Below are 121,896 nucleotides of genomic sequence, written 5' to 3'. Positions count from 1 at the left end.
GCTGGGAGACAGTCCCACCCGCCTCAAAGCCCCTTTTGTAGAGCAGGGACCTGCCGCTCCTCCAGGCCTGGGGTGGCCTCAGAGTGGAAGGTGCTTTCCCTGCCTTAGCCGTAAGCCCTCCAGGCCTGAGCCTCCCAATTTTCTGCATCCCCTGTGGTGGTGTCTGCATAGCCCAGAGCTCTATAAATCCAGGTTCTCCTAACTGACCCACTCAGTGGCTGCCTCCCCAGGAGACCCATGCAGAAAGCGAGGGACCAGGACAAAAGGACTTCATGGGCACTCCCTAGGTATTATTGCTGTGAATAAGCATAGACCATTGTGACTCACTGGCATGGTGGGGGGGGGGGGGGCGGGACACGGCACAAGGGACAGGATGCCTAGCAGATGTCAGAAGCGATTCAACCATGCAGGGCAGCACATGGCGATCTGTGACTCAGAGATGCTGCCATGTCCTGTGGAGAGAGGCCCAGGACACCAGAGGTTCATAAAAAGTGAGCAGATTCTCTGCTTTGCAGGGCTGGGATTACTCCAAACTTTGAGTCCTTGGGCACTATGGGATTGGGGCCCTGAAGACACACCGATCCTGTGGTCAAGCTCCAGGTCATCACCTCCCTTTGCTAGGGGCTCTGTCCCCTACGAGGGAGAATAGGAGCCTCAGGGCACCTGGATGAAGCAGAAGTACAGTGCTCTGCACATTGCCAGGCAGGCAGGTTTACTCGGGGACCTCTCGCACTTGGGAGTTTTTGTAGGGCCCAGAGAGATAGTGCCAGGGAACAGACAGGGCAACCTCTGGAGCGGCCAGACCCAGTGGGCCACCCAAGGGCTTGCCCTGGCAGAGAATCATGGAGGCCTTGGGCTGGGAGACATCAACAAGCTGACCACCAGATTCTGTCGTGGAGGGGAGAGCAAAGGTGAGTAGTGTGGTCTAAGGGGCTTAGAGGGGTAGTGGGGTCCAGGAGACCGAGATAATGTGGATCAAGGGGAAAAGACCGAGGAAACAATTACTGACAGAACCGGGAACCAGACACTATTCTTCCTCTGGAATCCCCTCCACCTGTAGATGGAAAGCAATTGACCCCCACTGGAAGGCTGAACCCCTAGAAGCCCCAAAGCCCTGGAATTGGGGCCACAGTAAAATCAAAGGTAGGGTTAACCCCTGCAGAATGTAGGTTGTGCCTAGACTGGAGGAGCCTGCCCAGGACATAGGGGCTGGGGATCGCCCTTCAAACTGTCCTGGACAGGGTCACTGCAGAACACAACCCTGCCAAAGGCAGAGTCTCCCAGCCTTTCTCCCAATCCAGGACACCGCCCCTGCCCACCCCCCGCATCCCCACCCTGGCCTGTGCCCTAGCTGGTGCTGTCTGCACAGTCTAGGTGGAGCAGTACAGCAAGAAGAGGAGATTCTCTCCACAGGTGGTATTATCACTTTTAATGTTCTATAAAAAGGGAAAGGCTGATTTCTACCTAAGAGTCATAGTGTGGTCAAGAAGAGACCATGTACCGTGGGAAAGGCTGTGTTCTGATGGACCCCTCCACTCAGGGAGGGGGCAGAGCTGGAAGTGGGCTGGAGTTAGGATTTCACCTGTCTACTTCCAGCAATGGACCTGTCACTGAGGAAGGCGGGGCAACCGAGAGGACAATGCCCATGAGCACGGCAGGGTTAATACTGTTTAAGGAGCAAGCTCAGTGGGTCAGCCTTTCTGGGAGGGCTGAGGACGGGGTAGCCCTGAGGAGGTTTTGCTGCAGGGCTGGGGCTATGGCAGAACCAGTACTGACCCATTCCCACTAAGGATGCTTCGAAGACCCTCCCAAAGCTGAAAGGCTCTCTCTTTCTCCCTCCCTCAGTCTCCATGACTCTCCACCACTGCATACATGCTCCTCTACCACCTAGAAAGCTAGACTGCCCCGGCTGGTTTGAAAATAAACCAGTCAGGTACCTTTACTGCCCAACTTCCCCCCTTCACACTGATTTGTCTCTAGGTCCCCACTGTGGATCCATGGGGCCCATGATGGCCTGACTCTGCGTTGGGGGTATCATTCGTTTTTAGCCACTGCAAGGAGGTGAGCACCAGGGGCCCTGCCACAATCCCCCAGACTGGGGCAGGTGGGGAGGCATAAGGGGGGACTTCTCAGGAATCGGGCCATTGACAATAGTGGAGGGAAGGCTGCAAGAGGGTGGGAGGGGTCTGCTCAGGGCTGTATCTCTGGCAGCTGCTGTGTTGCCTAGGGAGTTGTGGGTGGGGCAGGTGGGGTGCTTACATGGATAAAGGGGCTGCTAGTGGTAAAGGCTTTGAAAATAAGAGAAAAGGGGGAAATGCTGCCGAACACACAGGGATTGAAACCTCCAAAAGCCCAAGGTTGGTGGGAATCCAGCACCAGGGGGGGAGCCCCCGAAGGCCAAGGGATCAGCGTGGGACCCTGGGGGAGGGGAAAGGAGCCAAGGGAAGACCTCCCAGCCCTTGCAGACCAGCACTCCTGCCCAGCAGCCTCCTGGCTGCCCAGTCTCTTCTTAGGCTGCAGCTCAGCAGGCCCCTGGGGGAGGTATTGGTTGCAAGCAAGCACCTGAATATTGCCTAATGGAACCAGCTGAAGCCCAACTAAAAGGTGAGAGGGAGGCAGGTGGCCCCCGCAACAGCCCAAAGCCTCCTCAGGCTTTGCCTCCCACCTTCTGCTCCACTCTGTGTCCCTTAGTCAGGACAGGGCCTGCTGCTTCCAAAGTCACCCACGTAGTCCCGTCCCTGTGTAGCCACAGGCCTCCCGCCCCTGAGCTGGGCTGAGATCCACAGACCCTACCCGAAGTGCCCCTGCCGCCTCCCCACCCCGCCCCCAACGCCTGACCACGCCCCCAACGCCCGCCCACGGTGGCGGGGGGTGGGGCACGGGGGCTCCGTGTGCCCTACGGGGCAGGGCTTGTGCTGTACAGAGGGGGCAACCCTACCAGCTTGGTACCCTTGTCCACAGGATCCATGAGAGCCTCCCAGCCCACCCCCCTCCCCCAGCTCAGTCAGTCTTGACGTGGCCGTTGGCCAGGGCCAGGGGGCCGCTGGGCTCCCCGGGCTCGGCGTTCTTGTCAAAGCGGAGGCGGAGGGTGTTGCGGATGATGAACTGCTCCATGATGAGGGCCCCGCAGAACCAGGGCACGGCGTACTCCAGGGTGATGAGGCCCATGAAGTCAAAGTCGAACTGGGAGTAGTCCCAGGGGCAGGCGTTGAACTGGCGCAGGATGAAGCCGGTGGTGAACTCCCACAGGTAGGTCCAGAGCGTGTAGATGAGGCAGCGCACCAGCAGCGGGCAGCGGCCGCGCAGGCGCAGGTACATGCGCTCCACGATGAGGATGGACGTGCCGTAGATGAAGAGCGCCCACACGCTCGTGACCCCCGGGAACTTCCAGTTAAAGTTCACCACGAATTCCCAGGCCGCCGTGAACATCACCTCGCAGAAGTAGCCATGGATGGCGTACAGGTACCAGCGGGACAGCGCCGTCAGGGGCTCGGCGGAAGCCATGGCGCTGACTGGGGCTGGCTGTTAGGGACGCAAAGGAGACACAAGTGAGGGAGGAGGCCCAGACTTGCCCGCCCCAAGTCTCCGGAGTGACCAGGGCGGAGGGGATTTCACACCTGCCTCTACCTTTCTCTTCTAGTTACTCATCATACTCCTAACCCTATTCCATGTTCATTACTTTATTTCATATTCCTTACCTGAGCCAGGGAGGCATGAGAAATAAAAGGAGGAAAACAAACAGCCCCACTGGCTTCCTCTGAGAAACGCTACTCAAGTGCTACTTGGAGAGAGCTGTCTACTACCCTCTCTATAATAACTTCTTAGGATGATTGGTAGTCAGTGGAAGAGTACCCCCATTTCCAGGCTACTTGCTAATTTTTCACTAGGCCCATCTACTGGGGTCCCCATCTCTTCCCCCACTTCTTCTCAAACTCAGGTGAGTTCCACATCACTCATACTTCAAGTGAGCTCTTTCTAAGCAGCCCGTCACATGTGTCTTTTATGTGCGTGTATGTGAACCTATACATAACATAAAAGTTACCATTTTAACTGTTTTAAAGTATACACTGAAGTGATATTAAGTACATTCTCATTGTTGTGCCGCCATCACCACCATCCATCTCCAAAATGTTTCCATCATCCCAAACTGAAACTCCGAACTCATGAAACACTGTCTATCTCCCCATCCCCTCTCCAGCCCGCGGCAACCACTATTCTATGAATTTGACAACTCTAGGTATCTCGTTTAAGTGGAGTCATGCAGTATTTGTCCTGTTGTGACCGGCTTATGTCACTGAGCCTAACGTCTGCATGGTTCATCCATGTTGTAGCATGTGTCAGAATTTTCTTCCCTTTTTAAGGCTAAATAATATTCTGTTGCGATCTACCTAGATATATTTTGTGTGTCAATTCATCCATTAATGGGTGTTTCCACCTTTTGGCTATTATGAATAATGCTGCTCTGAACATGGGTGTACAAATATCTGTTCGAGTCCCTGCTTTCAGTTCTTTAGGGTATTTACCCAGAAGTGGAATTGCTGGATCATATGATAATTCTGTTTCTATTCTCTGAGGAGTGGCCTTGCTGTTTTCTACAGCAGCTGTACCATATTACATTCGCACCAGCAATGCACAAGGGTTCCAATCTCTCCATATCCTTGCCAGCACTTATTTTCTGGTTTCGTGACGATGGCCATTCTAATGGGTGTGAAGTGGTTGCGTATTGTGGTCGCATTTGTTTTTAACTGCTCCATTAAGTGGGGTTTTGGTGTTTAGTTTCGATACTGAGAGGAAACCAGTGGGCTGACAGAGGAGAGAGTCCTCTCCTTTACTTCTCATTCCCTTCCAATCCTCTCTTTTAAACCCCACTGGCCTTCAAGGCCCCATCATGCTTCTCCGAAGACTGGCCTGGCCCTCCACCAGCGACTGTGTGGACCACTCATTTGACCCTTTACGCAATGCCACCCCTAGTTCCTATCCAACCAGCCTGTGTACTCCTTGATGGCAGCAGCTGTCTCCCGGTCCTCTGTTCTGTGGCCTTGGTACAGTCCTCCCCTGAGCAGGTGTTCTCTAAATGACACGTCATTTATGTGGAGGGTGGGGCGGGAGAGTTCAGGGTTATATCAAGAACGGGCAGGCAGAGCAGGAGAACAGGAACCCCAGCTGCCAGTGGACTCCAGGCTGACAGCTCTGGCAGTCCTCTCTCCGAGGTGGCAGAAGGGACAGAGGTTAACAAGATGACATTTGCAGTCTGCCCACCTGTCTGGGAATCCCAGCCTTACGTTTCAGCTAAAGCAGACCTAGTCACAATAATGCCTACCCATGCACATTGCTTGGTGGTCTTCCAATCACTTTCATTCACCTTTTGTCATTGGTTCTTACTAAATTAAGACTCGTGTGAAGGGCAGGTAGTTTGACTTCCATTTTTTAAGAGAGGTAGTTGAAGCTCAGAGAGAAGTCATTTGCCCCATATCCCAGGGCCACTGAATGGAAGACGTGAGACTAGAATCCGTATCTTTTGATTTCGACTTCAAAACTCATCATACTTCAGCCATCTCCTAGACATGCGTGCCTAATGTCACTCCCCTGCTCAAAAACATTCAATGGTTCCCCATTTGCTAATGAAACGCTGCAGTGTCGTTGGCCTGGCATTCAAGACTCTCCCTGATCTCACTCCAATCTACTTTTTCAGCCTAATTCTCACAGTCCAGCTCTCCGCGTCTTACCACCATCCCATCTAATGTGTTTTATGTGCCTTTCTCCTCTTGCCTCCACAAGTACAAACCCAGCTTACAGGTTACCTTCAGAACAAAATCTTTTTCATCCTCCCAACCACAAATCCTTTCTTCCTCCCCTGAATATCCACAGCATGTACTCTGTCTCTCTTTGGTACAGATGATTTTGTTTCACTGTTGATGACTTTCAGTCCCCAGCCAAACAGCTTTCCTGTGTTCTACACCTATTTACCCCACTCCTTCCCGAACACCTCCACCTAAGTGTCACATAGGCACCTCATGTTCCTTTCCCAAATCAAACTCATTATCTTCTCTCCCAATATCTCCTATGACCCCCATCATTTGTTTTCTTTTTCTTTTGGAAATTAGAACACTTTGTGCAATGTTTTGGTCCACTCTTAGCTTCTTTTTTCTTTTTAAATTATGCAATTAAAGGAGCACCCAGCACACAACTCAACACAGAGAGTGTGGGAGGACCGGCCAGTGATAGGAGCCCAGGCCTCTGGCCTCAGGCTCGAGCTCCCCTCGCTGCTCCGGCCATGGCACCGAACAGCAGCCCCTCAGGGCCCGGGAGGGGGAAGGGGGAAGGCAGTTCCAGCCCCAGCAGCTTTCCCGTCCCTACTGGTGCCCGACTGTCAGCGTGTCTTGTCCCACACCTGTGGCCGGGAGGGGACCGCTTGTCCTCTGTCCAGCAGAAGGTGTGGTCACCTTCCCTTGCTGCGAAGCGAGTACGGAGGGCCTCCCACCGGAGTTGCCGCCTCAGGCCAGGTCACCCAGGTCCACCTCAGGGATCGTATGACCCCCATCTTTTTTTTTTTTTTTTTTTAATGTTGCCTTCACAAAGGAGGTAAAGCCTGGGCTGTGTTTTGTTTTTTTTTTTTTAAAGAAGATGTTGGAGGTAGGAGTTTATTAATTTATTTATTTATTTTTGCTGTGTTGGGTCTTTGTTTCTGTGCAAGGGCTTTCTCTAGTTCTGGCAACTGGGGGCCACTCTTAATCGTGGTGCGCGGGCCTCTCACTATCGCGGCCTCTCTTGTTGTGGAGCACAGGCTCCAGACGCGCAGGCTCAGTAGTTGTGGCTCACGGGCCTAGTTGCTCCGCAGCATGTGGGATCCTCCCAGACCAGGGCTCCAACCCGTGTCCCCTGCATTAGCAGGCAGATTCTCAACCACTGCGCCACCAGGGAAGCCCTGACCCCCATCTTGATTAATGGTACCACCATGCACCCAGTTAGCAGAGAGTGCTTCCTCTGCCACTTCCCCCCTTTAATCTGAACTCCCTGAAAGTAAGGACTTTGATTCAGCACTGCATCCCCAGGTGCCTAGAATAGTGCCTCGCACACAGTAAGCATTCAGTTCAAGAGTGAAGACATTCTTGGGACTTCCCTGGTGGTCCAGTGGTTGAGTCAGTCTTACTGTGCAGGGGACACTGGTTCGATCCGTGGTCGGGCAACTAAGCCCATACGCGCAATGAAGAGCCCGTGCACTGCAACGAAAGATGCTGTGCGTGTCACAACTGAGACCCAACGCAGCCAATAAATAAATATATACATTAAAAAAAAAAGAATGAAGACATTCCTATCACTCAGCAATTGCTACATAACAAATCATCCCCAAACTCAATGGCTTAAATAAACTCTCATTTATTATTACAACTCACGTGCCTATGGGTTGGCAGATCTTGGCTGGCCTCAGTCACAAGGCTGTGAGTCATCTGGGGGCTCTGTCCTATGCTTGGCTGGGATGGCTCTGCTCCACTTGCCTCTTGTCCTTCTTCTGGGCCTAGTGGACTAGCCCTGGCAAGGTCTTCTCATGGCAAGGGCGGAGGCCCAAGAGCGAGCAACCCCACTGCACCGGTGCTTTTCAATACTAGTTAAGTTGTTAAGTCACACCCACTAACATCTTGTTGGCCCAAGCAAGTCACATGGCAAAGCCACCAAGTCAGCCATTAACGCCTATCCTTTCTACCTCTTAAACATCTTTGAAATCCATCTCCTCCTCGTCATTCCTGTTTCTCATTCTTGCTCTAGTTCAAGCCCCATCATCTCTCACCTGGATGACTCCAATGGTCTCTTACTTAGCCAGTCTCACAGCCTTGCATTGCTCCTTTCAATTTACTCATCACTACTGTGAAAGCGTGTATAGAAACAGCAGTCTTTCTAAAATGCACATCCAGTGTTTCTCCCCACTTAAAGCCCATTAGTGGATCTCTAACATCTACAGAGTAAGGCTCAACCCCTAGGCATGACTGGCAAAGCCCATCGTGATCCACTTCTGCTTCGGAGCCTGTCCTCCCGATCTCTCCATTGCTGTTTTTGCTACTTGGGGTGCCCTTCCCCCAACCATGGCCTGCGAAGCCATAATCCTTCAAGATCCAGCTCTTCTGTGAAGACTTTCCTAAACACCTGCAACCCTGGAGCTGTCCATTGCCCTGTCCACCTCTGCACCCCGTTCACTGCTGTGATAACAGTTAGCGTTCAGCTTTGCCATGATTCCTCTGGAGGCCAGCACCAGTAGCCACCTGATGAATGTTTAATACAACATTAAGAGAAAAAAGCAGGATTCAGAGTGGAATGCTGAGTATGATTTTGAGTTTGCAAAGGCATACACACATGTAAATATACAAAAAATTTAGCCACAATCATCTCTAGATGGTGACATCATAAGTGATTTTTATTTCCATCTTTATACTTTTCTGTAGACTCTAAAATTTTTTTCTAACTAGTATGTATAATTTTAAAAAAATAATGGTATCTTAAAAACATTTGTTTTTGTTTGTTTGTTTGTTTTATTTTCTTTTTTTGGCCACGCAGCATGTGGGATCTTAGTTCCCCAACCAGGGATTGAACCCGCACCCCCTGCAGTGGAAGCACGGGGTCTCAACCACTGGACCACCAGGGAGGTCCCTTAAAACTATTTGTTGAATGACTATATATCAATCATCTTAGCACCTTGTCTATAGAAGATGCTCAGTAAATTTGCCAGACAAATGAACTTAAGGAAACCTGAAATTGTGTAAAATTAACACCCATTCTTCCCTCCTGAGCCATGCCCAACAACACACCATGACTCACAGGTGTGAATGGTGTGTAGGGTTAAGTGCAGGGGCTCCAGATGCTAACTGCCTGGGTTTGTGTTGTGGACGATAACACCCCCCACCTGTGGGATCTAGGGCACACTACCTGACCTCTCTGTCTCAGATTCCTTATAAGTGAAGTGAGAATAAGAGTAACCACCTCTGAGGGTTACAGTGAGGATGAACGAGCCAGGAGATATCCACTACTAGGGATACAGCAAATGCTCAAGAAAAGATGGCTTTCATTTCTGGCACAGAGCCAGGATTCCTGGTCAGCGTCTCCCTCCCACCTGTGGCAGGGTCCTTCTGCCCCTGTCCTCACTAGCAGCCGGGCAGCCTTCTGTGCCAAGCAAGTCAGGTCTTCACCTCCACCCAGAGCACTAACCCGGCAGCCAAGCTACCCGTGAAAACAGTAATCACACATACAGCCCATGGAACAAAAACTCCGCTGAGGAGAATCGAAGTGAGCTTCCGGCTCCCGTGTGGCTGAGGAGGTGTGACGAAAGGGGAGGGGTCTCAGAACCAGCCCTGTGAGGGCCTGGCTTTAAAAGACGCGTGAGTGAAAGGGCCAGCATTCCTGGCACAGTTTCTCAAGCTCTAGTTTTATGCTGAACTCCCAACAGGTTGCTAAGCTCTGCCCAGAACAGAGCTTGGGCTCCGGGGAAACACAGAGCAGCGAGGAGGGGTCCGCAGTCCGAGGTGGGTGGACAGTGGTGGCCTGGAGACCCCTCTGCCTCCTGCCCGACTCAGGGTCCTCTGAACGCAGGTCTGTCCACCTGACAGGCACCCGTAGCCCTGGCCCCTCTGTCCCCCAGGATCCGGAGAAGGGACTTCTTCAGATGTGCCCTTCAGCAGCCTCATGTACCTGGTGGAGTCATCGCTCTGGTCAGTCCCCTCCTTGATGCTGATTTTAAAACCCTACTCTCCTTGCCTCTTGGTCTGATCTTTTGGGGGAGGCCAAGAATGGTTTCCCAGTCGGTTACAGATCAGAGGCTCCAGCCACGCCCACACCCCCGGAGCAGGTGACTTGGAAGAGTTGGACGCCCAAACCCTATGGAGCAGAAGCAAGATTAAAGGAGTGGCTGTCAAAGGGAGAGAGGGCAAGTGCCGAACAGAAGAGAGGGTGTGGGGAGAGAGAACAGGGCGAGCCCGAGGCCTGGATTCTGGTTTTAGAATCTCTGTGCCTGGAAGAACACGGGTAGGTGGAGGGGAAGCATACCTAGGTGAGGTCAGGTCGTGTCTGAGGAGACCTGGACTGGTCCACGGAAGATGAATGGGGAAGAGCAGGCGGGAGCCAGGAGGCGGGGGTGAGGACAGGGGCGGGGACGTGAGACAGTGTCGTCAGGTGGGATGGCAGCTCACACTGTGATGGGACAGATGCTAAAATTAAAGGCAGGCATTGGCCTGGGTGGATTTTCAGAACTCCACTCCCCAAACCCACTTCTAATAGTCACCGGAGCTGTGCCTGAACTTTGAGCTAGGACAGGCTCCCCTCCCTCTGCTGGGCCCAACAGCCTCCATCCCTGCCTGGCCTCCCCCAACCTGAGCCCGTTGCCCCAGACCCTTCCAGTTCCTCCTTGTTGAGCCCTGGGATCGGAGCCCCGGGTCTACCTGCATCAAGGGGAACCAGCAGTTCACGGGATGTTGCTTCTTTCTCCTGGTGACAGACATAACCATCCTGAGGACCATGACACAAAGATGGGACAGCCCAGGAATGAAAACTCAGGGTGGAGTAGAGAGGAGAGCGTGGGCAAGACTGAAGGCAGAGAAAAGAATCTGCAGAGCAGTGGATGGCTTCTCAAGCGGGATTTTAGGGAACAACACTCAAGTACAAGAGCCCTCATGTGTGATGACAGAGCCAGGCACACGGAGTCCCAGCAAAGGGCCAGAGCCCGAGGCGAGTCATCAGGACACGGCACTGCCCCGCCAAGGAGACAGGTGGGGGAGGGGGAGGGCTGGCTTTCAGAGCCCTGCTCCCTAGGAGTAGCTCACCTGCTGCTCTTGGAACCCGCCGGGCTATTCCTTAGGGTGACAGAGAGCAGAGTGAGCAGTTGAGAGGAGCGAAGAGAATGCCATCAAAGTCCAAGACAGGCTGGAGGCAAAACCGGATGGGATGATTGCTCTTGGTTTTGCCAAAACCCCCCATCTTGTAGCATCTTAACTTCCTGGAACAACACTGACAACTCTGGGAATTTTTGTCCAGAGGAGCGTCTTGCTAGAAAATCAGGATTCCCCTTCCATGCAGACAGGCTGGGCAAGCCTTCCTCTTTCACCTCATTTACTTCCCAAATTTCACTCCCCATCCCTAGGCAACAAAACCATTACAGTTACTTAATACCACTGCTCTGGGGAGATGCACAGGCCTTCCAGGGGTCTCTGAGGACAAGGCATTGGGGACACAGCTTGAGCAACCCTGAGTGCAGTCTCCTGGTGGGGTAGTGGAATTAATGAGGGGTGGGCGGTCGCCCTTACCTCTGGGTGCCAGATGCAAGTTCTGAAACAGTCCTGAGCCTCCCCTGTGGTCATGAGGTTGAGGGGGAGGAAAACATGGGCTTGCTTCAGGGCCAGAAGGGAAGCAAGTGAGGGAAGATACCGGTGGTCACTGGCTTGCCCAAATACCATAGAGTTCCACCCTCTCTTGCTGTGGGCGTCCCCCCAGGAAAGCTCCCTGGGCTGGTCCTCCTGCCACTTCCCAAGTCACAGTAATAATCAGGCACTCTTCTCAGTACTTCCCATGTACTAACGCAGATAATCTTCAAGCCCATTTCACAGATGGGGAATTCGAGGCAGAGAAAGGCTAGAAAATTAGCCTAAGTTCTTACAGCTCCACGAGGCAGAACTGGGATTCGAACCCAGCTCCAGAGCCTTCACTCCCAGTCAGCACATCGCACTGTTCTTGAGGCTGACTACAGGCTCCTTTGAGGGCACTACCGTTTTCTGAGTTTCTGCTTGTGGAAGGCTGAGATGGTATATGGGGAGACAACAGGAAGCAAGAAGGATGTGAGCTTCTCGGTAGATCATCAGCGAAGCCCAGAACCGGTGTCAGAGCTCCTGAAGGCTCTCAGTCTATTCTGAGAAGCCAAGTTCTGTTCTGAAGCCACGTTCTGGCAGCGTCCACACGAAGATCCTCCAGGGTCACGGCTGACCCTCACAAGACCATGGCAGCAGCCACCCCTTTGGACCTTACGGCACGTGCCATTCAAAGACCTCTCACCAGGACACACGTTACCCAGAGTCTCCCCGATGGCCAGCCTGCCCCAAAGCTGCCGGGAATCTCAGACGCCCCAGCCCTGCCACGGAAATGCCAGCCAAGAGCAGCGGCCAGCGTGCAGGCTGCCCAGAGAAGCCCTGTGCCTGCAGCAGCGACAGCAGCCGGAGTAGCAGAACCGTGCAGGGCAGCCGGCCGGGGAGGATTTCGGACAGCCTCAGATGCTGAGCAAATCCCAGCTGGCAGGTGCAGCGGGGGCAAGTGGGCTTGGGGAACGGAGTCAGCCTGGCACCGAGGCTTACCAGGGCTCAGGCAGCAAAGGGCAGCCTGCGGGTGGGGACTGCAGGACCCTTCCCAGACTTTACACGGCTGCCTCTCTGTTGTCATTCAGATCTCAGCTCAACCCACACCCCTCAGAGGAATCTCTGATCCAAAACAGCCTCCCCGTCACCCACATCATCCCATTTTAGTCTTAGCGCTTTCACTTTCCGATATTTCGCTACTTGTTCATTGTCTGTCTCCCCCAATTGGAGTGAAAGTTCCACAAGGGCAGGGCTCTGCCTTGTTCACTGCTGGGTAACTAGTGCTTAGAACAGTGCCTGGCAGTAAGACCCACTGATACCTGTGAATGAATGGATTGATGAATGAATGAATGAATGGGCCCAAACAGGCGCAGGCCCTTAAACACTGATGAGAGCAGGTATAAAGAGCTAAAGAGCTCAGCCTTTCTCTTCTCCTCTTTCTTAGGAAATATAGCCTTTAAATTTTTTTTATATCTAGCATTTTAAAATGTCTTTCTTTTTCCTGATTACAAAAGTGACATTTGCTCACAGTTGAAATTTAAACACTGCAGAAAGGAATGATATAGAAAGCAAGTCCCCCATCATCCCACATCTTAGAGAAAATCACTTTTAGTGGTATGTGGTATACTCATTGAGATTTAATTTAGTTTTAAAAGAAACAAATCCATGCATCATAGAAAGAAAAGGCATTCATAATTCCAGCAAACTAGCAGCCATTATCATTGCCCCTTTGCGATCTTTTCTCATGTGTTTATTTTACAAGTTACCATAATGTACTTATCCTGTAACCTGACACTTTCACTCATTACATCATAATCAATTTTTCCAAGTTGTCATATATCCTATGTTCTCCTTATTATAATGGCTGTGTAATATTCCACCAAGTGGAAATCTATAATTTACTTAACCTAGGTGTTCAACAAAGGGAGAACAACTGTTTCCCATTTCTACTCTGACAATGACACCACAAGAACATCTTTCTTATGCCTGTAACAAGAGAATTCAGCCCTTTTCTTTGCTGGAACTATTTCCTAAAGAAAGATTTCTTAATGAACAATTCTACAAGTGGTATCACTGAACAAAAGGGTAAAACTGTTTTAAGGCTGACGATGTAGGTTGTTCTGGGGAATTCTGTGTAATGCAGGAAATAGGTCTGAGTCACCGCGTTCCCACAGTGGCCTCCACGACCATCTCTCTACCCCCCACCCCACTCCCACAGTCCAGGCTCTCTCACACCACCCCGGCTATAAATCAACTCGGTAACACACTTCCTGAAAGACCCTCCAATCACAAACTGATTTTGCAAGCCTCGGTTGACTGAAAAATTGATTCTAGCCTTGAGTTTTAAACTCTCAACTAGCAGTGGAGTCAGGATCTATCTAAAGCTGAGAAATACCTGGTTACCCTTTCCCTCTCTGCAAACTCCTACATAGAAGCTAAGGGCTCTGGGCTCCCATGGACCAGTCCAACAGCTCCTAAACTTGTCCGAGTACCAACCCACCAGCGCTCCCTGCCCTGGTTTCCAGGGGAGCTCTCTGCCTGCCGGCCCCCAGTCCCACAGTGGGACTGTCTGTCCTCTTCAGACAGAACAGCCTTTAGGCCGGACAGCCTCTGGGGCTTGGGAGAGCAGCCAACTGTCATTTTTTTAAAGCATCATCAAGGAAAAGCCAGAGGCCGAGGCTGGAAAGAAAGGCTATGTGAGGACAGGTGAGACTCCCCAGCCAGGGGGCCCCTCGCCCTACATGCCGCTCCTCTGGACTGAGGAGGAGATATGGCTGAAACATGGCAGAAGCAGCAGAGAACTTGCTCCTCTTGACCCCCTGGTGGCCACGCTTATGGCAGCTAAGGCACCACAAAGCCTTCACCATCCAGTGCCCTGGATGCTCTACCCAAGGCCGCACAAACCACTCATGGCTTCTGGGCAGAGTCTGGAAGCCTAGGTGAGATCCAGTTCCCACTGCACAGAGGTGAAGCCCAGGGCCCAAAGCACCCATGAGCATACAGATAAGAAAGAGAACTGGGGAAGATGCCATCTCCTAAGTGCTGGGTGTCTCACATCACTCATGTCAGCCCATCTGGGTCTGACCCAGTTCTTAGAGGCCATGTGGCTATACAATGGCTCTAGCATGTGACACGGCCTGAAACTGCTGGAAAACCCCCTCCCATTCCAGGACCATAGCCCTGTGACAGGCCCTTGGACCGGAAGCAGCCTCAGGACTGGAACCTTCAGGCCTGTGCCCATGCTGCTGAGGCAGGAAGGGCCAGGGATCCCCTGGGAGCCAGTAACGTACTCACTTATCACACCCTTGAGTGCGCGGCTCCGAACAGACATCAGGATCACTGTCCAGGAGTGTCCCGGGTTAACCTTTGTCCCGGTGCCTGGCTGGGCCTCGGTGCCATTCTCAACAGTGTGGGCAAGCATCAGCCCCAGGGCTCAGCTGATCCTCGGCTAGTGGATGGGTGGCTTCCATTTGTCCCTGGAATTAAAGAGGAGGAGTTCATTAGTTTAAACTATCCCCAGCTCCAAGCCACCAGGCCAGCCAGAGAGGCGGCCTCGAGGCAAACACCACAGCTCCGGGCTCCAGGCTCAGCACCTGACACTCATCACACCCAGGCCATGGGGCGTCTCCTGGAGCCTGCCACCTCCTCTCTGCCATCCTGCTTGCCCAGGTCTGGTTAATCCGGAGATGAGAGCCTGGAACGGATCCCAGGCAGTTCACATGGGGGCTAATAGGACTCGGTGCTTCTTGTGCCACGAGTGAAGTGTGTGCACACGTGTAAATCTGAGCAGGGATATAATTTTAGAATCCAGCTCCATTCTCAATTTAGCTTCAAATTACACTCTCACCTTCCCCCTGTAGTGGGTACATCTGTTCTCAAGGGCGGTCAAGAACCTCACGGAAGACAGACGATGTAGAGCATTTGTTTTAGCCTTTGGGGAGCCAAGCACAACTACACGTGCAAAAGCAAGCACACCAACAAAACGTGTGCTAAAACCCTCTACCCGCAATCCCACTGCCCTCCTATTTATTTCACTTTATTATTTTATTATTGTTGTCGAGACCCTTCCTATTAACATCGGTAATTGACTATAAGCTGATATAAATCTGACTTTATAATGCCCCTTGCCACATACATATTTTTAATAGAGCCCTAAGACTTGACCATCTGATAGAGACTTCGACATTTTTTTTGCTTTAATATGAAGGTGCTGAAGCTTCCCTGAAAATCCCTTGGATAAACTGTACCTTCTGCACGAGCCCAGGGACAGAGATCAGATCCAGCCCAGCCCTACAGAGGGATGGACCGGCTGCTCAGAAGCTGAGAATAGTGTGTGACCGGCGGAGGGAATTGCCCCCATCCCCCAGTGGACGACCAAGCAGGGTGGGCCACAGAGGCACCACCCTGCGCTGATGCCCATGGCCACCCTCCTCCCTCCGCCAACCCCCCAGGCTCTCTGAGCAGGGGTGACTCGGGCCTTTGCTCCCGAAGGTGACAACTTGCGAGGCAGCAGGGGAGCCAAGAGAAGTGAAAGTGCAGGGCTTGGGGACCTGAAATTCACTGTGTGCACCTGTGCTTGCAGGCAGGGAGGGCATGCACCCCCGGGTCTCTCCCCTGGGCCTCTGCACTGAGAGGAGTGAAGGACAGAGTGGGTGAAGTGCTGCGGGCTGCTGTGCTCTCCTGGCCTCTGTCCCTCCCCAGCTCCTCCACAAACAGGAGCCCTCAACCCTGCCCCACCCGTCCCCACCCCTCCCTTCTCCCAGCCTGCCGGGCCATGGGCAGGGATCACCCTGGAACATACCTATCAGGGGCATGTCCAGCGCGCCCTCCATCTCCAGCACCACCGTGACCCTGTGCCTGGGGAGTTCGATCCCCCCACGGGCACTTCCCCTTCTCTGGGCCCTAAGCAGGCCGCATTAACAGCACTAGTCAAAACCCAACAGAAACAGAAACCAAAGCCCACATCCTGGCAGCACAGCCTGCTGGTCGCCACGGTTAGCCCTGGGAGCCCGAGGCTGGTTAGGCTGCCGCCCTGGCAGATGAAGCGTGGCAGTCAGAACAGGCTCCCTCCTGGGGCCAGCCTCATGCTGGACACCTCCTGCTTCCTGGTCTGCAGGCTCTTCCCCCAGGGGAAGAGCTGGACGAGGAGGTGATGGGGTCCCACCTCTGCCTCCAAGTGCACAAGCTGTCCCCAGACCCCTCTGACACCCTCGGGCCCCTTAGACCGGGTCCCACGGTGTAGAGGGCATGAGGCTCCCTTGAGGACAGCATGACCTGAACCAGAAGTTTTTGGAGTAGAGGAATGTGTGAAGAGCCCTTATACAACTAACATGTGGTAGTACTTGTACTTTTTCAAGTATATGACCTCTCATAATTCTCCCCAGACTCCTGCAGGGAAGGCAGGAATTATCCTACCTCCCCACCCCCACCCTGTCCCCAGCCCTGCTGCATTTTAAAGATGAAAACACTGAGCCTCAGGATATTAAGAGATTAGGCTAAATCCATACATTTGATTCAAACCCTGGTCCTCGGGCTCCAGAGTCGCCCCTCTTGCCATATAGCATACCTTCAAAGTGCTTTCCATCCCAATCTCATTCTCAAGGCACACATCTGCATGCACTCATCCTTCATTCGGTGTAATCTACTTAGTCCATCCTGTAAGCAGCTTATTTGTAAACGTACAGCCAAGTCCATCCAGCTTCTCCTTCAACATGTCCCGATGCCCCAGAAGCTTGAAGGGGCAGAGACTACCGTGCAATTTCAAGCCCTCTCTAACTGCCCTCCTCTGCAGCCCACCATACCCACTCCTCCTTTGAGACCCTGCCCCCTCTTCATTCCTTTGTGATGCCATCCTCCCACAGCCCCCCAGGTATTCCATCACTGATGTTCCCACAGGACTCTGAACAGCCTCCTACTGAAACATATTGCCCCATCTTAAAATGATTATGTGTCTGTTTCCCCCTCCACATGATGAATTCCTTGAGACCATGAAACTTCTGTTGGATGGAGGGACAAGCAAGGTAGACAAGGATCCAACTACATTACTGGGTGATTGCAACATCCAGTGTTATTAACCAAACATAATGATGTCTGGTGTTCTCTAATTTTTAGGCCACCATCATGGAAGGGTTCTCTCCCACAAAGCACCATAAATGTTGGTTTACAATGGGCAGGGCTGTCTCTGGAGACCAGGGAAGAAAGGAGGGTCCTCGCTATCCTTTCTCCCACCTCCAAGAGCCATCACCCAGGCTGAGAGGTGAGGATAGATGGGGTGAGTGCCTTGGGTCTGGACAGTACAGAAGACATGTCACATGAGGAGGGATGGGGCAGGAACAGAGTGTCCTAGGCAACCCGGGAGACACCGCAGGCTTTCATATGGGCAAGGAGCCAAGCTCAGGCTCAGGTCAGAGAATAACAGTGCCTATTCTGTTATTTCTACAATGTGCTGGCACTCTCCAAAGAAGCGTCCAGTTTCCATATATGTAGGATTCATTTCCCAAAGAGGTTTAACCAGCAGCTGCTGGCAGGAAATTCCCTCTGCATCATTCTCTCTCCTCCCCTATAACTATTTAAGGTAAGCTGGGCTTGCAGGATTGCATCTCTGCTTCTCTGACCGGAACCTCAAAATCAAATCTACCCCCATCCACCACCCTTCTCCATGGCCTGGAACCTAAGAGTGAAGCCAGGAAGTGGCAGGCAAACACTATCCCTTTTTCTCTCCTATTCTCCTCTTCCCCAAATCACCCCACCCAGGTGCCCATAGAGTAAAGAGAAGATGCCCCAGGGACCCATTGGGGAGCCCTCTGGTTTTTCAAATCCTCCCCAGTTCCTCCCTTTTGACCCAGAACAACTGCTTTTACTTGTCCTGTAGTAAGACCAGCCCTGAACACAAGTGGATTGGCAACTTCCCAAACCAAGGAGTGACCGTGCTCAGCTACAGATGCAATTGGAATGCCACCCCCCCACCCCCGACCAGGGGAAAGGCTGTATCTGGTCAGCTCCCCCTTGGGAGCAAGGAGACCCAGGCCCTGGGGCCTGGCTGGCATGTGGAAGAAAGGGTGTAGATAGGGGATGGACCCCCCCCTCCCCTCCACTTGGCCATGTCCTTCCATTCCATGCCCCTCACTCTGGGCTTGGAATCTGGGTTACCCTGCCTGCTGGACATCTCATCACCCTCTCTTCTGTCTCACCTGTAGGCTACCCTGTCCTGACAACCTCCTCTTCTTCCTTCCTCCTCCCCATGCAGCCCACTCCACCTGACACACCCCTCCCAATGTCCCCCCCTGGAACCAACCCCGACCACCCACCCCCTACGCCTTAGAGGGTGGCCTCTGGCCCTGTGCTCCTTTCCTTTCCCTCCCATCCCACCCTCTGGCACTGTGTAGCTGCTGCTCACTGCCTGAAAGGCTGGACAGCTGCTGGGCTCTCTAATTAGCTGCCTGGCTGCCATCCCAGAGCAAGGCATGTGTTACTGTAAAGAGCTGCCTCACCTCCCCTTCATCAATAATCCCCTGTGCAGATCCCATCAGGCGGCAGCTGAGGGGCCCTGGAATCCTCATCACGTGAGACCAGCAAGGCTCCTTCTGTCAGCTGGACAGGAACAGGCAGCAGACTCACAGCCTCACCCGCAAAGTGACCAGGAATTTATCTGCTTTCTCCCTATGACGGCCCACATCCTTCGGGTGTCCCACAGGCGAATCCACCGCACCTGCCCCTTCATTGCCTCCCCGGTGGAGGCAGAAAGAAGCCCAGTTAGTCTTTCGGAGGACAAATCTGGAGCATCTCAACAGCGCAACTCCCAATGCCCTACTTTTCACAGCTTGCTACAGCCAAGCCACCCCCAGAGATTTCTAAACAGCCAGGGGACCCGGTCCCAGAAGTCCTGTGGAGGCTGGTTTGTTTATACGAGGGGTTGTATTCCAGCAAAGATTGACTACCTGGTGAAGGCCAGGCACTGTACCCCGTGTGAACAAGACAAGGTTCCTGCCCCCTTGGTGCTCACAGTTCTGTGGGGAGACAGACCATAAGTAAGCCAGCCAGCACATACTGTAATGTCTGGTATCAGGCCACGAAGGAGGGCAAAGGCCTGGAAGGGGACAGAAAGAAATTAGATGCAGGAGGGCGAGTCTTAAACTTCTCTAAGGATCTAGCATCAGGGCCTACATCAGAAAGACACAAAGAAGCTTAGCAAAGAGCTTTGGGAAAAGCATTCCAGGCAGGGGGAACGGTAAGTGAAACAAGCTAAACAAGTTTGAGAAACAGCCAGGCCAGAGAAGCTAAAGTTTGTGTAATTAGGGGTCAGACATTCTCTGCCCCTTATCGCAAGGGTCATCTGGTGATCCCTACAGGGCCAACTAGGTCAGGGCAAAGTGCCCAACTGCCAAATAAATGTAGCTAGTCAACTGAAGACTCTTCTTGCAGGCAGGGGCTGGAAACCGTGAATTCCTCATCAGCTGTTGCTTGGCAATTTTATTAACACATGAAGGGAAGGTGAAATCCTTTAACTCATGGCCTGGAATTTCCATCTGTTTCTGATCAAAAGAATTTAAGTAACTTCACCAGGTCCTCTCTAGCCTGGGTGTTTCACCTTAACAAGAAGGTAAATATTCCTTTTTACTCCAGGTAGTTTGTTGGATTTTCTGTCACTTACAATCAAGAAAATTCTAACTAGCACAGATGGTTTCTCCTCACCTGGAACACACCTAGCTGGCACGAGAGTCACGTATCTGAGCACCACCTACCCATCTCTGCTGCTGTGAAAACCAGTGGCTCTGCCCTTTGCAGACAGTAAGGGGCAGAATCTCAAATAAGAAAGTCGGATGCCTGGCATGGTGGGTGAATCTCAGCGGGATGGCTAGAGCTCTGGGGGCTCCAAATCACCCTCCTGGTCACTGATTTTGTCAGTTCCCCTTGACTTACCTGGTCCTTGCCAGCAACTAGCACACCTTGACTTCTGAAAACAGGACATGAGAAAACTAGTAGCCTAGAGATGAGGCCCAAGCCAAGATCAAGAAGTGCACAGAGAGAGATTTTTCTGAAAACTGCAGAACTGCACTACCCAGTTTGAGAGCCACTAGCTACATGGGACTCTTTCAAATTTAACTTTAAAAATGAATAAGATAAAAAAAGTCAGTTCCTTCGTCTCACTAGCCACATTTAAAGTGCTCAATAGCTACATGTGGCAAGTGTCTACCATACTGGACAGTGCAGATGTAGAACATTTCCATCATCACAGAAAGTTCCACTGGACATTGCTCTAGAACTTACCAAGGGTGACGAGAAGGCTGCCAAACACGCAGACCTAAAGCTGAGCTGAGCTGAGCTTCCTTGCTCTTGGAAATCCTCTTTCTTTTCTGAACAGACACCACTGCCCTCATTCTCTCCCTCAAGCCTAGTTAACCAAGGCTGCCATTGTGAGATGGGGGAGGATGAACCCTTGTTCCAAGAAAGTCACTGTCTACTGTCTGAAGAGTGACTTTTATCCAAGAGGCCAGGAGAGGGCTCTGGCCATGGGTAAAATGAGGCCAGCCTCTGAGTCTCTGGCTATAACTCAGTGTAGGGGGTGCTGCTTGGACTATTTAAAAAACTCCAAACCATTTATTGAGTACCCTCTATGTGCCAGGCAGGTGTCACACAGGTCATCTCATGAGTCCCCTCCATGAGCCCATGAAGCAGGCATTAACTCTGATTGACAGGAGGCAAGGGAAGCTCAGAGGTTAAATGACAGCTAGAAAATGGGAGGGCCAAGGGTTTCATCAGCACTTTCCCCCTGCTACACCATTCATGGGAGGTGCAGATGTGCAGACAGGAATTAGGGGACTTAATTTACCTATGGCAGTGGGCCACCTAGAGCTGCCCTTTTTTCTCAGGGCAGACAATCTCATGTAAGCTGTCCCTTCCAGCCTACTCAAGCCCACCCAGGGGCTTGGGAGAGCTGCCTTCCAAGGGTCTACCCATGAAGTCCTGGTTATTGAAAGACACCACATCAGAACAAAAGGAAGGCCACCAAAGGAAGTACAGAAGATAAACCCTGGAAGGGGGCAGGGATCAGACATGTAGCATTTCTCCTGGCCAAAGAGGAGAAGGGCATGATCAAATTTTTTGTTTTAGAAAGCCATCTGGACCACGAGTTCCTTACCTTTGCATCCTCATGTCCTGGATAAAATTTGACATACGGTAGGGACTCAAAATCCAAGTGTTGAATGGAGGGAAAGGCACGGGGGCAGGTCCTCCAAGAGCGAGGGGCCTGGCCAAGAGGAGCTTGAAGGGCAGGTGGGTTGGGGGGGAAGACCGAGAAATGAGTTGTTCTGGGGGCGCCGTGATGGGTGCTGTTTGCTCCATACACGACCCAATCTGACTGTCCCTTTTCTTTAAGTAATGGCCCAGAGGAAAGGCCAGCATACACCGGGCTGGGCACTGACTGCAGCAGGCCCCTCCACCGTGGGCCAGCAACCCTGGCCCCTCACTCAGCCTCTCGCCAGACAGCTTTATCTACTGTGGAAGTACCGAGCCTTGCAACACTCTCAAATATGGCTCCAAACAGCACTTAGGCAAGAGTAATTAAAGGGAATGTTATCTCAGTCAGGCTCTCATTAGGCACGTAATTAGACTGCTGAAAATAATTAACATTCCTTTTGACAAAGGAAGCAGAGGACCCATTACATTCACTAGGACGCCTCAGACCAGCCTGAGGAAGGCCGAGAAGAGAACTCATCACCTCCCAGGCCTGCACAGGACAGAGTCAGCATCCGGGAACCTAGACCAGGTGGCGAGTCCTGCCCTGGGCCAGGCTCCTGGGTGAGTGGACACAGATGGAAACGGACGCCTTCATGTATGTATTACAGATAACAATAACACACTCATACAGGCTCACAGAGAAAGAACTTGAAGGAAATGTATGACTATATCAAGATGGCAGGCCAGGGGCAAATGCCTAAATCCCCCAAGTCCTAGAAAATGACAGAAAAGACATTTTCTAAGAAGAATAAATCCATTACAGCACCAGAAAGCGAGGGAATTATATGGGCTCCCTGAAGATGGAAGCAAATGAGAATAAACAGATACAGAAACCACAACCCCCAAAATAAAATCATGGAATAATAATAATAATGACACTCATACAGGACATATATGTGCCAGACGCTGTTCTAAGCACATATTATCTCATCTAACCTTCACAAAAATCCTTTGAAATACAGATTATTATTTTCCCTGCTTTACAGATAAGACCCAGAGTTACACAACTTTCCCAAGGTCATAGTGCTAGTAAGTGCCAGGGCTAGGATTTGAACCCCAGCAGTGCGGCTGAGGATTCTACACTCAGTCAGAGGAGTGGCTCTGCAGGGTCCAAGGGTCCAAGAGATTAGGGGCCCAGGAGAGGCCCTGAGTGGTTGGTCATAGGATTTGGAGGAGCCAGGCAAGCGGGCTCCTGCCCCACCTCTCCACCCAGGCTCCTGCCGGGACGTTAGGGTAGGGAGGCAAGGGGACACGTAGACGGCTCCTGCATCCCCAGCAGGCACATCCCACCCTCCTGTCCACAACCAGGGGCAGCTGGCTCTAGAGCGCGGAATCAGGTTTCACACAGAGGTGACTAAAAAACCTGAAAATACAAAGGGAGAAGAAACACAACCAAGACTTAGCAAACATTTGACAAAAACCAAAGCAACCAAAGAAGCACCGAATTAGAGAACAGAAGTTCCAGCTGGAAAACAAAATCAATAAAGTCACCAGAACGAAATGTTTTCCAAAGTATGATTAATATCCTCTGAGGGATAAGAGGGGCTACTGAGTCTATGAACCCAAACGAAGCTGTTGCCAGAAGGATGATGAAGATCTCAGAAATGACGGAAATACACCATGGTTAACCACTTATCTCTGGATGAAAGAATAGAGCGACTTCATTAAAATGTTTCTTTATATAGAAAAACTATTTTTCTAAACTTCCTATATCAAACATGTGTTACTTTCAGAATCGGGAAAGTTATTTTTTAAAATGCCTGGTGCGAGGTAGGTGCTCAGTGAGGGGGTAGATCCTGCCCCCTACACCAACCCTTGGCCCCATCCAGACTGGTACATAACTTGCTGTCCCCCAATTTCTCCATCCATGCTCCTGTCTCCAGGTCTCTGTGCACACTGTTCCCCTCCTGGAATGCCCTTATCTATCGCTACTTACCCAGATTTGCCTGTCCTTTAAGGCCCAAAGATTACCCTTGTTAATGAAATGTCCCTTCATCGTACCTAACCCACTCTGATCCCTCCTCCCCCAAACTCCTAAGGGCACTTAATTCTCCAGGGTCATAGGACAGCTCTCACTGAGCTGTCCTGTGGGGTCACAGTACTGACAACTTACATGTCCTTTACCTTTCAGTGACCAAGTCTTGTCTCCCCAACTCAATGGTAGGCTCCTTAAAGACACCGAGAGGGAACTAGCTTTCGTTCCATACCCCAATGTGCCCAAATAAAGCTGAGAAGCTTTCGTAAGAACATTCTTATGTGTCAGTTGAATGAACGATGTGTCAGTTGAATGAACGATGAATTAGCTTCCGATCCTGGTGGGAGTAGAAAGAGGAAAACTATTGTGGAAATGTGGTTTCTCAGCAGGGCTGGGCACAGCACAGCAAGGTCCTCCCACGTGGGTGATGCCCTCGAAAGTGGGTCACCTGGTCGCAGATAGCTTGACCTCCCATGCCTTGCCTGGGATCCAGAAATACCTGCAAACCCAGGGTGGATGACTGGTAAATCTCGGGGCAAAATGTGGATAAGGAGTAAGACATTTATATGGTCTTAGGTTGTCTCCCCACAGATTGCTTATTAGTAGCGAGGAAAAATCAGTAAATGCACAGTGAAGAGATCGGACACCTTGACGAAGTGATCCAACTTAACATCACACGTAAGGGGCGAATGGACATCCGGTGCCTCTGGATGTAATACAATGAAAAAGATACAACATCACTCATGTGTATGCTAGCCAGGAGGGTGTAACTCAGTCTAAATGTGAGGCAACAGCAGAGAAATCCAAAAGGAAGAACATTCTATTTTTTTTAAAGGGGGAGGAGGAGGCGGCTATATTCTTAAAAATGTCAATGTCATGAAAGACAAAGAAAGGCTGAGGAACTGTTCTGGATGAAAAGACTAAAGAGACATAACAACTAAATGCAGTGCTGGATCCTGGACTGGAGAGGAAATAAATGCTGTAAAGGACGTTATTAAGTCAATCAACAAAACTGTAAGATAACCAGCAGATTAGATCAAAGTATCATATCAAAGTTCAATTTACTGAAGGTTCTGTGAAACAATATCCTTATTCTTAGTAATCCACACTGAAATATCCAGAGAGAAAGGGCCATGATGTAGGCAACTTACTCTAAAAAGGTTCAGGAAAGGACCTCCCTGGTGGTGCAGTGGTTGAGAATCCACCTGCCAATGCAGGGGACATGGGTTCGAGCCCTGGTCCGGGAAGATCCCACATGCCATGGAGCAGCTAAGCTCGAGAGCCACAACTACTGAGCCTGCGCTCTAGAGTCCGAGAGCCACACTACTGAGCCTGAGTGCCACAACTACTGAGCCCACATGCCTAGAGCCCGTGCTCCACAACAAGAGAAGCCACCTCAATGAGAAGCCTGCGCTCCACAACGAAGAGTAGCCCCCACTCGCCGCAACTAGAGAAAGCCCATGCGCAGCAACGAAGACCCAACGCAGTCAAAAATAAATAAATTTAAAAAAAAAAAAGGTTCAGGAAAAAGAGGGTGAAAGAGGGAGAGAGAGAAAACATAAATGATAAAGCAAATGAGGCAAAATGTTAAAAAATACTGGATCTGGATAAAGAGTATATGCGTGTTCTGTACTATTCTGGCAACTTTTCTGTAAGTTTGAAATTACTTCCAAATAAAAAGTTTGGAGAGGGACTTCCCTGGCGGTCCAGTGGTTGGGACTTTTTGCCTTCCAATGCAGTGGGTGTGGTTTGATCCCTGGTTGGGGAGCTAAGATCTCACATGCCTCGTGGCCAAAAAAACAAAACATAAAACAGAAGTAATATTGTAACAAATTCAATAAGGACTTAAAACAAAAAGTTTGGAGAAAAAAACAACAACAAAGGGGTCCCTTCCATTAGACAGGGTGGGGTGGGGTGGAGCAGACATGGAGGGTGAATCCAGGGAGGACATTTGTCCTCACGTGTCTACACCAGCCCCAAAATTCCAGCCCTGTCACAATGTCCCTCACAGACACATTTCCTCTCCAATGGGGCCCTCCCCTTTTCTTACTTCTCCACCTATTTACTCCTTCCTCTACCCAAGATCAGCAATCTTCCAGGAGGCCGCCCTATCAGTACCACAGGACAGAACTGGTTAACCTTTTGGATCTATTCTTATATGTAGTTAATATTTTCTGGAGATGTTCTGACACCTGTTTTGTCCACAAGCCCATACTAACGAGTCAGGTTATATTTTTTAAGCCACAGCCTTCTAGGTGTTTCATGGTATTTCATTCCCCCCCCCCCCCCCCCCGCAAATGTGTGGTTAGTCCTATTCATTCTGTCTGACTTTAGGCCTTTAGACCACGTTCATCCCTTCTGAGATCTCATGCAGGCTTTCTAGGGTAGATGCTCTGTTTCCCACACCCCACCACCATCACCACCACCTAACTCCAGAGTAAACCCCCAGCCCTCCCCTCCCCTCCCCACACACAAGCACAGCCTCCCTCCCCAGGTACTATGAGGAGGGGTAGCCACTTTAAATAATGCACCTCTTTAAACAAGAGGCAGCTGATGGAGTCTCTTTAAGCAGCCTCACTGCAGGAAAGGGAATCGAGCAAACCATCTCATTGCACAACTCCATTTATTTATTAATTCAGAAATACTTATATGCATCTTTTATGTACAGACTACTCAATGCTAAGTGGGTTGGAGTATGAAAGCTGAAGCACGACAGTGGAAATTCTACTGTAGCGTCAAATAGCAGAAGCCTACAAATAATAGCCTCCATTCCGACAGTGCCTTTTACTTAAATGAACCTACTTCAAGTTTATCTCATTATTCATGCATTCCTTCACACGTTCCTTAAACAATTACCCAGGATCTATGTCATGCCACCAGGTACACGCAAAGACCCAAGAGGCCAAGGGCCAAGCTCGGGCCACAGGTGGCTGACATTCTAAGTGATCCTGGATTGGCCCACTAGACACACACTGAGGGCACCAGCCACGACGGGACACCAGAGGAAGTTATTCTAAAGAAGAGAAAATGAGTGAGAATCAGAAAGAAGCTACTGTGGCTTCAGCGCACAAATAAATGTTGTTGTTTCTAAGTACATGATTTTATATTATAATTTAGAATTATATTAACTTATTTTTAATTACCTAGGGGACCCTAAGCCTGTCAGTGCTGAGAGCCTCTAAAGATATTAATCCAGCCAAACAGTAAGTAGGGGTCGCAATCCTAAATGCCAACAAGGGTCAGCAGCCACCTCAACTTAGCGAAGACTCCGGAGCTATTAAGAAAGCAGGACTGGGCTTCCCTGGCGGCGCAGTGGTTGAGAGTCTGCCTGCCGATGCAGGGGACACGGGTCCGTGCCCCGGTCCGGGAAGATCCCACATGCCGCGGAGCGGCTGGGCCGGTGAGCCATGGCCGCTGAGCCTGCGCGTCCGGAGCCTGTGCTCCGCAACGGGAGAGGCCACAACAGTGAGAGGCCCGCGTATCGCAAAAAAAAAAAAAAAAGAAAGAAAGAAAGCAGGACTGACAGGAGAGATTTATTGTGGGTGGGGGAGGAGAGGGAGAGAGAGAGAGGGAGTGGGGGAGAGAGGGGGGGAGAGACAGAGAGAGAATGGCATCCATACTTCTGACTTGGGCAATAGCGGGCTCATTCCCTGAGAGAAGAGGATGCCGGCAAAGATGTGCATCGGAGGTGACCCACAATGAACTGCATTTCAGATGCTCGAAGTGTGAGATGCCCACAGGACTCTAGGCTGGAGGCAGGTCTGGGACCCCCGCTGGATGGAGCAGCAGAGAGGAGGACCCTCTGGGGAGAAGGTGCAAGGGGTGACATCTGGGGCTGGCAGAGGAGGAGGTACTGTGAAGGGGCCTGTGGAAAGGCCAGGGAGGGAGGAGGACACCAGGAAGGGGCCCCGCCAGGGAAGCGGGGGAAGGAGAGTGTCAGGGGTCACAGTCAACGGCAGAGGCAAGCCAGACAGGGACCGAGGAGGTTTAGCAGAAAGAGGTCCCTGGGGACCATTTAAGAAGGAGGTGTGACTGCAGAGGGAGGTGACTGAGACAGTGTGGACAGATGACTCTTCTGAGAAATTTACTTGTGAAGGAAAGGAGAGAGAAAATCTGCTGGAGATGTAGAGATGGGGGCAGGGGGAGGCATCCCTTCTCCCTTTCTCCTTCCTTCTTTCCCAGATAAGAGAGACCTAAGGATGTTTCAAGGCTAAGAAAAAAATAAAAAACACACACAGCGACGGAGAGCTTGTGGCTGGGACATACGTTGTGGGGCACATATAGATGCTCTGGGCTGTCCTGAGGTCATGGGGAGAGCACAGCAAGCCACAATCCCAAAGGCCAAGGACACGTGTGTCATTATAATCCCTTTACAGCGGCTTCCCTGGTGGCGCAGTGGTTGAGAGTCTGCCTGCCGATGCAGGGGACACGGGTTTGTGCCCTGGTCCGGGAGGATCCCAGATGCCGCGGAGCGGCTGGGCCCGTGAGCCATGGCCACTGAGCCTGCGCGTCCGGAGCCTGTGCTCCACAATGGGAGAGGCCACAACAGTGAGAGGCCCGCGTACCGCAAAAAAAAATAAAATAATAAAATAAAATAAAATAATAATAATAATCCCTTTACAGAGAGGAGACCCAGGTAGCCAGAGTTAAGGTCATACAAGTACTAAGGTGCTGTGGCCCAGACCCAGAACACAGATCTCCCAGTTCCTGGTCCTGGTCCTTCTTCCAGACCAGTTGTTCTCAATGGGGCCACCCCTGGGATGGCGGGGGTAAGGGCCTTCCGTCAGCACCATGGTGGGTGGGGAGTACCACAGGTACTTATTAGTGGGGACCTGGAATGCCAGACGCCCTGCAGTTCCCACAACAACCCACAAAAGAACCCCCACACACACATAACTTTAGAACATTCCACTAGGCATTCGCAGAGGTGAAAAGCCCATTCATAATTATCGGCATCTAGAACAAAACTCCCTTTCTGAAATAAACAGAGGATTTTTGCATGGTTTTAACATACACTGACTTGTCCAGGAATGCCACCGGAGTGCAAGTCGAGGGGATACTGTACTGTGTGGAACTTTACCAAGAGTGGTCCACCAGCTGGGAAAAAGCCTCAGCGTCACCTCTCCTGGTATTTGAGTCACCCACACAACACACCTGTATCTTGTGGGTATTTGTAGCTGTTACATTCTCAGTGATTCTATGTACAGGTTCAAGCATCTGACTCCTTCCTTCTGTTTTCTGTTGTCGTGCCCAAACAATTACATACTGGAATATGTGATATTGTATTATAATTAACTTTTCCTTTATTTCTCTTAATACAGTTTAGGCATATGGACTTTTTTTTAATTTACGTATACAGGTATGTCATATTATCTATGAATTTTATTCGGGGTAATTAGGAGGCATTACAAATAATTGTTCTAATAAAAAGGGGCACCATCCCAGATTGTGGGATGCAAGGGAAACTGCAGTGCTGAGGGCAATGGAGGGGTGAGTAGAATCAGGGTGGCTTCACACGATCAATCCCAAAGAGTAAATTCAATGGTCTTTCACAGATATGGACATGAAGTTCCTGAACGATGGGTACACGACGTGCTCAACCCATGGGGCTTAAGACAACTATTCAGTTGGGGACCTTTGGGAAATTTCATCTCCACGATTAATTTAAATTATACTATACCTCAGCATTTTCCAGCACGTAATGACAATAGGTAGAAGACCACACGTCATCTGCAGGGCCCAGGGAAATGACAAATGCTTGAATATCTGGAGGCAGTGATGTGTTTAGAAGAAGTCAGAGAACTAGGTGCCAGGCTTGGTCTGGGGAATCTCTTCTTAATGCATGAGAAGATGAGTAAACAGTATGTAATAGGTTAAAAAGGCAGGCCAGAAATACTTAGGGCTCCGAATCTGAGAGGGGCTGGTTATTTAATGGGAGGGGAAAGGTGGCCTAAATTCCCATAGGCATGCCCGTCACTGCCAAATAGGGATGAAAGGTTAAAAAAAACGTGTCCTTCAATCAAGATGGGATAGCTAACTGATTCATGTGTCCTCCCCATCTGAGGACACCTGGGGACTGGGAAAAAGGGAACAGCACAGCCTGCTGGCTTGGATGCTAATGGGAGACCTGGAAACAGGGCTTTCTGAGCCTGGCTCTTCCACTAACCCTCACAACTCTATTACCTCTCCTCTTGGTTTCCTCATCAAAAAAAATGAAGAAAACACAATAGAACACTTTAGATTCCACCACTGTACATTCTTCTGTTGTTCTCATGTTCTTCCAGGAACACTTGTGTGTGTGTGTGTGTGTGTGTGTGTGTGTATCTTTTTTTTTTCTGTTTTTAATTTTAAAATGTTAGGTTGAAGCAGCCGTAGGGATTAACAAGCAGATTGACTCTCAAATGAGTTACTGCATTCCTTCCCAGAAGGAAGTAGAGGAACCTGGCTCACTTGGGCTCTGAAGAAACACCCAGATGTAGGACATGCATCTAGGAACGAGTTTACAAGTCCCTCTGCAGAGCTGACTCAGCCAGGGGGCCAACAGGGCCCTTCCCCCCACCCCCAATCCCAGGATTAAAGTGACGTACATGCACCCAGCAGTCACTCCCACCCTGAGGACACATCAGTTCATTCCTGAGATGCCACAGCAGCAACAGGGAAGCCTTCTTGGTTTAGGAGTCAAGCAGGGCTGGGACTAGGGTGAGGGAGAAGTCACACTTGCCTCAGCACAAAACTTAAGGAGGTGCCAAGAAAGACTTACTAATCAAGATAAATTATATCATAATGCAATATTTTAAAAAAACAGATTGGAAAGCCAAGGCGTGGGCTATCATACTGGAACCAGGGCCAAGATTAGAGCAAGGCCAAGGAGGCGAGGTCACGTGAGGGTCTGTGATGTTAGCACAGTCCCGCATCCCAAGGACCTATCCACCACTTACTGCCAATAGCATCTCTGAAGAAATACCGCACAGAACCACAATCTCTGGTCCCAAACCCTTGGCATTCAGAATTGTTTAGATTTTTTTTTAAAGGTAACGTAGAGCACATCCAGTAGATTACATAATCCCCACAGCAGGGTCTGGGGGCAGCACCCCCAAACACATGCACATTTCTGCAGCCAGATCTATGAATATTCACACTCTGCCTAGTAAAGAGACTGCCGGTGGCCTCATGTTTGTCCAGGTCAGGATTTGTCATCACACGAGTTAAAGAAAAGCCTTTTGGTTTTAGAATGTTTTGAATTTTGAAACTGCAGATAAAAAAGTGTGGCCCTGAATAGCATTACATTACGTCTCTTAAAGAAAAAAGGCGGCAGATTGGACCCAAAACTTTTGTTACAAACTTGTACAGAAAAGAGAGCTGCAACGGTGCTCAGCAGTGATCACCCAGAGGAAGGCGATTTCTAAAAGTCAGTCAAGCCCAGAGCAAACTTAAAGCATTTCCCACCAGCCAACCAACCAACTGACATTGTTAAATACTGTGTGTGTGTAAAAGCCTGTACAGAGTCCTGGGCTGTACTGAGACATACTAGACACGGGTCCAGCCCTCAAGAGCTGAAAAGTTAGAGGAGACTGGAAGGTGACCAAAAATCATTGAATATTGGAATCTGAAAAGGGCTAATCCACACCCACACTTTAAAAATGATGAAACCGAAATTCAGAGAGGGTGAAGGCCTTGCACGAGTTAGAAACAGGAAGTGAGTGGCACAGAGAGATCAGACTCAGGTGTGCTAAACCTGCTCTTCACTGCTCTCTGCAGGAAAGCACATAATAATTGCCAATTTAGTGAGGAAATGAAAAGAGTTGTAAAAGATCCCAGCGGAAGTGGTTTTGGTCAAACACACCTTTGCAGCAAAGATGGGTTCCGACTTCCACAAGGACTGTAATTTGGGGAGGCAGCAAAGCAGGGGAGGGACCTCCTGGCAGGGAAATAATGAGGTATGGGGCGGGGCGGGCGGGTGCATGGCGGGTGAGTTGGGCATGTGGATTAGGTTCTGGTGAAGGGCACAGAACGAGCAGTTAGAAAAGCAGGTAAAGGCAATGCATAGAGAGCTTAAATGCCAGAGTGAAGAACTTACAATTATGTCCTAAGGCCGCATTTCCCAATCATTTGGGTTCTGCCTTCATGATTTATGGCTGCCCACAACCCTCTAGGAAGAGGCAGAGCATGGCTATTTAAATGAGCCCACTCTGGGGTCAGATTCTTTCCATCTGAATCCGGGCTCTGATGCCAACTGTGTGAGCTTGGACAAGCTGCTTAATCTCTCTTTGCCTCAGTTTACTCATTTGTAAAACAGAAATAAAGAAGTACCTCCCTTGTAAGAGTTACATGAAAGAGTGTTTACTGTCCTGAAAACAGTACCTGGCATTCATTTTAAGTATTCAATAAATGTTAGTTGTTGTTAATTTAAGTTAAATTTGTAGTTATATAGGTACTGTAGCCTTATCCTAAGCTATAATATCCATGAAATCCTGGGCTTCTTGTGACAGCTGTGGTTTTGATGATACGTAACAAGAGGGTCCATCAAAAGTGTTAACTAAGGCAGTGAATACAACAGGTAGGACGCTCCCAAGCTGGTAAGAGGGCCTCCAAAAGAACCACCCAGGAAATCTGATATCTGACCTTGCAACTGAAAGGACAGGGTGGACTGGCCTCTGACTATACCTGAGACACACAAGGTGTGAGACAAAAGCTGGCCATCTGCTGTGGGCGGAGCCAAGGGAGCCGGCTGAGCTGGGGGATGGGCCTGCATTCCCAGGTTCACTGCGCCAGAGGATGTGTGATTGTCTCCTTGGGCTAAAGTGGGCCACAAGCAAGTGAGGGCTGGCAAGAGATCAGAGCAGGTCTTGTCCAGGAGGGCCACTCGGACAGACAGAAGGACCTTAGCCGGAAGGGGCTGGAGGTGAATCGCGGATTTTAGGGGCTGAGGAGAGAACAGTGATCTAGAATAGTGGATAATTTGCTCTTTTCAAGACAACCAGGAGTAAATGGTCCCAGCAAATGTGGGGGAAGAGTGTCTGAGAAACCCATGAACGTGGCCACAAGAAGAGACTCAGCATTAAGTACCTGCCAAGCCCAGGAAGCTGGGAGCTGGCAGACAACAGTGCTGGCCAAGTAAGCCCTTTCCTGTCCCTCTCAGGCCAGTGACAAAGGACTGGATGTATTAAGTACTGAATTGAGACCGTTTGTGACTTAAAGTGACCACAGGACCTCCTACCGCCTAAGAATGACCCAGAAAGTTATGGGGCCTGATTGAGTTTTCCTCCCACGGCAGGGAAACAATTAATCCCACTAAATCAACATAAAGGTCCAGCAGGAGACACAATTAAGTCGTGTTAGTGAGTTAAGTCATCCCAATGAGTCATGTTTCTTTACATTCATTAGAAACATAGCTATTAAAATGAAATGTTTGTCCCTTTACCAACTAAAATCATCTCTCAATATTCCCAGTGGTATGGTAACCACCATTAGAAATCACTGCTATAGGGCAATAAGGAACTCAGGAATAAAGCAAGGCAGGTAGGGACAGAAAAGATGGGTTTGGTGGGTTCAATGGGAACTCATTTGCTCCCCAACCTTGAATACGATGAAATTAAAACAGAAGACGTACCGATGGAGAACAGAATCCTTGGACAAATGGCTTGCGCAAAGGGAAATCAAGGCGGCCCAATTTCACGAGTTCCTAGGCTGAGCTCATAGTATGATCTTGCTCTTTTAAGTGGAGCTAGGGCAGCAGGGGGAGATACGTTCTCATTGACTCTGAGTCAGTCGGAAGGCATCAAAGTCCTCCGGTCCCGGAGCCCTGGAGGATCCTGGACTGAACCAGGCCCTGGCATCAGCCACATGTAAGTGCAGACTCTAAGACATACACCAGGCACAACTTCCCTGCTGCCTTCACTTGGGGAAAGCGGAAGGACGGGGGCGGGATAAAGTTGAAGTTTTAAGACAAGATACAAGGGGTGTACCTCATCATTTAGGAGATGGCGTGTATAAGGGTGAACAGACGCCACCTCTCGGCTGCCCCCTTTAAACAAACGAGGAATGATCCAACCTAGTCCCCCTTCCCAAGAAGGGACTTGCTCCAACTGTATCTTAGTCCCCTCACTTCCAATTTGGCTTCTTTCTCCTTCAACCCCACCTCTGCTCTCCCAGCTGTGACTTCCTCCAACTCCAGACCAGCTGAGTTATCGTTTGAGAAAAAACCAAATTATCCAGATTCTACTAGATGACCCAAGCATGATGGCTGCAGGAGGTGTTAGAGAATATCTCTTCCAACATTCTCATTCTACAGACAAGGAAACGAACTCATGTCACATGAGCTGAGACAAGAACCAAACAAAGTCCCCAGACCCCAGCACAACGCTCCATTATACACCGTCATGGTAACTCTCAAAGGAGGTCAGCTCCCCTCCCGCAGGCCACCACCTCAATCTTCATTCCTCTTCCACAAACACGTCACAGTGGTAGGAAAGCCCCAGAGTTAACTTGCCTAGAACAAACAAGGATAAAAGAGTTGAGGACCATCCCGATGAACTGGCCGGTCACCTTTGAATGGAGTAATCAGCGGCCACAAGTACTTCCTCAGAAGAACAGGATGGTCCAATGCTTACCATACTTTGCAGAGTATACCTGGGACCAGGAGTCATAATCAGGGTCTCCACAGCTGGACCATAATGACGGGCAGGGGAAGGAAGGCCCAGAAACTAGGTTGGAGGACGAGGCCTGGAGTCAAGAATCTGCTAAGACGAACTACTATGACTAGTGGAAGGAGGGTGACAGAAGGCAAAATGCTGCCCAGACAGCCTATCAAGCAAGAGAAAAATCTGGCATCCAGATGAAATGGGGTTTATGAGACATATCCCTATGGCAAGCAGAAGTCTGGTCCTCTTACAGCAAATCCCAGGCCATCTGGTCTGCTTCCCCAGTGCAGGGTACCGACCCCTCTCTTCCCAAACATTCGTCAGGATATTGTTTTTCAAAGAAGAATCTCAATTTTCATCTCCTTTTAAGTAGCTGTGTTTAATCCACACCAGCTCTCCTTCCTATACTTTAACTAACACCACCTCCACTTTACTTCCTCCCCAGCGTTTGTTCCACCATGCTATCCAAGGCTACTGAACACAGTAGCATCAGACAGATCTCAGTTTAAATCCCAATTTGGACTCTTGCTAGCTGTGTGACATGGGCAGTGACTTTATTCTTTATCGAGTGCTTAGTCCAATGCCTGGCATATAGTAAGTATTCAATAAACAGTGGCTGTCGTCATTATTATTGCTATGTTCACTGAAGCCAGCTGAAGTTCCCTGTGTGGAATTAAATCCCAGAGGGCTGACATGGGCTGTCCAAGGTCACACGAGTGAGTCAGGGAGGGATCCCGGATTTCCTAATTCCGGAAGCCTTCGCCAACCATCAGCTCCTGCACAAACGACAGCATTGCCCAACAGCCTAGAAATCTGGGTCTCTGATCATATCCAAGTACCACAGCTGATGATGTAATAGGTACTCGCCATGTGCTGGAAACTGGGCAGGCTATATGAAAGCTTTAAGGCATCTACAGATCAGCATAGGAAGGTCATCTCCTTGTTTGTGGCAGGCGAAAACACATTTACAAAATGAAAGTCTGGAGCCGCTGCTTCTGTTTCCCACTGGTGACAATATTTCTCGTCCATATTTGCTTTCAGAAGGTAGATGAAAGTAAGACCACTGACCTGGCTGCCTTATTCCTGGCTTTAGAAAGGCTTTTTTGATCGGGAATGAGGCAGGGTATGGGTCCTAGGGACTGAAGACTAAATGGAGTCTGGCCAAGGACAGCTATGGAAAAGAAGATGGGGGCTGGCAGTGGTCCCCACCGTTGCTCCAAAGAACTCCAGAACTCCAGAAAAGAATCCTCTCTTTGTGGCCCTTCAATCTCCTTCTTGGCTGGCAACCCTAGCTCGGAGCTGGTGTCAAGGCCTTAGGAAAACTCAGGGTAAGTGACCTTTCTGATGAAAACGGACCATTCCAGAAACTCACGTGACAGGAGTGCCTCTTAAAAACTGAAAGGAGGGCTTCCCTGGTGGCGCAGTGGCTGAGAGTCCGCCTGCTGATGCAGGGGACACGGGTTTGTGCCCTGGTCTGGGAAGATCCCACATGCCGCGGAGCGGCTGGGCCCGTGAGCCATGGCCGCTGAGCCTGCGCGTCCGTAGCCTGTGCTCCACAGCGGGAGAGGCCACAGCGGTGAGAGGCCCGCGTACCGCAAAAAAAAAAAAAAAAGTTGAAAGGAAACAACAAATGAATGAACCAGCTAGAAGGCCTTCGTCATTCAAGTCCAACTACGAAAGCAGTCAGAAATGGCTAATCCAGTGTGTCCTGAATGCAGGGCTTCTGACGTGGAAAGGAATGGCAGAAAGAGCCCTCTCCAATTACGCCCCCGATTTATTAGATCTCCCTATGGTAAGTTAGGATTTAACAATGCAAGTCTTACTTTGTTTTAACTGCCATGCTTCCAGAGTGAGCAGCAAAAAGGAGCGATCTGAGGACCCAAGTCCTGCCCATGTAGACTGTCTGCCCTAATTCCAAGGATGCTGTCCCTCTATAACACCAGCCACAGTGAGAGCCAAGAGCCCTCAAAGGGTATCAAACTCCCTGTTGGGGAGCAAGCAGAGTAAAGAACAATGGGGAGCTGGATGTTCAGAAACAGGAATTGGCAATGACTTTGGTTACTCCTCGAGTTGCCAGACTTGATGGTGACCGACCCCAAAGGCAGAAGCACCAACATCCGGGGAGGGTGGAAAGTTACCTTTCAGAACCATCCTCTAAGGGACCAGGGGGCCAATGGCACTCACTCTGTGACCTCGACCCCACCAGATCTATACATAAAGGAACTGATGTTAAAATGAACATTGAGGATAGCCTTAGGGCGAAGCAGAGTGGGAGTTCACACCTGCAGGATGGATGTGAGCAAAGGGAAGGGAGCAGATTCTCTTTTTCATCTGGGAATGGGACAGAGAATGGGATAGATTCCTTATTCAGCCTCAGTTCTATCTATGGCTGTGAGTTTTAAGGGTGAAAACCCCTTCCTTCTCCTTGAATCACAGCAGCATGACACATCCCACAGCTCAAAGTCTGAGGCAAATGTACATTTGAAATCAAACACATAGGTACCTAAATTCTATCAGTGCATCTTTATCTCATGATGAAAAAGTGTAACCAGTGGATCTCCTCCGGTACTTAACGGTAAACATTCTTAAATCCCAGGAAAGGAAAACTTCCCCAACACAGACATTCACACACACCACAGCCAGTGTGCTAACTCTTAGTGTGATTCAGTTTCCCTCCATGGAAGCCACAGTCAAAAGTACCACCTCCCAGCCCTTCCCCAGAAATCAGCTTAGACTTTACTTTTCAAATACAAAGCCTCTGACTTCTGAGAGGTGGTGATGGAGGAAGCAGAACACCTGGTCAGTAAGGCTGAGTTTCTTCTTGCTCAGAGCATCAGTATCCCTTCCGACATTCCCTCCTTAGCCAGGTGTTGCCACAAAGGGAGCTGAGAGTTTGACAAGTCAGAAATTATCCACACCTTAAAAGGAATGTTCCTGGAACAAAAAGTAAAAATAAAAAAATAACCCAAACCACCTTGTCTGTAAATTGGGGGTGGGGGAGGAGTGCGGAGGAAAGTAAAGAGATACAAATTTGAAAACAGTCAGGCTGTGCCAGGGTTAGATTTCCCTTCCCTCAAGGACAGCCAGATCTGATACGGCTGCTGATAAGGTCAAGCGGCTTCACTTTACTGCCCTTACCCAGGTCTCAATTTATAACATCAGCGTCCCCAACATCATCAGAGACCCTTCTGAGAGCTTGGAGGGTGACTGTCACCGACATCCAGGCTGGACACCATCTACCAGAAAAAACCCTACTAGGAAGTAACCTGAAGGTATCCAGAGAGCAGAGGCAGACAGAAAAGCACTTGCTGCCCGCAAGCGCCTTTCTGATTAAAAACTTACACTTTTAAAACCAACACTGAGCTTTCCCTATCACAAATGCTGTAATGTAGCCCTTTCCTGCAAAATGACACCTTTCCCTTTAGAAACAGTATGTGAATCTGATACAAGTGAAATTAAACACAGTATAAGGCTCCCTAACTCATTTAACATCTTTCATTCAAGAACCCAGGGCACTTAAGTCACTTTATAAATGTAAAAACTCATGCCTCATCACTTTAAAAGGGGGAGTCGGAGGGAGTATCATTTTCCCATCTATGGTCAGTACATTTGAGTAACAGTCCATGGAAAAGCCCCTCTCTCACCACTGGAGGTGGGGAGGTCAGGCCTCTATACCATTATCCTCAGCTCAGAATAGCTTGGGGATTAACCCAAAGGGGAACTGAGCCATAATCAACCCTGCCCATTTAGAGGGGAAAGGGCCCTAGAAGTGGGGCAGGTGGTGCTCTCCGGTCTAGCACCTGCATCTGACTTCAGCCACAAGGTCCAGGGCCATATAGAGCTATAGCTCAGGGGACTTCATTTTTTCCTGCTATCCTTTACTGCTCCCTCCCTCCTGTACCTTTAAGTGACCAAAGTCAACACTAAATCAGCTTGTAATTTCCCTCCAAGGATGAGATAAATAAGTTGGCCTACTCTCTACTGTCTCCCCAGTTACTCAACTCTGTCCCCAAATATAAAGCCTAGGGGAGAAAGGCCAAGCCTCATCTCAGCCCATCCCTCCATTCCTCTAGGGTGTCCTGGGAGGCCCACCTCTGGCCCAACCACTCACAGCATTAGTTCAGTCACAGGAGCAGACAGGAGAGTCACCCAGCAGTTCAACACCCGCCACCCCCCGCCCACAATCCAGTGCCTTCTGTCTCCACAGGCAAGCAGATGTAGCACTGCCTTGCAACCAGGGGGAAAATCCGACTCTCAAAGGGCTGTCTTTTCTAAGAGGAAGAAAGGCAATGGGCAGTCCTGCCACAGGATAGAAGCCGGTGGTCACATGCAAGCCAGATCAGAGCTGGAGGCACCTTGTTCTTGGAGACACAAGGTCGGGGACTGGGGACCTGGAAACTGGCCCATTTGTTTTCTAGAGAGAAAGACACTGTATCCCCCATCCCTGCCCCGGGAAGGCTCTTCAGCCCTCCCCTTGACCCCTCTTCCTGGTTACAGCAAAGAGAAAAACCCAGGCCCCCTGATGACCCAAGTCTGAAGGCCAGAATAACAGCTCCTTTGCTACTGGGTGCTGAGAACGCAGGAGAATTGGTGAGCTGAGCCCCCAAGGTTATGCTGGCACAGCTCCCCAGGGTCCTGCTCTTTTCCTCCTGGGAGGGCTCGAAGTGGCGTCAGAACAACCTGCCACCCTAAGCTCTGTACCTGAGGCAAACAAACAAACATACCCCCCAAGGAAACTGTGGAGAAAGAGGGAGACACAGTCCAGGGCAGGAAGGGAAGGGGATCAGTTTCTGACTGGGCACAGGAAGAGGGAAAGGAAGACACCTGGGAAAGAGGCCAATATCGCCTTCCCCTTGCTGTAATGGTCCCCATCCCAGCCCCGCATCTCCCACAGAGGACCGGAATCAGGGTGGGCAGATGGAGAGCTGGCAGCCAGGGGGCTGGGAAGGGGAGGACGCCTAGGTGTGCAGTCCACCATCACCTAGTTTTTCTATGCACCCTGGAGAGAGGGTTCATCTTGGCACGGTTCCCTCCCCTTCAGAAAAGTCCTCAGCCTCAAACTCAGGAGGGTCCGTGGTTCCCACTCCCAAGCCTCTCTAGCTTCCACCCAGCCTGACGCCCCCTCCGCTCCCCTGAGGCGGCCTAGGGGATGCTCTCCGCCCGGAGGAAGAGGGGATGTCAACCTTCCGCTGCCGGAGATCCCCGGCTGACCCCTTCCCCTCGCATCTCCCCAAGCCCCCTTTGTTTCAGGCGGTGAAAGTTGCCAGCGTGCACCCCCTTCCCCAACACGCCCCCCTGTGTGCCCATCCCCCTCAGGGAATCCAAGCCTGGGCGCACCATCTAATTTGCGGCTCGCTCTCGAGCCGGGGCACCGCTTCGAAACCGAAAGCAAAGAGGAAGCGGGATCCGGCAGCGTCCCCAGCCCGGTCGCCTGGTCTTCCCCATCACCGCACCATCGCTCGCGCCCCCCCGCACTCGGCGCTGCCCGCCCCGCGCGGCCACCTCTCCCGGCGGCGGAAAGGCCTCTCTGCGGGCATCGGGGGCACCTACCGGTGCGGGGCCGGGGCCGGGGCCGCGAGCAGGGGCAGGGCAGGGCCGGCCGCCTGCCGGGCGCAGGTGCGGCCGGGAGCGCTGTCTCCCCTGCTCGCTCCCGCTCCTCCTCCCGCGCCGGTGCTCGGGGCGCTCTCCTGCGCCGCCTGCTCCCCGCCCCCAAGCCCGGCGCTCGGGCTCCCCCCGCGCCGAGTTGCCGGCCCTGCCTCCCCCACGCCGCCGGTCCTCCCGCGCGGCGCCTAGTCCCGCATTGTGTGTCGGCCGCCGCCGCGGCGGTGCGGAGGTCGGGGGGCTGTTGTCGCCGCTGCCCGGGCAGAACGGAGCCGGCGGCGGCGGCGGCGGCGGCGGCGGCGGCACTCACCCATAGTACGGATGCGGTGCAAACTGCACATGCTCGCGTCTGACAAGCGCTCTGCCTCCGGCCCCGCTTAACTCCTTGCTCGCCCGCTTCCCCGCTCCCCCGCCGGGTCCGCTGCCCGGCCGACCGCACCGCCTCGCGCCGCCGTGAGTCGGCGGCGCCCCGGGCGCCTGGAAGCGCGCCCTCGGTCCGGGCCGCGGCGCAGGTGGCTGCAGTGCAGAGCTCCTCGGCCCTCCCAGCTTCTGCCACCGCGCCTGCGTTTGAGGTGTCTGCAGGAGCCCCGAGGAGAGGACCAGCCGGGACCCCTCAGCTCCCAGCTTGTAGGAGTTGTGTGGACTGCGTGTACAATGTCCACTGTGGGTAGCCTGTAGGTCCCAGCTACCTGAGGGCCACGGTCAACATGGTATTGCAGACCCACTATATGCCAGCATAATGTTCCGTGCCGTCCATTCATTGAAACGGGCCTGCAAGATGAGTTTTATTATCCCCATTTTCAAGATGGAAGAACTGAGCCCTGTGGAAGTTACGGAATCTACCTAAGGCAGAGCCTGAACGTCCAAGGCCCACAGTTTGGTTTATACCACAAAGATTAAACATAAGATTTTCCTTCTGAAGTCAATCTCGATTCTTCTATTGGAAGGTGGAAAATAATGGATGTCATCTAGAAAACCTGGAGATTTTGGTATGTGGAACTGTGAGAAATCAGTGGCAGAGGGCCCTGCCTTGAGACAGGCCCCTCAGGCGGGTCCTGGGTCCTGCAGAAAGGCTGCGCAGGGAGTAGGAAGGCAATGCAACCCCAATCCCTACACCAAGCCTGGGTTTGGCCCTGGGCTCTGCAGCCCAGAGGGAAGGACATTTTTACAACTTCTAATGCCCCCTGAAGGTATCTTTTTGTAAATAATCCATCCAGGGGGGTGCTCTTTTCTAATTCTCACACAGACCATATGTGTGCCAAGGCCTGATCTGTGAGGTCTGATGGCTGCTTCCCTCCTAGCCCTCACCCCCTTTTTGTCACATGCCACAGTGACAGAGAGCTCTCAGAGGTCCAAGGCAGCACAGAGTCTTCTAAGAAAAGGAACCTGAGGTTCATCCAGCTGGCCTTGCCCCACTCTGGATGAGAAGCTGAGCTGCTGTCCTCCAGTCCGAACCTAATCTGATCCTAAGTCTTGGGTTTCTCAAACCCACAGAGGAAGTGCACAGCCATGCGGTGCCAGTGACAAGAGCTCTTGGCTTCTCTGAGTTAGTTTCCTCCTCTAAGATGGAGATAATCTCGCCTATTTCATAAGTATATTGTGATGACCCAATAGCAATGTATGTAGAGTCCTCAGTACAGTAGGCCTTCAATAACAGGAAAGTGTTTTCTGCTGGGGGTAAAGCAGGGATGGGGAGAAGCGACCAGAGCTACAGTGAAGCATGTGGGCTGTCCTAGAACACTGTCAGAGAGGCAGGAGACAGCCCCCTCCCAGAAACACCTTGGCAAGAAGAGGCTTCAGTAAGTCTGGCAGCAAAGCCCACCTGCTGCAGAGGGACCTCCCTGGCGCCCCCTTGCCTCGGAGGACCAGTTCTGCTCTGGTTCTCAATCTGTGGCTGGCCGCTGATCCTACTCCCTTCTGGCTGGGGGAGGCAGCATTGCTCAGAGGAAAGCACAGCGGTCTGTTAAGGCAGAAGATCTGAATTTGGGATGACTTATCCATTAGGTACTTTGCAGTGCCTAGCACCCACAATATTTTGGGGGCCAGCAAAAATGTTTGAATTTCTTTTGAAATCAGAGGCAAAAAATAAACTTTGAGGTCAAAGAAAATGTTTTCCTCTATAATTTTAGTATAGAAGCCATAGTATATAGAAGCCAAGGTGCCAGTTACAGAATCTGAAGAAGGAAGAGTTGGGAACTAAGGCACAAGAGTTGGCATCAGTCACTCTCTCCTGTAACCAGCTCTCCTATGGACTTAACTCCATCATCTGGGTCTTCCTCATTCCCAAATTAGGAATCATTTCTTCCTAATAAAAATTTATATAATGCCTTACAGTGGACATATCTTCTCTCTTTGGGTAAGGCAGCTGTTTTTAATCCCCATTCTATAAACGAGGAAATCAAGGCTCAGAGAGATTATATATGGTCAAGGTTATATTGCTAGTAAAGGCAGAATGCAGTTCAAACTTAGGTCTTCTGGCACCCCATCCAAGGTCCTTTCCATCTGCACCTAGAAGATTTCAAATAAGATCAGGTGTGTACAGGACAGAGCTGTCTGTTGCAGAAGCAGACCTAAAAATAGCATCTGTAGCAGCAAGTGAGTCCCCTGGCTTTTCACCCAAAGAATGCTGAGACAAGCATGCGGTGTTCTGGGAATGGGTTGGGGCGGGGTGGCCCTGGGTGAAGGTAGGCACCATGATAGTGGTTCCAGTGATTCAAGTATAGATTCAAGGTGGAGGGCCATGGGGCAAAGCAAGCCCCACCGCACTAACACGCGCCAAAGGATGCCAGCCCTTTGACTTCTTGTCTTATCAGAGCAACTTGGATCTGAGTTCAGACCCCACATCCCAGCCAGATGTCTTAAGGCCGTTTATTTAAGCTTTCTGAGCCTATTTCCTCATCTGCAAAATGGAAATGGCGATAAAACTCAACCCCATGGCGGTTGCAAGCACAAACGAGATGATGCGTGTTAGGACCATAGCACAGTGCCAGGAACACATACGTAGTTTGAATTCCCTGCCACCACAGGCAACTAATGGTCTTTCTCTTCACCATCTTCTTTCTGTTCTACCACTAGGCAGGGAAAAAGACAGTCTTTCAAGTGTCTTTGTGTTTCTAAAGTGCCTTGAATATGTTAGGTTCTTAACCATATTTTCTGAAAGACAGGCAGAACTTTTCTGCCCTTCTACAAAGCAAACCTTCCATAAAAGCCGTAGCTCTTGTCCACCATAAGTAGTTTTCTCAATGACTTTCAAGGGGCACCAGAAAAACACTTCTGTATGCTCATTAGAGAGGACTGGTTCTTTGGGGGTTGCCCTCTGACTACAAGTCAGGAGAGATGTTGCTCCAGAGGGTGATTTCAGTGGAGGGACTGGGCCAGCAGCCAGAGCAGGAAGGACCAGGAAGGAGGGAGCTGGAGCATGGAAGTTGGAGGCCGAGAGAGAACTATGTATAGTCTGTCCCAGATGCTGTGATAAGAAAGAGAGGAGTGAGGTAGGGGCCGAGGAAGCATTGAAGTCAAAGGCGATCTTGAGCTTGGAATTATTTGGACCGGCTTAACAGGAAAATAAGTTGGGTGAGAAAGAACTGGGGGAACCCCCAGGGAACCAGTCCTCCAGAAGAGGCATACAGAAATATTTCTGTTCCCTTTGAAACAGAAAGGAAAGAAACTTTCCCTTGAAAGTCATCATGAAAATTACTTATGGTGGACAAGTGCTTCTGCTTTCTAGATGGTGTGCTTAGTGGAAGGGCAGAAAATTTCTTGTCTTCCAGAAGATATGGTCTTGGCAGTAAGAGAGGAGGTCAAGGTAATCTGCTGGAGTTTGAAAATGGGTGGGTGGGGGGGGGAAGGAATCTCTTTGTAAAAGCCTTTTCTTGAAATAGGAAGGAAAGAGGCATCAAGAGGCTGAGTATGAACCTGCACCATTTAGGATTCTTTGGCTGCAAGCAACAGAAACTGACTTTAGCTATCTTAAGTCTAAAAGGAATTTATTGCCAGGCTATGACCAGGTAGCTCACAGATTTGGAGGGAATGCAGGCAGAACAGACTTGAAAAGGCTAGGACCAGGACAGCTTTGGGAGTCCAGGGAATGGGAAGTAACTGAGAGCCTCCTCAGGGCCTTGCTGCCGGAACAAAGGGGCTTCAATCTTTTTATCACTTCTGCTCAAGTGTAAGAATCAAATTTGCCTAAGTTCAGTCATGCATCCGCATCTTGGCCAGGGAAGGGCCAGCAGGATACCCGGATGTAAGCTCTATCAGCACCCCACATCACAACTGAGAGGTAAGACAGAGAAATCAAAGTGCTGTTACCGTTACCCAAAGGAAAGGAGAGGTTGCTAGGCATCCCCGGAAAAGGGAATGTCCATGGTATGGGGGAAGCAAGGAGCACAGGAAATGTACACCTGACTCGGGGCCCGTAAAGTTCTCAGCCATGAGAAAAGGTGAAAGGGGAAGCACAGAAGCCTTCAGAAAGTAACAGGAAGCTCTGAAAAGTACTGGGACAGGAAGGCCTAGACTGTTGACAAAAATCACTGCTCGTGCTGGGGTGAGTATAGAGCTAGAGACAGGCCAACGTTTTAGGGACTTTGCACAGCTGCGAGCTGTGCTCAGGGATGGATGAACAGTGATAGGGAAGCAGGTGCAATAGGTTATTAAGGATGTCCTTGAATGTTTATTAAATGCCTCTGAGGAGTGGAAAGTGGTACCAGTGGAGGGGGAAGAGGCATCAGGCCCCAGGGAAATGGTCAAGTTGACTGCAGTTTTATCAGAAGGTTTGCTACCCAACACGTCCATGTGGGAAAGGGGTGCGTACTTGTCACAGAGCTCTCAAAATAATGTCTGTTCCTACTTTAGGGATATTTAAAAGTCATGTCCTCTCTCTTTTTTTCAGTCATCAAAAAGAAAATGCAGTGGATAAGAACTATGCAGTATTCATGAACGCCTCGAGCCTGAAAATGAGGAACTCACCATTCTGTGATAATGTGAATTCACCCATAAAGCATTACGACATTAACATGTGTGCAGTAAGGTAGCCTGGAAAATGAGTGCAGGTTCATGAGACCAGCAGTAAATTAAGTGGGGGGGAGGCCAATGCTAAAAGAAATCAAAGTGAAAATATGAACATACATTGGAACTACACTACTTCACAGCTGTAAGTGTGAGTTTAACTGTGAAGGTTGTAAATTTGGGGAGGGCTAGAGTTGATTATGAAACTTGGGAATCATGGGGAGAGCCAGCCCCATCCACAGCTGCTCTCATTTCCCACTCAGCAGTCAGCCCAGGTGCTGGGCAAATTTGAAAGAATTTCTGCCCTGGAGATTAGAAACCAAACTCCAAGATAGTCACCTCCCCTCCGTGCCTCCCTTTGCCAGGATACAAGGAGCTTAGTCGTCTGAGGGGGGACAAAGGAGTATTGTTAAGGCGAGCCTGGTTATGAGAAGGCTTTGCAACTAAAAGCTTTTATGCTGCTATCTAAGCCCTTCTGCCTGGGGGACACTGGGTGCCTGTCCCAACTTCACTATATCAGTTCAAAGAGAAATTTCAGCCTGACGCAGTGATAGCAGAAGGATATCTTAGGACTCAGCAACATTAATAGGTTAAGAAATTCTATCACAACATCTCATCCAAGACCCAATTCCTGGCCCCACTAGCTCCTGAGCTGGGTTAGAGTGGGAGAATCTTGCTTTCTGTAGATCTGAGACAAAAGAGTTGTCCCATAGGAGCTGGCTGAGAAGCAGCCCAGCCTGGGAGGGGGGACTGGGGGCAGGTGGGGCGGTGGTATTGGGATTGTATCACCGAGGGTAGGATAAAATCTGTTTCAATTCTTTTTACGCCCTTTGTCCTAGCCCTGCTAGGAGAACTCTGCCACCTTCGGGAAAGCTTGTGTAAGCCTGAGGGGTTGATGATCTCAGGGACTCCATCTTGTCTGGGGAATTAGTTCAGGTGAGGTGTCCTATTAGTCTTAGATGCTAACTGATTAAGAAGTTATATATTTAATGTCTTCTCTTCTCTAGTCCTGTGCTGTTGTGAGGACTGGAATCCTGACTTCAAGGAAATTGTTATTCAATTTAAGAACCTTAATGTACCATGCACTGTGCTAAGGATTAGGGTCATAGTGGTGAAAAGATTGAGACCTAAGCATATGGATATGGGAACAATACACAACAGTCTCTAACTCAATATTACCCGATGCTCCTAGTGACTTAAATTTTGTACCTCCCGTGGAAGGGCATGTGATTATTTGTGTTCTCAGATGGAGCTGTTTCCATGCCAAGCTTTATCTCTACCACACTTGATTTGTAAAGTAAACTCTCAGGCACTGGCTCAAAATTGACTAGTATTTACAAATTTATACACTTCTTTCTGTCAAGAGACTCTTTACCCTTCTTTCTTGTCCACGGCTTAGGTCAAGGGTTTGCTTTCTCTTGTGCCCTTCAGCAAGTACAGACTTGGGAAGGGGTATTGCCATCTTTAGTGGATTTTTCCATATCTGTGAGCAGTAATGTCAGGTATAGAGCTGTGATCTCCCCGGGGAATACAGCAGAGGAGTACAGGGACAGAGAAGGAACAATAGTGGGGTTCTCAACGGAAAAAGGAAGACCACAGAAGGGATAAGTGCTTTGTTCTGGACCTGCATGTCTGTTCAGAGTGCACAGGCTAAGAAGGGAAATGGTTGCTCGAGGCCTCATCTTGACCTGGTAAGTGCCCTTGTGGGCAGTTGTATGATGGGAGATTAACACGACACCATATCCTGGAGCTTTAACTATTTAAGTCCAAATTCATGTTGTAGGAAAACATTGGACCCGGTGGGTCCCACCCCCGTCCTAATTGAATGGAGCTGGATGATGGCCTGAAACTCTAAGAATGTCAAAGGAAGGTTCACGAGGGTCTCTGGTGCTGCAGTCCAGGATAAACGTGGTTGAGTGTGGAGGAGTGAGAAGGGGTACAGGGAAGGAACAGGGGCTCCAGACTTGCTCCCTGAAATCATCTGCCATGCTGCTCCCGCCCAGAATCTCACAAAGTCAAGCCTCTGGACTATACCCAGCTAGCTTCACATTCCTTCTTTCCTCAAGTGGAGACCACGGCTGAATACGACATTTCCCTTGCAAGATGTAAAAGGGGCTTGGATTAGAACTAGGCCTAACTTAACTCTGTCCCCAGACTTGTGTCTGTTCCTTCAAGACCTGGACAACTTCCAGACCACAAGAACATGGTGTATAATAGGAATCCAGTTGCTGTCGTGGTCATAGCTTAATTGCTCTGAAGAGGTAACAGGACCCAGGCAATATCAAAAGCATGTGAGTCCCCTCTGATCTCGGCATTGGTCCTCAGCTCGCCCCCTTGCCAAATCCCTGCCCAGGATCTTCACCAGCTGGAGACCGTGAGTTGGCATTAAACTTGAAAGATGGGAAGTTATGAGGGCAAATTCTGGTTCTCCGAGTGGCAGATTGTGGCTTTATTGAGTTAGTTGTCAACTTCTCTGAATCTCAGTTTTCTACTTTACTGATGAGATCAATATTTTTAAAACATTTTAATAGCTTTATTAGAAAAATGATTCATATTCCTTATAAAACATTCACATAATATAAAAAGAACAAAGCAAAAACTAAAAACGTTACACCAAATTTCTACACCCAAAGATAATCATTGTTAATATTTGGCAGAAAAAGTCTTCTACCCATATTTACATACATATAGTTTTATACATATAGTTTTACATAAAGTCAATTATATTATACTTTTCTAGAAATTGTTTCACTTGACATTAAGTAATGAATATTTTTCCATGTCAATAAAAATAATTCTTCAACGTAAATTTTAATGGCTGCATAGTATTTTATTTTCTAGATGAATTTTAATAACTTATTTACTAGGTTCCAACTGATGGACATTTAGGTTATATCTTTTTGTCTTTACTTTGTTATTATTGCTGCTATAAATATTTGGGGTGACACGGTCTTTTCAAGCATCCTTCTCCTAACAAGAAAAATATTGAATGATGTAGCTCAAGGAACGACACAAGAATCATAAAACTCTGTCAGTGAGAACAGGAATTTGGAGTGGAGGAAAAGGTCCTAGAAAATTTTTAGTGATCTTTACCTCCATAAATGGTTTCCAATCTTATGTACATTACTACATATGTACATTACTATTCCACTGGCTTGAGTGGCAAGTATATTTAGGGAAATTTCTCATTCCGGATATTCCAATGGATTTATTTCTTTTTCTAAAATTTAATTAATTAATTTGGTTGCACCGGGTCTTAGTTGCGGCAGACGGGCTCCTTAGTTGGGGCATGCGAACTCTTAGTTGCGGCATGCGCGTGGGATCTAGTTCCCTGACCAGGGATCGAACCTGGGCCCTCGGCGCTGGGAGCACAGAGTCTCAACAACTGCACCACCAGGGAAGTCCCCACCAATGAATTTATTTCAACACTAAGATTTTGCTTCCCAAAAGAATCATGTTCTTCCCAAGAGTGTCTTTGTTCCAGAGATCCTGGGTCCACGTAGGCACAACCCCCTGTGCCCTGCAGGGAAATTCCTGCTTGCAGGTTCAGGCAATTCCAGATGCCATCTGAATGTTTATCCAGTGGCCAATGGGACAATGCATAGTGCTTGGAAGGAGCAGCAGTCACGTCTCACTCCCAGAGCAATGCCTGTTGGTTTCCCATCCTAGGAATCGGCGTGTTCTGCTCCATCGCTTACCTCCCTTTTTTTGTTTTTTTTTTTTGCGGTACGCGGGCCTCTCACTGTTGTGGCCTCTTCCGTTGCGGAGCACAGGCTCCGGATGCGCAGGCTCAGCGGCCATGGCTCACGGACCCAGCCGCTTCGCGGCATGTGGGATCTTCCCGGACCGGGGCACGAACCCGTGTCCCCTGCATCGGCAGGCAGATTCTCAACCACTGCACCACCAGGGAAGCCCACCTCCCTTCTTATGTACAAGACCTGTCTGTAGGCTCTACCTGATTCCTTTGGGTGGACCCAACTCCGTAAGAAGAAAAGGACTAGTGTTCCCTCTTCTGGACCTGAACCAGGAAATTGAGAACCTAGAAATGTGGATATTCCTTTTTGGAAAGGTGCACTGTCCACAGGACCTCTCTGAAAACTCCAAAGCTCACTTTTACATGAGGAAAGCTCCCAATAGGTGGATTCCCTCAGTGCTCTGAGTCAAGCAGTCTGGTTCCAGCTCCGTGTCCCATCACTTTATTTGTGGCGGAGTAAAGATGATTCTAAACGCTCAGCTTGGACTTTGTGCAGAAGAGACTCTTCCTGTGTCCTCCTCTTATGGTACAGTTGGGTGAGAGAGACCTGGAAAAAGTGCCAAGCTGATGATCTGTGCATGCTGGATCCAGGCAGCTGGGAAAAAGGAGAATGTTCTTTCCATCTATCCTTACTTCACCTTAGTCTTTTAATACCACTAAATTCTCCTATCCCCTTCCCTGAAACTATGTAAAATTGAACAAGGACAAAGGATACAGAGTTTAAAGTCTCCACTTTAGGCAGAGCTTAAAGCTTCGTTAATCACCACTTTTCAAAGTGACCAAAGCCTGCAGCGGTCCGAGGAGAAGGGAGCAGATCTAGCCCTAGGTGTGGCTGGGAGCAAGAACGCTGGGGCTCAGGGTCCTTTAGGAAAATAAGCCATGCCGACCACTAGATGGCGCTGAGCAATAGCCTCCGACGTCCTGGCGGGTCCTGGGTCACACCCAGGACTCTGAGACGGAAGACACGTTTGTCATCTGGACTAAACCCCCTTCACAAAAAGGAGTTGGCAACAACAGCTTCCAGTAGGATATGAGCCCTGACGCTTCTGGTAAAAACCCCGAGCCTGAGCACAACGATCAGAAGCACAGGAAGCAAAGGTCTGATTGATCAAAGGAGACCTACTCTTTTCATCCCAAACCACCCAGGTGTGGGGCAAGGGCTGCAACGGCTATGCCTTCTCATTCATTCAGGTATTTCACATCTTCCCTTCTCTGTGAATGCTGGGGTGTTTGCTGGCCCAGTATTACAGCCACCCTGGAAGGCGCCCTGCAGGAGAGCGTGGTATCCCTGAAGCAGAGGGAACTCCAAGCCCTGCCCCACCCCGGTTCATAGGCCTCTTCCAGTCAGAAGCAGCTGCTTAGAGGGGAAGCCAAGGGGCTCCCCAGGCTGCTATAGCACCTGCCACCTACTTGGAGCTGGTCTCTGCCCAGCCCGTCCTGCCCCCTGATGTGAGCTGCCATTGTTGTCATCTGTGATGAAAGCTAATGGAGAAATAAGACAGCTGGTTTCAAACCATGATGTTGCAAGTTCTAAAATGATCTAGAATCCCAGTTAGATGACTGGATTTACCAGGTTCTCATTCCCTGAGCTCCATCAGCTCCCAACTCAGCTTCCCTTTCTCCCTCCCTGCCATCTCCTTTCCCCCCTCTCGGCCCCTATCCTACCCAGCCCCCATCCGCCTGGCTCTCTCTTGCTTGGGGAGCCCACAGCTGCACTGGACAGATCATTTTGCACTGATATATGTTGTCATTACATCAGCTCTACCCTGTGTTCCCCTCTGGGGCTGTTGCTGCTCTCTGAGAAGATCACTGGAGTGTTGGAATATGATGTATGACAAACCAGTCAATACCAGGCACCCTACGGGTCCTAAGGAGCCGGGAAATACAGAGCCCTGAGTCTGAATGCATGTTTTTTTTGTTTTGTTTTTTTTGCGGTACACGGGCCTCTCACTGCTGTGGCCTCGTCCGTTGCGGAGCACAGGCTCCGGACACGCAGGCTCAGCGGCCATGGCTCACGGGCCCAGCCGCTTCACAGCATGTGGGATCTTCCCGGACCGGGGCACGAACCCGCATCCCCTGCATCGGCAGGAGGACTCTCAACCACTGCGCCATCAGGGAAGCCCTGAATGCATGTTTTTAATAAGTGTCCCCAGGATTTCGTGATGGGGAATCACCGCCTACCTTCTCACTGGAATCCTTCTCCTTCAGGCCCTCCTTCCACCTAATCCTCTTAGTAGTTAGTTTCCAGGTCCCTAGTCTTTGCACATCTTCCTAGTCTTTTACCCCTTTATACCTTCACATTCCCTCCTCATTGAACAACACTTACTAGGTGCCTATCATATGCCATGCACAGGGGCAGACCTTTATCTCCACCCCTCAGGGCAGATAAGAATCCTGCTCTCTGTTTTCCAAACGCAGAACCCCTCCACCCGCTTCCTCCGCCTGGCTCTCTTTGGCTCCAGAGCCCACAGCTGCACTGGACGGATCATTTGTGGGGATACAGGTGGTAATTGCATCGGTTCTTCCCTGTGTTCCCCACTGGGAAGAGCCTGGATTCAATGGCAGGTATGTCTGCTTCTGAAGCCTGTGCCCTGCGTTCGTCCGTCACACTTGCCACAGTCTGTTTCCTCGCACAGTGCCTGGAAGATAGGAAATGCTCCATAAATACTTGTTAGTGAGTAACTGGATGAATAAATGAAAGAGGGATCCACACTCAACGTTAGGATACACCCACCCAATACACACACACACACACACACACACACACACACACAGAATTCTGCCTCTGGGCCTTCTCGTTTCCTTCCTACCCTGCACCTCTCTGCAAGTCCCATCACTGTCCTCCCAGCCTCACTTGGATGATAACTGAGCCTCTGTGACCCAGCCCATGGTTGCTCTGGCTGGTCCCAGAGATTCAGCAGTAGAAATAGCCTCCCGAAAGCTACCAAGCTCTGCCCCTGCTCCTGAGGCATAAGGCTGGACCAGGACTGGCTCTAGGGCTCCTGAGAATCTGAGGCCCCTCCCCCCTCTCCTCTTTGCTCTCCTTCTTTCCCTTTGCTCTCCTTCCAACAGCAACTGAGAACCAGGCCCTGAAGGCAGAAGAAGGGTTGCTTTGATTTGGGAGGGTTTCCATGAGGCAGGATGGATCTCTGGAGCCCAGAGCCCTGCTCAGAGAAAACAAGTGGGGTTAGGAAGTGAGGTCTCTAGAAGGCCCAGGACATGGGAAGGATGAACCGTCAAACATTTCACCAGCTCTCCTAGAGTTATTGCTGTCTCTCAAGCTATCTTGCTTAACTATTGCAATCCTGCAACAAAGAGAATTCTCTGGGAGCAGATACCACCTCTGGACCTAGTAGAGGAGATACCAAGAGAGGGACGTAGGAGAGTATCTGGTAAACATTAGACTTCCAGCAAATATCTGTTCAAAGAATGCATAAGAAAAGCTACCATTTATACAGCACTTGCTAAGTGTCAGACACGTACTATCTCACTGAACCCCCTCAACAAGCCGAAGATGCGAGAATTATTATCACCATTTTACAAACAAAAATTAACTCAGAAAGCTTAAGCAACCATCCCAAGGTTACATCAGCACATATGTGGGAAAGCTGGGACTTGAACTGCGGCCTGGTCAGTTCCAAGGTCCCCATTCCTTCCCACAGTGCTGTCCGGGGAACCAGGCACAGACTAGGATGCTGTGATATTGACTCTGGAGGAATTTCTTTTTTAACTATTTCAGTCTAAACGGTATGGTGTATGGATATAAATGGACTCTCCTCTCACTCCTAGAGTGGTTAGTTAGCCCCTGAAGTGCTCTAATCAGGAATCTGCACTCTAGAGGGTGGTTACATAAACACTTCAAACGCCATCAAAATGTACACTAGCGGGCTGGATGTGCTTGAAGGATGCTAGAAATAATCTTTCACTGGTGAAATGAGTGGCTTTCAAAATATGGAAGTAGCCAGAAAGATGATGATGAATGATGTGTGAGAACCAGACCAGGCCAACTCCCCAACTCCCTGGAAGCGGGTTGTGGGACTTTTGGGGCCAGGATGCTGATAAATGTTTGTACATTTGGCAGACTTTGGCCTTGGCCATGTTTAATGCCCCACCTGTAGGAGGTAATGGAAAGGGGACAAGAGGCCTCCACTCACCTCTCATCGCTAGTGGCTGGAAATATAAGAACCGACAATTGCCAAAGGGCCAAAGGAGTTCGGATCTGTTCACAACAGGTGCCTATCCAGGCCTGATGCTCTTCTCGGAAGAGTAAGAGGAGGCCCTCGGCTTCCGTGGCCCAACTGAGCCTTCGACTCCAGGCACATGATGACTTTCTCCCCTTCTCGGTGCTGTCAGGCCACTTGTAATAATAAGCTAACATCAGATAGAAACGAGCTTCAGGTGTTGTGGGTACCATCTCTCCGTGAATCCTTAGAGGGGTCTGGAGGCTCAGAGCCTTCCTCTCAGCTCCCACCCAGCCCTGCCTGCTCCCCTCCCTCTCCCACTACAGCACCCATCCAACATGGCTTTTTTTTTCTTTACCTCAGTTTTGCAAAGTTCTCCCTTTGCTGTGGTGGCTCCCTCATAATCCTGCCTTTTCCTCCAACTCTCAGATATTATGACCTGAAGGGTAGCTGTGCCGAGGAAATAATTTCCCCACTTTACAACAGGACAAACTGAGGCAGGAAGCAAGGAGATGGTGTATCCAAGCTTATAGTTGGGCAGCTAATAGAATCCCTGGAACAACTTGAAAGTCAGCTACCATGAATGAATGAATGAATGAATGAAATGGTGGGAGGGAGGGAAGAAGAGAGGGATATTGGCGTCAGCAGGTACTATCATCTGATTCGGCAGCGGCCATGGTTTGACTCTGTCTCAGTCCATGGAGGGCTGCATAGAAAGTGCTTTAAGGACTTCCCTTGTGGCGCAGTGGTTAAGAATCTGCCTGCCAATGCAGGGGACACGGGTTCGAGTCCTGGTGCAGGAAGATCCCACATGCCGTGGAGTAACTAAGCCCGTGCGCCACAACAATTGAGCCTGCGCTCTAGAGCCCGCGAGCCACAACTACTGAAGCCCATGTGCCTAGAGCCCGTGCTCCGCAACAAGAGAAGCCACCGCACCGCAACGAAGAGTAGCCCCCACTCGCCACAACTAGAGAAAGCCCGCGTGCGGCAACGAAGACCCAGCACAGCCAAAAATAAAAATAAATAAATAAATAAAATTTTAAAAACAAAGAAAGTGCTTTAAGACAAAAAGATTGTGGGGAAAAGACAGTGTCTCAGACATTCCAACCCTTGATCCCAGAGTTAAGTTAGGGGTAGGTCACCCTGAAGGTCCAAAAGAATTCATCCTGGGGGAGGCGTGGCATGGGAGCTGTGGTTGAGGGCACTGCTGGGGAGCCAGGCCTCACTGGAGCCTGAACAGCTGCCCCTGATGATTGGGGACCAATGAGAGGGCAGGTGGAGGAGACAGCAGAAACCCAACCAGAGCTCGGGGGAGGCAGGCAGGACCTTTCTGGGCTGCTAGCACTGGGTGGCTGGGGCAGGCAGAGGAGGCAACTGTAGCAAGGAAGGCTGGTGGGACAATCCCTAGCATTCGATGGGAAACTGCTCTGCCTGTGTGCATCCTTGCCAGCCTGCTTATTGATTACCTGCAGCCCCCAAAGGATGCCAGGGTCTAGGGCTGTGGGAGTCACTTTCTCCCTGGAGTGGAGGAGGGGGCAGGCCCATCCTCCTCCAGGCATCCATTCTCCCTGGGGAGTACTAGGTAGGGACTTATAACAGTAAATAGGAGAGCTATAAAACTGAGCTCTAAAGGGCATTATTGGGACAACTGGGGAAATGTAACTATCGCCTGTACAGTCAGTGATAGTATTGTGTTGATGATAAATTTTGTAAGTGTGATGATATTAGGAAAACATGCTTGTTCTTAGGAGGAACATGCTGAAGTATCCATAGGCAAAAGGTCATGATGTGTACAACTAAGTCACAAATGGAAAAAATATATATATATATTCACACACACACACACACACACACACACACACACACACACACATATACACATGGAGAGAAAAAAGAATCAGGGAGAGAAAGTAAATGTAACAATGTGTTAACAATTGGTAAATCTAGGTGAAGAGTATATGGGTGTTTAATGCACAGTTTTTTGCAACTTCTATAGGTTTGAAAATTTCAAAATAAAAAGTTGGGGGGAGATTTGAGGGAAGAAGAATAGCTATCACTTATTGAACAATGATCAGGTCCCAATACTTATGTAACTCTATTATCTGATTTAATCCTGAAACCAGCTCCAGAGGGAGATATTGTGATTCTCACATTAAAGATATGGAAACCGAGTACCAGAGATGCTAACGAACTCGCCCAAGTTTACAGAGCAGGGATTGAAACAGAGCCCAAAGCAAGGGGAGGGTCATGCAGAGGAGTGTCGGCTAACACTTTATTGAGACTTTCTGTGTGCCGGCAGTGTTTTAAAATCGTCCGTGTGTTTAACTCATTTCATCCTCCCTCTCTAAAAGCTTTGTGCTTTGTGATAAATCACTTCATCGTCGCCGCTGGGAGGGAACAAAGGGGCACTCAAACACACGGACAGAAGTGTAGGTTGGTGCAGTCTCCTTTGAGGGCAGTTGGGCAGCATCTAATGAAATTTAAAATTCACATTGTGTTTACACCCAACAATTCCACTTGTAAGTGTTAAACCATAAAGATAGTCATATACGTGGACCAAGAAGTATGTAAAGAGATACTCATTGCAGCAAGGTATACAATAGCCAAGGACTGGAAGCATCCTAAATATCCATCATTAGGAATGCTAGGTAACCATTTAAAAAAGTAAAGCAAATGAACAAACATAACAAGACAGAAACAGAGTTATAGGTACAGAGAACAAACAGGTGGTTGCCAGAGGGGAGGAGGGTGGGGGAAGGAAAGAAATAGGTGAGGAAGATTAAGAGGTACGAATTTCCAGTTGCAAAATAAATGACTCACGAGTATGAAATACACAGTGGGGGGAATATAGTCAATAACTATGGAATACCTTTTATGGTGATTTATCATAACTAGACTTATTATAGCGATCATTTTGAAACATATAGAAATATCGAATCACTATGTTGTATAACAGGAACTCACACAGTGTTGTAGGTCAATTATACCTCAAACACAAAGTAATTCACAAACAAACTCCTAGAAAAAGAGGTCAGATTTGTGGTTATCAGAGGCAGGGTGGGGCGGGGGGGGGGAATTGGATGAAGGTGGTCAAAAGGTACAAACTCCCAGTTATAAGATAAATAAGTACTAGGAGTGTAATGGACAACATGATAAATACAATGAACGCTGCTGTGTGTTACTCATGAAAGTTGTTAAGAGAGTAACCCCTAAGAGTTCTCATCACAAGGAAAAAAATTTTATTTCTATTTCTTTAATTTTGTATCTGTATGAGATGAGGGATGTTCACTAAACTATTTGAGATGAAGGATGTTCACTAAACTTATTTCATGATGTACGTAAGTCAAGTAATGCTGCACACCTTAAACTTATACAGTGCCATATATCAATTGTATCTCAGTAAAACTGGGGGAAAAAAGTAAGGCATCTCTAAGTGTGCTGACGTGTCACACTTAGAGTCCAGGAATGGTAAAGACAAGAGAAAAAAGCCTTCCTCAGTATTGAAAGGGATATATAAAAATATATATATGAATACACATGCATTTATGAAGACATGAATACTTATGTATGTTTTATATCTTGAAGGAATACACACAAAAATTTACAACAGTAGCTGCTTTTGAGGGGGAGTGATCTAGGGGACAAGAGACAGGGCAGGAGGAAGGCTTACTATTCATTGTTAGCCCTTCTGTATTATTTGAAATTTATACTATGTGCATGATTACCTGTTCAAAATCAGTGAGTGCATGCATGCATGAATGAATGAATGAACAAACGAGCCTCCCTTACAAACTCCACAGGACTTGCTTCTGGGCTTCCTTAGGCAACCACTTCCAGTGTTGAAGGGGACAGCAGAGGCTAGTGTCCCACAGTCTGGGGCTGTTCTCTTCCAATCCTCAGGAGCTATGAATCCATTTGCAAGCTCAGCCCCTGAAGTCCCACTGACCCAGTTGAATTTTCACCCTTGTCCTCCTGAACTACTGGGGTCAGCATTCCATAGAGTCTGGGCTCTCAAAATTGTGCATGAGAATTACCTGGAGAGTTTATTAGCTGGGCAAATTCCCAGCCTCATCTCCAGAGACTCAGATTCAAACCTGGGGTGCAGCCAGGGACTGCCTGTACCACTGCCAGGAGTGAGACTTCTAACGCCCCTTTGGAGAAACGGACCCTGGTGATGTCCGCCCCTGTTCAGGCTTATAATGAGAGCCCGCAGGATTGGGGAAGAAAGCTCTGTTTTGAAATGCGGATTCTTCCCTGCAATATTCTCCATATTCATCTTCTTTACCCCATATCCACCTAACCAAAAATTGAGTGTTCCACTCTCCTTTGGGTGTAGGATTATACCGGTGAGCTGAGGGACTGCAAGGGTGCACAGCGAGCTGCCCGCAGGCGGTGGCCTGTTGGCCTTTCTGGCTCCTAGGCCGGCTCCTTTAAAATAAATGAGTGCATGCATATATACAGTCGGACAGACGCAAGCAAATTACCCTTTAGGCTGTGGCGAGTTTTGTTTTGTTTCAAATTACAAATCAGAAATTTGGTCTGCCAGTGGGACAGACTTCTGCTCCAAATATCCGGGCGTGACGGTTCCTGCAAGTCGCCCGACAAATGCTGGAACCTCCTTTTGGGGGGAGGGTCTGGTCTTGTGCCGCGTCCCGCGAGGGTCCCAGTTTGGTTGGGAGCTGAGCAGATGCCGGGGCTACCCGGCCGCCCCGGGCGGCAGCCGATTCGACCTCCACAGAGAGCTCGGGGCCGCAGTCCGGGAGACACGCCCCTCCTCCCCGCGGCCCACGGGACCCCGCCGCCGTCCCCGCCGCTCCAGGGACGAGCCCAGCGGTGCGGAGAGGTGGGAGGCTGGAGCCTGCTGAGGTCATTTCCTGTGCCTCTCCGCGAGCCGCCCCGGGAGCCGAGTCCGGCGCTCTGCCTTTAAGGAGCGGGCGGGGAGCGGACGAGGAGGGGGCGCGGCGGAGCGTTGAATGGGGCGCTGCGAGGTCGCCTCGGCTTTGTGCGGCCAGCCGGCGGGCACCCCTCCCGGGCCAGCCCGGCCCGCCCCGCCCACCCCGACCCCTGCTGCCGGGGAGCGGAGACCCGGCGGCCGCTGCGGACTCGGACGAGATCGACGCAAGGTCAGCGGCGGACGCGCGCGGGGGAGGACCGGGTGCCTGGTGCGCGGCAGGGACGCCAGCGAGCGGGCTGGAGGTGAGCGGCCCCGCGGGCAGAGGTGGGGTTGGTGCAGGGGGGTGGGTGGAGGGTTGGTTCGCGGGCCCGGGAGGGTGTTTGGTTGGGCGGAGAGGATCGGCTCCCTCTGGCCGGAGGGCGATTCCAGAGCAGGTGCCTCCCTACCTGGAAACGAGCTCCCAGCAGCCAGGAGCGCTGGGAGCGGCGGGTTAGGCTCTGGGAGCCCGCACTGAGAGGCGAGGAGTAGCCTTCCTGGAGAGGATCCGGAATTTGGGACCGGCTCGATCCAGTTGCTCCGGGAAGGGCCCTCGGAGCGAACTTGCAGGCTTTCCACCAAGTTGCCTGAGCTCTCGCTAGCTCTCACTCCTCCCGCTTTCCTTGAAGTCTCATCTCGGGTTGTCTCTTCTGTGATTTCTGCGTGGTTCTCTTAGGGGTCCTAGGCTAGACTCCTAGAGGCAGGTCAGCCAAACAGAAAAGAAAACCAGTTGGGTGCCGAATGACACCAGGAGCTCTGCGTCCTAGGAGCTTTAGAAAGGAATCGATTACCGGGGCGCAGGGGGACCTTAATCGAGGTAGCAGACGCCATGAAGACCCTCATCTGGGAGTAGATCCGCTCTCTGTTGGATCTGGCCCTGCCAGGGGACGTCTTCTCCATAAGCTTTTACTATGAGTACCCCTCATAAAACTCTTCCGGACAGAGCCTTAGTTCCAGCTGAAACTTCTGCTTGAAAGATCATTTTAATAGCAATTTCAATGGAAAAGACATTCGTTCCTTCATTAAACTTCTTGGACTGTCTTCTATGCCGCAGACACTGTGTATGGTAACATCACTTAACACTTTATAGAACATGGGGCTTCCCTGGTGGCGCAGTGGTTGAGAGTCCGCCTGCCGATGCAGGGGACACGGGTTCGTGCCCCAGTCCGGGAAGATCCCAGATGCCGCGGAGCGGCTAGGCCCGTGAGCCATGGCCGCTGAGCCTGCGCGTCCAGAGCCTGTGCTCCGCAACGGGAGAGGCCGCAACAGTGAGAGGCCCGCGTACTGCAAAAACAAAAAACAAAAAACACTTTATAGAACATAACTTCTAGTCTTTCTGCTTGTTATCCCCATTTGATAAAGGAGGAAGCTAGGACTCAGAAAAATTATGGTTTGCCCAAGGTCATATAGCAGAAAAGTGGAAGAGGCAAGACTCAAACGGACGCCTCCTAAAGTCCAAATGTGGGGTTTGCTTCACTGTCCACCCCCCTCCCTCTCCCATAGGCCTCTGAGGGGGTCTGCTCAGAGCTGGGTTGTGGTGGGGTACACCCGGTGGTCCCAAACTCGTTGAAACTAACAAGTGAGCTGAGAAAATGTGACTCCCCTTCACCAGTTACAGGCAAGGGGTGTTGTTCTTCCCACTGTGCTCCTGGGGGAGTGCTCTTTACTGTTCCCTCCTTCTCTCTGGGAGGCTGTGTAACTGTGTGGATCTCTGTGCTCCCTATGGGTTGAAGAGTGCTTTCTACATGCTGACGCTGAGGTGTCAGGATTCCCTCACTCCCGGTCCAAGTGACTTCATGGCAGGCTGGCCGCTGAGCCACCATCCTGCATTCTCTGGCCAGCCCACCTGAACCGTCTCTCCCTTCTGTCAAAAACGAACTCAAAACTGATCAGCTCTGTGGGGAAACTGGCCCTTTTTGCTGGCTGGAGTATGAATTAGAATAACCTCAGGGGAGGGCAATTTGGACTATTTGGCCATTTAAAAATGTATATTACTTCATCCTACAATTCCATTTCTGGAACTTTATCCTTCAGATAAACTCTGATGTGTATGAAATGATGTCTATTCATTGAACATTCATTGCAGCATTGTTTATTTTATCAAAAGGTTTAAAACAACCCAAATGCCTGTCAATTAGGGACTCAAATGAGATCATGTAATAGCCATACAGTAGAATACAATAAAGCTGTTAAAAAGCATGAAGGGAGGCTTCCCTGGTGGCGCAGTGGTTAAGAATTCGCCTGCCAGTGCAGGGGACACGGGTTCGAGCCCTGGTCGGGGAAGATCCCACATGCCGCGGAGCAACTAAGCCTGTGCGCCACAACTACTGAGCCTGTGCTCCAGAGCCCGTGAGCCACAACTGCTGAGCCCGCGTGCCACAACTACTGAAGCCCGCGCACCTAGAGCCCGTGCTCCGCAACAAGAGAAGCCACAGCAATAAGCCCACGCACCGCAACAAAGTGTAGCCCCCGCTCACTGCAACTAGAGAAAGTCTGTGCACAGCAATGAAGACCCAACGCAGCCAAAAATAAAATAAATAATTTAAAAAAAAAAGCATGAAGGGAGAATGGGATAGATAGATAGATGTAGGAAACTCTGAGTTATATCCACCATTTGTGTGTGTATATGTGTGTGCATCGTATATAAGAACACTCGTATATGCACTAAACAGCTTGTATTTGCACTGAAAGACACAAATCCCCATGACAGTAGTTGCCTCTGGGGAGAACTATGGCTGGAGTACAGGGGTGGGAAGAAGGCTTACTTTGCACCATATACTCTTTTGCCTAATATTCAAAAATAAAGAGATAAAATAATTTTTAAAAATCCCCTGACCTCCCCTCTGATCTGGTGCTGAGCACATCTGTGGGCTGCGTCTCCTACTATGCCCAGGGCGCTGTGGGTTGGCCTTTTGTTCGTTGATAGTAACTGTCATTTATTGAATGCTTCCTGCGTGCCAGGCTTTTGTAATACCTCCTTTAATTCTCAGAAAAATCCGACACAGTGTGGTCTATGAAATTGCCATTTTCGAAGGTCAAAAAATGGTTAAATGTTGACAGTTTCATATGGTTCCACCTAATATTATGGCTCTCCTTTTCAAATATTATTGCCCTCAATTTCAAATAGGCTCAGAGAAGTTAAGCAAATGGTCGAAGGTCACAGGATTAATTCGTGCTTGAGTCAGTATTCAAACCCAGGTCTTTTTGCTGCCAGAACTCAGGATCTTACGGACTACACTCTGCCGTTTCTCTTTACTGGTTTTGTCTTCGTGGTTCTCTTAGCCCCTTTTCGTATTCAGATCCCAGAAGGCTTGAACATGCTCACCTTTTCCTGTCTCTCCCAACATTGTGAAATGCGATGCTTAGTACCCAAAAGAGGTTAAATGCATGTTGTTGGTTTGATCACCTGACAGTGAGAGATGGAGGGAGTTGTGCCCCTGTGTCCACTCACCCTCCCCCCCCCCGGCTCCAACCCCAGAAAGGGGGCGCAGGGCTCTTACTTGCCCACCGTTGGGCACGTGGTTAGCCTCATCTGTGGAGCCCTTTCCAAGTGGGAATGACAAAAGGTGCTCGCGCTCAGAGAGTGAGCCACAGTGAGGTGACAGAGGAGAGCCTAGTGGAAACTGCACCCAGAACAGAGTCCCTGTTACTTTCTGATGCCTCCTGCAGCGACCTCTGACCTCTTTCTTTTAGGCACTTGTGCTGATTGGCCCTCTTTGCAGGAAAGTCCCAGGATATTCAGACGGGAGACCTGAGCCCCACAAGCCACAGGATCTTTGCTCATCTTTATGTGCCCAACCTCACACACAGGAATCACTTAACAAAAGGCGGTTAAATTAAATTAAATTTTAGCATTTTGTGGATTTCTGGTCAAATCCCTAAACTTGCCAGAGCTATCCCAGTTCGAGTTTGTGTTTTCTCGGAGACAGGCTAGAGTCTGAAGTTACCTAACAACGTCCTGCGCCCTCTCTTCACCACAGTCCTACACGCAGCCCCTGTGTCTTGAGGCATATCTCTGCTGACTTCTGTGGTGTGTCAGTCCAGGGTGCTGGAGGGCTTAGGGAGTTCCGAAGTAGGTGCCAAGGCCATGGCAACCGTTTGACTCTTGCCTGCCAAGCAGTTTAGCACGCTGGGCACTAGTGGGGATCAAGAGAACTGGCTTTCACGAGAGTGGCTGTGAGCTGGTGATCATTAGCTGGCTGGAGGGCACAGGGGGATTTATTGTACTGTTCTCCCTACGTATGTATGTTTGAAGTTTTCCAGAATAAAACGTGAAACAAACCACTGAGCTGGGGTTTGTCCCCAGTTCACATCCCGTATATCATTTCCTCATCTAACACAACACATTAATGCTATATGTGCGTTAGGCTAGCCTGGTAGCATAAGACTGTACCACCACTACGGAAGCATCTTCATGGAAAGAGGACAGTTTTAGATGTTGGGAGTTCAGGATACTTGGCCCAGCTCTGATACTCCTTGGCTGTGTGTCTCTAAGCAAGCCACAGATGCGATGAGTTTTCTCATCTGTTTAGTGCGAATTATATCACTTGTCCTCCATCTCAGGGATATCCAGAGGGTAAGGAGAGAAATAACACCTGATAAGGCAATGCTTTGAAGAGTCAAGGACCATTCTGCAAGTTCTTTCTGCTTATCCTTGCGCATCTTTATGGGAGGTACAAGTGCAAGGTGACTTAGCAGTTGAGGTTCATCTTACTGGTACCTTCCCTTAACATCCTGTGTTATATAGCCGCAGCTCTGGCCACCTGCTTCTGTCGGAAGAGCCTCTGGGCCTTGGCTTGGCAGCAGGCACCTTGCTCCAGATCCATTTAGAAACCTTTTAGCTCCCTTCACATGCCGAGACAAGCCTAACAAGAGTGCCGTCTCCCTTGCCAGCATCCGCAAGGCAGGGAGAGGATTAAGCAGAGCACTTGATGGGTTCAAAACCTTGATGTCATGAGGATGCTGGATTGGGGAAAGTGCTCCCTACAGACTAGGTAGAATCTCAGGTGTCACAGCGAGGCAGAGACCAATGACATATCTTGTTTCCAAAGTCCCTGGAGATTTTGATAATTTGGGTTTCCGCTCTCCCAGTGGAATCTGAGCTGCAGTTTTAACAATCAATAAGAGGGAATTAACATTCACCAAACTTTTTTTTAACAACACAAAAGGATTGAGTTTCCCCTGCTCTTCGGGTTTTACTTGGGTGCTTTTTCTGCTAATTCTTAGCCCAGGGCTAGGTTGCAAGACTCCAAGGCCCTACCTTCGGATCTGCCACTTTTTTTTTTTTTTTTAATTATGCAGGGAAAGTAAAATCCCCTTAAAGGACAAAGAAAACCAAACATGAAGCCTCCGGGCCTTCTGTGGAGGCCCCACAAGGTTCTGTTGTGTCTTTTCAGCTGTGATCTTAGCTCAGAGAAGGTCATGTTTTGTTTTCATCTTTTGTCTTCCTGCCCGTTCCAGTTGGTCCCAGTCTTTTGAGGTGGGGATTGCTGGGAGGTCACAATGTCGGATTGTTTGGGATGACAGTTCCGGGAGAGCAGGGCTGACTGAGGTCATGTGTCCAGTGTTCTGAGCAGCCCAGAGCCGAAAGACTCCATCACCTGACCCGTCAGTGGTTTAATTGTTGGGCCTTTCTCTACGGGTCTACTGACCCTGTTTTCTAAACAAAAAGTCAGGACACATGATAAATGTCTGTGCTTATGGAGGTTAAAGCGTCAGAATATTTGAGACCAGGGTACCCTGGGAAATCTGGGGTGTAGGTTCGCCTTAGTGCCAAGGATCCTGAGAGACCCTATAAAATATTTCATTCTTAACAGTCTACCCGACTCATTGTGAAATCAACATTGTTTGCAGTTTCTGGATGGGTAAGGAGCACAGTAGCTAAAAACAGGCATTTTGGAATGAGAATCCCAGCCCTACTACTTACCAGCTACAGAACTCTCTGTCCCTCTGTGTCCTCACCTGAGAGTATGGACTAGTGCCCACTCCTTGTCTCGTGGGTTCTCTTGAAAATTAAAGAGGCCACACGTGCCTGGAATGTAGTAAGGACTCAATAAATAATAGCTGTTTGTTGCGTATAATGGGAGAATGATATTGTAAAAGTCAGATGTGGGGTGAGAAGCAATATTGGTGGTTAACCTATCAAGGACAGGCTCACTGATGCTCCAGGGTAATTTCAGTGACATACAGGAGGTGGCTGGGTTTTCTGAAGCCATGTGGCTCCTGAAGAAGGGAAAGGAGATTTTTTTTAAAATGACAATTTTTTTAACCTTTCTTTTTCTTTATTTAAGTATAGTTGATTTACAGTGTTGTGCTGATTTCTTCTGTACAGCAAAGTGATTTAGTTATACATATATATACATTCTTTTTTTTTACATTCTTTTCCATTATGGTTTATCCCAGGATATTGGATATAGTTCCCTGTGCTATACAGGAGGACCTTGTTGTTTATCCATTGTAAATGTAATAGTTTGCCTCTACTAACCCCAAACTCCCAGTCCATCCCTCCCTCCCTCCCTCCCCCCTGGCAACCACAAGTCTGTTCTCTAATGACAAATTTTTATTATGGGAAATTCTAGGCATATACTCAAGTAGAGAGACCAGTACACACATAACCCAGCTTCAAAAATTATCAACATTTTCACAAATCTTACTGCATGTATCTCCCTCCACTCCAGCTCCTCGCCCCTACGGTGAAGTGTTTTAAAGCAAACCAGAGGCATTATATCATTTCACCTGTAAGCCATATGTATCGCTAACAGATGACATTAAAAAATACTATCAAGACTCCCTGCTTCCACTGCAGGGGGCACGGGTTTGATCCCTGGTCGGGAAACTAAGATCCCACATGCTGCACGGAGCAGCCAAAAAAATAAAAATTAAAAAAATTAAAAATAATAGGGCTTCCCTGGTGGTGCAGTGGTTGAGAATCTGCCTGCCAATGCTGGGGACATGGGTTCGAGCCCCGGTCTGGGAAGATCCACATGCTGCGGAGCAACTAGGCCCGTGCGTCACAACTACTGAGCCTGCGCGTCTGGAGCCTGTGCTCTGCAACAAGAGAGGCCGCGACAGTGAGAGGCCTGCGCACCACGCTGAAGAGTGGACCCCCCTCGCCGCAACTAGAGAAAGCCCTCGCACAGAAATGAAGACCCAACACAGCCAAAAATAAATACCTAAATTAACTTAAAAAAATAAATAAATAAATACATAAATAAATAATAGGGACTTCCCTGGCGGTCCAGTGGTTAAGATTCCATGCTCCCAATGCAGGGGGCATGGGTTTGATCCCTGGTCGGGGAACTAAGATTCTGTATGGCCCATGGCGTGGGCAAAAAAAAATTTTTTAATAAATAATTTTTTAAAAAATTATAAATAAAAATAAAAAATATATTATCAATCTAGAAAATTAACAATTATTCTTTAAAATCACCTGATAGGGAGACCATATGTCATGGTTTGGGACAGACCAAATTTATGCTTGTTGCCAAACATAATTATTAATAGCACCCTGGAAGGGGGATTTAAAAAGTCCTGGTGGTGGATGTGTCTTCCGGCCCTTCTCTGCTTTGTGCCCCCTCTGCGCCTGTGTCTCCCTTCTCATACACACTCATACATCCTTCTTCATTTTCTCATCCCTGACCCAGGTTTTTTTTCTCTAAAATATGTTCAGGAGACATCTGGGTAAATTCCCCTGCCTGGAAATATTATAGGTGTCTCCTTGGCTTGTTCTGAATTTGTCTAAAGTGTTTTCTAAAGACTTGTGGTTTTCTCCAGAGGCTACAGCAAAATATGTACCAATTTTCTGATTTGCCTTTTATAACTTAAAGGAAAGAGTGAGAATCCGTTCCAAAACAGGATGATTTGATGACAATATATGAAATCCCAACTAAATAGAAAGTTGTCAAGGAAATTTGAAGCATTACATTTTCGTTCCATTTTTTCCCATCTAAAATCTGTATAGTTGTAAAGAATCAGTACTCACCTGGGAACCAGGGTTCCGCCTCCAGTTAGCCACGTGATCATGGATGAATCTGTTACCCACTTTAAGCCTTCCCTAAACACCCTCCCCCCAGCATAGTCTACTCCATATCTCTGCTTCCATTTATCTGCATATTGATTAGCAATTGCGACTAGATTGTAATTTTGCAATTAGACTTTACTAAGAGTTCTTCAAAAACACAAGGGGACCTCTCTCATTTCCCTTTGCATCTCCAGTGCCTAGAACAGTGTCTGGCACATAGATGTTTGTTGAATGAATAAATTTTTGTTAAATGGATAGTTGAATGAAAAACAAATGAGCCTTACTTTTCACTTCTGTAACAATGAGACTAGGTTCTCCTTGCGGTTTCTTGGGTTTTGTGATTTCCTGAGGTTGCGCAGCTACCTTCTGATGGAACGGGACATGCTGAGCTCAGAGAGCTGGCCATGGGACAGAGGGAGAGCCAGGCTCACTTACCTTCCCCCACCCTGTTTCCTCTGTCCTCCTTTGGTCTCCTCCTCCTTTCCGCAGAGAACTCTTCCTCACACACTTACTTATCTTTTCCCCTCTCTGTGTGCTGGCCCTCAGGGCTCCCTGGAATCTCCAGAAGTTGCTTCCATCATGGCAGAACTCAAGGTGGAGACCAGGACCAGTGTGGACTGGCAGAAGCGCTGCCTGGCCCTGGAAAGCCAGCTATTCCGGTTCCGCCTGCAGGCCAGCAAGATAAGGGAGCTGTTGGCCGACAAGGTGAGTCCTGGAGAGCAGGCAGCCTCTAATGTCTCTGCAGAGGTCACTGTCAGAGAGGGAGAGTTGGGGAAAGCCAACTTTCTTTTTTCCTTTTTTTCCTGATTGGTTGATAGATTGAAATATATTTGACATATAACATTGTGTTTGATTGGTTGATAGATTGAAATATATTTGACATATAACATTGTGTAATTCAAGGTGAACATGTTAATTTGACCCATTTATATATTTTAATATGATTGCCATTGTAGCAGTAATTAGAACGTCTATCATATTCCATAATAATCATTTCTTTTTAGTGGTTGGAATAATTAAGTTCCAGTCTCTTAGCAGGTTTGATGATTATAGTACAATATTGTTGTCTGTATTCACTATACTGTGCATTAGATCTCCAGGGCTTATTTATTCTCTGTTGCAGGAAGGTGAACTTTTAATAAGGTGCTTTCCATTCTTGTAAAATGAAACCCAAGGTAGTTTGTTTTTTCAAAGACCAAATTCTAAGCAGTTGACTAATCTGTCATCTTGCATCCTTTCCTGCTCTGCTTCTCCATGTGACACACCAAAGAAACGATACAGGTCTTCACGGTCGTGCATCATCTCTTGAGTCACGTGTATGTACAGTGGAGGTTCTATTATTCCCCTAACATTTCTTCCTCAATGTGGGGAAGGACGATATTTTAGGAGAGAAGAATGGATATCCCCACCCTGCTGCTCACCCTCTATTAAGATTATGAGCTGTGGAAGGCAGGCTGGTTTCTGGTGACAATGATACAGACTTTGGAGCCAGACCTGCCTGGCTCTGCCACTTCCTAGCTACGTGACCGTGGGCAAGTCCCTTCACTTCTCAGGCAGGGACACACATGTCTGCCTTTCGGAATTATTTTGAGAATTGTATCAGATGACATATATAAAGGTTCTGGCATAGAATCGGTTTTAAATGGGAACAGTTATTATCTTTACAGGTTTGGGTGGGCTGGGCTGGGAAACTGACCATTATTCATAATGTTTCCATGGGAAGATACATTCTAAACGGCTGTTTTCAGAGGCATTTTGGAGCATAACCCATCTAGAAAGTGGCAACCTACACTAAATTATATATATCTTAATTGAATCAACCATTCTGTCTATAGTTTTGTTTACAGTAGCCATCTGCTAGTAAACCCTTCTTTCCTAGTACAAAAGTAAAATTCAGTCCACCTCTAAGTAATGCCAAAGTCTTGATGAATAAAGCCTGCATAAATGACCTGTTTTCTTGACAACCCCACAACCTGGAGTCCAAGAAGACCAGTCATTGACATCACCTCTGCCCTTCCACTGCTGAGGGGAATGGCCCTAGACTAGCTTGGACTAGAATTCATGAACCTTGGGTGTGCTGGCATTGCTGTCTCCTAGTTCAGGCTTTGCAGACTGGAGACTGGCAGGGTTCCTTTGGGTGTGGTTCAGGTACTACTAGTAGAATTCAGCCACCTCGGGGAAAGGGAAATAAACCTTAGACACTGGTGTGGTCCTGGGTCCCCCTATGCCAGAAAGCTAGAGTGCTGGTTAACCATGTATGTTCCTGGGCCCCACCCCAGTCCTCCTGATGCAAGTCTCGTGCTGCTAATTATCTGTATGTTTCAGAAGCGCCCAGAAGTTGGTCTTGTACGCTATCAAATTTGAGAACTTTGTCTTGTGTATGGAATTGGAGGTGTGCGAAGGGCAATAAGAAGGGATTGATTCAGCCAGCTGGTCTAAAGCACATCTCAGAGCCAGGAGACTTCTGTTTCTAGTAATAACCTAAAAATGACCACCATGAGACCCCTACTCATACTAGATTAAATATTTAAAATATCCTTCTAAGTGCAGAGCTGTGTACTAAAAAATGAGAGGAATCCTCAGGGGGCAAAATGAAGAGGAAAAACCAGAGTGGAACTCAACACTGGCAGCTGAGTTGGGACGGGTGAGTGTGACCTCCCTTTAGTAACGCAACTGTCAAGGTTGAGTTTTAACATCTGCAGAGACAGAGATGAGGTCTGGCCAGTTGGAGGCTGGAGCTGAAACTGAAACTTCTCAGCTAAAGTCAGGACTATCAAAAGATTTTACACGAAATAAAAAGGTGCACAAGGAGAAGAAAATCACCCACCAGCACAGGGAGACGACAGAACAGCTTCTCATACTTAGCCAAGGCTCTGGGCAGAAAAAAGAAAAATAAAGAAAATGAAAATTGTTCCCCGAGAGCCTGATGACGTTAGTGGTTTAACATGAGAATTTATACTATCTGTGTGGATTAGGAACATGAAGTTCTGGGCCAGTGATAACCCCAGAGACCTTGTAGAAGCAGACACAGAACCTCTTCTGGAGGAACAAGACCTCAGCCCTGATTACACAGGATCCCCACAGAGAAAAATAACGTCCTTAGTGAAGATGAATATATGATCCACGATGACTAAATACTTGGGAGAATAACCCACAGTGAGTGAGAGTCCACGTAGGCAACAAACAACTGGACTCGATCACCACAAGAATTTCTAATAATAGAACCGTTGGCAACACACTAAATCAATGCGTTCAGAACTATTGAAAGGAATTCCCTGGCAATCCAGCGATTAGGACTCTGTGCTTTCACTGCCGAAGGCCTGGGTTCAATCCCTGTCGGGGAACTAAGATCCTGCAAGCTGCGTGGTATGCCCCACCCCACCAAAAAAAAACTATTGAAGACATAATAAAGTAATTGAAAATATAAGACAAGAACAAGACACCATCCAAAAAGGTGAGAAAAAGAACCAAATAGAACTGCCAGAAATGAAAAACGTTTGCAATGAAATTAATGTTCAGTGGATAAATTAGTGTTCAGTGGATAGATTAATGTCAGGTTAGGCACCACGTGAGACAGACTTCACGAACAGAAAGATAGACCTGAGGACAGCATAGAGAGATGAAGACACAGGCCGAGATGTGGTTGCCAGAATGACAGGATCCTTATAGAGATTCCAGAAGTGGAGAAGAAAGTGAAAGAGAGGCATGATTCAAGGAGACAATGGCTTTAAAGTTTCCAAACTGGGTGAAAGACTTAAAGCCTCAGACTTAGGAAGCAGGATAAGACCAAGCAGTATATATGTTTAAAAAATCCATTCCTTTTCATGTAACATTCCAGACATACGCAATCTAGCTCTGGGGGGAGGTCTGCGACATGTTTGAAGGTGGTTCACCTTCATGTCCACATTCCAACTCCTTCCCTTTGATAGCACGGGCCAAAGGTTGCCTTCATTCCTTCTACTCACATCCCATTGGCCACTTATTCATGTGGTTATACCAGGCTGCAGGAAAGATTGGAAAGTGTAGTCTTTGTTCTGGATAACGATATGCTCTGTTAAAAGTCAGAGTTCGAGGGGCTTCCCTGGTGGCGCAGTGATTGAGAGTCCGCCTGCCGATGCAGGGGACACGGGTTCGTGCCCCGGTCTGGGAAGATCCCACATGCCGCGGAGGGGCTGGGCCCGTGAGCCATGGCCGCTGAGCCTGCGCGTCCGGAGCCTGTGCTCCGCAATGGGAGAGGCCACAACAGTTAGAGGCCCGCGTACCGCAAAAAAAAAAAAAAAAAAAAAAAAAAAAAAGTCAGAGTTCGTATGAAAGAGCAGTGGAGAACAGAATGTGGGGAACAAATAGCAGTCTTTAAGTCTAGATTTTAAGTCTAGAATAATAGAGATAACAAATAGAAATAGAGCATATAACTTTCAAATCAGGAGAGCAGCTACCAGAAATGGAATAAAGTCTGTTAAATCCAGGTGAGGAAGAGAGAAAGGAGTATAGGAAAAAAGTAGGAAATACAAAGCACAAAATGCAACGGTAGCAATAAATCCAAACACAACATTTTAAACCAGCTATACTTCAATTTAAAAAAACAAAGCAAGAATCCAAATATATTGGTCATAAATAGACCTATACAAGAATGTCCTTTGCAGCAATGATGCATGAAAAATTGGAAATACTCTAAATGTCTATCAACGGGGGATGGATAACCATGTTGAGTGTATTTGTACGTTGGAATAGTACATTGCAGTTAAAAATGAGTCAAGTAAAGCTACATGTATAAGGTCAATAAATCTCAAAAACCAACATTGAACAAAAGAGATCAGAAGGATATATAGAGAGAACAATACAGTTTATATAAAGTTTTAAAACCTGCACAAAACAGTACTCTCTGTTGTTTAGGGGTGTATACAAATGAGGCAAAAATGTAAACACAGCCAAGCATAGGCTAAGTACACTTGGAAGGAGAGGGGTAACATTGGAGAGAGGTACACTGGAGGCTTCACATGTCTGTTGTGGTCCATTTCTTAGGAACAGCAGAAGCAGAGATGACAAAAATTAAGATTTGACCAAGATGAGTGGTGGATACATGTTTTAAAAAAATATTCTCTGCATGTTTCTGTTGGCCTGAAATATTTCATGATAGAAAAATATTTTTAAATGCCTTCCTCCTCTATTCCCCAGGGGCCTCAAACACATTATAAACAAACACCCTCTTCTTCCACAGCCCCTTGGGTCTGGGTAGGTTGAACTTCTATAATATCGGCCCCTTCTTCTCTTCCAGACTGTATTTGCTCACCATCAAAGTAACCAGAATGCCCTCCCATAACAATGTTGGGGGCTCAGAGGGTGACTTGGGTAAAGAAAGGAGAAGTGTATAGACACAGGGCGGAAGAGCCTGGCGGTTCGGGAGGGGAGAGAAAAAAATCTTGACTAGGAATCATGGGCTGGGAGACTTAAGTAGGGAAGAGGGCTGGGACATTAGCCCGACACTGGACCTCTTGGCAGGAAACCTTAAGGCCGTAAACACCATGTTGCTCAATGTGAGGGCTGTGCCTATCACCTGCTGTCATCCCCAAACCAGTAGGCCAGGTTCAACAATTCATTAGAGGTTTTCCCCAATACGTCAAGGTAACTTTCAGGTCAGAGGAAGAGATGACCCAGGTTTCTCAGGAGAGCTCCTGCCGGGCCTGGGCCCTGGGCCCCGTCTCTGTTGCTGCTCCCAGAACTTACTAGTTAGTCATCATCAGCACCCACCTGCACCCAGGTGAGCCAGGTCAGCTGGGTCCCTCTGGCCAGCCCCCTCCCTCGCCTGTCCCCTCCACCTCTGCCGTTCCGCACAGCCCGCCCGGCCGCCCGTGGAGATTGCATTGCCTGGATGACGGATGGCCACTCACTCGCTGCAGGCGGTCGTATAGGGCAGGCCAAGCCTGTGTGTTTCCCAGGGGCCCGGCCCTGCCTGGGATCAGATACTGCGCACTGGCCACTAAGGCTTGGAAGCAAGCCCTCCTCCTTCCCCACCGCACAGTCTGCTCGTACCTGACTCCCTCTTGCAGAATTGCCATTCGAGACAGGATAATCCCTCACCTAAGGGTGAGAGAGGGCAGGAAGGATGAGGAGAGGAGGCAGCCCTAGACCTTGCTTCCGCTGGGACACCTGTCACCGTCTGATGTGCCCTTGCCCGGGCTGCCCATTCCGAAGCCAGGTGAGCTGTGGGTCACTTTCCATCCAGCACAGAAGTTGAGGGAGTGGCTCATGTCTTAGAGCTCACATCTTGTCTGCTCTTGGGAACCGTTTCCCCAGCGCTCTTCTTGGTTGAAGAAGTCACAGAGGTAGTCAGATCAATCTAAAAACTGATGCTCTTCTACGAGCTGGATATTAAAAATCCCTTGGACTTTGTTCATTCTTGCTAAACTTGTGCTTCAGTTTTCTCATCAGAAAAGTGGGAGTATACTGTCTATACTCAAAAGAGCTTTGTATCATGATGAATACATGGCATCAATATTAGGACTAAAACAAGTTTAAAATTTTTGATTTATTTACTCCCTCTCTGCTTCCAAAAGGGATTTGAGTGCATCTATTAAAGAGAAGACATTACGTAATAAAACATCCGTCATTTTTGAGCTTGAATAGTTTTCACTGAGGCACCTCTTCCCGAAGCCTGTTCCGGTGGGACTGTGTGCACTTCCTCTTTTTCTAGAATCCCTTACTAGTTTCTCCAACCAATGTTTTGAAATACAGTAACTCAGTTTTGTATTTATATACCAAAAATTTGTGCTTCAGGACTTTTTTTTGAGTGTATAAATGGTTCAGTTCAGTCCCTTAAACAAAGGAACAATGACTATTGCTTCTCCCCGCTCTGACCACGGATTATACAGAGGCGGTGATTCAGTTTAGACACCAGCTTCACAACGTGCTGATAGAACACAAGGCCCAGAAAAACATATCCTTAAATACCTCAGAATTTGTGAAAAGGCCAGGTACTATAAAAGGAGAATACTAGGGCTGTCATGACCAGTTGGAAATAAAATCTGCATAAAGTCATCACAGAATCAGCCTTAGAAGATCTCCTTGCTGATGGATCCGATATGCTTTGGGAGTAGATGCCTTCTAGAACTTTTATTCACTGTGTATGAGTGCATACGTGCGTGCGTGTAGAGAAATTTTTTTATTCTCCTAACCCGCATTTTTAATAAGGCCCACTGTAGTATTTCTCAGGAACCACAGTCTTGCTAGAGCTTTGTACTCCTATAAAGCCATTCGAGAAGGATCCTGTGCCAATAGGGGCTCTGCCCTGGGGTGCTTGCTGTGTGTTCAGCGGCCAATCTAGTGTTTTTCAGAGTGTGGTCTGTAGACCACCTGCATCAGGATCACCTGGGATATTCTTTTCAAGCACATTCCTGGGCCATGCCTCAGACCTGCTAAATAAAAACCTCTATAGTCAAGGCCCAGGAATCTGTAACAAGCTCCATGTGAATCCTTACGCCCCTGAGGGTGCAGAACTCTTGCCCTGGCCATGTCCCTGGGCTCATTCACCTGTCCTTCTAGTGGACGCCTTGAGCCCTTTGAGCCTCAGAGGGGGTTCTGGGTGGGGGGGTGGGAAACAGTGGACCCACAGACAAGACTTGGAGTCCTTTCTTTCCTGCCTCTTCTGCACTCAGACAGCAGGGCGGCCCCCCAGTTTTATCTTGGGAATGAGCATATGATTTCAATTGGACAAAAGATTTGATACTAAAAAAACAAAAAGTTGAGAATCATTGTCTTTGATTACAACAGAGTTAGAACCATTTAACAGCTAAAACTGTGGGTTGCAGTCTCAAAGGCCTGCACGTAACTAAACTGACATGAGTGAGGATTCGGGGCAGTGTGCTACCGCTTGAGGAGGAGGCCAGGTATTGCCATGAGAAAAGGTAATCCTAGTGTGTGCAGATCTCCTGAGTTTTCAGGAGAAGCTGGAAATCGGGGATTGCATGTGGAGTCTGGGTTTTTACGGGGCGTGAGATTTGGATGTGAGGGGCACGGTGGCTAAGAGTATAATAGACTCCGGAGCCAGTCCTCCTGAGTTTGAATCCCGGCTCCGCCTCCTAGCTGTGTGACGTTAGGCAAGTTACCTAACCCCTCTGCGTCAGTTTCCTTATCTGTACAACAGGGATAATAATAGGACCTGCCTTCTAGGATTGGGTTGAAGATTAAATGAGTTGATACACCTAAAGTGCTTTAACCAGTGCTGGACACATAGCAAGTGGCCTTGTTTAGTTATATCTGTGTCGCCACAATGCCCGCAGCACTGTAGGTCTTACGTGATGCTCTGTAGGCTAATAGTTGGCAACCTCTGACTTAAAGCCATTCTTTCTGCAGATGGATCATAAGTAGGATGGCCGGGTAATTTATCATCTAAACCGGGACGCTTTGGAGAGAGAAAAGAAGGCTCTATTACTAATTATTCTGGATGACAGGTGACCACTGGACTGTCCCGGCAAGCTGACCCTGATCCTAAGTGCCACCTTTGTATATGAAAATCCAACAAGTGGCTTATAGCTGCGAACTGCTCAGTAAGTGCCAGGTTGTGCATGTGAGCTCGACATGAGGCATCTCCTGTGATCTTCACAGCAGTCCTAGGAGGTGGATACTAGGAGGTGGTGAGGAAACTGAGGCAAAGAGAGGTTAAGAATTTATCTAAAGCCACACTGGGGTGGAGCCAGTCGGGCTCCAGAGCCTTAGGCTTACCTGTACCATTCTCTCCAGCTGGTGCAAAGCAGTGGTAAGAATGTTGAACCCTTTGCAGAGGGGTAGCTGAGACCCAGCGTGGCATGGCTCTGGGCTCAGCACGCAGGTCTGTGCTGGGTGCGCAAGAGGGTGCCTGCTGCCTTTGGGGCCAGTATTTCACAGCGTCACCGCGTGTAACAAGGAGCTGTGGACATGGGGATTAAATACCAGGCTGGTGCCCAGTGCATTTCATCAGGTCGCTGCAGCCTGTTCTAGGGTGGCTTACGAGTCTCAGGTTAAGTTGCAGCTGGTGAAAGTCGATCCTGCCTAAAAGTCAGCTGCCCAAACCTGACACCGCCTTGGCTGGTGTGTCAGCCAGACCCACAAGCTAAAAGGATAGCTGAGGACACGGTCCCAGGGAACCCTCTGAAAGGAGAAACAGAACCCAAATAAGGGGGGCCTGCGAGTAGCTCAGCTTTTCAGAGGTCCGGGTGTGGCCCTCTAAGTGAGCATAAGGAATGATCTGCTGTCATGAGAAGTGTTGATGCTGGGGTTAAAAGAAGAGTTTGAAAACCCCAAACATGATATTCCAGCATAGACACCCCTGGGAGTGTTCCAGTGGCAATGAAGAAAATGTGTTTTCATAAAAACAGAGGGAAACATGATGTTAAAGAGATTCTCTTCAAACAAGGGTGGCGGGATGTTGGTAATTGTTGGAGCACAGTGATGGATACATAGATGGTCACTGTACTCTTCTCTTTTAAAAAACTTCCAGATGTTCCCAATAGTTTTAATGTTCAGAGATTCGCTTTAGAGAAAAGAGAATACTCTAGCATAAAGGTGAATACAGAACGCTTTGAGTCTCGAGTGTCCTTGCCCGGAAGATAAGAATGGCTGGAGGGTCGGCAGCAAGGAGGACCAGGTGTCTGTTGGGCCAAGACTGGGAGGAGACCCTAGGCTCCGAGGGGCGCCTTCCTTTCCATCCGCTTCGCTGATAGCATACCTTAAAATATGTCTAATATTAAGATCTTGGGGGCATAAAATACTCACCATGTTGTCAGTGACAGAGTGATTTCTGCCTTTGACCAGTGTTATTGACCACTCTTGACACAAATGCAAATGCCCAAGTGGGAGGTAGGACTCAAATACATTCTATTCATCCCTCTACCTTGGTTTCTCCATCTGTAAAGTCACGAATATGAATGATCGTTTCCTATGGAAATCATATGTGTTCTGAGCTACAGAGCAGATGTCAGATCTAAATGAAGGTTAATCTCTAACAAGGACCTACTGTAGAGCACAAGGAACTCTGCACAATGTTATGTGGCAGCCTGGATGGGAGGGGAGTTTGGGGGAGAATGGATACCTGTGTATGTACGGCTGAGTTGCTTTGCTGTGCACCTGAAACTATCACAACATTGTTAATCGGCTATACCCCAATATAAAATAAAAAGTTAAAAATAAGTAAATTAATGAAGGTTAATCTAGGAAACTTGTCAAGAATCCAAAGCCTTCCCATTCAGTATTTCATTATACTCTTAAAAATTAAATGCTCCCAGTAATTGTATTAGTTAGGGGTGTCTCTGATGAGGGCAGAGACACCAGCTCTGGCCAGCTTAAGTAAACAGGGAATTTATTAGGAGGAGCCTGGGACATCTCAGAGAACTGAAGAACCTATCTAATAATCAGGACTTGGTAAAGTTTGTGCACGTTCTCTGGTGCAGCCCCCTGGCTCTCATCTCTGGCCTCTTTTTTTTTTTTTTTTTTTTTTTTGCGGTACACGGGCCTCTCACTGTTGTGGCTTCTCCCGTTGTGGAGCACAGGCTCCGGACGCGCAGGCTCAGCGGCCATGGCTCACGGGCCCAGCCGTTCCACGGCATGTGGGATCTTCCCGGACCGGGACACAAACCCGTGTCCCCTGCAGGCGGGACTCTCAACCACTGCACCACCAGGGAATCCCTATCTCTGGCCTCTTAATCCCACATTTCAGATTCCTGGGGAGAGAGAACCTGATTCGCTCCTGGGGGGAGAGAGTCGAGTCTGGTGCCCAAGGGGGAAGGGTTATATAGTACTAACCTGGTCATGGGTTATGTGTCAACCACTCCCCCCAACCCCGCCACCAAGTAGAATTTTTTTGTGTGCTAGGAAGCCACCCCTATAACCATAATATTGGTTTATTCTATGCTGTTACCTCCCCCATAGCTACAAAGGGCCAAGGGCTGTGTGATCTTGGAAAGGCCGTCTGGCTGTAATTGACGCCTGAGTCTGGCCAGAACCAACCCACTCTCTCAGGCTTGAGTCAAGAGGTTCCATCATGGGGCTTCCCTGGTGGCTCAGTAGTTGAGAGTCCGCCTGCCGATGCAGGAGACACGGGTTCGTGCCCCGGTCCGGGAAGATCGCACATGCCGCGGAGCGCTGAGCCTGCGCGTCCTGAGCCTGTGCTCCGCAACGGGAGAGACCACAACAGTGAGAGGCCTGCATACCGCAAAAAAGCCTGAGTACAGGAATGCCTGTCAAAGATGGTCCTGTCTATTGGGAGCCCAGAGGGCATTTTTGTCACATGGGTTGTAAATCTTGAGTTTTATTTGGGATCCTCAGTCCTTTCAGAGGGACTGTGTACAGAAAACATCTGTCTCTCCCCAACCCCAAGGAGGAAAAAAACGGATGAGGGAAGGCAGCCCTGAGAACAGAGTGTCCCCAGGTTCTCAAACATGAACTGCTCTCGGGTAACCCTCCTTTCACTGTCCAGCACCAGGCTGGAGGGCTCCTTTTCTTTCATGTTTTAATCAAGGAGGGAAAGCAGCATTTCAGCTGAGCAGATGAGAGGTTGGGAAAGAGAAAAAATTAATTGCTCAGTTCACTGGTAAATATCAAGCCAGGGTCCAGGCCAAAGGGAGAGGTTGAGTAGCCAGAGAAAAGGCCAAATCTGCAGAGATAAGGTGGGCGAGGGCTGGACTGGAGCTTGGCAAGCAAGGCCTGTACATCCTCATGGAGGACAAGGCTGGGAGGTTATGCCTCTAGTGTATTTTTCCTGCATACCTGTTGCCCTGGGGCAAGGCAGGGCGGGGAAGGAAGCAGTTGCCTGACTAGGCTGTGGCCCATGGCGTTTGGTAGGAGAGTGGAATGTATGACTTTGCTCTGCTTCCGCAGGACTTTTGTGTGATGGTGTAAGGTTTTGGCAGTGCACTCTGAGCCCTGACCAGGGGGAGGGTGGGAGCTGAAATCCAGCTCACACTTCACTCAACGGGCTGTGAGCTCACGAAGCTGCAGAGATGCCGTGTGGGCCGTGGGCTGGTGAGCTGCTCCTTAGGCTTCACCTTAGATCTGGTCCCTGATGAGGCTCTGTGTATGAGAACATTGGTCCCTTTTCTTGGGCCAGTTGGCATGGCCAGTTGGCATGCGATTCCAGGCTGGTAGCTAGATAGAATTTTTTTTTAATGTGCTTAAGATTAAAGAAGTCAAATAAGGTGATACCTGTGAATGCCATTTGCAGTCAGAGGCATCCTTGAAAGAAGGGGAGGAAGTATTTGTCCCCAGCCAGGGAGCCATTCTGGAGGAGGAAGGAATATCCGACATGATGGGGGCTCACATGGGAGCACGTTCCATGCCAGGCACGTGGCAGGGCACTGCCTGCAGCCCAGTGCTGAGAGGAGAGGGAGGTCTGGGAGAGGAGCCTGAAAACAACAGTGAGGGTGAGGATGCCTCAGGAAGAATGATGGTGGTACTGCCCCCGCTCCCCGGGTGCCCTACACAGGGAGAAAGACCTAGGTTTTTCCTCACTCAGCAGAGAGGACAGCAGCTCTAGGCTCTTCACCTGCCCAAGAAATTCAGAATAAGAGAGCTGAGGGCTGCCATGGCAGTCTTTACCCTGACATCCTTGAGCCCCTCGAGATGGGCAGTTTGAGCCCGGCCTGCGTGTAGCATCTGCACAATTCACATGCATTGCCTTGATGCCATGTTCACAGTAGGGACACTGCACCTAGATCTCCCCTTCCTCTCTGGTTGAGCAGATGCAGGAGCTGGAGCAGAGGCTGCTGGAGGCAGAGCAGAGAGCAGAGGACGCAGAGACCCAGGTAACCGGGGAGGGGATGGCAGGAGTGTGCAGCGGAAATGACCATTGGCCTTTCCTGACCCCTTCTGTGGACACACATGGACACGTCACACCAATAAGCCTCTTACAGGGACGAGGAAAACCAGCAGTCATGCGTTAGACCTTCTGAACAAATGAAGGTGCCTGGGCTTTCTGTGGGCATGAAGGAATCTTTGGGTAAGGGTCAGTGCAGTGAGCAGGTGAGGGCTTAGTCCAAATAGGCTAGGTTATGCTGAGAAACCAATGAAGTCTGACATGTCTGCAGTTTACCACATTTAGTTCTCACTCATGGTACCTCTCCATTGAGGGTTAGCCAGGGATTCTACTTCGCACGGTGATTCAGGGGTCCAAGGTAATGGAGCTGCCCATCTTCCAGCGGAACCAGCTAGAACATGCAGCCTCCTTGGTTGCCATGGCAGGGAAAGAGAGCTGGGTCCTTGTGCGCCAGCTCTTAAATACTTCAGCCCAGAAATGACTGCGTCATTCCACTCAGGCCCATTGGCTGCAGTGAATTCCATGGCCATCTAACTCCAAGAGGGCTGGAAAGTATCGGGAAGTTCACGGACATTCAGCGGGCAGCATATGTCTCTGCCACAGTGAAGCTGGAGCATTTCCTCTCCAGGGCTGTTTGACCTGCCCAGCTTGTCCCTACTGGGGCCCCCAGAGTTAGATGGCCCTACACCCTGCTATTCCTTCCTTGTCAATTCCTTCTTTTGCCCAGATGAGGCTTAATAAGTGGTCATTGAATTAATTGGCCCCAACTGCCCTGGGTATGGGCTCTGCCTGAGAGTCACAGATTGGGGCATCAGGAAGCATCCCATCCCATCCCATCCCATCCCATCCCATCCCATGTTGGAGGCCATTTCACACACCGTACCCCAACCCTATGAGACGATTGGTACTTTTCAGGTGGGTGTGATGGAAGAGAAGGTGAAATTGTCCAATCTGAAGAATGTGGACTCAGCAGGCAGCCTGCACCGGAAGTACCAAGAATTGCTGAACGCCATGCAGGGCAAAGACGAACTCATCGGCCGGCTGGAGGCACAGTTGGAGAAGCAGGTAAGTGCCAGTGGCCCCCTGCAGCGCCTGCACCAGCTGCCCACGGCTCCTTGAGCAGAGTCCCTCTGCTTGGGCCGCCGGTGGTGGGGACTCTCTCCCTCACGAGACTGTTCTTTCTCGTGGAGATGTATTGGAAGGTGCGTGAAGAGCCAGGCATGGGATATGGTGGGAAAGGGACCTTGGAGACTGACTCATCTGGGTTGAACCCCCCTTTAGCACCAGTGAGCAAATTACTTAAGTCGCTGATTCTCGTTTTACGCATCTGTAAAATGGGGGTTGTACTACGTCATAGGGCTGTCGGCAGAATGAACTCAGGGAACCTGGGTACAGTATCAGACCTGAGGTCGGTGTTTGGTAAGGAGAGCTTTTCCTTTTCCACCCTGGTCTTGTGCCCTGCCAACCTGTGGGACACGTAGTAGCAGAGCAGCACAGAGCTGGACCATCAGCCTTGGCCAACTGCCCAGCCAAAGTTTCTCAATGAACCTGAGTAGACAGAGACCAAAGTTGCCACCTCCTCTGAAAAGCGCATAGGAGCCCAGGAGAGGCCACTGCCCAGTATTCCAGCCACAGTCAGCATCTTTGTTCTGGAGAGGACATCTGGAACACCCCCCTGCCAGTCCCCTAGGCCCAGCTTCCCCTTCACAATCCCATTAACTTCATCCTAATTCTGTCCCTTCCCTCTGCCATTGGTCTTACCTACCCAGCTTTTCCCTGGTGCCAGAGCTCCATTGTTTCCAACAGAAAACCTCACAGCATGGCCAACTTGCAATTTTCCACATGTGTACTCTCCATGGAGGTCCCAGCTAATCCTGCTGGTGCCTTCCCACTATCACAGGCACATTCGTAATCATTCATCAACAGTCACTGAACATTTCCTTTGTGGGACGTACCTCCCACAATGTGTGGGGCACCATGTGTTCCTGAAAAATCATGGGAAAATATCAATAGAATGTTGACACATGGAATCTCTCATCAATTTCCTATTGATTTTATTTTATTTTTAATTAATTTATTTTTAGTTTTGGCTGCATTGGGTCTTCGTTGCTGCACGTGGGCTTCCTCTAGTTGCAGCAAGTGGGGGCTACCCTTCGTTGTGGTGCGTGGGCTTCTCATTGCAGTGGCTTCTCTTGTTGCAGAGCAGGGGCTCTAGGCCTGCAGGCTCAGTCTTTGTGGCTCGCAGACTCTAGAGCACAGCCTCAGCCGTTGTGGTGCACGGGCTTAGTTGCTCCATGGCACGTGGGATCTTCCTGGACCAGGGCTCAAACCCGTGTCGCCTGCATTGGCAGGCGGATTCTTAACCACTGCGCCACCAGGGAAGCCCTCCCATTGATATTAGATACCTATCTTCTCTGTTGAGTGGTTCATAGTTAGAAGTGGGCAGCACCTGGGAATTGGTGGGCAAAATGATTCCTGCTAAAGCTTACTTAGGTCAGGAAAAAAAATCATTTTACAATAATAATAGGTCCAGATCAGAAGAGAGAGAATGCTGTTTTGCAAGTCAGTAGACCTGGTTTTAGCCCCAGCCGTGGCACAAACTGACAGAGGCAAGTCATTTCACCCTCTGGGCTTCAGTTTCCACAGCCACATAAATATCAGGGTATCAAACTAGGTCAGGGGTCAGCAGACTGTTTTTGCGAAGGTCCAGGTAGTAAATATTTTTGGCTTTGCAGGCCACGTGGTCTCTGTTGCAGCTAGCCAACTCTGCTGCTGTAGCCTGGAAGTGGCCTTAGACAATACAGAAATGAATGGGCAGGGCTGTTCAGGGAGGGACCAGGTGGAAGGCGGGATTTGGCCTGTGGCCCGTCTGCAAACCCCTAGATAACCTTACCGGTTCGCCAGCTCTCAAATACTGAGTCAGACATTTCCATATGCCCATCTCATTTCCACAGACTCCCTTGTTGGGAGCTCATGTCCATCATCTTACAACTTCGAGGCAGTTTTTCCCTAGAAGTGTAACCAAAGTCGTTACTGCTGGTCTCTAAACAACTGAGAGTACACCAGTTGTCTCCATGCTTTTTACTTATTTATTTTTGAACAAATTTATTTATTTATTTATGGCTGCCTTGGGTCTTTGTTGCTGCGGGCGGGCTTTCTCTAGTTGCAGCGAGCGGGGGCTACTCTTTGTTGCGGTGCACAGGCTTCTCATTGTGGTGGCCTCTCCTGTTGCGGAGCACGGGCTCTAGGTGCACAGGCTTCAGTAGTTGTGGCATGCGGCCTCAATAGTTGTGGCTTGCAGGCTCTAGAGCACAGGCTCAGTAGTTGCGGTGCACGGGCATAGTTGCTCCACGGCATGTGGGAATCATCCTGGACCAGGTCTGGAACCCATGTCCCCTGCATTGGCAGGCGGATTCTTAACCACTCTGCCACCAGCAAAGTCCCTCCATGCCTTTTAGAGCAGGGAACTAGTACTCGTTCTAGAACTTGTTGATTACCTGTGCCTCAGGCACTGTGCGGTGCACTTTCTGTCCCTTCATCCTCAAGATGGTCCAGAGGGGACATGTATCTTCGCCCATTTTAGAGATGCCATCACCAGAGGCTGATGTGGCCTTCCCAGTGCCCCACAGCAAATAAGCCTCAGAGGCAGAGCCAAATCCCCAAAGCCTGTATTTTGTTTTCTCCTAGGCTGCTATTCTTTAGATACAAACCTCGCTTTTGAGTCATTTTACAGCGGTCGCTCGGTATCCACAGGGGATTGGTTCCAGGACACCCCACAGATACCGAGATCCGTGGATGCTCAGGTCCATTATATAAAAGGGCATAGGACAGTCAGCCCTCCATATCCGCAGAATTAGGTCCGCGGTTGGTGGAATCTGCAGATGCCGAACCCACCAATAGGGAGGGCCGACTGTGCTTCACCCCGTTATATCAATATAATGAACTTGAGCATCTGCAGATCTTGGTATCTGCTGGGCGTCCTGAAACCAATACCCCTGTAGATACCGAGGGATCACTGTATACTGTTGATTGTTTTGAGGGAGTTGTACTCATGTGCTAATTTACCTTTATTTTTTAACTGTAAAGGTAATACATGCTTATAGTAAAAAATACAAGAAGACCAAAAGGGTATAAAATGACATTTTTCCTCCATCCCCATCCTTCATTTTCATTCCTCACCACTAACCACTGTTCATTGTGACCATTTCCTGTATATCAGAGCAGTGTTCCATTTTCATTTTGTTTATTTAGCCAAGCCCTTATTTGTGGACTCTTAGGTTATTTCCAGTTTTGAGTTTTTTTGTTTTTGTTGCTTTATCAAATAATAATGCAATTAACGATTCCTAAGCAGTGGGTTTGTTAGCTCAGTGGTATGGACATTTAAAATGTTGACAAATATTATCAAGTTTTTCCCCAAAAAATTTGTATGAGGTGGGCTGTTTTCCAACACCCTTGACAATTTAGGGTTATATCAAACTTTTAAATTGTGTTAGTCTGGTAGAGGAAAATGATGTGTCACTTTTATTTGCATTTTAAAAATAATAATAAAGATTGCACAGCTTTTCATGGGTTTCTTTCCCTTTATTTGCTGTTGATTTCCTATTTATATCTTTTGCATATATTTATTGGTTTGTTCACGTCAAATTATCCCTTTTGTATGTAAGTCATTTGTGTTGCAAATCATCTCCCAATTGGTCTTTTCATTTTGTTTAAGGGCATCTTTTTTTTTTTTTGGTCATATAGTAATTTATAGAGATGATATAGATTTATTAGTCTTTTCTTTCATGGCTATTTGCGATTTGTATTATGCTTAGGAAGGCCTTTCCCACTTTAAGAATATTTTCTAAGAATTCATAAATGAATGTATTTTTTCCTATCGGCCATCCTCCATCTAGTCCCTTAATATTTCTTCTCAGGGCCTCCCACCTCCAATTATTCACTAAAACGGTGACCACCGTGACGAACTAAAGGCCCTCTCTCTCTTGCAGAAGAAGATGAGAACTGAGGAAGCAAAAATCGTTCAAGAAAAAGCTGCAAAGATCAAGGAATGGGTGACCCTGAAGTTAGCAGAGGTGAGTGAGAGCTTATCTTGGGAAGCCTGCGAGGACCTGCGTGGGGTTGCGCCTGTCCCTCTGCGTTTTTCTGCCTCTACCTGTTTCTGGGGCCTTGCCCGCTTTTCATTTTGTTAACCGCTTGTCTCTCATTCAGCTTAAACACTGAGACACTTCACTTCACTTTTCCCTTCCTGTTGTCAGAGCTGGGTTTCCCTAGAGCTCCTGGTTTGCTTTGTGTCTGTGGAGAAGGAATGAGTCTCACTTCTGAGGAGTCCCATCAGTTTCCTTCTGAGAAGCACACACAGTCCTTACCATCCACCCTCTGTCCTCTCCGTTCTTTTTAACTTTTTTTTTCTTGGTGCTCAAATATACGTAAAATATACCATTGAGCTGTTTTTGAAGTGTACAATGCAGTGGCATTAAGTACCTTCACAGTGTTGTGTACCCATCACCACTACCTCCAAAACTTTTCCCACCCCAAACAAACTCCATCCCCATTGAACACTAACTCCCCATTGTCTCTCCCCCCAGCCCCTGGTAACCTCTATTCTACTTTCCACCTCTGTCCATCCGTTTTCATAGCTCATCACTTGCTGCAGCTTTATTTAGGAAACTCAGGACTAGAAGCTACAGCGCTGCTAGCAAAAAACCAAAAAACAACCTCTTTCTAAACAGAAGGAAGGGGAATTGAAGTTTGGAGAAGGGTGAACACTCACTCCTGACACAAGTGGCTCACACCTGCAGGGGGTAGCGGCTCATTTTGCCTCCTGTCCTTTCTGTGGACACACATCTCAGGTCACCTGCTAGACTACAAGCCCTTGGGGACAGAGCTGATGCCTATAACCTGCATCTTCCACAGCCCTGATCTCTTGCTGAAAGCTCAATGAAAGTGTGTTGGCTTTCCAATGAGAATGGGTACTAGACAGCCTATTAACAGGACCTGGCATATCGGCTGGAGACAATGGAAGAACAGGTTTTTTTTGTTTGTTTGTTTTTGTTTGTTTGTTTGTTTTGCGGTACACGGGCCTCTCACTGTTGTGGCCTCTCCCGTTGCGGAGCACAAGCTCCGGATGCGCAGGCTCAGCGGCCATGGCTCACAGACCCAGCCGCTTCGCGGCATGTGGGATCTTCCTGGACCGGGGCACGAACCCATGTCCCCTGCATCGGCAGGCGGACTCTCAACCACTGCACCACCAGGAAAGCCCTTTTTTATTTTATTTAATTTATTTTTTATTTTTATTTTTTTTTAAGAACAGTTATTTTTTGCTCCTAGGTGAATAAGAGGTCAAAGTTACTTTTATCAGGTTGAAACAAGAAAAAAAAGTATGTTTTGTCAGGGAAGATAACGAGGAATTAAGGGCCTGTGGATTATGACATAGTGAAATGATATGGTGAGAATAAAACATCAAACAATGAAAAATCTGGGTCCTAGAGCTCAGGATAAAAATCATTAGAGTAATTGGAAAAGAAGAATGTAATTAACCAATATTTGTTAAACGCTTGCAATGCATCGAGTTCTAAGGCAGGCATTTTAAACATAGATACTGATTTACTCTCAATGACAACTTTGTGGAATGATTACTGCCACCTTCAATTTACCAATTAGTAAACTGAGACAAAAAAAAAATACAACCAAGTTGCTACTGTGATAAAAGTAATTTTTATAGGTTGTATATTGTTCCCGACTCCTTTCCAGTAGAAGGGTAATATATCCCTGCCCCTTGCCATAAGATACGCTATGCCTCCCTGAGGAAGGAATATGCTTCTGCAGATCATGGACATCATGCTTGTTTATATGACTTGCTCTAGACATATATGTAAACTATATTCAATTAGAAACTTCAAGAACAATCACACGGGGACTTCCCTGGTGGCACCGTAGTTAAGAATCCACCTGCCAATGCAGGGGACACGGGTTTGATCCCTAATCCGGGAAGATCCCACATGCCGCGGAGCAACTAAGCCCGTGTGCCACAACTACTGAGCCTGTGTGCCTGGAGCCTGTGCTCCACGACGAGAGAAGCCACCACAATGAGAAGCCTACGCACCGCAACGAAGAGTAGCTCTCGCTCACTGCAACTAGAGAAAGCCTGTGCACAGCAACGAAGACCCAATGCAGCCAAAGAAGGAAAAAGAAGTTTAAAAAAAAAGAAAAGAACAATCACATGAATTTATTATTGTCCTTTTCCTTTTTCCAGGAGATAGGGTTTTCTCCTTCATCCTGGATCCAGTATAAATAAAGCGTGTGAAACTGAGTAGAATACATATGATATAAAATATAAGCAAGGAAATAAAATTTTTGTGTTATAAACAACAACAAAAAGAAGTGTGTTGGCTTTCATTTCAAAGAAAATGCAGCCACCCTGAGGCTGGATCTCATGGATAGGATGTTGAGCAGAAGAAGCCAGATACAGAAGTACATCTTGAATAATTCCATTTATATAAAGTCCTAATGGGCACAACTACACTAATGTGTGTAGGGTGCATACTTAGATGGTAAAACACAGAAAGCAAGGAAATGAATCTCATAGACTCAGAAGAGTTGTCACCTTAGTGGGGAGGGAGGATCATGTGATTGGGGAAGGACAAGTCCGGGATGTCTGGAGTGTTGGCAAATTCCTCTTTCTTAACCTGGGTGGCGGTCATATGAGTAATCATTTCAGAATCATTTGTTAAGCTGTTCATTGGTGTAGAATGCAGTTTTTTTTGTGTTGTATTTCACCATTTTTTTAAAAGGTTAAAGATACCTAGAAAAGAAGGACTTCCCTGGTGGCACAGTGGTTAAGAACCCACCTCCCAATGCAGGGGACATGGGTTCGAGCCCTGATCCGGGAAGATCGCACGTGCCGCGGAGCAACTAAGCCCGTGCACCACAACTACTGAGGCTGCACTCTAGAGCCCGCGAGCCACAACTACTGAGCCCACATGCCACAACTACTGAAGCCTGCGTGTCTAGAGCCCATGCTCCACAACAAGAGAAGCCACTGCAATGAGAAGCCCATGCACCGCAACAAAGAGTAGCCCCTGCTCGCCGCAACTAGAGAAAGCCGGCGAACAGCAACGAAGACCCAATGTAGCCAAAAATAAATAAATAAAATTTATTAAAATAAACCCCCAAAAACCTAGAAAAGAAAGCACAGGGGCCGCCAAATGGAATTCTTTCCCATCTACAACCAGGTAGCGCAGAGAGAAGGAGGAGATCAGGGCTCCCAGGAGAGTCGGCAGTGGACTGGGGGGCACCACGGGTTCTTTTGTGTAGATTTGATTGTTAAGAAGGATTTTAATCTTATTTTGAATTATATGTCTGAATGTGTGGGCTGAGTATTTATTCTCAATCTTCATTTTTCTTTTTGTCTAGCTTGAGATGGAGAATCAGCACCTGAAAAGCTGTAATCAGCACCTGGTGGAGCAGGTGGGAACCCTTCAACGTGCACTAGAAGGTAAGCGGGCCAGCATGTGCGGGAGTCGGGGGAGTGGGGTGTGTGTGTGTGTGTGTGTGTGTGTGTGTGTGTGCGTGCGCACGTGCATGGGGCTGAATTGAGGGAGCTCTTAACATGCCTATTTTTGTCCCAACCACAGCTCTTCAGATGGCACCTTCGGGGAAGCTGCTGGTGGCCCCCCAGGGAACCACAGAGCAGGATTGTGTCCCTGCAGGACCAGGAGCCCAGCCAGTGGGGCAGGACGGTGGTGCTCAGGCCCAGGGTGCCCTGAAGGCAGCTATGCCCGTACCTTCTCCAGGTGCTCTGCAGAGCAAGGACTCTGTTCCTAAAGCAGGAAGCCCCTTGGAGGATTCTAGTTCCAGTATGGTCCACCCTGGAGAAATATCAGAGGCCGAGACCCTTCTACTTCATCTGGGAGGACAGGGCTCTCCTGGCCAGCTGTGCCTGAAGCCTTGCACCCCCAGGCATGGTTTGGCTTCCTGGGGTGAAGGCCTGGTCACTGCTCAGGGAGGGACGCTCCCCAGGACGAAGACCTCTGCCAGGGAAGGCTGCCCCGGCTGCAGCCTGACTCTGCCGAAGGTGCGGGCTCCCAGCACCCACCGGGACAGCATCCAGCTGGCCAAGCGGCACCACAGCCAGCCCCAGGCGGGCCCTGCGCACTTCGACCACGTGGTGAGCATTGAGACTGGGACACTCTCAGCCCTCCACTCCTCCAGCCTTTCCAAGGTGGAGGCTGGCCCTGAGCTCCGGGAGGAACCGGAGAAGATGGAGATGGACGAGCAATCCCCAGCGGGGAAGATGGAGGAAGTGGATTTGGGGAACAAACCACCTACACCCCCCCTGCACCGGTTTCCATCCTGGGTAAGAGGCCCCCTGGGGACAGGACAGAGGGGCCGGGCTGATGGTGCGAACGCTGTGGGGCACAGCCATGTGCTGAGCGTGGGACGAGGCTGTCACCCTCACCTCCTCTGGGCGATGGGTACCCCGGGGCCTGTCCAGACTACTCCGCCCATAAGGGGTGAAGCCAGGATTTCCGATTGGACGGCGGCCGGCTGTTTCCTGAGCAGGCGCTCACCACGGGCCACAGCCAAGCTGGGTGCTCGGTGCCCATTTTCTCGTGTAGTCTTCCTGACTCTCCGTGGAGGTACAGTGTGGTGGCTAAGAGCACGGGTCCCAGGGTCAAACCAGGAGGTCCCAAGATCAAACTGTGTGAGCCAGGGCAAGCTGCTAAACCTCTGTGCCTCAATTTCCCTCTCTGTAAAATGGGGATAATAGTACCTGCTTTAGAGCGTTGCCCTGAGATTAAGTGTGTTAATACGTATTTGGTGAGTAGTTGCAGCAGTGGTTCACAATACGTGGAGAGGCTGTTGGAAACGACAAGGGCCAGGCCAGGGTGGAACACTTTCAGAATCATCCCTCCTCTTGTTCCTTGTTGTCTTGTAAATCCAGGTGTGCTGAAATCCTAAAGCAGAGGCAGGCAGTGAGGGAGCATTCGGCAAGGGATGTGGCAAGAGGGCTCAGGTCCTTCCGGTCCCCGAGACAGGATCGCTCTTGTTACCTTAGGGAACCACAGTGGCCCGAGAACCCAACCTCTCTTCTTAGGTGGGACCAGCTGGGCAGTAGCCATGTGGGGAAGATCAAGACTGAGAATTGGGAGAAGGACATTTCTCAGTCTGAGGGAGTCAGATGGACTTACTTGCTGAGTTAGAGTTCCTTTGTTGATCCTCAAAACAACCGTGTGAGTTAGGCATTAGATAAGCTTTTGTAAAACACTCCTGCATTTGTTGAACCTAAACCCCTCAAGCTTCACACTTCTCATTCTCTCTGTGAAGTTAGAGGCCTGTCCGTGGTGGAATTCCACTACCACTACTGGCAGGAATAATCGTTTTTATGGCTAATTTTACCACATGGACCCAATTTATCTGCCCTACATAAGCACGGAATTCCCTGCCCCAGCCCAGTGCCTGCCCCTCCCCCCAAATTCCTCCTTGCTGCCTCCCATCTCTTCCCTTCCCTTGCCTCCAGTCACCTCCGCCTCTCATCCCAGCCCTCGCCAGCCCCTCCCTCTCTCCCCCAGGTGCCCCAGCACTGCTGCTCCCCTCTGGGGTGACCCGGATAGCATCCACCTTCCTTCCTGCCCCAGCCTAGCCCAGCTACCTCCTCGAGCTGGGCAGGCCTTCCCCCGTCCTTGTGACTCACCTCTCACCTGAAGAGGCCTTTGTTTTCCCTTTACCTTGAGTGAAAAAGAGATATGGAGGAGGATAGGTGGGGCCTCTGGGTTGTTTGGGAGTGATCCAAACCTAAGAAAAGCTTCCCAGGCCTGTGGGCCTGCTTCAGACCCAGGGGACCCCGAGGGGCGAGGGAAGAGTTGAGGGTGGGAGTTCGCATTGATGTGTCGTCTACGGCGGGGTTCAGGGGTCTGGGTGAGCCAGGACTTTGAGCCTGAAGCCTAACCATGATGTGACATTGTTACTGTAGGAAAAAAATGTGTCCCAGTTTCCAAACAACTGGCTTCCAAACAAAAGGGCACGCACATCCTTGCCATGGGGCTCGGACGTCCTCGTTACCAACCCCCCAACTTCAAGGGCTGTAAGATGGGGAAGATTCAGAGAAAACATCCCAGTTCCCTCTTCTCCTGAACTTCCTTGCCCCAAGGGAGGGGTGGCAGCAAGAGAGGGAATAAATATCGCCTGCAGGGCACTGACCGTGCTCTCAGTGTTAGCTGTTTATGTTAATAATTTCATTTGATTGTCACAACAGCCTGAAAGGTGAGTATTATTACCCCCATCTTAGGTCCAGAAATGATGTTAACTTGTCCCAGATCCCCCCGCCGGTCACTGGCTAAGCGTGGATGTGGACCCAGGTCTGCCCGCCTCCAAAGCCAGAGGCCGGTGTGGACACGGGGGTGGTGAACCCTGACCCCTTGTGACCTCCCGTTCCAGGAGAGCCGGATCTACGCTGTGGCCACGTCAGGCATGCGGCTGTCCGAAGTGTCTGCTAGAAGTAATGCCACCTGCTGCGGTGAGTCCCAAGTGAACTGCCCGTGGTGGGCAGGGTGGGCGTGCGGGGAGGAGAAGACTCGGAGAAACACCCAGGGCCAGGTCACCTGCAGCCCATTCCCTCCCACAGCAGGTGAGGTTCAGGTGAAAGCACATGGCCCCGGCTCCCTTGGAGAGAGAGGGAAGCTGCACAGGTTCAGCTCATCACCTGCCTGTGGGTGGGAGTGGGCGGGAACAGAGCTGTAGCCAATTACAGAGCTGGAAGGGACTTTGGAGGCAGGGCGCTCCAGCCTGGCTGCCCACCTGCACCAGCTTCCCTTCTGCAGTGCAAGGGCTATGGCCGAGGAGCCCCCGGTGCCTTGATTTAGATAACCCCCTGAAGGAGCCGCATCCCCACCTGAGTGCGGCTCCTGAGTCGCCGGCCGCCCAGTCCCCACAGTGACGCGAGTGCCCCATAGTCACACGGCTTGTAACTCACCTTGGCAAGAGTGGGGCTGCAGAAGACCTTGGCCCTCGTCCTGAGATCTGTCCCCGGTCTGTCTCCGGAGTGCTGTTTCAGGGAATGCTGTCTGCACAGATCTCTCTCCTCCTCGCTCTGCTCAGGTCTCTGCCACCCCCACCCCGCTTCCTGGTTTTTGCCACCTGAGTGAGTCTCATCCCTCTTTCCTGCCCCTCCAGCCTCAAGCCCTCCAGCCCTTGCATCCCCTGGGCCTTTCTCTGGCCTGGTCTGCAAGAACATCACCGTGCCGGTCTACACAGCCTTGAAGGGGGTAAGAAGCTGCTGTCCGAGGACGGGGTGTCCCCGCCCAGCACCCACTGCCCCACCACCGTGTCGGCAGGCAGTGGCTGGCGTGGGTCTCCAGGGGCAGGCGTCTGCGCACACGTAACTCTGGGCAGGGTGCTCAGCCCCCCATATATCTATTTATTTTGTTCATCTTTATTAGGTTTTTTAAAAAACTCTTTATTTTTTTCTTCCCATTTTATTGAGATATAATTCACATACAGCACTGCATAAGTTTAAGGTGTGCAGTATAATGATTTGACTTACATACATCATGAAACGATTACCACAATAAGTTTAGTGAACATCCAGCATCTCATATAGATAGAAAATTCAAGAAATAGAGAAAAACCTTTTCCTTGTGATGAGAACTCTTAGGATTTACTCGTAACAACTTTCATGTATTAACATGCAGCAGCGTTAGTTAGATTTATCATATTCTGCATCACATACCTAGGACTTATTGATCTTATAACTAGAAGCTTGTACCTTTTGACCACCTTTATCCAATTCCCCCTCCTCCCCCACCTCAGTAACCACAAATCTGATCTCTTTTTCTCTGAGTCTGTTTCTTTGTTTTTGAAGTATAATTGACCTACAACACTATGTTAGTTCCTGGTGCACAACACAGTGATTCAATATCTTTATTAGGTTTTCATTAGAAAAATTCTGCATTTACAAAAATGTGAATCAGTATGATTATGGGCAAAGTAAAAAGTTAAAGGTTAAACCAATGCCTGCTCTGCGTCTCCTCCTCATCTTGTCACATGTCTATCCCGGAGGCCAGTGGGGCTCCTTCCAGAACTTTTCATGTATTATGTCATATATTCCCATATGTATTCCCATAACATCTCTACATATTTTTTAACAAAAATCAGATATAGCTGCAACATGATGTTTTCGTATACTTTTTGGTCTGCTTTTTTTTTTTTTCCTACTGAAACCTTTTATTCTGAATTTGTTGGTGCTTAAGGAAAACAGCTTTGCCCATAATTCACTGTGTCCTGGACTTACGACACCAACTTGTATTTAGCCAATTAGGAACGAGACCAAACTGCATTCTTCTTATGTCTGTTCAGTTGATAAATGGCACTTAACTGATTTCTTTCATATAATCTTTAACAAGAACTCATAAGTCGCATTAATTATGCCCCAAGAGATGAGGGACCGATGGTAACTCAGATGGGCACCTCTGAAAAGATTTGTCAGTTTCCTGTCCTGTTCTAGCCAGATTTTTTGGAAAACTTTAGGGAAAGACTGAAATTCCCCACCAATCTGAGATTGCCTGCGAGTTCTTACAACATTAACTGGAAAAGAAAAGATTCCCAGCATGTTTTTTGAGATCGTAACAGTAATATTTTGTAAAACTTTTTGTAGAAGGATAAAAAGCCAAAAGTGAAATTTCCTCTTACATTGCTTTTCCCTAATTCCTAACCCCAGAGGCAGCTCTCACTGATGGTTTGGTGTTTATTCTGTAATGCCCTCTGATGCATTTACAAATGCATTTACAAATTTACTCTCTCTTACGCACACGCACATGCAAAGAGGATGATGTCATACATGTCAGTCTACCCCTTGCTTGTCCACCCAGCCATGTGTCAGGTCTTCCTGCCCCACCTCCACGCACAGCACAGCTCTGCCTCCCCTTTTAGGACTTCCCAGTACCCCTTGGTATAGATGCCCCATAACTACCTTAACTTGTCCTCCCCTGATTCACAATGTAGGTCATGTCTCTATTTTTCTGTAAAATCAGTGTTGCAATGAACATCACCATGCAAATACATCTCTGTGCACTTATATATGCATATTTCTGTAGGACAGAGTTCTAGAGGTGGAATTTAGGGGCAGATAATATGCATGTTTTAAATTTTGACAGGTAGTGCCAAATTACCTTCTAAAAAGATTTTATATAAATCTTTTATATAAAATAGAGTACCCTTTTCCACACAGTTTCCCCAATATTGAAGTGATCGGTCTTTTTAAATTTTTGCCATGATCTCTCGATTTGTCATCCCCACCCACTTTTAAAGCTCCTGTCTCACACTGGGCCCCGTGGCATGGTTTTCTGGCCCCCTAGTGGCAGGGAGCAAGGTGTTCAGCCCTGGTGGGGCAGCTTCACTGGGGACCACAGAGGATGATGGTGTGTGAGGGAGAGAGAAGCATGGAGGTGAGGACACAGGGGTAAGGTCATCAAGTCGGGAAGGGACAGTTGTCTTTTGGGTGCCCCAGCTGGGTGATGGCTTCCCGTGCTCTAGACAGGCTGTGATGGCCACGCCCCAGGCACTTGGAGCGGGAGTGAAAGTGCAGATGGGATGGGGCTTGTCTTGCAGCCTTAGCTGCAGTGGGGAGGGTCCTGTCTTGCAGAAAGCCATGCAGATCAGCACGGTGCCCTTTGTGGACGAGTCCTCTGGGTCCGATGATGACTGCAGCTCCCAGGCGAGCTTCCGAACTTCAGTGCCCTGCTCTGAGTCCAGGAAGACCAGTGGACTGGGCAGCCCCCGGGCCATCAAGAGAGGTATGGAGAAGGGTGGTGGGAGGGGTGCAGAACAATGAGGGCCCTTCATCTCCTCCCATGGGCAGTCCCACGTGCGTGTGGAAGACCCTGCAGCTCCCAGGCTGTGTGAGCCAGGAGGCTGTGGACCTGGGCCTTGATTCCTCCTCCCTTTGGACAGGCGTCTCCATGTCCTCGCTGAGCTCTGAGGGCGACTATGCCATCCCCCCGGACGCCTGCTCCCTGGACAGCGACTACTCAGAGCCTGAGCACAAACTACAGCGCACCTCATCCTACTCCACCGACGGGCTGGGCCCAGGGGGGGTGAGCTGGGAGCTTGGCCTCCGCCCTGATGGGGCCAAGGCAGGGCCGGGTGGGAGTGGACCTCCAGCATGAGACCCAGGCAGCAGCTGCATGAGGGTCCCTGGGATTGCCGAAGGGAGGGCGGGAGTCTGGGGGCTGCCACTGATGATGTGAGGCCAAGGGGAGTGGGCTGGGGGTGTGCGGTTGGGGGCCAGGCACACACAGACCCCATCACTATGGCCCACGGGGCCCAGGAGGAGTTTACACGTTACCTCGTTTTAGCTCCACACTGACCCTGGGATGCCGAGAGCTAACAATACGTTTATTGAGTTTTTTGTGTGCCGGGCACCGTGCCCATGGCTTTGTATGCACTGTCTCATTTGTCCTCACAAATGAGGCTTATTACCCCATCTCGTGGATGAGAAGCCTGAGGCTCAGAGGCGTGCTGTTATGCGCCAGAGCCAGTGGTAAATGCAGATGGCTCGTTCCCCAGCCCTCGCTCCATAGCACTGTGCTGCCCTGTCTTCATCTCCGCCTCCACGAACCCTCCACCCCAGTTTGCCTGATGTTCCCCAAACCTCTCTTGCCCTTTCCTGCTGCCTGGAATGGGCTTCTTCCTCCTCTGGGCTCGTCTTCAAGGGAAAGGCTGATTTCCTTCCAATGTCAGTTCAGGTCTGGCTCTTGCCAGAAGCCTTCCCTGGCCAGCCTCTCGCTTGTGCAGCTCCTGATCTACCATCTCCTCAGGGTCAGGTGTTCTCTCCCCCTGCCAGCAGGACCACCCATGCTTTATAAGTCCTCTCTGCACCCTTAGCAGGGCAGTGCCCTGAAAACACACATAGTAGATAGTAATTTTTTTTAATTGATGACAAAGCAGTGACTCAGCTGGGCCATCTTGGCCTGTGTGATGTCCAGGAACCCCAGTGATTTCCCTCTTCTGTCCATCCCTCATCCCCCTACACCCTTCCACTCTTGCAGGAGTCACTGGAGAAGTCAGGCTACCTGCTGAAAATGGGGAGCCGGGTGAAGACGTGGAAGAGGCGCTGGTTTGTCCTGAGACAGGGACAGATCATGTACTACAAGTCTCCGGTGAGACCCTCCTTCCCCAGGACAGTAGGCAAAAGGACCCCACCCCAGCCCCAGAACCGCATGAGAGGGGCTGGAAGCAGGGCAGAGGTGAAGGTCTGGCAGGCAGGGAGAGGCAGCCTGGGCAGGCACCTGAGGCTTTGAGCCCCACACGGGACCATGAGGCTGGTCACTGGTTCTCACAGTGAAATCAGGCACTGAGCAGTCAGGGGCACTTCTAGATGAATGGGCTTGGTGATTCCTTCTTCCTTCAGAAGCCGAGCCCTGTAAATGAACCATTGCTAGGCTGCCCTCACATCATCAGGACTGTTCTAATAGGCGAGCTTGTCACCTCCTCCATCTCCTTCCTACACTGTTTGGAATTAGGGAGCCTTAGGATGTTGGGACCTAGTTTGACAGGCCCTCCCTAGAGAACCAATGTTAACGTTTTAAAGAAGGCAAAGAGGCCTGACTCTTGTGCAACTCCAGTTGATTGTTAGTGGCTACCTTGAGCATCATGTGGAGGATTCAGGTCCCGTATCACTCAATGAGTAGGCATGCTCTGATTGATTAGTTATGTCTGCAGTGGCACTGGAGAAGGTAATGGTGATATATATAGGCCACCTGTTTGCAACACTATAAAATATGTAGTAGAAAGAATTTAAGGGCTTTGTAGCTCAGGAATAACCTGGTGGTTTCTCATCCAGTTTTTAAAGGCTCAATCTATACTTTTTGAGGCCTGGATCAGGAGGACCCATGTCTCTAATCATTGCTCCATTTAGTTAGAACCAGGATCCAGAACACGTTATCCATCATACCACAGCCCAGGAAAGCTTAGGAATCACTTTCCCCATTGTGACCTAGAATAAGGTCTGAGGGGAAATGATGTGCTCTGGGAAGGCTCCAACCTCCTTCCTCTCCATCCCTTTCTTTACAGAGTGACGTCATCCGGAAACCTCAAGGCCAAGTGGAACTGAACTCCCGTTGCCAAATTGTTCGAGGGGAGGGTGCACAGACATTCCAGGTGAGCATGCTCCTGGCGGCCAGTGCTTTAGGTAGAAGAGGTGCTGGGTTTGGATATGGCTCGGATGGAAACAAAGATGGGGCAGAATGAGCATGTGTGAAAGCCATTACCTCGACGTTTGCATTGATCCTCATTTATGGGTTTGAGGAAGGAAGAGGAGGCAGAATGTGAGAGATGGAGTGAAGGTAGGAGAGACACGGAGGCAAAGATGACGAGGAGGAGAAGGGAGGGAGGGAGTACCAGGGCAGGAGGAAGGAAGAGCCAGTGGCTCGGAGATCTGCGCCACCGCAGAGCCAGGCCCCTGTTCTCCCGTCGTCCTGTCTCCCCATCCCCAACCCCTCACTTCTCCACAGCTCATCTCTGAGAAGAAGACCTATTACCTGACAGCGGACTCGCCCAGCCTGCTGGAGGAGTGGATCCGTGTCCTGCAGAGCCTGCTGAAGGTCCAGGCCATTGGGCCTCCGGCCCTGACTCAGGGCGGCGCCAAGCCCGCTGTGAAGGGCTGGCTGACTAAGGTACGGGTGGGGTTGGTGGGGGAGGAGCGTGGTGGGCTCCTCATGAGAGTCAGGGGAGCCAGGAGTGAGTGCTGGGCTGGTGGGTCACCTCCTGACACACAGCTCCTTTCTCCAGGAGGCCCCTCACACTGACTACCTGTGGGCTGAACCACACAAGGTGACGGTGAATGAGTGTCTGGAAAAATAGGGGTCAGTGTTGTTACAACAGCAGCTATTCTCGAGACAGGGGGAAAAGGAATGTATCGGACCCATTTTGAGGTCATTAGGAGTTGCCCTCACCCCTGCCTGTACCCACCACAGCTCTGTGAATAGTGGGAAGCTGTGACCTCGGCGAGACAGGTGTGGCCAAAGACTTATAATATCTCAGGCTGCCCTAAAGACGTTTTAATTAGGGCTCTTCTGGTTGCAGGGAGCTGAGAAGCACTTGTTAATCCCAAGAAAGGGGAAGTTAACAAGGAAGCACGTTAACTAGGCCAGGATGCCGTCAGGAATGATGGTGTGCGCAAGTTCAGTGCTTGGGGCTCTGCCTGTGCCGCTGCTTCCCCGTTCAGTATGTGTTCACAGCCATCTCCTCTGCCCACGTGCAGTGCTTTTTACACTTCACGATTACACTTGCCCAAGGGCTTCAGCCCACCGTGGCCCTTCCCTTCCGACTCTAGCCTCTGCAGATTAGCAAGTTCTTCTCGTGATCATATTCCTGGGACAGGATATCTGGTTGGCCTGGTCGATCTTTTAATGGCAGGTCATACGAGGATGGGGTGTCGCGTGGTACCATGGATGCTCGCTGTGAAAGGGCTGGTTCCGTTAGTAGAGAATCTGGGTGGCATCTGAGTTTGACCTGGGATTGACCAAAGGATCTGAGTTGGACCAGGGGTTTTGAGATCTGTCTCCCTTTGGCTTCTCTTTGCCAGTCCCGGATCTTCTTCTGGGGTCTTCTGGTTCTAATAATGCTGGTTCATTTCTGGCCTACAGGTCAAGCATGGCCATTCCAAACTGGTCTGGTGTGCTCTTGTTGGGAGAACCTTCTACTACTATCGAAGCCACGAGGACAAGGTACTTCCTGGCCTCCCGAAAGCTTCCCCCAAACCACATTCCTGTGGCTCTGTGTCCTTATGGAAGGCCCAGCTTTACCCTCTACCCCACCCAACCCCACAACAAGTACAGAGCTGGCTGGCCAGATCCCTCTAGAGTGTGTGACCAGTGTGCATGGTCTGTAGATCCTGCCTGTGTGGTCTGTCTGTGCTTCTCCAAGCCCGCCTCAGCCAGGGAGCTGTAGTCTCCCCCTCGTCCTTGATTCCCAGCCCTACAAGGCCTGAGGGTTCAGAGAGAGGAGACTCCTCTGTTCCCCGCTGGCCCTCCCATTCACGGAAGACTCGTGTCCACAGCGCCCCCTGGGCCGTCTGCCTGTGCAGGATGCACGCATAGAGGAAGTAGATCGATCCTGTGACTCAGACGAGGACTACGAGGCTGGAGGGACCCGGCGGTTGCTTTCCTCCCACTGCACCCTTGTGATCCACCCCCCAGAGCACAGCCCCACCTACCTCCTCATTGGCACCAAGCACGAAAAGGTAAGGGAGGGGGCTGGGCCTCCACGACAAAGCTTGCACCTTTGATCCTCACCTTCCTTCTCTCTTCTGAGCTTCCCCAGATTCGAATCTATTTCCCTCCTGGACATTTTGGCAACTAGTATTTCCTGAATATTCCTTGTATTGAATCCATTCCCAGTGACCAACATCTCTTCACTGGGGCCATGAGATGGAGGGAACCACAAGCTTAGGAACTTGGGTTCACATTCAGCCGATCCCAAGTCTTTCCCCTTAGGGACCGGTGGCCTTGACTTGTGCCAACCAGACAGGCTGACCCTTACCCTGGGCTTGGCCCCTTCAGGGAGGCTCCCTTGGAGCTCTTGCCTCCATTCTTCCCAGCCCAGCCCCATCAGGTGGCTTTCCATCCTTTTCCAGGATACATGGCTTTACCACCTCACAGTGGCTGCAGGTGGCAGCAGTGCCAAGGTGGGCACTGCCTATGAGCAGCTCATTGGAAAGCTGATGGATGGTGAGGGAGACCCAGGTAAGGCGAGGGTGGCCATCACTGCTGGGTTGGAGGGTGGTGGCTGGGTAACTGTGGGTCAGGAGCCCAAAGAAAGCACTACTGTACCCTGAAGCTGTTTGGAGACCTTCTGAGCCACAGAAGGGCATTCCCGTCCCAAGCTCCGGGACCCCTGTTTCTGGTGAGGCTACTGAGGAGACCACTCAGTATCTGGGGCAGTTGTCTGGGGAGCAGACTTTCCGGCCACTTGGTCAATGTTTTACTTTGTTCACAGCAACTGCTGGCTGGGCAGAGGGTTGAGGAAAGAAGGTGGCTGGTTAATCTATAGTTAGAGTTTGTTAATGAATGAAGCCTAAGTTAGGATCAGGCTAACTAAGCCTGGGGCCTCTTGGGGTCTTTATTTTGCTACTGATTCTCAGGACCCTGAGGACCCAAGGGCACCCAGAACACACACTGCTTTACTGCTGCTCCGAGGCGTGTTTGTTCCGGGCTGATATACGCTCCTCTATCCAGACCTAGCGCTGCAGGGAGAGGCCCTCCCCTGCACACGCACGCTTGCACTCCGATGTCCATGCCTTGCGTTGGACGTTCACCCCTATTGCAGCCCCACGAGCAAAGCAGTAGCCGCCTTCCTGTAAGCCATGCTCGTGAGTGTGCTGAATAAATGCAGTGCACAGCCCACACTCTGTGGATATAAATCCAGCACAGCCCACGTGTCCCGACTGTGAAAGCACCGTCTTCCCCAGAGATCAGGGTCGGGGTGCGGGGGAGGCGAGTTCCCTCCTCAGCGGTAACGGCTGCTGCTCTCTGGTGCTGTGCTCCGGGCAGATTCCCCGCTCTGGAGGCACCCCATGCTGTGCTACAGCAAAGACGGGCTGTACACCTCCCTCACCACCCTGCCCTCCGAGGCCCTGCAGACGGAGGCCGTCAAGCTCTTCAAGGTAAAGTGGGAGCTGAGCCCGGGCCCATGGACTAGTGGCGGCGCCCTTGCCCTGTGCCCAGGCTCTGCCCAGAGCAGTTCTTCCCACCACGGTGATGCCGGGGTGGAGAAGACCTGTGCAGTTTAGGGGGGGAGCTCCCGGAGGGATCTGAAGAGGAAGGGAAAGAAAGTCCCTCAGGGCTCCCATCATGTCCTTTAGGGCAGGGAGGCTGGAAGCTCTGGGACTTCATTCATGGGCCCTTGGGGAGCACTAGCGAAACGAAGAGCTGCCCTCCTGTAGTGAACAGCGGGAGAGGGCAGGTTTACGTTGCTTCTGGACCTGAGGGATTCTGGCCTATTTTAGAATATTCTTTGTTCCCCGCTGAATATTCTGTCTTTTAAAAAAATGAATATGTCTTGCTTATGTAATGGAAACATGTAAAGGAAAGATCCTATCCCAAAGTAGCCTTCTCGGTAAGCATAGACGTTCTCGAGCAGTCACGATGCTCCCTCCTAGAAAGGGCTGTCTGCCGTGAACCAGAGCCTTCCTCGAGCCCTGGGCGGGGGGACGGCCCAGTCTGTCCCCTGTCACAGAGGACGATAGTCAGGGGGCTGTCAGTCTACCTGTGCCCACTGTCATTTCCCTGCAGTCGTGCCAACTCTTCATCAACGTGCCCGTGGAAGCAGCCTCGGTGGACTACCACGTGTCCCTGGCCCAGACCGCGCTGCAGGTCTGCCTCGTTCACCCCGAGCTGCAGAGCGAGCTGTACTGCCAACTCATGAAGCAGACCAGCTGCCGCCCGCCGCAGAAGTGCTCCCTCATGCAGGTGGGCGTCCCTGGGGCGGAACGGCCGACGGGAGCCGTCGGCCAGGGCTGCCCAGGACGTGGGAAAGGTGGAAGGAGGTGACCGGGCAGGTATCCTCCGAGCCTGGCAGCCAGCAGGCGGCTTCCGTACTCAAGGCTGCCCGGGTCCTGCTGCCCTCTCTGTGCCCCTTCTGGACGTCTGCACACAGTCAGGTTGTGTGATTGCGGCTCTGCACAAAGCCCGATCAGGCTGGCCATCCTGGTGCCCGCAGAAGGCTGGGGGCTGCGGTTCGGAGAGGGTGGTGAAGGCTCTGTAGCTCAGGACTGCGATGGTGGTGGCACGGCGGACCCAGCGCTCAGCCCACATTTCTTGTTTCCCCCGGCAGTGCTGGCAGCTCCTGGCTCTGTGTGCCCCACTTTTCCTGCCTCAGCACCACTTCCTCTGGTACGTCAAACAGCAGCTCCAGCGCCACGCAGATCCCCGGTGAGTGCACGTCGTTTCCTCTGCCGCTCTGGCACTACCGACTGGCATGATCTGAGGGACGCAGGGGAGACTAGGATGGATGAGATCGCCCCGCCCTCTGGGGTTTGCACAGTGGCCATGTAGACTTTGCCCATCACCATGTACGCAGATGGGCACGTGGAGATCTGGGCACCCTCTACACACCAATCCACGTGTGTGTGGGTATTTAGTGGGGGCCCTCATGTGGAGCTACCGCGCCCCCAGATCATCCCCAGATTTGCATTCTCTGTTGCCATGTTTTCTGGCTTCTGCAGAAAATATCCGTGCCAGCAACCAGCAGTAGATAGGCCCCGAACGACCAATTAACACCCCAGACCAGTCTTTGGGGCTCGTGTCACAGCCTTCCAGCTGCAGGTTTGGTCCTATAGGTTACATGTAGGTAGGGAACCAGGGTGTCAAGTGGTAGGGATGAGTGGATTCCCGGTTTTCCTTTCTTCCTTCGCCTGTCTTTTTAGAAATGAGACGGGCCAGTACGCCACGTACTGCCAGCGGGCAGTGGAGCGGACGCTGCAGACTGGGGAGCGGGAGGCCAGGCCCTCGCGCATGGAGGTGGTGTCTATCCTGCTGCGGAACCCCTTCCACCACTCCTCGCCCTTCAGCATCCCCGTGCACTTCGCCAACGGGACTTACCAGGTGACGAGCGACCTACCAGGTGACAAGGCTGCCACGCTCCCTGTGCTGAGTCTTCTCATATTGCCATCCCAGAGGAGAACACCTTGGGGCCAGTGGGTGCTAAGCCTCCTTAGGCCCAGCAGATCTTAACAGGCAGACCAGCCAAAGGATGGGCCTGGGGTGCAGGGGCGAGTGGGGCCATTCGTGCCACTGTGGAGGGAGTACAGAGCTTGAATCACAAAAGTACTTCACTCTTTGGGGCCTGGGAAGAGGACCTTTTGAACCCACTACGTGAACAGGGAAGCTGACACACTGACCAAGAAAGTGGCAGGGGAAGGGCCTCCCAAAGAGTGACAGCAAAGGAGGAACGGAGCTTATGTGGGACTTCAGTTTATGGTGGGCGGGCTCCTCCCTTAAGCACTCGCCCTCTGCATGTGGAAACCAGCTTTCTTTGGCCTCTGTTGTTGCCCTCGCTCCTTTCAGCCATGCCTTTCCACCTCCCGGCCTCTGACCCCTCCACTAGCCCCCGTGGGCCCCTCTCAGGAGGTCCCCTCTCCCGGCAGGTGGTGGGTTTTGACGGCTCCTCCACAGTGGACGAGTTCCTCCAGCGGCTGAACCAGGAGACGGGCATGAGGAAGTCCTCCCATTCTGGCTTTGCCCTCTTCACGGACGACCCTTCTGGCAGGGACCTGGAACACTGCCTGCAGGGGAGCGTCAAGGTGATGGTCCCCCGTAAGCCAACTGAGCCACCTTGGTCTTCAGGATTTTGTGTTCCCAGCCGGTTTGGGGCTGAGCCCGAGGCCAGCATTTCTGTGCCATCTTAAAATGTGCCCATATAGGCAGAGAAAAGTCATTTGTGCCCTTGTCTCTGGAGAGAAGATCTCCACATCCCTCCCTCCCTCCCTCCCTTGAGAGGCTGTTCAGCTTCCAGAAGAAAAGCCGCTTCCCAGCTCAGGGTAGGAAGGACAGGGAGGCACTTCTCAGCAGCAGCCCCACCTGGGCGGAGCCCGCTGCCAGTTTCGTACACACATGCGTAGACGGACAACTGTACGCCTGGACCCAGCAGATGTGTTGTACGCTGGCAGCTCACTCTTACCCAGTCTGCCAGGGCCCGTGCTCTGCTTACAGGTCCCACCAACTTTAAAGAGGTAGATCCTTGTCGTACTTCTGTGCGTAAAGGCCCTTGAGTGGGATTCGAACCCTATGTTGCATTAGGGTCTGGGGTTAGAGCCGCGGGGCATGCTGGGTGTTTGTGGGATGTGCTGGAGCACTTGATGAGGATGAGGGTTTTGGCTGCAGTCTCTGCTTTCTTTATGGTGACAGGACAAAGGCTCCTGTAGTCTTTTACCATTGCCTGGAAAAACTATGCCCGGGCATCTGTGAATGCCCAGGCATCTGTAAGGCTCTGTTACACAGTAGGCCTCCGGTTATATTTGTTGAAGAGAATGGCGGTTGGTGGGAGGGAAGTGGAGCCGGTGATGAGGGGCCATGGTTTTGAACTGGGGCCTGCCTAGCCTCTGGGGGGCCCCCTCAGATGTCCAGGCAATGGCGGCAGCATTCCATGGTTTGCTGCCCACGCCATGCTCAGAGCTACACCTCTGTCTGTGAGAAAGCCGCAGGCACCCTGGGTCCTGGGAGCATGAGGCCCCGCGGGTCAGCCTCCTGATGGACAGTCCCTCAACTCTGCCCCGCGGCTCTGCCCGAGTCCAGCCCTGACTGGGCCTTGTTCCCTTCATCAGGGGCTTTTCTGACTTTCCTCTTTTGCCTCATGCAGATCTGCGATGCCATCTCCAAGTGGGAACAAGCCCTGAAGGAGCTGCACTCCGGAAAGTCTGAGGGTGGCACACGTGTCGTGAAGCTGATGTACAAGAACAGGTCCTGGGCACCGCCAAGGGGGACCAAGCATGAGGGCTGCTGCTGGGGTGCAGCTCATCACTCCCCCAGCTGGAGGCCTGTCCTGCACAGGCAGGGCCAGAGATATAACACTGCCTGCTGGTCAGTAGCTGGAGGCCCAGGCTGGCTCTGCTGGCCTCTGTGAGACCCTGGACAGCTCAGGCTCTCCGTCCCTGTACTGTGTCTGCACACTCACACATGCATGCACACACACACACACACACCCCTGCCCCCCAAACAGACCAACTTCCTCAGGTGGCTGCATGTGTTACATCAGGAGAGGAAGATTTTGTCTGAGCACTAGATATTTAAGACTAAAGAATAAATTGCTCCTGGGAGCTTCCCTGGTGGCGCAGTGGTTGAGAGTATGCCTGCCGATGCAGGGGACACGGGTTTGTGCCCCGGTCCGGGAGGATCCCACATGCCGCAGAGCGGCTGGGCCCGTGAGCCATGGCCGCTGAGCCTGCGCGTCCGGAGCCTGTGCTCCGCAACGGGAGAGGCCACAGCAGTGAGAGGCCCGCGTACCAAAAAAAAAAAAAAAAAGAATAAATTGCTCCTATATACCAGTTCCAGGAAATACAGAAGGAGAAATCCTGACTTATACCAATTTGACTAAGAAAATTCCATCCCAGTATGTCTCCAGGCAGATGATTTCCATTAGTCTCTTGGAATCTTAACTCATTTGGTTTCCTAATAAGCTATGATTCCAGGTACCAGATTCCCCTCACCAAATCCAGTAAGTCTTAACGGTGAATTCAGAACCGACCACATGCTACTGTTGCTATGGGACCTGATGGCCCTCTATCTGCTCTGTGTCATGCTTGGTTAAGTTTTTCTGGAGGCAGTGGAAAATAGGCTCACAGATGGTATAAAAAGAGTAGTTTCTTTTTTTCTTTGTAAATCAAGATAAACAGATGCAGAGACAGCTTCATCCGTTTGGGATCCCAGCTGAGCCCTGGCTTCTCACTCTCTCCCCTGTAGGCTGTACTTTCGGAGTCAAGTCAAAGGGGAGACAGAGCGAGAGCGCCTGCTGCTTGCCTCCCAAACTAGCGGAGAGATAGTGGCAGGGAGGTTTCCTGTCAACAAGGAGCTGGCTCTGGAGATGGCGGCACTGATGGCCCAGGTAAGGTTCTGTCCAGGAGTCAGGAGGGTCAGGAGACGTCTTGGACTCATAGGTGGAGTGCACCACACAGGCTGAAACAGGAGATTCTGCGGGTCCTGAGGTGCCAGAGAGGGCGGCCTTGCTGACTCCTACCCAGCAGAATGCCTCGCTGCAGATTCAGGCTACATGCAGAACTCTGGGCGTGGAAACCAGGGGCCTGGGTTTGAATCCTAGCCACCTTCCCGCTATGAGATCTTGGCCAAGTCACTTCACTTGTCTGTGCTGTAGTTCCCTTTTTCATATCCCGAAAACAAAAATACCTCCCTACCTGCCCCGACAGGGTTGTACTAAGTGTAATTCCTAGATAATGTATGTCATATAATGTATGTGGTTAAGTGTGTATTACAGCTGTCAAACATTGTAATGAGAAGTAGGAAAAGGAACACACATTCAGACTTTGACTCTTCTATTACCTTTAGGAGGCTGTCTTGCCAAAGGAATCTGGGATCCTTCATGGTTCCCGTAAGAAAGAGTCTGGATCTACATGCTGGAGAGGATGGGGAAATAATAACAGTGGACCTTTAATACAGTAAACACGTATTGAGTATGCTGTAGAGGGCCCTGTGCGAAACATTTTATATGTAGTACCCTATTTAGTTCTCACCCCCGCTTTATAGATGAGTAAACTGAAGCTCACAGAGTTTAACTTGATCATGGTTTCAGAGCTGGTAAATGGCAGAGCTGGGATTTGAGCCAAGCATCTGACTCTAATGGCCACATTTGGAACAGTCAGCTCTACTGAAGGATCTGTAGCATCTTCAATCCTGTATCCCATATTTTTGGATTAGGAGCCAGAATTTCTACAGTGTTTTCCCTTGTCTGCCACTAATTAACTGTGTCTTTGGATAAGGCACTTAACCTCAGCTGCAAAAGGAAAGGTGATCTAGACAATCTCTAATATTCTAGGACCCTAAGGTTGTTTCTCTAGTGTCTGTGAAACTTGAGATAAAGGGTCTGTCTGTACACAAGTGTTTTTTCACATCCATTCACACCTCACCAATAAAGGGATGAAATAATGGTTTATTTCACCTCTCAGCAGGCCCCCAACCCCATTCACGTCCAAATTCCTGACTTGTCCCTCCATGTGCTTCTACCACAGGTAGAGTATGGGGACTTGGAGAAGCCCATCCTGCCAGGACCTGGGGGCACACCCTCTGCCAAGGCTCTGCATCACCTCCAGCAGGTCCTAGACAGGTTCTACCCAAGGCGCTACAGACACGGGGCCCCCCTGGAACAGCTGAGGTAGGCTGCAAGGTCTTGCAGGGAGTCACCGTAGGGAGGCATGGGCTGCAGAGTTGGGAAAAACCTCAGAGCTGCAACAGAAACATGGCACCATCTCTCTCCATCCGTCTAAACCAGGCACCTGGCAGATCAGCTGACCACAAAGTGGGCAGCACTGCAAGGCTGCTCCTCTCCTGAGTGCATCCGCATCTACCTGACAGTGGCCCGGAAATGGCCCCTCTTTGGTGCTAAGCTCTTTGCTGCTCAGGTAAGTGTGGGTGGTTTCCAGCCAAAGGAGTGGTTACCACACCCTCAGGAACTCCCTAAGTTTCTCCTGGATTCGGTCATGTTTTGAGCCAGTTCAGTCTGCAGCGCCCACCCGCAACCACTAGGGGTCACTATCTTTCCACCCATTTCTTGCCTACTCCAGCTTTCCCTGGTCCAGAGCAGTTGTGACTCATTGCTTCCGGGCCAGGGTTATTTCTGGGCGATCCTTAACTTTCCTTTATCGACTTCTTTCCCAATCCTACCTTTGAAAAAAAAGATAGGGTCAACTAATCCACAACAGAGTTCAGACTTGATATGATGTTCCTCTTGAGAATGTTTTTATTTTAAAAAAAGTTTGAAAGAACAACGTGTAACCTAAACAAATACATCTCTGCTGACCTGGTGCAGCCACAGAGGGATCTGACTACTCAGGCACCAGTTAATTTCTCCTGCTGGAAGGCCAGGTGGCTAAAAGTAATTTCAGATGGAACTTTTCTTCACTGGCTATCTGGTGTGCATGAAACTTTGTACGTAATCACAGTGTCCTATCCTCGAAGCTGGATCATGATCCTGTTCACTGAGGATACAGATTAGACAACAGACATTCACTCATTCATTCAACAAAGAATTGTTGAGCTCCTACTATATCTGAGGCATTGTGCTAGTTGTCTGAGGTGACAAGAGGTGAGCAAATCAGACACGTCCTCGCCTTCATGGAGCTTCCCATCTAGTGGGGGACGTACACACTAATCAAATTTTCACACATACACTCTCTCTTTCTAAATATATATATATATAAAACACATATAATTTTTTTAGAAGCTGTCACAAGTGCCATGAAGGAAGAGTACAGGGGTGTTATAAAGGCATATAACATGGGGACCCACTTAGTCTGGAAGGTTGGGAGAAGCTCCTGAAAAAAGGGACATGTCCATCTCTCTCCCCAGCCTCCCCAGGGTAGGAGACAGGAAATCTAGATTGCCCTACTGCAGCCCTGGCAGTGAAAATTAGTCATTCTAGGACTTATCCACCAAATAGTCAGTTTTCTCCCTGGCAGGGCCTAAAGCCCTTGCATTACTGTCTTCCTAATTATTTTATAGTCCCTAGGAAATGGTTGAAGCAAGATGCAGCTTGCACTTAGGAGGGCCTGTGGGTGGAATGCTGTCAGTTCCTGAGAGCCAGGAAAAAACAGCCTGTTCTCCATGCCTGTAACAGAACAGCCAGGGCTGGCCTCTGTTCTGGAACAGGAACAAAGTGTACTGTGTTCTGTACCATGGCAGGATGGGCTATAGGTACTACAAGAAAGTGATACTCGGGGTTGTTAGTAGGTGGCCAGAGCCCCAAGCCAGGTGCCTCCTGCCACGAGCAGCCTGTTTACTCCCGCATGCTATACAAATACCATCTTCTATGTTTTCCAAAAGAAAAAAGTTGGAAATCACTGCCTAGCAGATCCCTAGATGTGCCTTCTTCCTCAGAAAGCTCTAGTGGTTCAGAATCCCTAGCTGTGGATGTCTGATGGGATTTTCCTGTTCCCCCAGCCTGCACAGCCGTCTTCCAAGGAGAACACTCTGGTGTGGATTGCGGTGAATGAGGATGGTGTCAGCATCCTGGACCACAACACCATGGTACGGGAGGATGAGGGCTGGCTTCCTGACCCCTCCTTCTCCTGACAGTATCTTTTCTTCTTCTCTCTGGACTCAAAGGGCTGAGCTAAGTGACCACGGTTTTCCTTCCCCCACCCCCTGCCCAAGTACTGCTGTCCTCTAGTCTAGACACAGCTTGTAGACATTCAAAATGTAGATCTCCAAAGTGTGACCACTTCGGACTTCTCCCTTCCTGGTCTGGAAGAGACTGGGCATGCTGGCTCCTAGCTCAGGAGGCAGGTGGAAAGTTTTTCCAGAACTAACTGGATCTTTCCCCACAGCAAGTGCACGTCACTTATCCCTACTCTTCAGTGATGACCTTTGGTGGCTGCCGGGATGACTTCATGCTTGTGATTAGATCCACTTCAGACCAGAGCTCTGGAAAAGGCCACATTGAGAAGCTGATCTTCCGGATGGCTGCTCCCAAGGTGGGTCTGAAAGCTGCTAAAACATTTTACCCTGCTGTGGTCTGATGAGATGGGCTCGGAGCTTAGAAAGGAAACTGGGGTTATGACAGTACTCTAGAAGGGCCCTGCCCCAAATGAAACTATCATCAGTACCCGAGGGTTCAGGTGGCGTCTCTACGGTCACTGCAGAGCTGGCAGGTGGGGGGGCTGGCGGGAGAGGGAACTCACTCTGGTCCAGCTACTCTGCACTCCTCACGTTACCTTCCTCTGTTCTGTCAGCCACAGCACTGGACAGGCTTGAATGGGGGCCCTCTTGCTGCTGTCGTCCTTGCAGCAGGCCCAGTGTTCTCACCTTGCCTTGGGCTCTGCTGTCCCGGCACTAGTCACAAGTGGGACACTCTGAACATGCTCCCCCTTCCCTGGGGTCCTAGGAACTGTTCACTTTAAGGGCCTTGTTCCTACTCAGTACAGGAAATGTTGATGCAAAAAATAACAATTGCAGAGACTCTGGAACCAAAGTTCTGATTTATAGTTCCTGGCTCCCTTCTGAGCAACTGGAAACCCTGTTGTTTTAACCCTAAAGCTGGAGTTCGCTAAACCACCTCCTCCTTTCAATACTGTCCCTGCCAAAGGAGAGGATATACAGAGCCTTTCCTCCAGGGAGGCTGCCTTGCCTTGTCTTGGAGACAGCCAGGGCGGAATGTTGGTCCTCCTGTCCTCAGGAGGTACTGGGCACCTCAGGACCTCCAGACGCCTATTTCACTAGGCCTCTGAGCCTCACAGGAACAATCCCCTTTGGACATTTCCTCCCAGGTGGGTATTTTAACTTAAGGGACAAACTGAAGCCCAGGAAGCTTATATAACCAGTGCAACAGCTAGTGAGTGAGAGAGCCAGGATTCAAGCCAAAGCCAGTGTTCAATTCCTTTGTTTCTCTTTCTCTCCTTAGATTGCAGAGGTGACCTTCATCATGGCCAGCTACATGAACCACTGCTCCACAACTGTGGACCCACCCCCCAACCCGCCTGCTGCCTGCCAGCCATGGGAACTGGATGGACGACAGTTCTTTGCTTCTGTTCCATGTGCTGCCAAGGGGCCAACGTTGCTGTGAATATTCCTCCTACCCCTTTCCCCACCACCACCTGGTGCCTCTGGGATTAGAGAGATGTATCCTCAGGTGCGATACTACTGTGATGGGTCTAACAGCCCCCTGCAGCCTGCCCCAGTTGTTCTGTGAAATGTGTATTTCAGTGTCCATGAAGCCTTTACTCTCTAGGTGCCTTATAATGTTTCAGGGCCAACCTTTAAAAATGCAGACCCAGTATAAAAACCACTTTGTTTTCATAAGAATACTGAGCTCTGGATGCTGCCCAGTTCTAGACACAGATAGGGATGGCCCACTGTTACTGGTTACTGAGGGCATCAGTGCTGTAAGTCAGAATTTCCTGCACTGCTACTCTCAGGGAGACTAATATGTTTATGTTGTGTATGGTCCTCACGCAGGGGTTTATACTTGAAGTTTTCCCGACATCCCTGAACAGGGAAGGACTAGAATTTCCAATTCACCTGAACTCCAACAAAAGCTTAGAACTCACTAAGACTGGACTTCCTTTCCCATATGGGAAAGGTGTTGGCAGGGCTGGAGAAAAAGGAGGAGACTCACCTTTCCCCTTCCCCTGGTGCGAACGAGGAGGCATTGGCGGTGCCCTTCTGGGGCAGCGGCACCTGTCTCTGCAGGACAAGGCGCTATTCGCCTGAGACTGAAGCTGTGCTCCCTCACACTGGACCGTCAGCCCAACTGGGTACAGGCAAGGGCAGGGGCTAGGTCCAACCTGACCTCTCCCTGTCTCATTTTAACAACTGGACAGGGCTCAGTGAAGGCTGTGCTTACTACTGTAGGAGAAGGTGGTCGTCGCTTGTCCCCCTGCTCTTTGAAAAACCAAGCAAATGCATTCTGCGTTTTGCTGCTCTGTGAGGCCACCAAAGATGAGTCAGAAACAGAAGACACCCCTGCAGGCCCATGGGCCTGGATTTGCTCCTTAAGACTTCTGGCGAACTTGCGCTGGGAATGTTTGAGGGCAGACGCACATATGCGTTATCTGTCCTAGCCTGAGAGCATCAGTTGAAAGTATCTTTCACCTTTTGTCTTCCTGACGATGCCAATATGCCCCCATCCCCGAGTGAGACCTTCTGTTGGATGCAGAGATGATCTTGTCTCCACCCTCCCTTAACAGGAAAAAAAAAAAAAAAAAAGACGAAAGAGTTCATTTATACTCTGATTTTCCAACATTGAGGAAACTGAGTTTTATTTCATAGCTCTAAGGCAGTCTTATCATTTTTCGATAAAGTGCCAAACAAACTATATGGGTTTAGCAATAGCATCCAAGAACCAAGCCTTTAACCCCAGCAAAGTGTGTGTGTGTTGCACACTGTGAAAACTGCAAGGCTGGAACTAGTTTATCTGAACACCTCAGCTGCTGTAAGCTTCCCCTCTCTCACCCATTAAACTGACAAGCATGATGAAAAAAGCAGCGCATCAGAGTGTCTACCTTTTTTAAACGAACTTGACCTTGCCAGGCTGGCAATTTCATAGCTGCCTCCCATTTCTGTTCCTGCCTTTCCCCCAGCATTTGGGATTTAGCTGAGACATTTCTACCTCGACCAAGTCACATGTCACATGTCCCACAGGCTCCTGAATAACCCCTCCAGGGCTGGTATAAAAGGCAGAAGTTACAGCTCTGGTTTTGTAATATCTTGAGTGTGTCTAAGGCAAATAAGGAATTATCATCTGGCCAGGAGTTAAAAAAAAAAAAAAAATCCCAAAGAAAAAGTAAGCAAGAATGGAGCTGTGTTCATATTGAATTTGGGGGTCAAGCTATTTCCCCCGCCCTGTCTTCTTCCCAACCCTTCAGGAATCCTCCCTTAGTTTATTAATTTTATATAAAAGAAACTGCCTTATAAACAAAGGCTTCTACAGTATGTATGTTTATCCTTCTTTAACATGTCTGGAAACCAAAGTCAAATTTCTGTCTGGCCTTTTATCTCACCCCTCTTGGCAAAAGAAGTTTTTGAAACCATAGACAATGCTGAGTAACAAGAGTATTAATGTGCTAGACACCCGTGACTGAAATGCCATGATCGTGTTTGTCAATAAAAAGCAGCTGTCTGAACCAAGCAATTGTGTATGTTTTGGAAGGAGATCTGTTTATTAAGAGAATCACCATAAATTAACCCTGTACAGAACACAGGAGCTAGGTGGACAGAGACTAGTCTTTTGTAGGACATTTCTTCCTACTGACCAGCCCCTGAAGGGCTTGCTTTTTCTCTTAGCTTTTATACAGGGGTACTGTGCAGTTGAAAATTATCTTTCTCAAGAGATCTGATGTCAGTTTCCCATTGTCTTGCTCTACAAATTTCAACAAAAAGTAAACTTGAACGTGCTTAGGAATATCACAAAGTGCTCTTCATCAACATTACTCCTGACATACTGTTTCGAGGTCTCCCCTCAGGTGGTAAACGAAATCTTACAAGGGGAACACTAAAATACACATAAATACTTTGCTCAACATCGCACAATAAGTTAGGCTTCCAGGCACCTGCTCTACGGCTCTGAGATCCACCGCATCCATACTGGTTCCTAGGACTGTGCCCACTTGATGGTTTAAAATACAGAAAATAAACCAGCCACTGTGGCTTAGGAGTCATCTCCTCTGGAAAACAATACTGGCCTTCTAAACGCTGGGACTCACGGGCTCGTTGATGTGGCTTTCTGGTGTGCCAGGATGTCCTGGCAGCTTCTGTACACTTCAATCAAGCAGTCCAGCCGGGGCTTGGCACTCTGAATTCCAAAGGGGAGAAATGCAGAAACAAGATGAATGTAAAGTGCTTAGTGGTATTGTGTCCATGTGCAACCTCAATCTCTCACCCACGACCAGGGAGTCTAAATGGTACAGGTGTGGGCTTCAGAGAGGCAGAAGTTCAGGCCTCACAGCATTTTCCTAGGAGGAATCCCTAACCAGGCCCACATCCCAGCCTGTGAACTGTGGAAGCAGGAGCTCGAAAGACAGTTTTTAATCTAAATTTCATGACCTCCACCTAAGACAAAGCAAGAAGAGTAACAAGGACAGACCCTCTTGGGAAGTATCACAAGCTGCGAAACAGTTCCCAGAGACAGGAAGGGCAGTTTAATATGTAAATATTGAAAATTATTTTGTATAATGAAATATAATACAACCAAATGAAAAGAAAAGCCACAGAATGGGAAAAATATATGGGGAAAGCATATTTCATAACAGTTTGCTACCCAAAATATATAAATTGTTACAATGCATAATCACTATCTAGTATCTACTTGACTAATAGAGGAGATGGATAGTTTAAAACAGAAAATACTGATAGGTAGCACTTACAAGGAAATATGAAAAGTCTCTTTGTCATTTAAAGAGACACAAATTTAATAACTCTAAATTCCTTTCCCTACATACTAAACTAAAAAATAGCTAAACCCACTGTTAGCCAAGACTACAGGAAAACAAGTACAAATTCACAAAAGTATGGTAAGGTTGTCCAATCTCTGGAGCCAAATCTCAAACATGATTAAAATCTATGAAACTATTCATAAGCTTTAATAAAATAATTTTGAACTATAATGCAAAAGAATTTTAGCTTAGCTTCCTTAAATCCTTTGAAAAAGGAAGGGCAGTGAGGCAGAGTTAACTGCATACGTAAATACTTTACATACCTATAAAATAATTGATTATAATCATGTTTGTATAAGTTTTGTGTTTTTTAAAAATTTTTTAACATCTTTATTGGAGTATAATTGCTGTACAATGGTGTGTTAGTTTCTGCTTTATAACAAAGTGAATCAGTTATGCATGTACATATGTCCCCATATCTCTTCCCTCTTGTGTCTCCCTCCCTCCCACCCTCCCTATCCCACCCCTCTAGGTGGTCACAAAGCACTGAGCTGATCTCCCTGTGCCATGCGGCTGCTTCCCTCTAGCTCTCTATTTTACATTTGGTAGTGTATATATGTCCATGCCACTCTCTCACTTTGTCCCAGCTTACCCTTCCCCCTCCCCGTATCCTCAAGTCCATTCTCTAGTAGGTCTGCGTCTTTGTATAAGTGTTTTTTTGTAAGAAAAAAACAAAAAATAATCTGAACATGATTTCAAAAGCTAGTAAATGAGGTAGCTAAATAAACTGATATTTGACATGATATAATTATTTTAAATAATAAGTATAATGGCCTTTGTAAATGCATGAAAATATGTATATTAAAAAAGCAAGGGGGCTTCCCTGGTGGCGCAGTGGTTGAGAATCTGCCTGCCAACGCAAGGGACACGGGTTTGAGCCCTGGCCTGGGAAGATCCCACATGCCGCGGAGCAACTAAGCCCATGTGCCACAGCTACTGAGCCTGAGCTCTAGAGCCTGCAAGCCACAACTACTGAGCCCACGTGCCACAACTACTGAAGCCTGCGCGCCTAGAGCCCGTGCTCCGCAACAAGAGAAGCCACGACAATGAGAAGCCGACGCACCACAATGAAGAGTAGCCCCCGCTCACCGCAACTAGAGAAAGCCCGCGCACAGCAACAAAGACCCAACTCAGCCATAAATAAATAAATAGATAGATAAATAAATGTATATATATAAAAAAACAAGACACAAAATAGTGTATAAAAGTCTGTATAGATCAATAGCATCTATGTAAAATCGCATATTGGCAGACTAACGGAGTCAAAGCAGATGAATGATGACCTACAGGCAGAAGTTGCTATATATATGTTTTTATCTCTAAAATTTGTATAAATTCATAATATTTCTGAAAGCCTTATTTGCCTCAGAAAGGAATTTCTGAAATAACTAAAATCCTAATTCTCAGTAAAAATACCCCTCAGGTATCCTCAAATACTCTTGACAACAGAAGTTCACATTCCTACTGAACATAAGAAGCCGTGGATATGCAGAGAGGAGGGGAAAGGTAGAGGATTTCTTTGCAGGAGAAACAAGTATTCTATGCTCACCTGGAAGAGAGGTACTACTTGGGATATCCCATGTGGTTCCATTGGATCCTTCAATAAAATGCAGAGGTAGTAAATCACCTTCTGCTGTAAGAAAATAAACCAAATAGCAGAGATCTAAGTAAAATTCAGTTTTCTTTCTCAAGGGAAGGCTTAAAACTTTTTCATACACTTGAAAAAGAATGCATTTGAAGTGAGGGAGAAGTATATTCTCATTCTTTAGATTAAAAAAGACAAAACAACAACAAGCAGAGATGACTTTGAAGCAGGGCTAGAAAATAAAGATGAAATGCTGACTCCCTATCCATAAAAACCTATAGTATCTCTTTAAAAATAAAGGACATATGTTTTCAATACAAGTTTCACTTTTATGGCTTAAGGACATGTCAGCCAAAAAGAAAACACTACAGGTACTGGAACAGAGAGCCCTCAAGTTTAATTCTGTGACATCAGTTACTTTACGCATTAAGACTCAGCTTAGATCCAGGCATACCCCATGCGCTGCCTCATCCAGAGAGGCCTGTAATGACTTAAGTACTTACCATGTAAATAGCCTCATTAATGACAACATCGTTCACCTGGCCCATCTCAATGAAGGTGGTGCTTTCTTTGCCTGAGGCGTAGGATGAGGTCATCTGGATGCCAAGGGAATCAATGATTAACAGGGTCTCGTGATCAATCTTCACAAAATGGAGGTAACCAAGCAGGCCTAAGAGAGTGATGAAGATGGCAGCAGAGAGGATCATGCTGTTCTGAAGAGAGCCAGACACAGGCGGTAAGGTTACCAAGTGGTCCTCCACATATAGCTCTGCTATTTAATACGTCAACTCCAGGCACTGTGGAAAAAAGCCTTTGTTCTGTTGTGAGGTGAACAGATGGGAAGAACATGCACGGAGGAAGAGGAAACTACTTTTACTTGGGCTCTGTAGTGCTACGAAAGCATATGATAAAATACATCCAGACAACAAATGGATAGGTCTCGGGAGGTGAACCTCCATCAGCAAAATACGCATCACACCGCTTTCAGAGATTTTTCTTCCAAAATTGCAACTTAAGGACTCAGATCTTTTCTTCTCATGCTCCATCAGTAAGATATGTAGGAAAATCGCAGACTGGAGAGTAATAAAATGCTTAGCACAGTGTAGCAGATAATACTCAACAGCCGCTCCTCCTTCCTAATAGAAGTTGGAGGGAATCATGATTGGTTCCCACTCCTGCCAATGATTGGTTCAGAAATGGACCTATGACACAACTCTAGCCAATGAGATGTGAGGGGAAGTCGGCTGGAGGGGTTTCTGGAAAACTAAGTCCATCTCAAAAAAGAGATCTAAGGAAGAGAAGGCCCCTTCATCCTGAGGTTTTGATGCCTGAAAACCAACTACGTGGCCTCTGCCAAACCATGTGGAAAGCTAGGCTGAGGACAGGTAGAGTACATCAAGGGTGGAAGAGCAGTAAGATGAAAAAAGTAAAATCAACAGAGCCTCTTAAGCCCTCTAGAGCCCTCCTTCGTCCTGACTTCTTGTTTTGTTAAATAATAAAGATCTTACTATTTAGGGCTCTTTTAGTTGTTTTGGGTTGTGACTGACTAATGTGTTAAGGTTGACTGACTAGATGAAATGACTGATGTGTTAAGGGCCCCCAAAATGGTATTTACTTCTTTGATTCTAAGACACATCTACAATCTTTTAACATTTCTGAAGTTGAAGTGTGTCTTTCCATCAAGGTATGTTGCTTTCATGTGGCACTGTTTTCCCTTTTTTTTCCAAAAAGCTATTTAGAAGGATGACACAGAAAAAAAATCATCGATGATCTAGAATCAAGAGACTCACTAATTTATGACTGTCATTCCTTGAGCATAGGAAGTGTTTTATTAATTTTTGTTACTGACAAGATACTCTCTTTGACCTAACTCTAGTCAAGCTCTTCTAAGTGCTGGACCTTGGTGTCCATTCTTGTTGGGCCTGCATTGTTCAACAAGTTGTAGCAAGAATCTTGCCGAGTTTAAAGAAGACCCTCACCCTTGGTATCTAATCACCGTGGCCTGCCTTCAGCCAGAATCCTGTCAAATCAATTTACCCAGAATCCCCCTTTACCCCTGATGTTTCTTTTTAGTAATTTTCCATCCACTGACCCCTGACCCTGCTCCTTAGCTATACATTTCCACTGGTCCCTGCTATATTTAGAATTGAGCCCAATTCAATACTTAAGTCTCTTTTCTCCCATTGCAACAGTTTCTGAATAAAATCTGTGTTTACTGCTTTAACTACTGACCAGCTCTGGTTTTCCTTGAAGGTACCTTTCGACTTCTTTCTACATAACACATAGTTAACTGTTAGATCAGGAGTCTGAAAACTATTTGGGCCTGTGATATGTGTTTGTCTGGTCCACCTTAAGCTAAGAATGTTTTTTACATTTTTTAAAGGGTTGATAAAAAGAGAGAAAAAGAAACAGAAGAATCTGAGACGGAGACCTGAAAGCCTAAAATATTTACTATTCGACCTTTTAAAAAGAAGTTTGCTGACCGCTGTGCTAGGAAATTATTTGTTGATTAACAAATAAAGGATGGAGAAATCTATGTGCTGGGTCTCTGATGACCCAGAAATATCTACTTTGAGCTAATTAAATGTCTAGTATCTAGTACAGTGTCTTGTACATCGTGTGAACTGAATAAGCATTATGGAAGAATAGAGAGATAAAATTCAGTTCTGGCCCTTACAGATTTATTAGAGGCAAGATTAACATATATAAAATCCTTTTGGAGAATACTATGATTCTGACTTAGAAGTGACTAAGACAGGATTAAAAGAGAGAGAGAGAAAGCCAGAAAGAGAGACATTAAAGCACACAGGAATATCCTATGAAGACTTCCAAGGAAGCAGGATTTAACTGGTGCAGAGGAGGTGGTGGTTATTGACAAATATACTTAGCTGAGAAAAGGAAGGGGGAAGGACATTCCAGGTTGGAATAAGTAAGGTAAAAACCTAGAATTCTAATAGAACTGTGAATTCAAAAACTGGGAGGAAAGAAGGGATGAAGAACAGTATATACTTAGGGGATTTGATCCATATCAGCTTTTCTATAAAGTAATCCCTGCCCCAAACTTCATTACCCCTGCATTTTCTATACTTCATTTTTCTTTCTGAAATTCTATCTGACAGTTCAATATTCGTTTTGGGTTGAAGTTTAGCCACATGTTTTAATGAATTCCTTCATCAGATTTCTTCTCATCCTAGCTGAGATTCAGTAATTAGTAGTTTTGAATAGGAGGAAAGATAAGAAATTTTGGTACACAGAGCCCTTAAGAAGTGTTGCAGTGGAGTTTAAAGGAAGATAAGGTTACCGAGCCCTGGACATTTGTTGAGGGTAAGTGGGATATACCAGGATGAGAGAGGTGAGTACAAAAGGGAGCTGGCGTAAACACAAACCTCTATTTAAAAATTTTGCCTAAGCAAGCCCCCTGCAATGAGGAGACATCATAGTATAGTGGGAAAAAAATGGTTTCAGAGTCAGACAGCCCTGGGTTTGAAGCCCCCGTACGCCATTTACTAGCTTTATCACTTCGGATAAGTTATTACTCTTTCTGAGTCTTGGTTTTCTTCTAAGGTTGAGATGAGGCATTCAGTAAAGCAGTTGGCACTCAGTGGGCATTTAATAAATACCTGTTCCCTCCTCCTCACATGACTACCTGACCAGAGCTCAGGCTAGTATTGATATTCAACTATTTTATATATGAAATCTTTCTGGGGGGAGGAGGAAGGACTGTCTTGGCAACTTAACCATTTTGACTGACTTATGAACAAACTTTTAGAGACAATTTGGTACAAATTAGGGCATATATTTTGCATATATCTACACTACTAAATTACCATGCTCTGAAATATGCTCTGATGGCAAAAAAAAGCAAATGGATGCAGTATCGAAAACAATACCCAAATTATAGAAATAAATAGCCTTGCTGTATTTCAGCTCTGGTCAGACCACTCCTGAAATAATATAGTCCACACAGGACACTAAATATGAAACTAAATTCATCCTGAAAAGGGCAATTAGGACGATTCCTTTTATTTTAGGGCTGTCACAATGCTACTACATGTGACCCTCACAATGCTGTGAAGCTGGTGTGGCAGATATTAATTCCATTTTAGAGATGTGAAAACTGAGGCTCAGAAAATAGGAATGAGTCTGGAAATTGAGCACAGAAACCACTCCTCTCCGTAATTTCACAATTCTTTAGAAAATACTTGAAGTTGGGGAAGGGATTTGGGGGGGGGGTTAGATTGCCTTGAAAAAGAGAGATTAGGAAGAACTATCAAACAATTAACTTGCACACAATTCTTGTGATTTATGGTGGCAAAGACAGTTTCTAGAAGACTGTAAAAGGTATTGTTAGCAGTGATTCCTCTGAGAGGTGAAAGTTATGGATGAGGACCTTGGAACTGAATTACTATGAGCATGTACTACGGAGAGTACATGGAAGTTAAAGTTTTAGGCTGTCCTGCAAGGACTGGATGTATGCTGGGTGGAACCACGGAGCAGAGCAGCGACCCAGGAGGGGGATAAAGTACAGGAGCACAAACTTCACTAAACGTAAGGAAGAGAGCTGTCCAGCAGCGGAATGGCGTCCCCAGAACCAGCGAGTTTCCGCCCTCCAGGCCCCACGATCGCAGGAGGGTCCGGCGAGAGGTCTGGGCTCGACCCTAAGGCCCCAATGACCCTTCGAAACCCGAGACCCCGACTCAGATCGCGGGAAGAGGCCGGCAGGCCTTACCTCGCAGAGTGTGAAGAGTCCGTAGGCCGCTAGCCACACGCTGCAGGTGACAGCGGTGAGCGAACGCAGGGTGATCCGAGGGCAGCTGAGGCAGAACTCCAGGCAGGAAGGGGAGTAGAAGCGGCGCTGCAGGGCCAGGCGGCCGCCACAAATATCTGAGAAGCTCTGCTCGTCCTCCATGGCCGGCTCGCCCACACCAGGCCGGGCCGCGCCGCTCTAGCGCGCCCTCCAGCGTCCTCTCGCCGGCTCTGGACTCACTTCCCCGCATCGGCGTTGGCCACGCCCCGCCCCAGGCTGCGCGCAGCCGCAGTTTCGCGCCGACAGCCCCCAAGGCTCTCTGGGTTTTCCACGCCCGGACCTCCAGAGATTTGTGGGGGGGGCCAACGTCTGAGCGGACAGGTTAAAACCGCTATTAACGTGCTTTCGCTCTACAAACTGAGTTTGATTTCCAAGCCAGAGTACGCCCCAAAGAGGCAGTCCGCAGGTATTCGTTCATTTCACTCATTCATTCATTCATTCTTTGATTCCCGTGCCAGCTAGTTTTAAGTGCAGGGGCTGCTTGGGGACTTTCAATGGGCAAGTAAGGAAAGTCTCTGGGGAAAGACATCAGAGCCCCAAGGATAAGGAGCCAAGACTGGTCTCGGGATGCTCTGGAGGAGGAAATTGCTGGGAAGGAGGACCAGGAAAGACAAAGCCCCCGAGGCTGGAACAAGTTTGGCTTATTGGAGGAATCAAAAGGTCAGAGAGGCCGACGCATGGGGAATGCAGTTGGAAGTTGGGGAGGTAGGTAGGGGCCAGATCCAGGAGGGTCTTGTAGGGCCCGTAGGGAGTTTGGATTTCACTGTCTAGTTTTCTCTCCCAGACCACTGTGCAGAGCATTGAGAAGGCAGACAAGTCCTGGCTGGGAGGGTTAGCAAGAGGGGAAGATGCAGAAGGTATGGATGGATAATAAAATTACTAAACTCATGACTACTAGTGACCTGTGGGTTCCCCTTTTTCTTTTTACTTGGGATGTGGCCCAAGAGTGCCTGTGTGGCCCGTTAAAAGAGTTATGGTGCTTCAGCCCTGAGGCAGCATCGTGTATGAAAGAATTTGTGTATAAAGATAAATGGCATAAAGGCCTCACCAACTTTGTGTTCCGATGAAAGTCAGGTTCAGCTTCTCCATCTTCATCCAGGATTTTGTTTTCCTTTTTTTACTTTTCCTAAAGGATTTTCTTCAAGCATTGTTGTTTTTCCAATTTTATTTTTATACCCTGAATCTTACCAAGCAATACACCCCTTTTTGTTTTTGTAAATATCATGCAAAAGTGATGTTTGCTTATTGTGGAAAATTTGAAAAATACAGAAAAGAAGAAAATGTTTAAACCATCTGTATTTCCACTACTCCGAGATAAACAGGGTTGATGTTTTGGGGAAACCACCAGGCCTGGAGTTCTTAACTTGCACTTCACAGATAAAATCAGAGTTTCATCTTTAGTTTCATTAACTTATAATTGAAATTTAACATTTCTTTTGATTATGAATTAGGCAACAAACCAGTTAGTATTAGCAATACTTGTGATTTTTGTCACCGATAGAAACCACAGATATCTTTATCTCACAATAATTATCTCAAAATGTCATTTCCACTCATCACTACTTCAAAATTGCAGTAATTATTCGACCAACTACTAGATCTTCTAATTTAATGTGTCAATAGACACCTATTACCGTAAGACATTTTTTAAATATTTTGATAACAGTATTTTAATTCAGTTGGTTTTCTTTGAAATCCTATGTACTTTATTCATTTAAAAACATTATTGTGATAAGGGGTCCATTAGGTTTACCGGACTTACAGAGGATCTGTGGCACCAAAAAAAGTTAAGAACCTGTGCAGGCTCAGAAGTTTCACAACTCTAGAGTCATAGAAAGAAAAAAAGACACCTAAATATATTTAAAGTACTTAATTTTTTGAATATTAAATTATTATATTAAATACCACATTCTAGGGATACATAGTGTGGTAATAGAATTCTGAAGTCTTTATAATCACTTTGCTCTGTCAGATCACAGTGTCATGGTAACTCGATTACGCAGTTTGGCATCCCAGTAGAAATGGAAATCTATGTATTTGCTATTTACTTAGATGCCGCCTGGGATATGAAGCAACAAGTTCTCATGCCCATGACCCTGTAAACACAGCAAGGAGTGATTCTTTCGTCTCTCAATGCTGGACTTCAGAGTATTCACAAGCCTCAAAAATTCGGTGGAAAATAACAGCAAGGAAGGGCAGGCTGATGAAAAGAACTTAGACTTAGCAATTGGCAAGGTTCTCCGAGGAGGTGTAATATCTTTTTGCAGGGTCATTAAAGGAGTCTCACAGCTAATTCCCTCATGAATTCAGTGGAGAAGCAGAGGAAGGAAGCATGAGAAACATGTACTCTGTATTTGTCAAGGCAGGCTAACTGCTACTAAAAAAATGTCAGTGGCATAACACAATAAATGTTGGTTTATTGTCTGTCTACAGTTCCACTTAGGTGCTTGTGGTCAGATGACCCATCATTTCTGCCAAGTTGTGATTCAGAGACCCAGGCTCCTTCCATTTAGTGGCTTCACAATCCCTTGGGGCCTCCTCAGGGCCCCCTCCATTGGATCCTCTACATCTGGCTAACAGATGAGGGGCAAGCATGGAGGATCATGCATGGGAGGGTTTTAAGGCCAAGTCTTCAACCCGCATTCCATTGGCCAGAACTCATAAACATGGCTGTACCTAACTTCAAAGGAGGCCAGGAAACATGGTCTATCAGTATGCCCAGTGGGGAAAGAAAAATGATTGGTGAACAACTGGGCATACACTTTCCAAAGAGTTGTGACTACAGAACTAGGAAATATATTTGAATGCATTGAGCATTGTGGTGGCAATATACAGGATTAATCTGACCTACTTTTGATAAAATGGGTACTTATTTCAACTGCTGAAGTTTTTCTTGGAAGCTGAGTGTCTATGAATAGTAAGAAAAAAAATCTAGCCAAAGAATTCAGTTAACTTTTTATTTTTATGGCCCATGCTGGATTCTTAAAACCCTTCTCTAGAGCTTTCTTTTAGTACTTACACTTACAGATTGAGTAGTTTTTCTAAAAATACTGTCTTATACTGTAGTTTTTATTCCATTTACTTTTTTTATGATATAGCATTACTGATTATTGCTACTGTGTTAACTGAGAGTAGGTCTTCTATAGGACCACTTACTTGTAAAAGTAAAGGCCCATCTAAGTGAAAAGAAATTCCAAATAAATAGCCTTTTAAAAAGATAAATATTGCCAATTATACTTCAGTTTTTAAAAAGCCAACAAAAAGAACTAAAAAGCTTGTTGCAAGTTTGTGAAACTGATCAAGAAATAATTTACTTTGCATACAAAAGGTAAATATTACACATTTCATCTTGGTTAGAGTTCCATTTTGGCTTATCTATGTAGTGTGGATATACCTCTTTATGTAGCTTTTTTAG

At 49.0% G+C, this 121,896-nt stretch overlaps 3 protein-coding genes across 4 annotated transcripts; 1 reads left to right on the top strand and 2 right to left on the bottom strand.

Annotated features, from left to right (window-relative positions):
- Positions 1-1,317: 1,317 nt before the first annotated feature.
- On the bottom strand, positions 1,318-39,936 carry TMEM229B (transmembrane protein 229B). Of its 2 annotated transcripts, XM_060003406.1 has the most exons (3): positions 39,723-39,936; positions 14,616-14,797; positions 1,318-3,518 (listed from the first exon to the last, which is right to left on the bottom strand). In XM_060003406.1, exons 2-3 carry the CDS (start codon positions 14,740-14,742, stop codon positions 3,001-3,003), a joined length of 645 nt encoding a protein of 214 aa, XP_059859389.1. In that variant the 5' UTR covers positions 14,743-14,797; positions 39,723-39,936; the 3' UTR covers positions 1,318-3,000. The 2 variants fall into 2 exon arrangements, with proteins under 2 accessions (XP_059859389.1, XP_059859388.1); XM_060003405.2 differs by lacking the exon at positions 39,723-39,936 and having other exon boundaries at positions 1,318-3,522; positions 14,616-14,750.
- A 17,964-nt stretch (positions 39,937-57,900) lies between these two features.
- Positions 57,901-108,783, top strand: PLEKHH1 (pleckstrin homology, MyTH4 and FERM domain containing H1). Its single transcript, XM_060004362.1, has 29 exons — positions 57,901-57,908; positions 66,209-66,367; positions 78,370-78,432; positions 79,359-79,508; positions 83,432-83,515; positions 86,856-86,937; positions 87,077-87,798; positions 89,880-89,958; positions 90,615-90,706; positions 93,082-93,232; positions 93,390-93,532; positions 94,487-94,597; positions 95,511-95,597; positions 95,951-96,112; positions 97,085-97,165; positions 97,498-97,680; positions 98,074-98,182; positions 98,990-99,102; positions 99,731-99,907; positions 100,272-100,369; positions 100,864-101,041; positions 101,584-101,739; positions 102,795-102,895; positions 103,895-104,036; positions 105,175-105,317; positions 105,435-105,564; positions 107,102-107,188; positions 107,488-107,634; positions 108,561-108,783. The coding sequence occupies exons 2-29, from the start codon at positions 66,242-66,244 to the stop codon at positions 108,720-108,722; spliced, it is 4,059 nt and encodes a 1,352-aa protein (XP_059860345.1). The 5' UTR covers positions 57,901-57,908; positions 66,209-66,241; the 3' UTR covers positions 108,723-108,783.
- A 1,351-nt stretch (positions 108,784-110,134) lies between these two features.
- Positions 110,135-118,633, bottom strand: PIGH (phosphatidylinositol glycan anchor biosynthesis class H). Its single transcript, XM_060004363.1, has 4 exons — positions 118,404-118,633; positions 114,178-114,387; positions 113,639-113,722; positions 110,135-111,449 (listed from the first exon to the last, which is right to left on the bottom strand). Exons 1-4 carry the CDS (start codon positions 118,581-118,583, stop codon positions 111,357-111,359), a joined length of 567 nt encoding a protein of 188 aa, XP_059860346.1. The 5' UTR covers positions 118,584-118,633; the 3' UTR covers positions 110,135-111,356.
- Between the last annotated feature and the right edge of the window lie 3,263 nt (positions 118,634-121,896).

Source organism: Delphinus delphis, chromosome 2, assembly GCF_949987515.2.
Source record: "Delphinus delphis chromosome 2, mDelDel1.2, whole genome shotgun sequence".
Classification (NCBI taxonomy): Eukaryota; Metazoa; Chordata; class Mammalia; order Artiodactyla; family Delphinidae; genus Delphinus; species Delphinus delphis.
Note: the sequence above shows the minus strand (reverse complement) of the source record. Positions and strands in the feature narration are given on the sequence as shown.

What these genes read in the sequence shown, in the direction of transcription:
- TMEM229B (XM_060003406.1), bottom strand. Translation starts at nt 14,742, where the DNA reads ATGCTTGCCCACACTGTTGAGAATGGCACCGAGGCCCAGCCAGGCACC. An exon ending in CGCACTCAAGGGTGTGATAA is followed by an intron (nt 3,519 to 14,615) that starts GTGAGTACGTTA and finishes CCTAACAGCCAG; the next exon opens with CCCCAGTCAGCGCCATGGCT.
- PLEKHH1 (XM_060004362.1), top strand. Translation starts at nt 66,242, where the DNA reads ATGGCAGAACTCAAGGTGGAGACCAGGACCAGTGTGGACTGGCAGAAG. An exon ending in AAGTAATGCCACCTGCTGCG is followed by an intron (nt 89,959 to 90,614) that starts GTGAGTCCCAAG and finishes CTGCCCCTCCAG; the next exon opens with CCTCAAGCCCTCCAGCCCTT. An exon ending in AGGGTGCACAGACATTCCAG is followed by an intron (nt 95,598 to 95,950) that starts GTGAGCATGCTC and finishes ACTTCTCCACAG; the next exon opens with CTCATCTCTGAGAAGAAGAC.
- PIGH (XM_060004363.1), bottom strand. Translation starts at nt 118,583, where the DNA reads ATGGAGGACGAGCAGAGCTTCTCAGATATTTGTGGCGGCCGCCTGGCC. An exon ending in TTAATGAGGCTATTTACATG is followed by an intron (nt 113,723 to 114,177) that starts GTAAGTACTTAA and finishes ATTTTCTTACAG; the next exon opens with CAGAAGGTGATTTACTACCT. An exon ending in AAGTAGTACCTCTCTTCCAG is followed by an intron (nt 111,450 to 113,638) that starts GTGAGCATAGAA and finishes TTTGGAATTCAG; the next exon opens with AGTGCCAAGCCCCGGCTGGA.